Source organism: Budorcas taxicolor, chromosome 23 (assembly GCF_023091745.1).
Source record: "Budorcas taxicolor isolate Tak-1 chromosome 23, Takin1.1, whole genome shotgun sequence".
Taxonomy (NCBI): domain Eukaryota; kingdom Metazoa; phylum Chordata; class Mammalia; order Artiodactyla; family Bovidae; genus Budorcas; species Budorcas taxicolor.
This window is the reverse complement of record NC_068932.1, coordinates 13,777,066-13,883,413: the sequence shown is the minus strand read 5'-3', so window position 1 is coordinate 13,883,413 and position 106,348 is coordinate 13,777,066. Positions and strand designations below refer to the sequence as shown.

General features: G+C 39.8%; 1 protein-coding gene across 1 annotated transcript; it reads right to left on the bottom strand.

Moving 5' to 3' along the window:
• Positions 1 to 40,773: 40,773 nt before the first annotated feature.
• On the bottom strand, positions 40,774 to 95,461 carry MARCHF5 (membrane associated ring-CH-type finger 5). Its single transcript, XM_052661213.1, has 7 exons — positions 95,130 to 95,461; positions 94,664 to 95,014; positions 75,981 to 76,183; positions 51,267 to 51,397; positions 44,902 to 45,085; positions 44,613 to 44,779; positions 40,774 to 43,627 (listed from the first exon to the last, which is right to left on the bottom strand). The coding sequence occupies exons 1-7, from the start codon at positions 95,459 to 95,461 to the stop codon at positions 43,511 to 43,513; spliced, it is 1,485 nt and encodes a 494-aa protein (XP_052517173.1). The 3' UTR covers positions 40,774 to 43,510.
• Positions 95,462 to 106,348: the final 10,887 nt, after the last annotated feature.

Below are 106,348 nucleotides of genomic sequence, written 5' to 3'. Positions count from 1 at the left end.
CCTGTGCCCGCATCCTCTCCTGTCCCCGCATCCTCTCCCATCCCCACATCCTCTCCTGCCCCTGCATCATCTCCTGTCCCCGCATCCTCTCCTGTCTCCGCGTCGTCTTCTGTCCCCGCATCCTCTCCCGTCCCCGCATCCTCTCCTGTGCCCGCATCCTCTCCTGTCCCCGCATCCTCTCCCGTCCCCGCATCCTCTCCTGCCCCTGCATCATCTCCTGTCCCCGCATCCTCTCCTGTCCCCGCATCGTCTCCTGTCCCCGCATCCTCTCCCGTGCCCGCATCCTCTCCCATCCCCGCATCATCTCCTGTCCCCGCATCCTCTCCTGTCCCCGCATCATCTCCTGCCCCTGCATCATCTCCTGTCTCCGCATCATCTCCTGTCTCCGCATCCTCTCCCGTGCCCGCATCCTCTCCCGTCCCCACATCATCTCCTGTCCCCGCATCCTCTCCTGTCCCCGCATCATCTCCTGCCCCTGCATCATCTCCTGTCTCCGCATCATCTCCTGTCCCTGCATCCTCTCCTGTCTCCGCGTCGTCTTCTGTCCCCGCGTCCTCTCCCGTCCCCGCATCCTCTCCTGCCCCTGCATCATCTCCTGTCCCCGCATCCTCTCCCATGCCCGAATCCTCTCCCGTCCCCGCATCCTCTCCCGTGCCTGCATCATCTCCTGTCCCCGCATCCTCTCCCGTCCCCACATCATCTCCTGTCCCCGCATCCTCTCCTGTCCCCGCATCCTCTCCTGTCCCCGCATCCTCTCCTGTCCCTGCATCCTCTCCCGTGCCCACATCCTCTCCCGTCCCCGCATCCTCTCCCGTCCCCGCATCATCTCCTGTCCCCGCATCCTCTCCTGCCCCTGCATCATCTCCTGTCTCTGCATCCTCTCCTGTCCCCGCATCCTCTCCTGTCCCCGCATCATCTCCTGCCCCTGCATCATCTCCTGTCTCTGCATCCTCTCCTGTGCCTGCATCCTCTCCTGTGCCCGCATCATCTCCTGTCCCCACATCATCTCCTGTCCCCGCATCGTCTCCTGTCCCCGCATCCTCTCCTGTCCCCGCATCCTCTCCTGTGCCCGCATTGTCTTCTGTCCCCGCATCCTCTCCTCTCTCTCGCAGCCGCTTGTGGTCTCCATCGTCCTGCAGGGTACTAGGCACGGCTCATTGTTTTTTCCCTGCCTCCCCTGCCCACCACGTGGGGGTGGAGTGTCTTCCCTTTGTCTTTGCTTTCAGGTTCATCCAGGTTCCTCTGGCAAACCTCAATTTCTTCCCATAGATTTGAATTTGAACTTCCTGGAGAAGCTCCATGGGGAGAGACACGGGTCTCACCTCATTGTAGAAGCCTGCGGTTTGGCACCTGTGGGGCCACCCCTGTGGGCAGAGTTCCCTTTGGACAGACCCAGGGCTCCATTCCAGCTGCTGGCCTTGCAGGGGGAGGGGTGAACCTGGGGACAGGCTGGGGCTGTGCTGATCTGTGCTGGTGGAGAGGGTGCTGCTGGCGGGGGACAGGGGTGGTCTCCCTCCCCACAGGCAGCTGGCTGTGCTGTGGTCCTCCGCCCCCCAGGTCTGCCTTCCTCCTCTGAATGCTCTAAGTAGCAGTTTAGAGGTGGGGATGTGCTGCTTGCGGTTGGTGGGGACCCTATCCCCTCACGCAGTGGGTGGGGAAGGAAGGCTGCTGTTGGTTAGATCGGCTGAGGGCTGAGGCTTCAGCGTGATCCGGCAGCCCTCCAGCTCAGATCTCTTATAACCCAGAGGGGATACTGGCACATTGCCTCCTGTTTCTGGCCTATCAGCGAGTCCTGGGCCTCCATCTCCAGGTGTAACCATGGATGCCATGAAGTCAGTCTGCCCAGAGTCCTTATAGTCAAAGAGTGGCTCCATGCAGAGCTTTAGTTCCTCGTATCCATGACCCACAATAATCCATGGATCCTTCACAGTTTGCTCTTATTTCTTACTGAGAATCAGAGATTTCTTAAACAGCTTTTCATCCCATAACCATCCATCCAGAAGTGAACCTAATATATTCTGTTCTAGTACCCCTCTGGCAGCTCCTTGAAGTTCTGCCCATCAAAAGGCAGGAATCCATCACACTGTGGCCAGGATAACCTCTGTGGTTCTTACCTACGAGAGTTCCAGGGCAGCGCGAGGGGGACCACCCCAGAAGGTGTCCAGCTTGTCGTGAAAGGTGAATCTGTTGCTGAAGAAGTTAAAGTCTGATGTTCGTGTTCACATCCAAGCGCAGGTTTTCTGCGGAGAGCGCCCTCCTAGTGACCGTCACACAGAGCACACTACTGGTGGGCTCTGCCCTCAGTCTCTCTGCTTTCCTACCGCCCTGAGCCGTGGGTGCCCGCACACCTCTCCTCCGCTAGCGTCCTCTGAGCAAGGTGGGGGGTCCCTCAGCCTCCGCCACTTGAGAAACTGCACTTTGTTGGGATGATCCAAGCCCTCATGTTTCCTGCTCTGTGGACTGCCTCCGGAGGCTGGAAGAGTCCTGTCCAGTCCCGTCAACGATCTTCATAGCTGCCGCTTTCCCAGCCAGAATGTGCTAGAGCCCCGCCTCCCTTGCCCATGGTCTTGGGGGTCTGGAGGAGACCATGCGAATCTGAGTGTCTCGTCAGCAGAGACGGCTCAGAGGCCGCTCAGCACGGTGGACTCACTGCTGTGCTTGGAGTCGAGGGGTCCTAACGTCAGCTTATGTTTGGGAAGAGCTGATGAGAAGCTTGGTCCAAATCAAAGCAGTTTAAAATTCACCTCATGAACTGGTCTCTATGGCGAATCAAAACACGATGCCAGAGAAGGATAAAATGGAACAAAAAGCCAATAGCAAGAAACTAGATTTAAAAAGAAAAACTGAGGGAAAGGAGAAAACAATAAACGTAAAAGTTGAATGTAAAGAAGTGAGAAAATAATATAGGGGGAAAAAATAAAACCCCCAAACCAAAATAAACCAAAATGCCAAGGAGGAAAAAAGCTGACGTTGGTCAAACTCCCTGAGGTCACTGAAAAGCAGCTTATTGAGCCAGAAGGACTGATAAACTGGTCCTAACCAGGTGCTTATTTGAAATTCTTAGAATTCTGAAACTACAGCTCCTTATCAGGGCATGGGAAGAAATAGACCTATCAATAGGTTTGGGGAAAATCCACAGTGATTTTCTCATTTTTTGATCTCAGGTTGAGAACAATAACTTTTTTTTTTTTACGTGAGGCCCCCACATGCCTTTTTTTTTTACGTGAGGCCCCCACGTGCCTTTTTTTTTTTACGTGAGGCCCCCACGTGCCTTTTTTTTTTTACGTGAGGCCCCCACGTGCCTTTTTTTTTTACGTGAGGCCCCCACGTGCCTTTTTTTTTTACGTGAGGCCCCCACGTGCCTTTTTTTTTTACGTGAGGCCCCCACGTGCTTTTTTTTTTACGTGAGGCCCCCACGTGCCTTTTTTTTTACGAGTTATGCTGTCTGTATCTTGTTAGAAATGAAAACCTGTAGGATGTTTCAGTGTCTCTTTATTTCTAGTTTGAAAAGTTGTAATTTTGGTTTTAAAATTGGTTCTAAAAAGAGCTCATGATGCCAACACTTAAAATAGTCAATTTCTTTTTCTTTAAACTCAAAATGATGGCTCTCAAAACAATGCCATGACCCAACTAGCATCATGACGGTGTGTGAAACTGTTCTGGTGCATAATATGGAATGTGTGTGTGTGTGCTCAGTCGAGCCTGACTCTGTGAGTAAAGTACATTATTAACATCTATTAGGGAGGATAGTTCTCAGACTTTATTTACAGTCTTGCCCAGTTCTTAGACTCCCCCCTCCTATGAGCCAGAGAGCTCCCTGTGATGGTTTCAGCAGCTTTAAACGTAGGGGTTGCAGCTGTGAGTTGAGAAAGCATGTCTTCTTTTTTTAAGCCAAAAACGCAGTGTTCTGCATCCCTCTGATGCAGCATGAAACGGGTAGGGGTGGCTGGGTGTTTTCACCGGTAGTTCAGAGGAGAGAACTAAGGCACTCCTGCATGATTTTTTTCTAATGTTTATTGACTATAATACAGATCCTGAAAAGTAAATTATACACATTGTCAGTGGTGGCTGCTCACAAAGTGAACTCTCCTACTTAGTCAGCATCCAGATGAAGAAACAGGTTGTCATCAGCTCCCCGCCCCTCACCTCCCACAAGCTCTTATCCAATCACTTTCTCCACAGTGGTAACCACGGCGGTGTCTTCTAACAGCACAGATTAGGTTTGCTTGTTTCTGAACTTGCATAACTGGAATCACGTAGTGTTAGGCCCTCTGCGCCTGCTTCCGTTGCGCGCTGTCTTTATGCGATTCTTTCGTTTGTTATTCTGAATACTGTAGACTAGCCCGTTGTCCATTTTGCTGTCACTGGGCATTTGGATGGTTTTTGGTTTGGGCTGTTAGGAAAGAGTGCTGCTCTGAACATGCTTTTCCAGTGTCCGGTGAATATCTACATGGCTTGCTGTTGGATATATACCCCGGGAAATGGGATGGATTGCTGAAGAGGGCTGCATGGTTTTTAGTTTTGGTAGACACCATGTGTGCCAGTTTACATACCCACCAGCAGCATATGAGAGTTCTGTTTCCTAATACCTAGCATTGCCTGCCTTTTATCTATGGGTATGTGAAAGTGTAGCATTGTGGTTTTAATTTGCATTTCCCTAACGCCTAATAAAATAGAACACCTTTTCCTCTGCTGATTGGCCATAACTTTCTCTGCAAAGCGCCAGCTAAAGTCTTTTGCCAGTTTTTCTGTGAAGCTGACTGCACTGTCCCCTTGTGTTTTGTGTGTTTTCTTACATAATCTGGGTGCGGATCCCCTGTTGACTGCGGCTCTGTATGCGTCTCTTCCCTCCTCGCCCGTCTCTGAACTCTCTGACGCTACCTCCTATTCTTTTACTCATTGATCACCCCTTTCCAGCAGTTGGCTTTTCATGCTTTGAACGTGTCGTACAGGGCACTCTCCCACCTCTGGGCTCCCATTTCTGCTTGGAATGTTCTTTCCTAGAGAAGCACATAAATCTCTTCCCTGTCTCCTTCAAGTCTTTGCTCCACTGTAATCTTAGTGAAGTCGTCCTTGATTTGCTTTTTGGTCTTGCAATACCTCTTACACATCCTATCTGTTAGCCCTATCCACTTAAAGAACAACCAACCAACCAAAAAAGAAAAGGCAAAAAACCGTACTTTGTACTAACAAAGTGTTCAAATACACACTGAATTAGAACAATATAAAGGTCTTTCTTTGTGTATCTTATCATCCAACGTCAATAAGTAACAACATTTTATAATTTTATTTTGTCCATAAATACTTTAGCCTGCATCTTTAATAGATAATTACCTTTATTTTGGGAAAACATAGTTACTGTGCCATCATTGAATGTAACAAAACTAATAGTATATAATAGCAGTCCACATTCAAACTTCACAACTGTTACAGTTAAGTTTGAATCAAATGCACAGATACAAACTACATACATTGCTTTAAATTATTCAAAATATTAATTTTACACATTTAGTGCTTATTATCTATCTCTCCCATTGGAATAGCAACTCTATATGACTGAGATTTTTATCAGTTCTTTGCTGCATCAACACCTAAAAATGTTATTGGCACATAGTTGGGCTTGAATAAATGTTTGTTGAATGAATGAATGAAAGAATGAAGTTGGCAACATCATTGGGCCCAAGGAGTTTGTCAGCATAGTCAGATCTGTTTGTTTTCCAGCTCTAAAACTTTAGGCAACTTTCTGAGCTTCAATTTTCTTATCAGTTAAAAAGGACCAAACATCAGCTTTGCAGGGTTGTTGTGAGAATGTGACAAAATACGTGTACAGGGTTTGGCACCTAGGACACACTCAGTATAGCTATTTTTATTTTTTATTGCAACTCCCTTTTGTTTTTCAGTCTGTGTCTTGTCCAACCCTATGGACCCTATGTGACCCCATGGACTGCAGCACACCAGGCTTCCCTGTCCTTCACTGTTGCCTGGAGTTCGCTCAAACTCATGCCCATTGAGTCAGTGATGCCATCCAACCATCTCATCCTCTGTCGTCCCCTTCTCCCCAAGCCCTCAATCTTTCCCAGCATCAGGGTCTTTTCCAGTGAGTCAGCTCTTCGCACCAGGTGGCCAAAATATTGGAGCTTTAGCTTCAACATCAGTCTTTCCACTAAATATTCAGGGTTGATTTCCTTTACAATTGACTGGTTTGATCTCCTTACTGTCCAAGGGACTCTCAAGAGTCTTCTCCAGCACCACAGTTTGAAAGCATCAATTCTTCCGTGCTCAGCCTTTTTTATGGCTCCCAAGATGTAACAGATGTAAGGTGTGTAGTGAAGAACTTGCTGCTGCTGCTAAGTCGCTTCAGTTGTGTCCGACTCTGTGCAACCCCATAGACAGCAGCCCACCAGGCTCCCCCGTCCCTGGGATTCTCCAGGCAAGAACACTGGAGTGGGTTGCCATTTCCTTCTCCAATGCATGAAAGTGAAAGTGGAGTCGCTCAGTCATGTCTGACTCTGTGCGACCCCATGGACTGCAGCCTACCAGGCTCCTCCGTCCATGGGATTTTCCAGGCAAGAGTACTGGAGTGCGGTGCCATTGCCTTCTTGGCCTTACCCAAATTGGTCTGGCCTTTGTCCCTGGTTCCTGGGAGGAAACATTTAAACCCCTGGAATGTCCCAAGTGATGGGAGTGTCTTTGTTATTCTTGGTGGGCCCCTTAGCTCTTGCCTGATAGTTTATGCTAATGAGATGACTCAGGCCAAGTGATATCAGTCCCACCTCCAGGGAGTGGGGTGGGGCTGGAATCTAAATTCATCCCATGGACAATAAATGACTCATGCTTATGGGATGAAGCCCTAATAAAACCTTAAGACACTGAAGCTTGATTGAGTTTCCCTGGTTGACCACACTCCATGCATATTCTGTACATTAATATCAACACCAGGAGTATCAGATATTCTGAGGACAATAGAAGCTTTGCATTGGGAACCCTCCCATACTCTTAGCTCTGTGTCTATTCTTCTGGCTAATTTTAATCTCTATCCTTTCCCAGAAATAAACTGTAACTGTGAGTATAACATCTTTCAGTGAGTTCTGTGATTCCTTGCAGCAAATTACTCAACCTGGGACTTGCAGTTGGTATCAAGGGAGGCAGGACCCCGGAGTTCTGGCCCAGGCTCAGTAGCTGGCTGGCTGTGTGAACTGGCAAGAACTGCTTGGTCTCACTGCCTCAGTTTGCTCATCTGAAACAAGGATAAACCAAAAGGTCTCTTGGCTCCCATAGCCTTATTATTAAATGAAGTTCTTTTCTTCCAAGCGAGCATTTGTCTCTGCCTGCTCCTCACACGCAGACACAAACAGATATATGCAGAAGTCAGTCAAATGAGGGGTCACAGCTTCGTCATGTTTGCTGAAAGTGACGAAAGACCCTTTTCCGGGACTCTCCTGGCGGTCCAGTGATTAAGGTCCTGTGCTTTCACTGCAGCGGGTGAGGGTTTGATCCCTGGCCGGGGTACTAACATCCTGCATGCCGCATTCCATTGACCAGAGCCCATGGGAGGCAGCCCGGGAGTCTCATTCTGAGCCACCCTAGAGCAGCCTGTGGACCTACCCAAACATGGGAAGTAGAGGGCGCAGCCATGATTAACAGATCCCACAGCTGACAGAAACTGCGTGAATGAGCCCAGTCAAGACCCAAGGAACCACCAAAATCGCCGGAGGACTCGTAGGCAGTGATAAATTCTCATTGTTTAAAGTCAAGCTTGGGGGTGATTTGTTATGCTGCAATAAATGAGACGTGAGGAAAACCTGGTCACAATGTTCATCAGCTCCTTGCAGCAATTAGAAAGAACTTCTCAAAGTCCTTACTTCCTCTGATTTCTGGGCCCTTAATATTCTCCTTTGCTGTATTTATGTTATCTCTCCCTCAACTCCAAAGTAACCCAGTCCCCACTGGCCTTTGCGAAGAATGTTCTAGACTTCTGTCTACTACTTCTCAAGGCATGTCCTTCCTGCTCCACAGGCAGCTCCTCCCAGAAGCTCATGCTATGTTTTCCTTCTTTGAAAGACTGAAGAATATGTCACCGTATATATGTACCACATCATCTTTATTCATCTGTCAGTGGGTATTTAGGCTGTCTCCATACCTTGGCCATTGTGAGGAGTGCTGCAGTGAACACAGGAGGGCAGAAATCTCTTCAAGATTCCACAGATGAACCTGTGGACATCATGCTAAGTGAAATAAGGCAGCCACAGAAGGACAACCACTGAATGATTCTACCTGCATGTTCAGTTCAGTTGCTCAGTCGTGTCCAGCTCTTTGTGATCCCATGGACTGCAGCACACCAGGCCTCCCTGTCCATCACCAACTCCCAGAGTTTACTCAAACTCATGTCCCTTGAGGCAGTGATGCCATCCAACCATCTCATCCTCTGTCGTCCCCTTCTCCTCCTGCCTTCAATCTTTCCCAGCAGCAGGGTCTTTTCAAATGAGTCAGCTCTTCACCTCAGGTGGCCAAAGTATTGGAGTTTCAGCTTCAACATCAGTCCTTCCAATGAATATTCAGGACTGATTTCCTTTAGGATGGACTGGTTGGATCTCCTTGCAGTCCAAGGGACTCTCAAGGGTCTTCTCCAACACCACGGTTCAAAAGCATCAATTCTTCAGCGATCAGCTTTCTTTATAGTCCAACTCTCACATCCATACATGACCACTGGAAAAACCATAGCTTTGACTAGATGGACCTTTGTTGGCAAAGTAATATCTCTGCTTTTTAATATGCTGTCTAGGTTGGTCATAACTTTTCTTCCAAGGAGTAAGGGTCTTTTTATCTCATGACTGCAGTCACTATCTGCAGTAATTTTGGAGCCCCCCAAAATAAAATCTGTTTCCACTGTTTCCCCATGTATTTGCCATGAAGTGATGGGACCAGATGCCATGATCTTAGTTTTCTAAATGTTGAGTTTTAAGCCAACTTTTTCACTCTCCTCTTTCACTTTCAAGAAGCTCTTTAGTTCTTCTTCGCTTTCTGCCATAAGGGTGGCGTCATCTACATATCTGAGGTTATTGATCTTTCTCCCAGCAATTTTGATTCCAGCTTGTGCTTCTTCCAGCCCAGCGTTTCTCATGATGTACTCTGCATATAAGTTAAATTAGCAGGGTGACAGTATACAGCCTTGACGTACTCCTTTCTTGATTTGGAAACAGTCTGTTGTTCCATGTCCAGTTCTAACTGTTGCTTCTTGACCTGCATACAGATTTCTCAGGAGGCAGGTCAGGTGGTCATCTCTTTAAGAATTTTCCACAGTCTGTTGTGATCCACACACACAGTCAAAGACTTAGGGATAGTCAATAAAGCGGAAGTAGATGTTTTTCTGGAACTCTCTTGCTTTTTCGATGATCCAACAGATTTTGGCAATGTGATCTCTGGTTCCTCTGCCTTTTCTAAATCCAGCTTGAACATCTGGAAGTTCATAGTTCACGTACTGTTGAACCCTGGCTTGGGGAATTTTGAGTATTACTTTGCTAGCGTGTGAGATGAGTGCAACTGTGCAGTAGTTTGAGCATTCTTTGGCATTGCCTTTCTTCGGGATTGGAATGAAAACTGACCTTTTCCAGTCCTGTGGCCACTTGCATGAGGGACCTAAAATAGTCAAGCTCCTAGAAGCAGAGACTAGAACAGTGGTTACCAGGGGCTGGGGGGGAGGAAGGGGATATGGGAGTTTTTCAACTGGTAAAAGTTTCAGTTATGCAAAATGAATTGGTTCTGGAGATCTGCTGTACAGCATAGAACCTCTAGTCAACATACCGTATTATACATTTTAAATTTAAGAGGGTAATCTCATATAATCTCACAAAAAAACAAACAAAACAAAAGGGACATAAGGAAGCTTTTAGAGGTGCTGGCTATATCTGTTACCTTAAGTTTGGTGATGGTTTTGCAGGTATACACATATGTTCAAACTCATTAAATTGCATGCATTACATAATTGCAACTTTTATACATATCAAGTATACCTCAGTAAAGTTTGTTTGTTTGTTTGTTTTTTTAAGTCAGTAGTTCATGGTACAGGTGGAGTCACTCCTTTCCAGCACAGCAGTATGCTGTGGGCTTTGATTAAATTGGCCTGTTGGTTCATAGGAAACCCGTGAGCCAGTTTCAATTTCTGTAGCGTTGGGGGGACAAGGGAGGCTGCTGGAGAGGATCCTGGAGTTCAGGGAGTAGAGGCTTAGGAATGAAGGGAAGCCCCACTCTCACTCCAGCCTCTGAGCCTGTGCTCTGGTTCCACATCCTGCCTCTGGAAGTCTGCTGGAGGTAAGTGCTGTTCTGAGGGCCCTCCAAGTAGCTGGCAGCCTAGACTTCAGGAAACTCCTTTCCCCAAAGCACTTCCTCCCTGTACTTCCTGTCTCTCCCACCCTTCCTGGGTCAAGGAATCACCATTGCCTCAGGGTACACCCCTGACTCAGGCTCAAGAATTGCCAAACTGTTTTCTTGAGAGGGCATTGAGAAGGAGAAGAAAGTATCTGACATTTTAATAGGATCCCTCTGGTGGCTGGTCTGCCAGGAAGAAAAACAGAAGCACTGACACCAGTCAAGAGGTGAAAGATGTTGGGAGTTTGGACTGGGGCTTGGGTCAGCCGGTGCCAGCAGAGTGGTGAGATGTGGTTGGATGCTGGATGGTATTTAAAAAGTAGAGACAGCAGGATTTGCTGATGGGTTAGATGTGGGGAGTAAAAGAAAAAGTCTTCCCCTAAGCATAACAACCTCCATATTGTCTCAAATGGCAAAAAAAAATTATATATATATATATAGCTGAGTAATATTCTATTGAATACACACACTTCATCGTTACCCATTCGTCTATTGCTGGGCACTAAGTTTGCAGTCCATGGGGTTGCAAAGAGTTGGACATGGCTGAGCCACTGAACTGAAGTTTTCTTCCATATTGGGTATTGTAAACAATGCTGCAACAAGTATTGGGATGTATGTATCTTTTCAAAATAGTGTTTTGATTTTCTTTGGGTAAATATCCAGGAGTGGAATTTTTTTAAAAAAGAAAACAAACCAATAGAACAGAAATAGATTCAGAGATACAGAGAACAAACTGGTGATCGATCACCCGAGGGGAAGGAATGGGGGACAGGAGTGAAACAGGAGAAAGGCATTAAGAGTTACAAACTTCGAGTTATAAAATAAATAAGTCACAGGGATTTAATGTACAGCACAGGATATTTAGTCAATATTTTATAATAACTTTGTATGGTGTTTAATCCATAAAAATATTGAATCACTATGTTGTACCACCTGAAACCAATATAATGTTGTAAGCCAACTGTACTTCACTTAAAAAGAAAGGCTTCAAGGGACTGTGGTTAAGTAGCTAAGATTCCTTGCTTCCACTACAGGGGGTGTGGCTTTGATCCATGTTTTGGGAGCTAAGATCCCTCCCGCATGCCGAGAGATGTGGTCAAAAGATAAATAAAATTTAAAAACATATTTTAAAAAAAGGCTTTAAGATTTGGGGGCTGAGCAACTGGAAGTGCAGAAATTAACAGAGGTTGGGATGAGGGGAGAGGAAGGTAAAGAGCGCAGGATGCTGGATTGAAAACCCAGGAGTCAAAGTTGTGACACCAGGTCTGCTGCGCTAATCACAGCTCTTACTGACCACTTGTGTAGATACCAGCCCCGTCTGAAGCTCTTGACACACATCACCTCATTCCCCTCACAGCAGCCTGGAAGGTAGATTTCATCACACCTGTTCTGCAGATGACATGAAGTGGGCTCTGAGGGGCTAGTGATTTGCTGCCCAGGGGCACAGAGTGAAAAAGCCAGGACTCAAACCCAGCCTAGCTCCAAAGCCCACGCTTGCCAGCAGACCCGAAGCTGCCTTCTGAATCCTGCCGGATTCTGTAAATGTCTCTCTCCCTGTCTGACTGGGGACATTTAATGCTGACACTCAGTGCCCTGGTTTTGAGATTTGGCTGCAAATGAAAGCAGGATACAGGAAGTGCCAAGATGACCCACATTCTCAGCTTGAGAACATTGTGATGTATTATGAATGGGTCCTTCCGAAGTACGGTTTGAACACCTAGTTAAATAATAATTCATTCTCTAGTATGAGACATTTTGAATGATAGACTCTAATGGAATAATATTATTACTTGTGAATTGGAACATTCCATTAAATGTGACATAACATTCTTTTCCATAGTCCCCAGCTTTCTCCTTCCGGGGAGCAGGAAGTGGTGGGGAAACCTTAGTTTCTATGGAAAGCAGAGTTTCCCCTCACATGAATTTTTTTTTAATTAAAAGTCAACCACTTTACTATTTTTTCCTATATGTATTATGCCTTGCTTATTTACTGACTTTTGTATTAAACAAATACTGTATCTTTCTAATTTTTTGCTGATTTTTTTCCTATTGATTTTAAGCTATATTTCTTTGGATTAATTTCTCAGTGGTTGCTCTAGGGTACTGGTTCTTGACTAAGGGGATTTCCCACCTCCAGCCATCTGAATAGAATTTATTTAGAGACATTTTTATTTGCTACAAGTTAGAGTAGGGGTATTTTGCTGGGATGAGGCACAGATGCTGCTAAACTCCTACAATGCAAAGGACAGCCCACCATAACAGTTATCTGACCCAAAATGTCAGTAGTGCCAAGATTACGTACACATCTTAATGTATCACAAGTATTCGAGATTAATACTGACTTGATTCAGGTAAAATACATAAACTTTGTTCCAATAAAGCAACATTTCCTTCCCCTCCTTTGTGCTAAGGTCATATTTATATGTTAGGAATCCAACAATACAGTGTTAGAATTTTTACGCATTTTTGCATTTCTTGAGTAATTTTGAGATATAATTTATGTCCCATAAAATCCGCATGTTCAAAGTGCACAAGTCAATGGTTTCTATTATGCAACACATTTTATAAGAAATTAACAGAACTGAGAAGTATTCATATTTAAAAGAAAAGTGAAAGTGAAATTGCTCAGTCCTGTCCGACTCTTTGCGACCCCGTGGACTTTGGCCCACCAGGCTCCTCCGTCCATGGGATTCTCCAGGCAAGAATACTGGAGTGGGTTGCCATTTCCTTCCCCAGGGAATCTTCTCTTTTTAATTTGCCTGTATGCTTAACATTTTCCGGGCACTTCATTTAACCTTGTGAATTCAAATTTCTATCCGTGTCATTTTCTGTCCCCCTGATGGACTTCAGTCTTTCTTCCTTTATTGATATTTATCTATTGGGCTGCCTCCTGACTGGGTTGCAAGGCACAACTTTCACTCCAGCACGGAGGATCTTCCGTGGAGGCCCGTCGGCTCTGTGTCGCGCATGCGGGCTTCGCACCAGTTGGGGCGTGCTCGCTCAGTAACTGTGCTCCACCTCCACCCCCGGGCTCTAGGGAGCGCGGCCCCAGTGCTTGCTTCCCGCGGCTTAACTTCCCCGTGGGATGTTGAATCTTCAGTTCCCCCACTAGGGTTCGAACCTGCCTCCCTTGCATCGGAAGGTGGCTTCTTAACTGTTGGACCACCAGGAAGTTCCTAGTATTTCTTAAAAGGTTGGTCTGCTAGCAACAAGTTCTCTCAGATTTTGTCTATATGGAAACATCTTTTTTTTTGTTCTGCATTTTTAAAGGATGTTGCTGATTCTATAATTATTTGTTGACTTTTCTTTTTAGTTCTCTATGCCATTTCACTGCCTTTTGGACTTCTTTCTGACCGTGAATTATTAATGTATTTTTGTATTGTGGTTCCTCTGTACACAGTAACTTTTCCGTTGCTATTTCCACCATTTTCTCTTTGTTTTGGCTTTTAGGCATGTGTGTAGGCACGATGTGTCTAGGCATGGATTCTTTGTGTCTGTTGTTTGAGGTTTGTTGAGCTTTTCATGAAATCTGAAACGTTCTTGGCTATTATTTCTTCAAATATTTGCAATGTCCTCTACTTCTGGAACTCTCTTTACATGTTAGTTAGCTTGCTTGATATTCTTCCACAGGTCTTTGAGGCGGCATTCATTTTTCTTCATTCTTTTTATTTTTCCCTCTTTATTCATCAGATTGGCTAATTTCTACTGAACTGTGTATCCTTTAGGCTGACTGATTTTGATTCTGCCTTCTGACCTTTCAAATCCATTGTTGAGCCTATCCAGTGAATAAAATTTTTCATTTTGATTGTTTTTCTTTTCTACTTTTCTACTCTAGAATCTCCACTTGTTTTGTTGTAGTTTAGTTGACATTGTCTCTGAGATTCTTGATTTACTGAATTATTGTCAAATTTTCATTTAGTTCTTTAATGATTTCCATGAGTTATTTGGGCATATTTAAAGTGGTGCTGGAGAAGACTCTTGCGAGTCCCTTGGACTGCAAGGAGATCCAACCAATCCATCCTAAAGGAAATCAGTCCTGGGTGTTCATTGGAAGGACTGATGCTGAGGCTGAAACTCCAGTACTTTGGCCACCTCATGAGAAGAGTTGACTCATTGGAAAAGACTCTGATGCTGGGAGGGATTTGGGGCAGGAGGAGAAGGGGACGACAGAGGATGAGGTGGTTGGATGGCATCACCGACTCGAGGCACATGAGTTTGAGTGAACTCCGGGAGCTGGTGATGGACAGGGAGGCCTGGTGTGCTGCAATTCATGGGGTCTCAGAGGGTCGGACACGAGTGAGCGACTGAACTGAACTGAAAATAGTTGCTTTAACGGAGCACCTTTCAGAGCTTTCTGGAAGATTGTCTCCTGAGTTATAATCTTCAGGTTGGCTCAAATCAAAATTTCCATTGCTTTCTTCCAAACAAAAAACTCCCAAAACAGTTGCTTTGAAACCTTTATCTGCTAAAATCAGTGTCTGGGCTCATTCAGAGTCTGTTTCAATAGAGAGGGTTTTTTTTCTTTGTGTGGACCATACTTTCCTGTTTCTTTGTGTGTGTCATAGATTTTTGTCAAAAGCTAAAGAAAATTCAGTATTATATATTCTATAGCACCTAGAGATTCTGATTTCTTTTCCTGAGGGCTTCTTTTAGTTTGTTTCTTTGTTCTTTTTTGGTTTGACTTAACCTGCACAATCTGTCTTCCTCTCAGTGTATAGCAGTTGATGTTTGCTCAGTACTTGTATTCTTATTTTTATTTCTAGCCTGACTTCCTAAGGGAAACTCTGTGTCAACATAGCTAAGTAGTCAGCCAATGATTCTGGCAGAGATTGTGTTTAAATAGCTTGGGCCCAAAACGTTTTTACCCTTCTCTGATGGGTCTGTGTGTGGGGTGAGGAGGGCATTCAAAGTTCAGGCAGTTCTCAAGTCGGCGGTAAATGGGCCGCGGCTTTTACATTTCCCTGGGCCCTCCTGTGTCTCCCTGAACATGTATGTAGCTTTCCAGTCAGCCGGAGATATGTGGAGAGCTTTTTTAGGCCTTCTATTGCCCTATCTCTTCCAGAGTCTTCCTCTTGAACCTCTGGCTGATCCACTGCTTACCCTACCTGGGACCACAGCCCCAGGCCAGCAAGCCACAGGCTTTGTGTGTTCCTTGATTCCCTGGAGAAGGAAATGGCACCCCACTCCAGTACTCTTGCCTTAAAAATCCCATGGACGGAGGAGCTTGGTGCAGGCTACTATCCATGGGGTCGCAAAGAGTCGGGCACGACTAAGCGACTTCACTTCACTTTCCTGCCGGGCGTGGTGCTTTCTGACAATGCTACCAAGCATGAACGTTTGTTTTTGGCTACACTGGGTCTTTGTTGTTTTGTGTGGGCTTTCTGTAATTGCAGCGAGTCGGGACTACTCTGTTGAGGTGCACGGGTTTCTCGTTGCAATGGCTTCTCTTGTGGAGCAGAGTATAGGCTCGTGGGCTTCAGTAGTTGCAGCGCTCAGGCTCAGTAGTTGGGTTACACAGACTTAGTTGCCCTACAGCTTATGGAATCTTCCCTGACCAAGGTCAAGCCTGTGTCTTCTGCATTGGCAGGTGGATGCTTATCTACTGTGCCACCAGGGAAGTCCTCAGGCACGGACTCTTCACTCTCCATTCAAGGCAAGCTTGCTCCTACTTGCAGCCAACCTGTGGTTTCCCATTCCTGTCCTGCCCTTGTAAACCAGCTGCGCCTAACCTACCAAGCTGGGTGTGGAATGGAAGCCATCCTGGGCAAGGAGGCTGCAGGCTCCTATTGTTCTTACACAAAGTTGCAGCAAATTCCTCAGGACTTCGCTTGTGGCTCAGACAGTAAAAGTGTCTGCCTACAATGTGGGAGACCTGGGTTCGATTCCTGGGTCAGGAAGACCCCCTGGAGAAGGAAATGGCAACCCACTCCAGTACTCTTGCCTGGAGACTCCCATGGAGGGAGGAGCCTGGTAGGCTACAGTCCATGGGGTCGCAAAGAGTCGGATGTGACTGAACAACTTCAGTTTCAAACATCTCTTTGTTCTTTGCATTTGGTTGATCTCCATCCAGAGCCTTGAAATGGTTTGATTTTGATAATTTTCTCCATTTTTTTCCTTGTGTTTGGTGAGAAAATATTTGCCTACCTCTTCATACTGTCATAACCGAAAGTCTCATTTCTGCACATTTTAAAGGTTTTAATATCTGTGGTCAAACTCCTCTCCAAGAGGCTTCTCTTGCACCACGGGTGCGTGCTAAGTTGCTTCAGTCATGTCTGACTCTTCGCGACCCCATGTACTATAGCCCGCCAGGCTCCTCTGTCCATGGGATTCTCTAAGCAAGAATACTGGAGTGAGTTGCTATGCCCTCCTCCAGGGGATCTTCCTGGCCCAGGGATTGAACCCACATCTCTTATGTCTCCTGCATTGAAAGGCAGGTTCTTTACTACTAGCGCCACCTGAGAAGCCCCGCTTGTATCAGTTAGATTCAAAAGCACAAGGAGACAGACTTGTATCTTTTATATTGGTCCTAGTTATCCAGACATTGCCTAACACTAAAGAGGGCTGCTTTGCTGGTTTTAGCAATAAAACTCATGCTCTTTAATGGCAGAATTGTTAGGCATTTGGTGTGTTTCAAAGCATGGTACATAAGCAGAAATCAGGAGGTGTGACCTAAAGAGTTTCAAATAATCGTAAATAAATGAATGTCCTTTGTGTCTTTCTTTGCTTCTCTTTCTTGATCTGTTGCTCTTCAGTTTCCATGGGAATATAGGTTTGGGAAGAAATCTAATCAGATTGGCTTATGCTGTTAGCTTAGAGAGAAGTGGCAGGTGGAAGAGTCAGGGTGTTAGAAATGGCATATCTGGCCCTAGTAAGCTTTGGTGAAATGAATTCAGATTTCACAAGACAAATAGATTTTGGTAGTTTAATGATATTTTAAAGATAAAACATGCATGATTTTTTTTTAAATTCTCAAACAGTATAAAAAACTGCATATGCTAAAAAGTCTCTCTCTCAACTCTGTCCAATTCCCAATTCCCCACCATAGTGGCGATCACTATTAGCAGTTGTTAGCATTTTCTTCAAGACATATTCTATGTAGATTCAAAAGAGAGAGTATGTGAAAGAGAATCAGAGATCCCCTTTTACACAAAAGGTAACTTTTTTTGCTCAGTAATATATTTTGGAGATTATTCCATATCAAGTATTGTTGAGCTCTCATTTTATTTTTTTAGGTTTGTTAATTTTGAATTTTGAAACAATTTCAGATTTAAAAATAAAACTGTATACAGTACAAGAATTCCTACATAACCTTTCTACAGCTTCCCTGAATGTTAGTTAGCATAATCTATAACTACAAGACAATGATCAAAACCAGGAAATGAGTATTGCAATACTACTAGTAATCTTCTGACCTTATTCACGTATCTCTGATTATCTCACTAATGATCTTTTTCTGGCCCAGGATCAAATCTAGGACACTGCATTTAGTTTTCATGTTTCCTTGCATTTTTCTGGTCTTGGAGAGTTTCTCAGTTTTGTTTTCTGGTTTTGTCTTTCATGACCTTGACACCTTTGAAGAGCACTGTCCAATGATTTAGAGAATATTTCTCAATTGGGGCTTATAAGATGTTTCGTTACGGCTAAATTCAGGTTCTGCATTTAACAGACTGCCACGAAAGTGATGTGTTCTTGTTTTTGCTCCGTACTGAGAGGCATATGATGCTATATTACATTACCAGTGATGTTGACTTTGAACAGTTAGTTGAGATGTCTGCCTTATTTCTCCACTGTAAAGTTTGCGTTTTGCCTTTTGCAGTTAATATGTATTTTAGGAGTGCTACTTTGAGACAGTGTAAACATGCTGTTTTTATCATACATTTGCCCATGATTTTGGCATTCGTCAGCGATCCCTGTTTGTAACAGTTATTGCTTTGTTATTTGCCAAGTGGTGATTTTCTATATTTCAGTCTTCCTTGTACTTGAATTTAATTGAAATTCTACTCTAAGGAAGAGTTTTCCCTTTTCCTAAATTTTAAAGCTTATTCAACTATTTATGTCATCAAGGGCTTATTCATTTTACTGTGGTCAATAATTCATCATTGTCATTATTTTGATACTCAAACTATAACAGACTGGGCCATTAGGAGCTCTTTCACATTGCCTCCTGACTGATTCTTTGTTCTAAGTCCCCTAATAATTTTGAATAATAATTAGAATAACTTAAATTTACGCTTCATTCTTTCTAAAGCAATTTCATATTTATTGTCTTATGATCTTTATGATGAGGCTTTTTATTATTTCTGCAAAAAATGGAATTCATTGTTTGCCCAACCAAGCCTCGTCAAGGACAGATCTGCATATACCTACCCCCAACCACAGTCCCAGACCAGAGGTGGATATCTTACTCAAACAGCCAACTCAAAGGCCAGCTAATAGCTTGTTACTTATTATATCCTTGCCCTGACAGATATGAAATGATCAACCCAATGTCTTCTCTTGGAGTTGATTTAAGAGATTGGAAAGTCAGAGTCAGTTGTTGGGCACGCAGACAGGAAAGAAGAGAGGAGGACACAGTGAGAACTTGCAGAAGCCGTCCAAGAGACACGGCCATACTGCCCCAAGAGAGATGGGCAGAGAGGTTCCCGTGAAGCCCTGCAGCACCTCTTGTCCTGGGCTTGGCTTCTGTGTCAGTTCTCCCCCTTTCCCACCCGGTATCAGCACAGACGCTTTTTACCTGGGTTGCCCTGAGTCAGCTTCGATATTTTGTACCCAGAAGACCATGGGTAGAATAATCCCCATTAGAAAGTGGAAAGCCAGGGTCGAGATGTGAAGCATCTTGCCCCGATTCCTGCAGCTGACTGGCTACAGAACTAGAAACCGAGTCCCTACCTGCTGCCCCATTCTCACCAGATCTCCAAAACGACTTTCAAGGGAGGTATTTCAGAGGATACTTTTAAAGTGCTGGTTATGTTTCTCTAGCCCAGAATAGCATAAGGAAGCAAGAAAGGGATGGTGGCCCACGCTCGCCTGAGGAATTTCCCTCAACTAAGTCTCAGTATAAATGTTCTTCTCTCCCAAAGGGCAACCAGGGGTCACATTGATTATCAAAGGTCAAAGAAAGAAATTTGGTTTTAGAGATTTGATAGGTCCAAAATAATTTGATATTGGTAATCTGGCCAGAGAAATGTTTTGACTTTTAGTATTTCCAAAGCTTGTCTCCCTAAATAGGATCAAAGGCAATGGAACCTGGTTCCTGCCAGCCAGCCCTGTTGCTTGTGGGTCAGGGGCAGGCTGCAGTGAGGTATATCTTCATGTCCTAGGGCATGGCGTGAGCTGCAGTTCACCTCTTCCAGCTTCCCACATAGGATCAAGGAGCACCATTACAAAACAAAACAGACAAAAAAAGAGATGACAGTAGCAAGTTACGGGCCCAAAGAGGTTCTGAACCCTTAACAATCATCACCAGCCCCATCCATACTAAGGAAAAAGTACAGCCTATGAAAGTCTCTTTGATATTGGGCTGGAGTGTGCTTAATAAATCAGGCCTCTCTAAACCATGCTGGCAGGTTGTGTCCAGGACCTATTTCCCCAACAATATTATTATTTGTTGTTTCCCTAACATTATTATTCCCTAACATTACTATTTCCCAAAAAACACAGGGGCCCAACTAGTAAGAGGGGGCCTGGGTTTGGATCTTTAAATCTTAAACTATCACCCTGTATTTATTGTCCAGGAACCAGTCAGGGCGCTATCAAAGCTACCTGCCTTCATTTTAGGAAGCGGAGGTAAGCTGGGTGGTGATAGAACCTTTCTCTTCAATCCTTTTCCTTTACTTATAATGATTTCACAGTTTTTGTACATATTTGTGTACATACACATATTGTAGCCTACTTCTTCCCTAACACCACATCATTAACATTTTCTCACATCAAAACTTGTCATAAATGCTCTTTCTAACGGCCACACCCCCCCAGAGGTTGTGCTTTCCTTCTTGATTCCCTCCTCTCCCAGTGACTCAGAATGTTCCTCTGTTAGCACTTGGATAGGTTTTCCCCACTGTTTTATTCTGAAATATCAATATATAGAAAAGTTCAAATAACACTAATGAATGGTTTTACAAATAATCCAAGGTGAGCTCTCTTGTGACTACTTCCCAGGCCAAGAATCAGATGAAAGCCAGTCCTCAGAGCCCCCTGTGTGCTCCCTGCTTCCTCCAGACGTTCAGCTACAGTACTGTTAAAGGTCAGTGAAATAATGTTGTTCATGGTCTAAGGACTTTGCACCAAATTAGAGGAGCAACCTTTGTTCAAAAAGGGACGTCTCCTTTTCTTAGCCTTTGCATATAGCTCAGAGGCATCTGACTCTCCAGAATTTGTGGAAAATTGCACATTTCTTGCTGCTACTGCGAAGTCACTTCAGTCATGTCAGACTCTGTGCAACCCCATAGATGGCAACCCACCAGGCTCCCCCATCCCTGGGATTCTCCAGGCAAGAACACTGGAGTGGGTTGCCATTTCCTTCTCCAATGCGTGAAAGTGAAAGTGAAGTCGCTCAGTCGTGTCCCACTCTTTGAGACCCCATGGACTTCAGCCCACCAAAGCTCCTCCACCCATGGGATTTTCCAGGCAAGAGTACCGGAGTGGGGTGCCATTGCCTTCTTTGCCATAATTTAAACACCACAACTTTGCCCTAATACTCTTGCTCAGAGTTACTGGCTTTCAAGCCATTTCTAATGCTCATTGCCAGATGCCTCGATCTGCTTGTCCTGCATTCTGATCTAGCATCCCTGTCCCTATAAATGGTTTCCTTTCATGTTTTACCCTGACTTTTCCGATCTCCCCGGTGCTCTTTCTTCCGGACCATCTCCTCATGTCTAATGACCTCTGTCCTGGAATCTCTGTCAGGCAGTTCTCCCTTCTTTGGTAATGTAGACATTAACCCACTTCAACATCCACTAATTAAACTTTTTTTTTCCTGCCCCAGCCAGATAGGAATACTCTCAAAGTCATGTGGAGGGGATTTCAGGCATCTTTGTCATGCTTCCCTACTCCTGTATTTACCTCCTACTTGGAAAAATGAGGCTCTGGTCTGAAAACCGCTGGGTGTTATTCCTTCCTGAAAACCTTTTGATCTTTCAGTGCATTTTGTTATGGCTTTAAAACTCCTGGGAGTGTAAGCATCATACGTGTCCCCCCCTCCCCCGCTCAGTGCCATTAGAGGGAGCAAACGCTGACCCCAATGTGCTGATAGAGGGGTTCCTGCTGCCCCAGCTCCTCAGACAGGACACACATAGTAAATGTCAGAGAAAAAGCTGAGTGAGATAACTGCAAAAACCGTATAGCATAAACCAAAGGTATGAGGGACAGGGTAAAAGTAACAAGATTTTAGAGATAGGAAGTAAAAACAAAATCTGTGAACACTTTAGCGACACAACCTAGGATGTCTCTACTGGAGGTGTACTGACATTGGTCCCCTCTGGTTCCCTGAGTCCACCCATGCTTCTGACTCTCCTTCAGTCAATGTTCTTTAGGCTATGGTTGGTTGAGAGTCTATCCTCAGTAACTGATTATTTGGAAACATTGTCCAAATCAGAGTCATTCTTATTCCTGGCAACTTTTCAGCATCTTTTCCTTATTCTCGCTCTGGCCCCAGCTTTTCTCTCCCATACTGCCTCTTCTCTCATTTGGTTCAGAGTCCATGGGAGAGAATTCTCTGGACAGGATGTTTAAGAGTCACCACCAGAGTTCTAAGAAATGTTAGGCAGATTTGGTTACAAGTGACAGAAGCCCAGTCCAAACTGGCTTAAGCAATAACAGGAATATATTAGCTCTGAAAAGTCCAGGGGAATTTCAGAATCCAGGGCCACTTGATTTAGAGGTTCCAACAAGATGATTTGGGCAGTCTGTACCTCTCAGCTCTATCAGCCTTTGGGTTGGCTCCATTATAAGAACCAGGGGGCATTTCTAGAAGACTGGGGAATAAATCCTCATGTAGGGAGGGGAAAAAAGCCATAGGTGCCTGCTGCATAGGCTTAGGAGCAATAAGCATATCCTAGCAGAGTGATTTCCAAACAGGATAATCTGACTATCAGATTCATCTGGTCTCTGGTGTGTGTGTGTGTGTTTTAGATGCAGAGACCCACTGAGTTAGACTATCTGGGTGTGGGGTTTTACATTTATCTACCTTCCCCGTTGACAGATTTGTAGCTAGGTTGAGAATTACTGCTGCAACACGTAACTGTGCTTCAGGACCAAGGATAGCGGCCCATGTGTCTTTCTATTACCAGGATCAGCGTGGGCTTGCTCTACTCTTGCAAGGGACACCTGGGTAGAAAAAGGGATAGGGCTCCAGAAAGGAGGGGTGGAGGAGTCTCCAAAGAGGCCTCTCCTGTATAAGTGCCTCGTCAAGGCAATCCCAGATGAAGGAATGTGAAGCTGCCCTTCTTTGCCATTCCAGTGCTTGCATCCTGCTTTTTCTGTCCCAGAGCCTTTGTGCTGGCAAAGCCAAGTGCTTCCTTGGCCTTTGACACCTGCATCTAAGGCCCTTATTATTCCTTTTGTATGGCAGCAAATCTATAGCAGTTTCCTGTGAAAGGGGCACCACTGAGAATTGGAATGCAGCTGCTGTCTTAACATTCCATCTTTGTCCATAAAGTTGTGTAAGAGGGGGAAAAGGTTTTCTTTTTAACTTTCATTGGCTTTAAAAGACCAATGATGTTACAGATGTCATCAGCTCCAAGAAATCTGTTCTAGAGTGATAAACCGTGTCCTGCTGCCAACAGGACTGTCTGCCTGTCCACATGTCTCTTGAGGATGGATAGGAGGAGGCAGACTGATGGAGAGCATCCTGAGCTGGAACCCTGGGGATGACTTTTATGGCTCTCCTAGAGTCCATTCTTCTTCCTTCTCTGAGCAACACCCCAGATTTCCTTTGGAAGAATCACCTCTTCCTCAAGGGAAAGTTGATCAGAGATGAGGTGTTCTTTAGGTGGTCTGCCCACTGCTTCCGGGACTGTAGCATGCACAGATACAGGGAATCTCTTGAAAAGCAGATCCAGATTTGGAAGGTCCAGAATGAGGCCTGAAACACTGCATTTCTTGCAAGTTCCCAGATGTTGAAGCTGCTGGCCCATTGGCCTATTCTTAAGCACTCAGCCATCGAATGTTCCAGATGCCGGAACCAGAACCTGAGTATTGAAGAACTTGGACTTGCTTCCTGCCCCTGCCTCATGTTACCTGCAAAATCCTTCCTGTTTCCGGTCCAGGCTCTCTAGCCACCCCTCCCACCCTGTGAGCTCCAAACATCCCTGCCTCCAAATCCTCTTTACTTCTGGCAGCCTTGGTTTCTGAGAGATGCCAACCAGAAACCCTAAACAATGTGGTCTTTGAGCCTCAGTTTTCTAAGCTATAGAAGAGGGACACGAATCTCTAGTGAGAAGGTATTCGTGATATTAAAGTGACCAAGATTCAGGCCCCACCCTGAGTGAGATGCTGCTAGTCCCCCAGAGCCCCTGAGCAGAAGCCCCGCCAGGGACCCTCAGGGCTCTTCCCTCACATCAGCCACTGCTTAGGTCCAGTGGCATTTAGGATGCAAGAACAAAGGAAGCTATTAAAACTTTCAGCTAAGAGATTGATTTTTCTAATTACCAGTTAATGTCATCCCTTCTGGGCCTCAGAAGGCCTGTTTATTCTTATTTAAAATGCAAGATTGTCTCATGTAACTAGCTTAATGTAAAAGTCTTCACAGCCTAAAGTACACTTTAATTAACTGACCTGTCAGGTAGAGTAAGTATCATTAAGTGGTAATGATATAATTTTTCTTAACCACTAATTACTAACTAAATACTGTTTTCTCAGTTTACTCTGTTTTTTGCTTTCTTGAGAATGATGATAATTAAAATGATAGTGACCATTTATTAGTCTTATCGATGATAAAAATTAAGAACCAATATTTAATGAGTACTTAGGTGTGCCAAGCAATAAGATAAGCACTGTATGTGTGAACTCAGTCACTAAATCATGGCTGACTCTTTGGAGACCCCATGGACTGTAGCCCTCCAGGCTCCTCTGACCATGGGATTGTCTAGATAAGAATACTGGAACAGATGCCACTTCCTTCTCCAGGGGATCTTCCTGACTCAGGGATGGAATCTGAGTCTCTCTCGTCTCCTGCACTGGCAGGTGGATTTACCGCTAAGCCACCTGGGAAGCCCCCTATGATATTACAGAGTGTTATAACTCTCACTTTAGAGCTGAAGGAATTGAGGTACAAAGGAGTTTGGTAACTTGCTCAAGATACAGAGTGGTGGAATTGGAACTGGTATCACTCCAGGCAGAATTTATCCTGGTAACCACTGTACCACACTTGAAAATGCTTGCACAAATGTGTAAAAAGGAAACAGCCGAAATGGATTGGGCACATAGGACTGGAATATCCAATACCATTGAACACTATGCAAATAGTAAATAGCCAAGACAGTCACATGAATAGACATGGGGAAAAGCCCAAGATGTGTTGTTTGTGAAAGATGGTGTGTTACAGAATAGGCTTATTATATTGAAAACAAAAGTCAAATAGATGTCTTACTGTGCACATGCTCAGTTGCTCAGTCATGTCCGCCTCTTTGTGACCCCCTGAACTGGAGCTCTCCTGCCGAACACTGGAGTAAGTTGCCATTTCTTCCTCCAGGGGGTCTTCCTGACCCAGGGAAGGAAACTGCCTCTCTTGCATTAACAGGCAGATTCTTGACCACTGTGCCACCCGGGCAGCCTGATGTCTTAATATCTATGGAGAAAAACAGGAAGATGTATAAAGTACATCTATAAAGGAAGATACACACCAAACTAATTCTAAAAATTAGAATGTGGAAGGGAGAAAATTTTCACTTTAAATTTTGACATGCATCTTTACCAACTGAAGATTTTTACAGCAAGCACATAATATTTAGGACATTAAGAAAACAGAAAAAAAAAAAGCTCTATAGAAAAAAACCCTGTTAACACTTTTAGCAAAGGAATGGATTAATTTTATAAGGTGAAAAGCACACAAAAAATCTACGTTTTATAAAAGGATTTTCCCTTGGTAAGGGAATGGAGAAATCCATAGCATCTTATCATTAGAATCCTAGTTGCAATTTTCCCCTGTAACACAATTCCTTACTCCCAGTATTAGAGTTATTCAGAAGGTGGTACTTCATTTCCTAAAAACCACCCTACAGTTGAGATGCACTGTGCTGGGTGTTTAGGGATTGGCTGCTTTTTCAATTGGAATCTTTCACTGGAGCCTGGACTTCAAAACACAACAATCAAAACAAAGGGAAACAAAATCCCCTAAGACAGAGAGATGATTTTTCCTGGTTTACACATAGTTGATGGTACCCGAGGAATGCTCAGCAAAACATAGTTATCAGTCTTAAAGACTCCTCTGAGTTAATTTTTAAAGAGATGATGGAAAGATAAAAAATGGAGAGATGCTAGTTACAAGTGGGAAACAGGGTTGAGAGTATGCTTTATTGATCTAAAACAAATGGACCACAGGTTATTTCTCCAGCAAAAATGGGTTTATTTGAGGTCAGGAAAGAATTGTAAGTTGGGGTCAGCAACCAAGTGCAAGTGCCCCCACAACAGCCGAAAGAGAAGCTTTTCCAGAAGAGTGAGGAGGAGGGCTGTGTAAAGAGCCCACGGCCTCTCACTGGCTGAGTTGTTGCCGGGAAACAAGGGACGAGATTCCTTCTTCCTGTTGATCCCCGCTATCATCCAGATCATGAGAGCTCACCATTCTGGTCTCCTTACTCTATTTTGTTTACGGTTTCTGGTTATTTATTTGTTTGTTATTTATTTATTTATTTTTTACAGATTCGATTGAAGTGTTTACAACAAACACATGATATTTAGAAAATTAGGAAAGAAACAGGACAGGGCAGACTTTAACTTCTTATTTTGTCCTTTTATGTTTGATTTTTTATAAATCATAGCATACAATACTGTTATAAGACTTTATTTTTATTTAAAAAATGATATATTGTTCATGTGGTGTTTCTTAAATGTGTAGAATTGGGGGAATTTTCTTAGACCATTTCTAAGTTGACATAACGAAGTGTTTTCTGATTGAAAAAAATGGAATTTGGCTATTTCTACAATCCTTCACATTTTTAGACAGTGATTACCTTCCACAGGATGTGTCAGATTTGTGAATTTCCAAAGACAGCCAAACAATGGTGGAGAGAGTAGAATGCGAAAGAATTTCCTCCTGGAGCTCTTATGTTCAGAACTGAGGAAACCTATACTAGTGCCTGGTAAATATGCATGTTAAGGAGGACATTCTCCACGTGACAGTTTTGGCAGAATTGTAACCACATAAAGGACTGGATAAGCACTTTGAACTGGGGTCCCAGGAAAAGTCAGTTCTCTGAGAGCAGGGCCCTCTGTACTGATCACAAGCCCCAGTCACCTGGTCTGGAGCTCATCCTTCACAAAGAATGAAGGGTAAATAGGTATCACGTACAAAATCTACCCACCGTGCAGACTCCCAGACAGACTTGACTCCTCATCTTGATGCAACTGTTTTTTAGTTTGTTGGTCTTGGCTGAATTATTTCACTTGACTCAGCCCCCATTTCCTGCCCTATAAAATGGGCATAATCATAATTACACTTAGTTCTCAGGACTTTGTAAAGATTTAATGAGGTAATGTGTGTAAATTGCTTAGTGGAGTGCCTTGCACATGGTTAGCAATCAATAGATGGTAGCTTTAAAATTGTTTTTCTCCTTTAGACTTCCAAGTTTTGTTTTATTAAAAAAAAATGTTTTTTTTTTTTTTGGCCATGCTGAATAGGTTGCAGGGTCTTAGTTCCCTGACTAGGGATTGAACCTGTATCTCCCCCCACAGTGGAAGCACAGCATCCTAACCACTGGACCACCAGGGAATTCCCTAGACTTCTAGTTTAAGGATGAGAATAGAAGACCTTTTTAGCCTTTCCAACTCTTGGAAATCACTCCAGAACCAAACAAAAGCAAACCAGTGAGGGATAAAAACAAACTATATCTTTGATGAAATTGTAAATCCCAACTACTCCTGTGAAAAAGCAGATAATGGAGTGGGAACTAACCAAGTAGAGGGAAGGTGAAAATACAACTCCCCAGAGAAGAGAGAACTGATGAGGCTGGGAGTCATAACACCTCAGAAGGCGGGGTGAAGGCAAGCTAGTCTGAGTTTTCTCAAAGAGCATTTAGACAAAACCACCTCCAGCAATCAAGCAAGACTCACTCCTTCGCTCCCACAGGATACCAGAGGTGTATTCTTCGGAGAAATGGAGCCTGAGAAGTTCCGAACTTGAGAGCAGTAACCGCGGGGACGGCAGCAGTTGCGGGCTAGCCTGGAAATGAGAGCAGCTGAGGACCGCCTACTGTTGCTGGTCATGGAGAGCCTCGTCCCCCTGCCGAGAACACCTGCGGCTTGCCTGTTCACCCCTGACCGTAGGAGGCAGGGCTGTTTGGGGAGAACGCTGAGTGGCTTGAAAACGCCGCCTGGAATATTAGATTGGGTTATTTGTCCCTGGTGGCTCAGATGGTAAAGAATCCACCTGCAATGCACCTGGGTTTATCCCTGGGTTGGGAAGATCCCCTGGAGGAGGGCATGGCAACCTACTCCAGTATTCTTGCCTGGAGAATCCCAGGGACAGAGGTCATCCCCCCAGGAAAAGCTGGCTCTCTATCTTTTCACTACACTGTGAAGTGCACCAATTGACAAGCATTCCTCATCCCTCCAGAGCTCCCAGTCAGCCGTTTAGTGCAGCATTTTTAAATATGAAATGATAACCAAGGATCGCCAGGCTCTCAAGGAAAAGAGCTCTGAGGAAACGAGGCAATGCACAGAGTAAAAGAAAACATTAAAAAAAAAAAACAACTAATAATATTCTGAGAAGATGTTACATCCACAAGCCAAGGTCAAGGACAGGATGTTATTGCTAGATGGAAAATTTAGAGAATAATTAAGAGCTCTTAGAAATTCAAAACAGGATAGTCAGAATGAAAATTGCAACAGAAGGGTCGAAAGTTAAAGTCAAGTAACTCTTGAAAAAGTGTTGGATCATCAAAGGGAGAGCATAAGAAAATTAAAGTATTGATTCAGGAAATTAAATATCTGACTAATAGAAATAGCAAAAAAAAAAAAAGCAAGAAAAGAGATCAAATGAAGGGGAGAAAATTATCAAGAAACAATTTAAGGAATTCTCAATAAGCAAAGAGAGTGAATCTTATGATTGAAAGAGCCCACTAAGTTTCCATCACATGGTCACACAGTTTCAGAATACCAGAGAGAAAGAGAAGTTCCTAAAAACATTTAGAGAAGTGCAGGTCATGGTTGAAGGATCAGGATTAAATGGCATCGGCCTTCTGAACGGCAGCATTAGAAGCCAAACACAATGAAGTAATGCTTTAAAATTCTGCGGGAAAATAATTTCTGAGCCAGAATTCTTTCAGTCAAGTGTAAGAGCAGAATATATTTAAAAACATACAAAGTTTTGAAACTTCCATAGTAGTCCAGGGGTTAAGAATCTACCTTCCAATGCAGGAGATGCAAGTTCCATCCCTGGTCAGGGGAGCTACGATCCCACATGTTGTGGGGCTACTGAACCCGAGCCCCACAGCTACTAAGCCCGCACGCTCTGGAGCCCACACGCCACAGTGAAAGATCCCACGTACCTACATAAGACCCAATGCAGCCACAGATAAGTAAATATTAAAAAAATAAAACCTACAAAGTTTCAAAAAAACTTTATTTGTGCAAGAGTATGTCTTCAGAGAGAGGGAGAGAAAGAAAGACGGAAACAAAAGACAAAAGAAATAAGATCAGAAAAGGAAAAAGGAATCCAGTACCAGGACCCCCTCAATGGAGATTTCATGTGAACTAGAGAACAATCCCCCTTTTGTAAGGATAAATTAGGAAAAAAATATCCCCTCTGGGCAGTTGCAGCTGCCAGAATACCCAGGTTGCTAAGTCAAGGGTAGACTAGATTTCTACTCTTTGCCCCATCAGTTCAGTTCAGTTCAGTTGCTCAGTCGTGTCCAACTTTTTGTGACCCCATGGACTGCAGCACGTCAGGCCTCCATGTCCATCCCCAAGTCCCAGAGTTTACTCAAACTCATGTCCATTGAGTTGGTGATGCCATCCAACCATCTTATCCATCCCCTTCTCCTCTTGCCTTCAGTCTTCCCCAGCATCAAGGTCTTTTCAAATGAGTCAGTTCTTCACATCAGGTGGCCAAAGTATTGGAGTTTCAGCTTCAGCATCAGTCCTTCCAGTGAATATTCAGGACTGATTTCTTTTAGGATGGACTGGTTGGATCTCCTTGCAGTCCAAGGGACTCTTAAGAGTCTTCTCCAACACCACAGTTCAAAAGCATCAATTCTTCAGTGCTCAGCTTTCTTTATAGTCCAACTCTCACATCCATACATGATGACTGGAAAAACCATAGCTTTGACTAGACAGACCCTTGTTGGCAAAGTAATGTCTCGGCTTTTTCACATGCTGTCTAGGATGTTCATAGCTATTCTTCCATGGAGCAAGCATCTTTCTATTTCATGGCTGCAGTCACCATCTGCAGTGATTTTGGAGTCCAAGCAAATAAAGTGTACTGTTTCCACTGTTTCCTCATCTATTTCCCATGAAGTGATGGGACCGGATGCCAAGATCTTCGTTTTCTGAATGTTGAGTTTTAAGCCAACTTTTTCACTCTTCTCTTTCACTTTCATCAAAAGGCTCTCTAGTTTTTTGCTTTCTGCCATAAGGGTGGTGTCATCTGCATATTTGAGGTTATTGATATTTCTCCCAGCAATCTCGATTCCAGCTTGTGCTTCCTCCAGCCCAACTTTTCTCAGGATGTATTCTGCATATAAGTTAAATAAGCAGGGTGACAATATACAGCCTTGATGTACACCTTTCCCGATCTGGAACCGGTTTCCTGATTTGCCCCATCAGGTAGGCACAAACTGAGGCAGCTCTGTCAACAAGGAGGAGAACTGAAGTCCTGTGATTTCAGTCATGACAAACCTAGTCAGCAAGTCTTACAGTTTTGAGCAGGAAGACAAAAGGCTCCAGGAGAAAAGTATCTAGAAAAAAATGGAACTAATATATTAGAATGTAAAATACTATTGATAGTTATATGGTCGATAGTATTGGATTGGGGAAAATTTTTTAATAAAAACATACAGGGTTAGTCAGATTTTTTAAAAAAGAAGCTAATCATGACTTACAGGGAAAAATGAAGAGATAATAGGAAAAAAGGTGTGGCTTCAACATTAAGCAATTTACATAGTCCTAATACTGTGACATAACTATATGTTGGAGAAATGGGGAGATGGAAAAATAAGTTTGTTGGCCTTTTGAGAGAGCTAATTCCTACACAGCAGAGTGAGAAATCAATAGATAATGGTGGAAAAAAAAGAATAAAACAAGAAATGACTGTGGAAATGTATTATTTGGAAATATATAGATAGATGCTCGAGGAAGTACCTGAAATTGTTGAGGCTGTAACTTAGGGAGTGAAATTTGGAGATTTAGTGTTTACTTTTGGTGTTACTTTGGTGAAAATAAGAATGAAATTTAATAGATTTTCATGGGAGTTCCTTGGAGGTCCAGGGGTTAGGACTCAGTGCTTTCACTGCCATGGCCTGAGTTTGCTTTCTTGTTGGGGAGCTAACATCCTGCAAGGCTCACAGTGCTGCTAGATAGGTAGGTAGGTAGATGAATTTTCAGGCCCAGGTATGAAATAACTGCATATGAATAGCAGTACTTGAAAATTTTAATCAAAAAAATTATTTATTTATTTGGCTGCACAGGTCTGAGTTGAGGTGTTGCTGCGTGTGGGATCTTTAGTTGCACAAGTGAACTCTTAGTTGCAGCATGTAGGATCTAGTTCTTGACCAAGGATCAAACCCAGGCCCCCTGCATTGGGAGTGCAGTGCCCATTTAGCCACTGGACCACAGGAAAGTCCCGGAAATTTTAATTTTTAATCAAAGGACCTAGAATTGTCAGGTCAAATTCAATGCAGCTGTTCTCACCAAGGCTTTAGGCAAATAAGATGTTAATAGAAGTTGGTCCTCGCCATCAGCACTTCATGCCTTCTACTTTTTGACGGCTCAGTGATTCCTGGAACTGTAGAGAAGACTCCTGTGGACCATGGGGTGTCTAAATGTCACCCCCCTCCCTCCTGCCTAGAATCCCGTATCTGTAGACGATGCAAAAGAGATGCACTGACCAGGGTCTATTCCTATTTCTTTTATTAACTGTTGAGCCTTGCGGAAGCCCATAAAATCACTGGAGCTCATTATCTACTATTGGATGAAAAATCATCCTAGAGATTTCTCAGAGGAATTGTAAAACTGTTTAAATTGCATTTGGTGAAAATGATAAACATAGCGCTAGTGTGTAGTGTATGAAAAGAGAAAAGCTTTTATAAATATGAGTCAGCTTAGGATATTAAGAACTCATTTTGAGGTTGAAGAAAGTGAGTCGCTCAGTCATGTCCGACTCTTTGAGACCCCCATGGAGTGTAGCCCACCAGGCTCCTCTGTCCGTGGGATTTTCCAGGCAAGAATACTAATGCGTAGCCATCCCCTTCGCCAGCAGATCTTCCTGATCCAGGGATTAAACCCTGGTCTCCTAAATTGCAGGCAGATTCTTTACCCTCTGAGCCACCAGGGAGGCTAAATTGTGTTATTTCTAACCACAATTTAAGAAAGCACTTTTTGGAGCTATAGAGAGTACTTTGGTGAGAAGCTTTGCAAAGAAATAACCATCATTAATACCTCAGAAAAAGAGGGATGTCAAGCTGGTTAAAATTTTGCAGAAAGTTTATGGTCTTGATTAATTACTGTAAGAAGAAAACCATTAATTGACATGGAATTACACAGCCAAATGATAACAAGCACCTGCTGATGAACAGGGTACAGCAAAGCCTTCAAAGCCTCTTAGAAATTGGGCAAATTAAATGAATGGCTGTATGAACTAGAAGTAAGAACTTTTTTATAAAAATAGACTGCAAGCTCCATGAGGGGAGGACTCCTGTTTTATTTCATTCATTGCTGTTCCATACAGGGTAGTCATACAGCAGTTATCTGGCGGAATAAATGAAGTGCACTGTGCTATGAATGCTTATCTTTCCTGATTTAGTAATATAACTAGAGGACTTTAATTATATGTATAGTAATACATTTCTATATATATATGAGGAAATAAAATTATGATTTGGATTATCACTATCCAAATAACTAAAAGTTGGGGTTGCTTGGTTATTCAGCCAAAACCATCAAATTCTTGCCAGTTACTAACACTCTTTTATAGCAGCCTGAGGGCTGAGGTAGCACATTTGGTTGAACCTCAACATGTTGTTGAGGTTCATCTCATGGTGATGAGATACTATTACTGTATACCTACCAGTATGGCTAAAATTAGAAAGACTATTGACAGATGTCAGAATACATTTGTCTCTTGTGAGGGATGTCTTAACTGGGAAGAGGGCATTTTCTCAGGAGACAGAAATGTTCTATATGGAGTTGATGTGGTCACAGAGGGGAATACAGTTGATCCTTCAACAACATGGGCTTGAACTTTGTGGGTTGAGTTACATGTATATTTCTTTTGAATAAGCTATGTGTATAAAGGCCCACTGTGCTGTTACCTTTAAAATTGTTTATTTTACTATATAAAATTAAAACCAAAAAACCTCACATAAAATCACTGACATGTGGGAGATGTCACAGTCTTGAAGAATGAACAAATAGAGTAGGCAGAGAGAAGGGAGACCATTTAGGGCACTTACCCTCCATGTTCTCATCTGCTAAATGGGTAGAATAAAGAGTGTAGATAAATAGAAAACAAGTACAACTGGAACTGGCTCACAGATGAGTCATCTAAACAAAAACAGTTGAAATTGTCCCTCTGCTGCCCTGAAGACTCAAGCCCTTGCTCTCCTCTGTCCTCGAAGAGCAGTTAACTGAAAAGTTTTCATAAGTAGGCAGATGATAGAATGCCCATTTATTAAGTTATGGTGAGAATTACATAAGATGGAGAAGCTCTATACAGTCAACAAAAACAAGACCAGGAGCTGACTGTGGATCAGATCATGAACTCCTTATTACCAAATTCAGACTGAAATTGAAGAAAACAGGGAAAACCGCTAGACCATTCAGGTATGACCTCAATCAAATCCCTTATGATTATACAGTGGAAGTGAGAAATAGATTTAAGGGCCTAGATCTGATAGATAGAGTGCCTGGTGAACTATGGAATGAGGTTTGTGACATTGTACAGGAGACAGGGATCAAGACCATCCCCATGGAAAAGAAATGCAAAAAAGCAAAATGGCTGTCTGGGGAAGGCTTACAAATAGCTGTGAAAAGAAGAGAAGTGAAAAGCCAAGGAGAAAAGGAAAGATATAAACATCTGAATGCAGAGTTTCAAAGAATAGCAAGAAGAGTTAAGAAAGCCTTCTTCAGCGATCAATGCAAAGAAATAGAGGAAAAGAACAGAATGGGAAAGACTAGAGATCTCATCAAGAAAATTAGAGATACCAAGGGAACATTTCATGCAAAGATGGGCTCGATAAAGGACAGAAATGGTCTGGACCTAACAGAAGCAGAAGATATTAAGAAGAGGTGGCAAGAATACACGGAAGAACTGTACAAAAAAGATCTTCACGACCCGGATAATAACGATGGTGTGATCACTCATCTAGAGCCAGATATCCTGGAATGTGAAGTCAAGTGGGCCTTGGAAAGCATCACTACGAACAAAGCTAGTGGAGGTGATAGAATTCTAGTTGAGCTGTTTCAAATCCTGAAAGATGATGCTGTGAAAGTGCTGCACTCAATATGCCAGCAAATTTGGAAAACTCAGTAGTGGCCACAGGACTGGAAAAGGTCCGTTTTCATCCCAATCCCAAAGAAAGGCAATGCCAAAGAATGCTCAAACTACCGCACAATTGCACTCATCTCACACGCTAGTAAAGTAATGCTCCAAATTCTCCAAGCCAGGCTTCAGCAATACGTGAACCATGAACTTCTGATGTTCAAGCTGGTTTTAGAAAAGGCAGAGGAACCAGAGATCAAATTGCCAGCATCCGCTGGATCATGAAAAAAGCAAGAGTTCCAGAAAAACATCTATTTCTGCTTTATTGACTGTGCCAAAGCCTTTGACTGTGTGGTTCACAATAAACTGTGGAAAATTCTGAAAGAGCTGGGAATACCAGACCACCTGACCTGCCTCTTGAGAAATCTATATGCAGGCCAGGAAGCAACAGTTAGAACTGGACATGGAACAACAGACTTGTTCCAAATAGGAAAAGGAGTACATCAAGGCTGTATATTGTCACCCTGCTTATTTAACTTGTATGCAGAGTACATCATGAGAAACGCTGGGCTGGAAGAAGCACAAGCTGGAATCAAGATTTCCGGGAGAAATATCAATAACCTCAGGTATGCAGATGACACCACCCTTATGGCAGAAAGTGAAGAGGAACTAAAAAGCCTCTTGATGAAAGTGAAAGAGGAGAGTGAAGAAGTTGGCTTAAAGCTCAACATTCAGAAAACGAAGATCATGGCATCCGGTCCCATCACTTCATGGGAAATAGATGGGGAAACAGTGGAAACAGTGTCAGAGTTTTTTTGGGGGGGGCTCCAAAATCACTGCAGATGGTGACTGCAGCCATGAAATTAAAACGCTTACTCCTTGGAAGAAAAGTTATGAGCAACCTAGATAGCATATTCCAAAGCAGAGACATTACTTTGCTGACTAAGGTCCGTCTAGTCAAGGCTATGGTTTTTCCTGTGGTCATGTATGGATGTGAGAGTTGGACTGTGAAGAAGGCTGAGCACCAAAGAATTGATGCTTTTGAACTGTGGTGTTGGAGAAGACTCTTGAGAGTCCCTTGGACTGCAAGGAGATCCAACCAGTCCATTCTGAAGGAGATCAACCCTGGGATTTCTTTGGAAGGAATGATGCTAAAGCTGAAGCTCCAGTACTTTGGCCACCTCATGCGAGGAGTTGACTCATTGGAGAAGACTCTGATGCTGGAAGGGATTGGGGGCAGGAGGAGAAGGGGACAACCGAGGATGAGATGGCTGGATGGCATCACTGACTCGATGGACGTGAATCTGAGTGAACTCTGGGAGTTGGTGATGGAGAGGGAGGCCTGGCGTGCTGCGATTCATGGGGTGGCAAAGAGTCGGACATGACTGAGCGACTGAACTGAACTGAACTGAGAATTACAGTTCTCATGTGGATAAACTAGTATACCTGTGACCTCATAATCAGCACATTCTCACCTAGTGACTAAGCAGCAGGGAAAGATGAAGGGATCATTTTATTAATTCACCATGGGTGCCATCAAGGCCAGGATAGGACTCCAAAGATGCAGGGAGCATCTTCTTTAGTCTGGTCTCTGTGGGCAACTGAGAGTTGTCTGGTGGACATGGCATTAGGGTAAGAGGAGCTGAATAGCTCCAAAGTGTGTTGGCTTCAGTGTGAGGGACCTTTATGCCTCCTTCACCATAGGGATGTCCTTAACGATTGAGCCAGAAATACTTGAGGTCCACCCTCTAAGATGCCTCACACCAGTATCTAATGGTTGTTACTGTGTGTCTCAGTTATTTATTGTTGCATAACAAATCACCTCATTTAGCTTTACTGGCAATTCCACGTGTCAGGAATTCAGGCAGGAAGTGTTTAGCCAAGTAATTTGTCTCTGATCCACATGGCGTTAACTGGGGCAGGGCTGGGGCAGGCTGGGGTTGGAGGATTCATTTTTAAGTTGGCTCCACTCACATGTCTTCCTCACCCTCCTCTCTCCGTGATACCATCTCAAATTACGTATATATTCATATATATTCTATGCATGCATGCTCAGGCACTTCAGCTGTGTCTGACTCTTTGCAGTCCTATGGACTGTAGCCTGCTAGACTCCTCTATCCATTGGATTCTCCAGGCAAGAATACTGGAGTCAGTTGCCATGTCCTCCTTCAGGCGATCTTCCTGACCCAGGGATTGCACCTGCATCTCTCATGCCTCCTGCACTGTCTGTCACATGGATTGTTTACCACTAGACATGGGAAGCACCATATGTTGTATATACATAATATATTCATATATATTATATATATTCAATATCTCCATCTATTTGAAGATATTGAATAGGAAATTCCTGTTGGAAATTTATGGGTGTAATTTGGGCTGGAGATACAAATTTGGGAATTATTACCATATTGCTTTTGGTAGATCATGTGATGGATGGTCAGAAGTCTGGATGAGTTCACTTAGGGAATGTAAATGAAAGAAGTTAAAGACTGAGCCCCGGGGCTCTTCAAATGTTGGAGAGATAAATTAGATTTAATGAAAGAGACTGGAAATGAGCAGTCAGTGAGGTAGGAAGAGAATCAGGAGTGTGGTACCCCAAAGCCAAATGGAAAAAAAATTGTTTTTGCGACTTCCCTGACAGTCCAGTGGTTAAGACTCTGTGCTCACATTGCTGGGGGTGTGGGTTTGATCCCTGGTTGGGGGACTAAGATCCCACATGCTGTGAGATGTGGCCAAAAGAAAAAAAAAACTGTTTTAAGAATGAAGCTAAGACTGTCAAATACTTTATATAAATTAAATGAAGTGACCATTGGATTTATCACTGGATTTAGCAATGAGATAACTGGTGACCTTATTAGAGTAGTTTTGGTGAAGTGTGGGATGTCATGGGTAAAAACACAATTGGAGTAGGTTCAAAAGAGAAAGGGCCCAAATGTCGATCAGTGGGAGAATGGATAAGTCATATGTGATTTTATCTGTACAATGGATTACTGTTTAGCCATAAAAAGGAGTGAAGTACTGAAACATACTACATCTTTTTTTAAAATTGAAGTATAGATGATTTACAATGTTTCAGGAGTATAGCAAAGTGATTCAGTTATACATCCATATATATGTTCTTTTCCAGATTCTTTTTTATAATAATTACAAGATATTGAATATCGTTCCCTGTGCTTATAGTAGGTCCTTATTGTTATCTACCTAGTAATTATATATTGTGCATCCGTTAATCCCAAATTGCTAATTCATCCTCCCCTCTTTCCTCTTTGATAACCATTAGTTTGTTTTTTGGTATATGTGCTGCTGAAACGAGCACAATGATAGCTGTTAGTTTGTTTTCTGTGTCTGTTAGCATATTTCTGTTTTGTGATTAAGTTCATGTTATTTTTTAAGATTCTACACGTAAATGATAATATTTTTCTTTGACTTAACTTCACTTAGTAGGATAATGTCTAGGCTCTCCCACATCTTAAACCAGTCATCTGTTTTTGGGCATTTGGACTTTTCCACATCATGGCTATTGTAAATAGTGCTGCTGTGAACACTGGGGTGCATGTGTTTTTTTGAATTAAGTTTTTGTCTTTTTTTGGATATTTGCTCAGGAGTGGCATTGCTGGATTATATGGTAGCTCTAGTTTTAGCTTTTTAAGGAACCTCCAGTTTGCCACAGTGCCGGTACCAACTGACATTCCCACCAACAGTGTAGGAAGGTTCCCTTTTCTCTGTACCCTCCCCAGCATGTATTATTTGTAGACTTTCTGATGATAGCCATTCTGACTGGTGTGAGGTGATACCTCATTGTGGTTTTGTTTCTCTAATAATTAAGGATACTGTTGATCATATGTGTGTTGTCTTTTTTGAAGAAATATTTAGGTCTTCTGTCCATGTTTTATTTGGTTGCTTGTTTTTTGATATTGAGTTGTATGAGCTGTTTGTATACACTGTACTTGTGTCATATGTAATGAGATATTAACCATCATTATCGTTTTAATTTGGACACTTATTACGTGTCTGTTAATCGCTCAGTCGTATCTGATTCTTTGCGACCCCATAGACTGTAGCCCACCAGGATCCTCTGTCCATGGAATTCTCCAGGCAAGAATACTGGAGTGGGTTGCTATTCCCTTCACAGGTGATCTTCCCAACCCAGGGATTGAACCCAGGTCTCCTGCATTTCAGGCAGATTCTTTAGTCTGAGCCACCAAGGAAACAATACTATGAATCAAGCTGAATACCATTTTATATATTGCAATATACTTTATATATATTTTTTGTAATCTGATGACATATTGTTTAAAAATTGAGTTTTGTTTATTGATTCAAGATTTTATATGTAAATGAAATTAGTTCTATATGAGTTTGGGCTTTCAGGTGGTTCAGTGGTAAAGAATCCACCTGTCAATGCAGGAGATGTGGGTTTGATCCCTGGATAGGGAAGAATCCTCTGGAGGAGGAAGTCACAACCCACTCCAGTATTCTTGCCTGGAGAATCCCATGGACAGAGGAGCTTGGTGGGCTACAGTGCATGGGTCAGAGTCAGACATGGCTGAGCACAGCAGCCTGTGCAGAAGTCAGGTTGTGACCTTCAGGCCTCACCTGCCCCACCAACCAACTCCAGCCTGCCCTCTGGGAAGCTCCTCCACTGCTCCTGATACAGTTCCTGGCCCTCCCCACCAATGCCCTCTTCAAAGAGGCCTGAGTCTCAGCTGTGCAGGAGTGGGGAGGGGTGCTTAGTTACCTTACTGTCCATTCTTATTCAGCCTAGAGGCAGTGGCTTTTTTTTATGGCGTTTTTACTGCCCTGCTACTTTTAAGCCCTTTTTTCCTCTTTGAGTATTTTGTGACCACCAGGCTCCTCTGTCCATGGTATTTATCAGGCAAGAATACTAGTGTAGGTTGCCATTACCTTTTATAGGGGATCTTCCTGGCCCAGGGATCAAACCCTGGTCTCCTGCATTGGTGGCAGATTCTTTGCCATCTGAAATACAAAGGAAGCCATTTATTTCCCACTTGTTAACAGACAATTCACCCTATTACATTTTCCCTGCTCAAATAACTGGTTTGATGTCTACTTCCTGACTGGACCCTGATTGATGTAAGGACAGTACATCTTCTAAGGTTTCAAAGTATTCAACAGTGGCTCATGAATGCTGTTAATTGTGGAATAAACAAAACTAAAAACAAACACCGCCCTCCCCCCCCAATACAGATCTCACATTCTTGTGGAGGTGGTATCATAAGACTAAGTAAGATCTGTAGTATATAGACTCTTAAACATCTCAAAGCAGGTTTATTTCTCATTTACCCCAAGACAGTACCTGGTTCATACAGGTGCTCAACAAACATCTGGTGAAGCAGGATATGTTGTTGACATACAGTAACCTTGGCAGGCTGTTAGCAGTAAGATAAATCCGCATGGGGCTGACCAGTCAAGCCTCTGCCAGAGTGTTTTACATTCAGCTGCAAACACGTCTCTTCCCTTTGCTCTTCGTTCCAGGAAGGCAATTAAACAAGACATTTCATCACTCCACCATTTCTAATAGGTATGTGGGTGGCAGGTTGCAGAGACGAGGCAACCTTGAGATCCCAGGGAACCAAAGAAAGGTTATGGGCAAAAGAACCTCTAAATTGGCACAACTGGCAAGGAGATCAAGCCAGTCAACCCTACAGGAAATCAGTCCTAATATTCATTGGAAGGACTAATGCAGAAGTTGAAGCTCCAACACTTTGGCCACCTGATGGGAGAAGTAGACTCACTGGAAAACACCCTGATGCTGGGAAAGATTGAAGGCAGGAGGAGACAGCTATGACAGAGGATGAGATAGTTGGACGGCATCACTGACTCAATGAGTATGAATTTGAGCAAACTCCAGGAGACAGTGAAGGACAGGGAAGCTTGGCTTGCTGCAGTCCATGGGGTTGCAGAGTCGGACACTACTGAGTGACTGAACAACAAATTGGCATACATTTAGTTTCTCTGTGTATCAAAGTGTTCTCACTTAATTCTCAAATAACCCAGGAAATATCTTTTATAATCTTCACCTTATTGATGAGGAAGTTGAGGGTCATCTGAAAGGTAATTTACCCTACAATTAATTAAACATCAACTAGAATATGCATCCAGTACAGAAGTTTCTTGGCTAGCCTGTCTCTCAGATGGTAGCAGTGAAATGATTTAGACACAATTCCTATGGACGGGAGTATTTGATGTACTCATTCTAGAAGATTCTAATCTTCATGGCATAAGACCACCCACAGATCTCATCTAATTATAGTCCAAGTGGCTCTGAGGGTGGGTGAGGGGGGTTTCATTTTAAAAATTAGAGCATACTTGGAATTTAGGCTGGCTTGCTTATAAAATTAAGATAAATTTCTTTATAGTTCTCAAAAATACAGATTACTTGTATTAAGAGCAAATGTCACTAGTATCTCAATTACTATGATTTAAAAAGAATTATGTAGGTATGGAATAAACAAATTATGTTATGGAAGTTGTTCAACAGACAAAGTACACCTAGAGAACATAAAAATTCTTTATTTAACCTAATCCAGCCAGTGTTGAGATAGTCTATGTTAAAAACAAGACATTTAAAAAAATTACAGCACAGTTAGCAAGGCAGTGACTAATTAAGTCACTCAGTTTAATTTTATATTCTTCACAGTCATTTGATAATCAGGTAATGATGAACAATATTTTCTGCCACTTTTGAGATAAGTTAATTTCTGCAAACAAGAGAATTCTACTAGTTATCACTGAACTTTATAAAAGAGGTTTAAAACATTAACACTTACAGAAATAACACAGTGAAGCAATGTGAAAATAAACTGGAAAACACAAATATACCCACCCATCCCCAAAGTCTAGAGCATCCCTTTAATCTGTCCCCTGGTGTTTCTCTTACTACCTCATTCCCTCTTCCTAGAGTTCAGCAATTGAGACACTGCTACTCTGTAGGGGCTATTTTGAGCTTAAAGTGCCTCTGTTCCTTTAATTTCTCAGTTAACCCTAGAAACAGTCTTCTGAAATAAAGTATTACTCATATTTCAGAGATGAAGAAAACCATGGCTAAGAGGTAAGTTGCTTGATCAAAGTCATACCTATAATTATTAAAAGCAGAATTAGGATTTCAACCCAGGTCCACCCAACTTTAGTTAGCCTATGATTTTGTTGCTTCAGGGTGGTGTGGGCCACTTTCTGAAGAGGCTGGTACATGGTACTTCTTGAGCTAAGCTCTTTAATTTCCAAATGTTCCATCCTGAGGCTGAGGCTCCTCCGGTCCCCAGGCACTTGCAATTCCCCCCAGGGCCCTAGAAACTTCTTCTCCCTGCCTCCAAAGGATTAGAGTTGCTCCTCTGGCCTCACAAGCCCTGATGCCAAACAAACCCAAGCAGTTACTCCCCCATTTTGGGCATAAAGTACTAAATGGAGAACTGTGTGCCTGTATAACTTTACTAAAGGCTGCTAGAAGCTGTTCTATATAACAAAATTATGCAGGAAATATCCAGTCTTTTAATATTGAAAATTAAAGAAAAGCCAATATATTTTATAATTATAGCTAATAATCTGCTATTTTTATATATAATCATAGATTTTTATATTTCCCCTTCAGAAGTGTAGCAGGGTTCTTAATAAGGCTGTCAGTCAAATATTCCCTTCCTAAGTAAATACAGCTTTGAATGTTCAATAGTCATTCACATAAATTTCATGTTATCACTCAAAATTAAGACATTCATACTATAGAAAGGTACCAGTCTTAAATTACTAAATTAGCATACATCACTGCAATCTAACAAAGCTCAATCTATAGTTGCTACAATCCTAAAGAAAAGTGGCCACTTAATCGGTAAGGGGGAACATTCATATTGTCATGCATTAGATACTGTGAATTAGAAAATAAATAGGGTTTTTGGAACTATCTTTAAAAAATTTAATATTAATTCCTGAAAATAACTCCAAGACCATTCAGATCGCTGAACATTAAAAGGGCCACTACTGAACAGCTTAAAATAAATAACTGCTTTTGAAAAATGAATATAAAACTAGTTCTACAGTGATTATTAAGGTGCTAGCCTCCTCAATATGACAAGCAATTTAAATTTAAAAACATTAGTATTTTTTTTTCCTCATAATAATCTCACAAAAACAATGACCTTAATATTTGCTCAAGACTTCTTGTTTTCATAATTATTCCTCACTGACTGGTATAAAAACAAAGAGCTCAAGGCCTCACCTTGGTTTACTCACTGCTGGTTTTCTGTCTGTTGAAATTAGACTGTAAACTACATAAAAGCAGGACCCAAGTCTGTTGTGCTCACCACTGTATCTCACACAGCACTTTGCACAGCGCCTGGGGAAGCAGGAGGTGATCAAAAATACCTGGATAACTGAATCGATGAGAGGAGAGTGAAATAACGATTGATTTTCTGCAAATCGTTCTCTGTGCTCAAACTATGATAAACTGTCAGTTCTATTTTCTAGAAATATGAATTAAAAAACTTTCTCCAGTGATGGAAGGACCTGATTCCTGTGTCTCTGTGTCAGTTTGTCTCTCTCTCTCTCTCTCACACACATACACATGCACGCACACAGTAATTAAGACTGCATGAGTGAATTACATCATGAAGTATGAGATGTCAACATTATATAAATAAAATTTAATAGTGAAAAAGTGATCTGGAAGCCCTGTGAATTTTTACCCTACACATTTTGGAGGACATCACATGGGTTAAGAAAAACACAACAAAATTGCATTTGTTCAGATAATCATTTGAATGTTTACATACATTTTTGGTTTGTTAATTATTTATAACTAATTTACATTTCCTCATATTAACATATACTTCTGCTTAGCTTGTAATCAAATTATGCCAGTGAGAAAAATCCTCACAGTACCTTCATTGAGTTGCTAATTCTAAGAAAACACTGAACATGAACATGTACAAAAGAGGCATTTGAATAAAACAGCATGTGTATTTTTAAATATTTGCACAGTTTGATCTTTACATTTCTGTCTTGAGGAAGATATGAGCAAAACTCAGGTTCACCATGCTAAGATAATGGTTCAGATGACCGCCATGGAAGAAGTACATATAAAACAATGAAAACAAATCACATCCTCAGGTTCCGTGATTACTGAGAGGGTTCCCCTGCCCTAAGTGCTTTATTATATTTCTTAAAAATATGAGAGCAGCAGCTTATTACAAGCCTCCACTACTGTGCATCAATGATGGAGTCAGAACAACACAACAGGTTCATAAGAATGAGAGGGCTGCAGAACAACGGGAAGCCACAGTTTTATGCTTCTTCTTGCTCTGGATAATTTAGAATTTTGCGGTGTGCCTGACGTAAATATTGCTGCTGTTTGAAGTAAACCTTGAATGCTCCTTTAATGGCAACAAAAGCAATTCCACCCTAAAATAAAAAGAAATATTAGCTTTTTATAATGCAATTTATAGAAAATAAAAATCATTTTACTTATATCACAAAAGACATTGTCACTGTTGCTAATTCAGATGGCTGCAAACGAAACAGTACTCTTTTTCTTTTTTTTAATCAGAGTGAGATATGGAGACAGACACTGCAGGTAATATGTCAGTGAAAAAAGTGAGTGTCAGTTGCTCAGGTATGTTTGACTCTTTGCGAACCCATGGACCTCTGTCCATGGAACTGTCCAGACAAGAATACTGGAGTGGGTTGCCATTTTCTTCTCCAGGGGATCTTCCTGACCCAGGGATCAAACTCAGGTCTCCTGCATTGCAGAGATTCTAAAGGCAGATTCTTTACCATCTGAACCACCGGGAAGCCCAACAGGTCAGAGATGCCTCTATCATCTCTGAGTAATCTTCCTTCTCCTTAGTTCTAATGCTCAGGCATTATATGCAGGCTATCTCCAGAGAGAAGTAGGAATAATAATAATGACATCAAACACCATAAAGGCTTATTTATTACTCTGTGCTAACATTTCAAATGTATGATCTCATTTAACCCTCATAATAATTCTGAGGTAGCTACCACGACTATTTCCATTCTACAAGCACAGAGAAGTCAAGCAATTTTATTTAGGTTTCTCAGCAAGGCAATGTCTCTGACAGGATCTGAACTGGGCAGTCTGACCCTAGAGCAGAAGCTCTTCACCGGTATCCTTTGGGAGTGGCGGTTTGTGCCTAATCGAGGAGAGAAAGCACCCACAGCACAGTTCCAGAAGACCAGAGCTGCTGTAGCGGACCCTCCTCTTCCTGTTGCTGTTGGATGACAGAGGGGGTCAAGTAGAGGCTTAAGGCACAGGAGCAATAGTATAAATATTTATATAGTCCCATTCTTTTTTTTTTTGAAACAAATATAGAGTGCATTCTCTTTGTACAGTCACTTGAAAAAAGTAGCATTAAAGCCATCTTACCAAGATTGTCCTTTGTAAATTAGAGTTAACACTACTGAACATTAGTTTACCAACTATTGTCGCAATAGTAGGAAAAACAAGGGCTCCACACAAAATTCGGGTGGCAGAGACGTGATCTGCTAAAGGATTAGCCTCAGCTGGAATTCGAGGAACAGGACAACCAATCCCTAGAGAAAAAGATGGAGGGTATTAGTGCTAATAAATCAGAAGCTAAAATATCTTTGCATGGTAGGATTCGTCCACAAGATTGATTTGGTATGTTTATTACCACCATAATTTAGGGCCTTACCTGGGAATATACTATTCAAAATTTGTAGTTTATTTGAGTATTTGCGCCAGAGTCTAAGCACATAGTCCTCCCAGCGAATCATCTTGCCTAATATCAGCATGACAGGAATAGTAGGAAGTCCAATTAAAAGGAATAAAGGATCAGCTCTCTCCATAACATCCAGACCTTCTTTATGGCCTACAACCTGTGAAACAGACAGCATTTGCTCCAATCATTGCCTTGTCTAATGAAGGGTTGCATGCTTGAGTGCAATTCATTTTAGAGAAAACTACTAAATTTAGAAACAAAGTTTAAAAAAATAAAGCTGTTTCATATTAAATTGGAATAAAAGCTTTAAAACTCACATTGATTACGTTTCAATGGAGGGAAGGGGATTTCTGCGTCTTGCTTATGTTCCTCTTACTTAATTTGGTTAGCTTGGGTTATAATTTTAGGTTCCCATGTATCTTCCCAAGAGCATCTGTTTTCCTGCTCTTCCTACCAGGAGGTAAGCACAGCCAGCCAAGGGGTGGGACTAGTCCTCAGGAGATGGCCTGAAACCTCATTTCTCTTAGGCTTTCTCCCTGCTCAGTGAGATTGAGTGTAATTTCTCTGGCTGGGTAAATGCTGGCTCAAAAATGCAGACCAATCTCAAAAATGCAATTCCAAGGTCTAGATTTGGCTATAGGTTCCAGTCACTTTTTCTAATCCAGGAACCCAAGGGTGCTTTTCTATCAGGTTGTAAAGCTAAAACAATCCTTTTCCTCTCATCCGGGTCTTGGGGTTATTTCTCAGTTGTTTAAGATCTGAGAAGGCAAGAAGGACATGAATGAATTCTCATCTGTGAATCTCCACACTTGCCCTCCTGGCAGAATTCTTTTCACTTGCTCATCAGTCTCAGCTTTTACACGTCTCTCAACATGGCCATTCTGCTGGTGAGTCTTACTTTTAACTAGAATGTGTCCCTGGATTCTCTTTCACAGGTCTCAAATGACCTTCCTTTAGCCAAAAGTCCCAACTGCTCACAAATTAAATGTATTTCTCTGAAGGATTATTCTTGGCAGTTATGACAGGGGAAGACTATTTCAGAATTTCAGAGTTTGAGGCCATCCAGATATCAGAGGTTGATATGAGGACAGTATTATGAAGGATTCTATATAGTTTTTCTGTATACACTTGAGGATTAAATGGTGAAGAAAGAACTGTTGATAGACTATATCTTTATCTGTCTATATCTCTGAGAAGGATGAGGGAAAAGGAAGGAAATGCAAGGAGAGAAGGGAAGAAAGAAGGCAGGGAAGACTAAAAGCCCTACAGACAACATTTACTTGGGAAAACAAACTCATGAAAAAGTAAATGGGATCTTTTTTTTTTTTTTTTTAAATGAGATGTCCTTTATGTCAGCTATTATAGCAGATTTTTTTTAAAGGTGGACTTCAAGATGTGAAATAAGGTAGCTGACAATGATCAGGGCAAACTGAAATTCTAGGCAACAGATCTGATTCAGGTAGAAATAGTTTATGAAACCATGTGGAGTGGACCAAAGTGGGCATTATTAAAGCTTCAGCCCAGACTTTTGTACATGACTGATTTATCTAACCAAGATGTAACATTGAAGAGTAGGGACCAGCCTTTTCCACATGCTCAAAACCCATGGTGTCAGTATCTAATATTCTTCTGTGTCTCCAGGTAGAGCTGCCCTAAAGTGAATTAGTCTGGTTCACAATATTTCATAAACACATATCCCACACATTGAGGGCAAAAGTGAATTAGCCCAGACTGTCCTTACCTATAATGCTTGCTCCATGACACCATTTTTTATATCATTTTATTATTTTTAACATTATGATCACTTTATAACTAAATGTGATAGAAATACTTCTGCAGTGTTAGCAAATAAACTCGGAAAACTGAAAAATTCCTTTGTTGGGTTATGTTTTCTTTTTAGAATTTAGGTTTTAAAAATATAAAGCAGAGTGTGTATTCAGGTATGGGCTATATATAGTAAAGGAAAATTTATTACGCATCGGGGGTATCAGTAAAAATCTTCTAAACAGGTGTCTAAGGATGAGGAAATAAAAAAGGAAAAGGGCAAACAGTGAGCAAAAGTCCATTTTCCCATGTGTGCTCAAGAGGCATGCTTTGTGCATGAAGTTGAGGCTGACCATTACATGCATACTCGCATGCATTCATTCAACTGAATATTGATTATGTGCCAGACACAGAACTCGGTGCTGGGAAATAAAAAGTGAACTAAAGAGACATCTTTTGGAGGTGACAGACAACCAAATCAAACAAGTGTACAAACGCAGATGTTAAGGAACTAGGATAGTGTAACATCTGCAGTGTCATACTACCCGCTACCACAGGTCAGAGTCAAGGGTAATAAACGAAAGCTGAATTAAGCAATGGGGCTGATTTAACTTTGGTCAAAACGAAACCAGCAAACCTTGTGTAGAATCATGTACATTCTGGTTTTATGCCCTAAGATAGAAAAAGAGATTATTTTCAAGACTTAAATTTTGAGGTTAGATTCAGGAATGACAGAATGCCTTTGCTAAGAATTTCTTATCCATATATAAAATCAAGGCCTATGGTTTAGAGAAACTGTAGGCTAGTCTCCATAGTCAGCCAGGCCTGCAGTTAATCAAAGGTGAAAAGCTAAGAGTTTTAATTAAGGTCTGATCCTTTAAAGCACCTCCTACAGAACCCTACTTTTAAACAGTAGGACGGAACAGTGATGAACTAAAAAGTCTTCTTAGCATTAAGGATAATTAAATGTAACATAATTAAGAACAGTCAATCCTGTGGGGGTTCTACACTAGAGGCAGATTGGTTGGATTGACAAAGAGAATGAAGTTAAAACAATCAAGAGGCTCCGCTAGCCGTCCAGGCATGATGGGGCTGGGGTGGGGGAACGACAGTAGGTCAGGCACTAAAGACAGTGGAAAGGAAGCCAGAGATGTTAAAACATATCAAAACAGAAATTGCTTGGACTTGGTCAGCAAGTCCCAAAGAAAGAGTTAAAAATAAAGGTAATCCTAAGAATGTAGGCTATGTATTGAGTAGATGGGAAAATAACTGTAGGAATCAAAGACATAGGAGATTATAACAGGGAGTAAATTTAGGCTTCAAACTGAGGAAAAGAAAGTTTGATTTCAATAATAATGAGTGTGAAGTCACAAGAAGTCATTGTGGACCTAAGGTGGATATTAAGGTTCCATTGTTTCAGGAAAAATGTTTGTGCTTTTGGAACCAAGTTTCCCTTAAGGAGCCCTAGATTAGGGACAGCGGTCCTAATGCTTCTACCCTGTTGTGTGGTACTGGACATATATAGGCTCTCTGAATTTGTAAATCAGGAATAACTGATAGTATCTTTATCACAAGACTATTGCAAGAATTATGTGCATCAGTGGTTGGAAGGTGCTCAGCCAGGTGCCGGGGGGGGGGAAAAAGTTAACTATCATGTTCTCTTTTTGACAGAAATTTAAGTTGAAGGGGCTATTCAAGGTCTTTACGATGAATAGGGATTGAACCTAGGATTGGTTCTGGTTCATGAAGAAATAAATGCAAATGAATGGGGGAAAAAATAATGATCTGATTCCTTAATCTGATTTACTTGAACTTCAGAGCAGTCAGAGAACAAAAGAAAAAAAATAGTTAAGTGTTAAAAAGAAAATCTCAAATTCTGCGGATGGAGTAGGGGGCATGATTGCTACCAAATACTCTGATGAAAGATAAAAAGCCTTAAAAATACTCTTAAATTGCACAACAGTATCTACCTACTATCACAGCTGATCTCTCTCTGGGCTAAAAAAAAATCTTTTCAAGTGAGACAGTACACGTGAAGGTTACTTCTGAATGGTATAACACGTTTTACACGCACACACGTATATGTATGTATTATCATCATTTTAGCTCTTTTCTGTCACCATTAACATGTTCATTTTTGTCTCCTTGCTCACATCATTTCCCCTTATACCAGTCCAAATTATTCTTCAAGAGTTAGCTCAAGACTTTTTTCATAACTTCAAACAGCCTCTCACCTTTACAGAATTAAAATACTGTTAATGAGGCTTTTGCATTCTTCCCATTTGTTTATCTAACCTTATTACTGTTTGCCAGCTGCTCACCTAGGTACACTTTGCTTTAGGCTGTATTCCTTGAGGCTGCGGATCAGGGCTTTCAATTTGTTCAGTCTTTCAATTTGTTCGGTATTTTATGGATCTGTGTTATTTTTTGAATGAATCATACCAATATGCTTCAAAATGCCAAAATATAGCTGATAGCCCTTTTTAGGGGATACAAACTGTATCCTTTAATTGGCTCCTGTTGTTGAAGTGTCTCGTCAATTACTATAATTTTTTTAAGACTATGCTAGCCTAAAAATTTTTCCTCAAAAAAAAAAAAGAAAAAAAAAGAGAGAGAGCCATCCCACTTATAGTCAGTTAGGCCTTAAAGAGAAATCACTCAGTCTAAAAGGGCCTTAACTTCCTCATCTTGTCTATCATGTCTATATGATGTATTTGTACATTAAACAATGTATAATCTCCTAAGTTTTCAGGTCTTTGTCAGTCCGAGCGAATGGTCCTGAACTTCCTTGATCTACTGATATACTAATTCTCATTACTGGAGTTCAATAAATTATTGCAGAGCAAGTATCAGCCAGACAAACCTGTTATTACCTGGCAGAACTGGTCATATTAAAAAAATAATTATTTATGAAAGCTTTTAAAGTTAATATCTGCATATATACTATATAGGGGATACCTAGATATCAGATAGTCTCTACTTCCTCAAGAAAAATACCTGTTAATAGGAAGAGCAAGGCCTGAATACAGCAAAAATTAAATAACTTAGAATGCCTTGGAGGAGGCAGCCCAATAGGCCTCCAAGTAGAACAAAGTTAAGATTGTGGAGAACAATGCATAACAAATCACGTTAAAGAAATGAAATCTTTTTCAAGTCAGTGAGCCTCAATCTTTATCCACTATCCTGTGACAAATGATTTGTGATTCATTCCAGTGACTATATCCAGATTTCTGAGGTGTCATCAACATTTTATAAAGAAGCATTGCAAATCCCATCTCATCATGATTATTAATGTAGCAACCAGAAGGGCTGCTCACTCTTGACCAGGCATAGATAGGTTACGTGCAGTTTCTAGAATACTACAGATAATCTCTTGATCCCTTTTTCTTTCACATACTCTTTAATTTATATTAAAGAAAGGCAAGTTATATCTTCCTGAATTAGTTATGAAACAATCATTTGATCACTTAAGTTAGAGGCGATATTAAGCTTTGAGGAAAGATATTGAAAGGTATTATTTTAGGAAGATTCATTTAGAAGGTTGGATTGACAAAAAGAATGAAGTTAAAGAAAACAATCAAGAGGTTCCGTTAGCCATCCAGGTATGATGGGGGTGGGGTGGGGGAACTGATAGTAAGTCAGGCATTAAAGACAGTGGAAAGAAAGTCACAGATGTTAAGACATATCAAAATGGAAATTGCCTGGACTTGGTCAGTGGACTGAATATAGGGCTATGCAACAGAAAGAGTTAAAAATAAAGGTAATCCTAAGAATGTAGGCTATTTATTGAGCAGAAGGGAAAATAACTGTAAGAATCAAAGACATAGGAAAATATAAAAGGGAATAAATTTAGACTTCAAACTGAGGAAAAGACAAGTTTGATTTCAATAGTAGGTGTGAAGTCATAAGAAGTCATTTAAGGAGAAAGGCCATGCTGCTGTTATAGGACTGATTTTATGAAAATATTAAGATGAAAGACAAAACTGAACGCAAAACTCATGGTTAAGATAGGTAGAAATCTTTAAGGAAAAGGTATAAAGAGAGAATAGTCAAGGGCTTGGGACTAAGTAAATCTTCAAATTTAAGTCTCTAATTTCTATCAACAATGACTGTAGCTTTGTTTTGTAATAGCAAAAAACAAGAAGTAACTAAGTGACTGATCAACAAGAGACTGGCTGTTGAACTGCTGAAATTCTATACAAACAATGCTATTCAGATTTCCCCATACTTTGTGAAAAGATCTATAAAATTCACTGGGATTCAGCTCTAATGTTTTCTTTTGCGAGGAAAAGAATAGTGTGTGTGAGAACATATTTTTTCTTACATATGCACAAATAAAGTCTGGAAGAAGGTTTGGGTTAGGCAGTGGCTACCTGGGGAGAGGGGAACCTGGGCAAGTGAAGGACAGGTGTAAGAAGACTTTCCCCTAGAGAGCTTTTAAAATATTTTCTTATTTTTAAGCCATGAGAATATTATTACTTGGTCAAAATAATAATTTTTAAAACTCCTAACAAAAATCTATTTAGTAGATTTTCATATCAAAAGTAACATCATCTGATAGAATAAAAGTGAACCTGCATCACTGTCACCGCTCCGTAAGTCACAGCTGTCCAATAGATGGAGCCAACCATTATTCCTGCTGCAGCAAATGGACAGGCTTTTGAGATCAGTCTATCTGCAAGATCCAAGACGTAAACAACTGGACCTATAATATAAAGAACACAGAGTTTCAACATAAGACAGATTTTTAAAAAAGACCTGTTCAGTGTCCACAGATACAAAATATTTTTATGAAGTTGAATGCACTGATGCTTTGGAAATCACTTTTATTATAACAGTTATAACCTAGATTTAATAGATTTAGAATTTCTCAGTCATTTGCATGAATAGTTGTTTCACTTCCTAAACCCTAGGAAATACCTCTTCAAATTTTTATCTTTAGTAGTAAACCTAGTAAACCTAAGAGTAAAGCCTCAAACACAGCTGCTTTTTATAAAGGAAAATAGTTCTCTTGTTTCTCTTAGTGACACTGAAGACTATAGAATGACATAGCGTTTCTACCTGCTCTCCATAAACAGTTCCTGGCCACAGTTAGACTGGCCACACACTTGGTCAGAGTGTCACTTTTTTTACTTCACTTACTACTTCCTTGATAGTGTGTAAAGATAACCAAGGCTATTTTCCTGTAGTTACACAAGTCTATCTTACTTTGATATCCAATTTAGTGGAGCGTTATTCTCTTAACAAACAACGTTTAACGATCATGCCAGTTTTGTGGCACTGTAACAGCTGGATGTGCCAATTATACCTCTATTATTATGTGTTTACTAAGCGAACTTTGGTTACTACCTCCTCTGGTAGTTATCTGGAATAACTACACTCGGAGGAAGTCTAATAACTGCCATTAAGCCTGATATAATTTAGCTCCAGAATCTCCTAGAATAACAGAAAAGCCCCAGAACTGATTTAGAGCAAGGCCTAAAGAACTGAATATCTAAGTTTAACTAAGATATCATAAAAATCTTGACTTAGTAATCATCATATTTGTTGAACGCTCTCTATGTACATTTTCTCAGAAATATTTAAGAGCTGTATCTACCCGAGGGCTTGCAATCTCTAAGAGAATGCTGTATATAAAGCCAATATATTTTTCAGTGTACAAAGAAATTCACATAGCAATATGATGATAAAATCACTACAAGAACAAGTATCCATCTATGGAGCTCTAATTTATAGTTCCTGATTTCTGGAGCCAGTAATATCACTCATCACTGTATACAAAGAGACCATATTGTAAAGAAGAAAGGACACTAGGAGAGATGTCAAAGGGACCTATGATTTAAACTCAGCATATAAACTTACTATTGTTAAAGTCTAACTTACATAACATTTAAAATCATGACAAGTTATCTTTTGGGACCAAAGAGAAAAAGTAAGCCTAGTGCAGTGCATACTGACTCTACATTCTACATGACAGTAGGCATTGTGTGACACATTCATTACATGTATCATTAATCAGCCTCATAATGTAGGGTTTAACCCTTAAAACACACAAATTTGCTGGGTTAAGTTTATAACTCAGAAGGCACAATAAAAAAAATTTTAGTGAGTCTTCAAAGATCCCTGAAATGCTAGTACCAAAAGTTAAAGCCAATGGGTATACATAAAACTTCAAAACTTCAGCTTTCATATTCTCTACTGATAATTCTTTAATCAGAAAATTGAAACCACAAGAGAACAACTACAGTCTCTTTACAGCACATTTCCACCTACTAGCATCACAACTATCCTATCTGAAAGTCAGTACCTTCACTCTAGATCCCGTCCCCTCACCAACTCAAAGACATGGCTCCAGCAATTCACTCTTCCCCTCCTACAGCATTCCTCCCCTACCCTGTATTGGATTATTGTCATCAAACATGTCATTATTTCTTTTACTTAAAAAACAAACAAACACTTCTTTTCTTGATCCTTTCTTCCCATTGCTCCATTTATTTGCTCCCTTTACAACAAAGTTACTCAAAAGACTTTTCAGTTTCCATTTTTTCTCCTTCAAGCCTCTCTTGAACGCACTCCATCCAAACTGCTCCTCAAGGTCACTGACAAGCTACACACAGCTAAATCCAGTGGTCTAATCTCAGCCTTCCTCTTATTTGGCATACCACCACCATCTGACAGATGTTCCCCTTTTCCCAATATATGGTTCTTCATGGCATCTCCAGGACTTCACCATCTCTTGGTTTTCTTTCTATTTCACCAGTCACTAACTTTTCAGTCTCCTTTCCTGGTTCCTCCTCTTTTTCTTGACCTCAGTGAGGCCCAGCCCACCACCTTCTACTTCTTCATACTCCATATTTGATTACTCAGCTCTACTTTTCCTTTTACCAAAGCATCTATCACTTAACATACTCTAATTTCCTTATTAATTGTTTCTACCTACTAGAATAGGGGTTGAGGAACTATGGCCCATGGGCTGAATCCACCTTGCTGTTTTTGTAAATAATGTTTTATTGCAAAATGGTGACATGCAAAGCCTACAATACAGTTAGTTGACTCTTGAACAACACGAGTTTGAAGTGCATGGATCCACTGATACTAAGATTTCTTTCAACAGCAAATACTACAGTTCTATATAACCCTCTATTGGTTGACTCTGTGGATTCGGAGGGATATGGAGGAGCTGTGGATAGAGGACTATAAGTTTATATGTGGACTTTCAACCACACAGAGGGTTGGCAACCCTTCCCCGTACACTGTTCAAGGGTCAGTTGTATTTACTGTTTTTTAACAGAAAAAGTGTTCTGGCTCCTGAACTAGAACACAAGATCCAAAGTTAAAGTAACCTTTTTATTTTGCTTATTGATGAATCCCAAATTCCTATGATTCTCAAAAATTTGCTTAACTTTCTACTGAGGTACTTAAACTATGGTACAAAAATCTCTAGGTCTTCCTTTTTCATTATTTCGTATGAAGTCATGAGACTTCAAGTCATGATGAGACTATTTTCTACACAGTCAGAATCAGAATGTATTGGAAGAGAAGGTATTTTACCTGCTTCCAACTGACCTCCTCCCACACCCTATCTTTTCAAAAAGGGTGCTTGGGAAGATCTACTGATGGAGCAAAGCGATAGGTCATTTAGATGAAAACGTAGTTCCTAAGAAGTAATTCACCACTACCAGTTTTATCTGCTACGAACATAGACAATACAGAGATGTTTGAATTCTTTCCTTTAAATATCTCAGAAGGTTTCAACACAATAAGCTTGGTTTTCAATTTTCTTCTAAATCATTAGATATGAATTCTTTCTGTACAAACTAAACAAACAAACACTCATACTTCCTTCTGGAAATTTTTTACTCATCCCTTTTGTCATATGCAATAGATATGCTGGATTAAATGAAGACAGTAGCTGCATTTTATAATTCCTATTTCCAGTTTTTCTGACAAAATTCTGTCTAGGCTTTTGTCTTAAGTTTTTTTTTGCCTAAACCTCTCAAGTCTCTTTCAGACAGACTAGTACAAGATTAGTTTAGTATTTTAAAGCAGAGTAAACGCCTAGTGGTAAACATTACCAAAGAAATATAAACTGCCAGGTATTTCTTTCTGACAGCTAAAGATTACCTAGGAATATCTTATTTGATGAATAAGAATAATCACCAAAATCCTCCGGATGCAGTCCCGCAATAATACTTTTCTTATTAGGAAGCTTATCATGTGTTACTATGCCATGACTTCAGGTCATAAAAGGAAAACTGTAACAGTCACCAGATTCTTCTCATTGTTAAGATTACAGTGCAAACAGTTGCAGGAAATGAGGAAAGCCAAGACTCTTGCCCTTGAAAACCTCAATTCTAATGGAGAGGAAGAAGTATGATTAAATGTAAATCACAAGTTAAATATGTAAGGGCATAAAAAAGTTTTAGTATTTTAAGAAGGCATTAATGAATTTTTAATACCTCAGTTGGCTTCATCACTTAAGTTCCAACAGTACTGTATTTATATAATGAATGGCAATTGGAGAAGCTATGTATAAATACAAGTTTTGAAAATTCAACAATTTAATTGTTGAATAAAAGGTCGCTAGGGAAACATGAATTAAAAGAAAATCTATTGTGAATTCTTCTGTACAATAAAGCTAAAAAGCTTTTGTAAAGAAAATAACTATACCTAATGTTTTGGGTAAGTTCAGATTTTCACATTTCAGATTTGAGTGACATCAAACTGAGCTGAAAACTATTGGGGAAACTCCTAAGTCCAAGCCTACTGAAAAGAAATAATCAGTTTTACCTGGCAGACACTGCAAAAGTAGATATACTGTAATTGTTGTGTTGTGATTTAAATTCAAGTCTGTGTATGCAAGGTTATTAAATTTATGAATTAATGACTGAAGGACAGGTAATACTTAGTGTTCAAAATCTCCCGGCACTGTTTATAGTCATACCCAGAATTCCCAGGCCCGTTCTTGGGGAAGAAAGGTATCCTCAAAAACATCTCTGACCAATTCTTGAAAAATAATTTCTAAATGCTGCACAAAACATAATTTAACGCTTTGTAAGGTAACCTTTTATAAGCTCCTGAGAAGGTAACAGCTTCCATGAACTCCAAGGTTTCTATTAAGTAGCCAAATTTATAAGAGAGATTGCAGAGAATTAGCTTTGATTCAGATCCAACTCAAATGCCAACATTAAGCCAAATGATCAACCCCACTTTCAGGTTCAGAAGTATCCAGAATTGCAGATTTTGGAGGCCACCAAGAGTCTTAACAATATAGTTCTAAACTTCTTTTCCTTGCACACTATTTCCAGAATGTACTGCCCCTACTCTGACTATATCTGTATGAAAATCCAGCTTCCCAATGAAAACTACCCTAACCTGATAGAAGTGGACTAACTGCTCTACCCCACCCTGTTCATGTTTCACGAAGCTTCCTTCACACACTATCCCACAAAATGCACTTACCCCTTTGCTTGTGCATAATGTTAGTACTTTATGTTCTTGTTCAGTGTTTGTTCAGTTGTCTCAGTATCCTTTATGTCTGTCCATGTCAGCATCATCTTAGATTGAAAACTCCCAGGGGGCAGGGGCCATGTCTGTTTAACTCGTTTTGTACAGTGCCTAGGACAGAACCATGTACAGATAGGTGCTTAAAAAATGCTCTTTAATGATGACTGGTACCACTCTCAGGGACTCTCTAAGTGCCAGCTATCTTCAGCACATGGTACTTGGCAGTACATCAGGGCACTTTGGCCTGTTCTACAGGGCATTAGAATGTAATGGCAGAGGAGCTAGCTGCAGCACTCTGTGGCAAGTATTTGACTCTATCCATTGTTAAGAAACAGTATCACAACCACCAATTCAACTAAGAGTTAAAAATACGTGGGAATTTTGATGGAATAGTAAAGAGCTTTAACTCTTTCTCTAGCGTTCATCTGTTTCCAACACTAACACGCCAGAGGCAAGATCTAGGAGCCTCAGACAAGCTTATGTAAGTTTCATCTTTAATTGCTCTGCTTGTAGGGTGAGATGTTACTATTTTTTTAATGTTAAAACAAACATCCTGCAAACTCAGGCTGTAAGTTACTTTGCCTAATAACAAAAAGTTAGTCATTAGATTGTAAACAGAAGAATATATTTTGGACAATTATTTATTGAACCAAACTAATAATAACTGACCCCAAATCCCTCAAAATAAGCAACACTGAAAAAAGATTCAGAGTCAAAGGAGATGAGTACCATGGTCTCAGTGTATTTGTGTGTGTGTATATATGTGTGTGTGAATATATATAGTGTATGACTAAGAAAAGTAACTAAAGACCATCAAAGTATTTTCGAGTACATAGTTTGTGCCAAGGGAAAGCTTAAATTCTTCCTCATTAGAATAGAATAGCCCATAGAATATATGAGGGCTATAAAGTCAACTACTAAGTACTTATTAAGCACCTATTGTACACACAGAATTTTACTATGCATTAAAATGTAAACAAAATTTAATACACTAGCCTCTGCCTCCAAGGAGCTACAATCTAGTTAGGGACAAACAATAAATACTCATTAAACAACTGGAAAACTTTATAGAAAACTGACAAATTTAAGATAGTATCATACAAACTATACAGATACATGTCAACAAAATTTTAAGATTATAGAGAGGGTAAGGATACAAGGAGTTTTGTATGTATGTACGTATGTATGTATGTATGTACTAATCAAGAGAAGTGCATCTTGATCTTGAAGTCTTTGATCTGAAAAGTCTATGCTAAAAGACTTTCTAACTAGAGATAAAAGACTTTATTCAAAGGGCTTATATATATTTTAAACAGCTAGTTGCTATCAAGAGTTACTGATACAAAGTTGGCTGGATCTTTGAAAACATGACACAATAGGTGGGAGTCTCTGGTGAGAGACATGCTAAAGTGAATATGATCTTTTAGGAAAACTAAGAATATTTAAAGTCAGAATAAGCCAGAATAGAATCCACAAGATTTTGTATCCAAAGTAAGTATAAAAAAAGAGAGAAAGCATCAATCTTTCTCTCTATATTAAATCAGCTTAATATAAGAGAGAGATGAGTTAAAAATGATAAATATTAAACCTTATTAGAGAAAAAATGTTTTGTCTGCTTTTAGGAGAAACCATGCCTGAAGGATTATTCTTTGAATTTCAAACTTAAAAGCTGAAAAAGTTAAGTCATGATAAAAGAAAGACCACTACCAATTATCATTAATACATAAAAACAGATGGCAATATTAATTATGCACACACTACATATATGCCAAGGAACTGTTATTACATATTCTTTTTTCTTCTTTAAACATACCCATATTTAAAAAGTTTTCCATGATGGGAATATAGTTTTATTAATAAGAAAAACTACTTTCTAGAGAATAACAAAAGGTTATCATAAAATTCAGGTAACCATACCCCAAGGAAAGTCAACCTGACGTTACTGTTTAATTTTCTTTTCCCCTTTGTATGAGAAACTCACAGTAGGCTCCTTAGGAGGCAAAATAACAAGGTAGGTGAGGATTCAGTAGGGCCTACAGTGTGAATTATGACAAAATGCTATCTCTGGACCTCAATTTCTACATATGTAATGATTATGAAAATAATATCTACTTCAGTTTTTCTGAAAAATTAATGCATATAAAACTCAATACAGGACATAATGTTATGCTCTAATGTCAGGTATTAGTTCTTTCAAAAATGGTGTACTAAGTATAATAGAACTCTGGAATAGAGGTATAATCCAAGACGGATGTTGAGGAAAAATTTATGGAATAAGGTTCTGGTATAAAAATAGACTGTTTCAGGAAAACCTTAGGTAAGAAATAAAGGACAGATCTTTTTTGCCTAAAGGTCTAGGACAAGGAGGAAGAGGCAAATTCATGGAGCCAAGAAATCTGGGAATGGAGAAAGAGAAGACACTACGCTATAATTAGTAATCATGTCAAGAAAACTTTAAGATTCTGTAATTGTGTTTTGGACCTATAATTCAGTTACCTGTATTTACACACAGGGTCCACCCAAAAAGGTTCACCCTGTTGGAAGATACTTTTTAAAAGAAATTTATATTTAAATCTTAGGGAATAACACTAGAAGTGATCCAGCAATAAATACAAGAAATCCTTACTGAAGGTAGACTAGTCATCTGCTTCATAAGAGGGTATATGAATGAGGGCCAGAGAAGATCTAATGAGGTAGCTAACTACAAACGTTAACACCAGAAGGTACTCAAAGCCTGAATCATTATGGAGTAGGATTTCGGTTTTTAAATTCTGTCATTTTGATAGGAGTTTAGATATAAAGCAAAGTGCAAATAAACACCTCTCTAATGGCCAAGTGTAAATATTACTAGAAACTCTTAATTATACGAAGAAAATACTTGAATTCTTAAGTCTAAAACTGGTTTGCAAGTAATGAAATAAGACAACAATATATTTTATGAGAGCAGTCAGGTGTAAATGGCTTGGATTTATTAATAGAGGGCTGTGGAATTAGAGGAAACAGTACAGACTATTCTTAGAGAGTAGCTGATAGCTTAGAAAAACATTAAAAATGTAAAATTCTCATTAAATTGAAGCCATGAAAAACTTCTTTAAATTTGGGGAAAATATATTTAATGCATATTTAGTATCCTGTTTCAAACAACATTCTTTTTGGCTCTCCAATGGTTTAGCCACCTCATTCATAAAGAAATGTTAAGTTAAAACTGTGAAATAAAAGCTTTTCTTATCTTAGAGATTATACTGACAAACTAAAACATTAGCCATTCTATTGGCAAAGCTATAGGCGAACAGGTAGACTCATCCATTGCTGATACATGTAAAATGGTATAGTACCTATGGAGGGGAATTCGGTCATATCCAGCAAAAGTATATATGCAGCTCACACTCTGACTTAGCAACCCTTTCTCAGTTCATCTTTAATAAGTATTCTAAGCTAACAAACACACAAAAATGGAGAATTACAATATCATCCTTCTGTACCATCTAATGAAATAATAGATCTGGAGGTAGTGAGTGAAAAAATTATCAGTCAATGCTAAAACCAGTAGGTGGAAGCTGACAGGGAACACTACTGGATGGATCAGGTGATAACACCTGTGTCCACTGATCAGTTTTATCATAAAAAAAAAGACAACTACACATTTTTTCCAGCTTTACTGAGATATTACTGAAACATAACATATACAAGTTGAAGGTTTAGAATGCTATAGTTTGATAATATCTATTGAGAAATGATTACCACAATAAGGTTAGTTAAAACTTCAATCCTCTTCCATAATTAACATTTTTGTGGTGGTAACACTTATGATCTACTCTCTTAACCTTCATTTATATAATACAGTATTAATTATGTCACCATACCATACACTGATTCTTAGAACTGATTCAGCTTTTAAATGGAAGTTTGTACCCCTTGACCATATCTCCCATTATTTCCCAACCACCAGTCCCAACGACTCTATTTGAATTTGGGTATTTCAGAGTCCACATCTGAGTGAGAACATATAGTATTTTCTTTCTCTGACTTATTTTGCTTAACACAATGACCTTAAGATCCAGCCATGTTGTTGCAAAAGCAGCATTTCCTTTTTTTTTTTTTAAATGGCTGAATATTCTACTGCATATACACACACGTTTTCTTCATCATCTGTCGATGGACCTTTAGGCTGTTTCTGTATCTTGGCTATTGTGAAGAATGCTGCAGTGAACGGGGGTGGGGGTGGGGCGCGGGTGTAGGTTATCTTTCCAGACAGTGATTTCATTCCTTCAGATACATACTCAGAAGTGGGGCTGCTGGATCACATGATAGTTAAAAGAATATATTTTTTTAGTAATCTCCATAGTTTTCCATACTGGCTGTCCCAATTTATATTCCCACAAACAGCGAACACACTATCCTTTTCTCCACAACCTTGTTAACATTTGTTGTCTTTTTGTCAACAGTCATTCTCACAGGCATGAAGCAACATCTCACTGTGGTTTTTACATTTCATTTCCCTGATGATTAGTGATGCTGAGTATCTTTTCATACATCAGCTGACAATTTGTATGTCTTATACAGAAAATTTTCAAGATCTTCATCCATTTTTAAATCAGATTGTGTGTGGGTTTTGTTTTTGGATGTTGAGTTGTATGGGGGCTTCCCTGATGGCTGAGGGTAAAGAATCTGCCTGTAATGTATGAAATGTGGGTTCAATCCCTGGGTTGGGAATATCTCCTGGAGGAGGAAGTAGCAATCCAATCCAGCATTCTTGCCTGAAAAACCTCATGGACAGAGGAACCTGGTGGACTACAGTCCAAAGGGCTGCAAAGAGTCAGACACGACTACCCATGCACACATACATACATTGAGTTGTATGAATTTCTTATATATCTTGGATAGTAATCCCCTATCAGATAGAGGCTTTAGAATGATTTACAAATATTTTCTCATTCCATGGTTTATCTTTTTATTTTGCTGTTTCTTTTTGCTGTGGAGAAATATGTTAGTTTGATATAGTCCAATCTGTTTATTTTTGTTTCTGTTGCTTATGAAGAAAAAAAATCCAAAAAATAATTATAATGGATATCCAATTATTCAAAAAAAATAATTGCCAAGACCAATGTCAAGGAAACTTTCTGATGTTTTATTCTCAGACTTTCACACTTTCTGGTCTTAAATTTAAACCTCTAGGGACTTCCTGGTGGTCCTGAGGTTAAGAATCCATCTTCCAATGCAGGGGACATGGGTTTGATCCCTGGTTGGGGAACTAAGATCCTACATGCCATGGAGCAAGTAAGCCCACATGCCACAGTGAAGAGCCAGTGAAGACAAAAAAAAGAAACTGAATCTCTAATCCATTTTGAGGTACCATGTTGCTTTACAATAGCTTTGTAATAAAGTTTAAATCAGTAAATATAATGCCACCTACTCTGTTCTTCTTTCTCAGGACTGCTTTGGCTATTTAGGATCTTTTGTATTTCCATACAGTTTTAGGATTAATTTCTCTACTTTTGTGAAAAATGCCCTTGAACCTGAAGGGATTACACTGACAATATAGATGGCTTTGGGTAGTATGGACATTTTAACAGTGTTAACTGTTCCAATCCATGAATAAGAGATACCTTCCCACTCACTTGTGTCTTATTTTTTGAAATGGAGATTTTTAAACAAAATCTAAATTCTCTTTGGCTGTGCTGGGTCCTCACTGCTGCGGGCTCTCCTCTGGCTGTGGCGAGGGGGCTGCTCTCCAGCTGCAGTGCACAGGCTTCCCATCGCAGTGGCTTCTCTTGTGGCGTACAGGCTTCACCAGCGGTGGCAAGTCGGCTCCTTTCAATTCAGATGTCTTTTCTTTCTTTTTCTTGACTAACTGTTCTGGGTAGAACTTCTAGTATTATGTTACACAGGAGTGGTGAGAACAGATACCCCTGTCTTGCTCCTGATCTTAGTGGGTATGTTGCGTATGATATTAGCTGTGGGTTTGTCAAATACAGCTTTTATTATTGTTGAGGTACACCCTTCTATACCCAATTTGTTGGGAGTTTTTATCATGAAAGGATGTTGGATTCTGTCAAATACTTTTCTGCATTCATTGAGATACTAAGATTTTATCTTTCATTCTATTAATGTGGTATACCACACTGATTGATATGCAGATATTGAAACATCCTTACACCTCAGGGATAAATCCCACTTGATCATGGTGTATGATCTTTCAATATGCTGTTGAATTTGGTTTGTTAATGTTTTGTTGTGAATTTTTACATCTGTATTCATCAAGGATATTGGCTTGTAGTTTTCTTACAGTGTCTGTATCTGGCTTTGTTATCAGGATAATGCTGGCTTCATAAAATGAGTCTGGGAATCCGTCCTATTTAAAGAGTTTGAGAAGGATTGGTACTAATTCTTCTTTATGTGTTTGCCAGAATTCACCAGTGAAACCATCTAGTCCTGGTCTTTTCTTTGTTGGGAGCTTTATAATCTCCTTTCTTTTTATTCATCTGTTCACATTTTTTATTTTTCATGATTCACTTTTTGTATGTTTGTGGTTCTAGGAATTTATCTTTACTTTTAGTTTATCCAATTTGTTGGCATACAGCTGCTCACAGTACTTTCTTAACATATTATTGACCAGAGATGTATTATGTCTTGTTACCTGAAGGTTATTGACCAGAGATGTTTCTATATTTACTTACATAACAAATTGTTGGCCACAGGCATTAGTTTCTATAAAAATCCCCCAGTTAATAATGTGTTAAGATCCTTTGTATTTTGGAAGTGTCAGTTATAATGTTTCCTCTTTGAAAGACAAGTACACATACGTACCTCATGTTGTGATGTAAAAGAAGTACACAGAAACATCTATGAAATATTCTTGAAAAAAAAAATCACAGCAACCCCATCAATGAGATCTAACCAGTATATAAGAAATGCAAAGAATAAAGCAATATATTACTGACATATTCTTGGTATGCGTAATAACAAAACCCCCAAATGGGAAATTCTTGATAACAGATGATCTTTTTATTCAATGGAAAAATTACAAGGAAAAGTAAAATACTCAGTTTTACAAGTCACACTAGGTCTTGGGTCCATACAAAGCCAGAGTTTACCCTCAAACCCTCAAAAGGGTTATATAAACCCTGGATGAAAGGGTTATAAGCTAGAAAAAAATCCACAGGACGATAAAATGAGCCAACAAAGAAAACTTTGTCTTATTTTCAAAAGGTGAAAAGTACAATAAGGAGGAGAGTTGCTTCTAAGAATTTGTAAACATAGTCAATTAGCATGCTGATTTCAGGTTAGAAATCTGTCTGTGCTATGGGAGAAAACCCAAACTCACATTAAAGTGATCCCATATTAGCAACATCCCTTGGCATCTACCAACAGCAAATGCAATCAGTCTAGAGTTCCTTCACCTTCAGGATATGCATAGCCTACAAATATAAACACAGTTCCCTCTTAAGAGAAATCAAGCATCATGGGCAAGAGCCAGAAGAAAACAAATCAGGCTACCAAAGGCTAAATAACGTAACTATCAATCTGATCATAAAAAAAAAAAAAAAACAAATAATTCTAAATGAACAAGAAGCGAGAGACTATTAAAAAAATGATCAGGCACATTTAAGAAACAATTAGAACTTATAGTGGGAACCTCACTTCCCCCCATCAGACACTGCTCAAGAAAGAATCTGAGAAAAGGGTAACTGTTACGAAGAAATTATAATGCTACAGCAGAGACGAAAAGATGAAAAACACAGAAGAGACATGAAAAATAAAATGTCTAACAGAACTCTCATCAGAGTTCTAGAATATGAGAACAGAGAGAATGTGGGAGAAGCAATATTTGAAGAGACAAAGCTAAGACTTTTCAAAGATAGTCACTTAAAAGGAAAGTAAGATATAAAACTGAGTAACTGGTACAGGGGAAAATTTAGTTTGAGAGGAAAAGCCATTTCAGTCCAGATGATGATCAACTAAAGGGGAAAAGAGAGAAAAGGAGAAATAGAATGCATTAAATTTGGTAGTAAAAATCCAACTATATGAGTATCACGGTAAGTGTAAAAAAGAATTCAGAAGGGCTGAAAATAAAAGGATGAAAAAAGATAAGCAAATGCAACAACATTAAAAAAAAAAAAGGTGGTATGAGAGGGGGAAAAAGAGTAACTTTTCAGTGAATAAACCTGACAAACACAACCTTACTGAGATGGTCAAGGTCAGTATCACAGGTGATAGGTAACTGAGAGCCGGCAACATGATGAAAACAGTACTTCATCTCTGTGGTCTTGTACCCTAAAACTCATAACCCCAGTAGATGATGGAAAAAACATGAGATAGATCCTGACTGAGATGTTATATAAAACATGTAATCAGTATTCCTCAAAACTTTCAAGGTCACCAAAAACAAGGAAAGTCTGAGAAACTGTTACAGTCAAGAGGAGCATTAAGGAGACATGATTAAATGTAATGTAATATCCCGAACAGGATCCTGGAACAGAATACAGACATTAGGAAAATTAAGAAAACCTGAATAAAGTATGGGCTTAAGTTAATAATAATAGCAGTATTGGTGCATTAATTATATTAGGTTGGTGCAAAAGTAACTGCAGTTTTGCACTGTTGAACTTTGCCATCTGATATTAGAATCCATTCTTATATAAATGTGGTTATATTATATATCACTTTAATGTGCATATCTCACTTTGTTTTTCTTGCTAATGACTTATTACTTGCTGTGTATATTTATTCTGGACTATGGAAATAATGTTAGACAAAAAGCAAATTCAAGCGATTTTCTTATTTGAGTTCAAAATGGGTTGTAAGCAGCAGAGACCACTCACAACATCAATACATTTGGCCCAGGAACTGCTAATGAATGTACAGTGCAGTGGTGGTTCACAAAGAGAGATCAAGAGCCTTGAAGATGAAGAGTATAGTGGCCAGCCATCAGAAGTTGACAATGACCAACTGAGAGCATCATTGAAGCTGAGCCTCTTAAAACTACATGAGAAGTTGCTGAAGAACTCAATGTTGACCATTCTACAGTTGTTTGGTATTTGAAGCAAACTGGAAAGGTGAAAAAGCTCAGTAAGTGGGTGCCTCATGAGCTGACTGAAAATTTTAAAAAAAAATTGTTTTGAAGAGTCATCTTCTCTTATTTTGTGCAACGACAACAAGCCTTTTCTCAATTAGGTTGTAACGTGTGATGAAAAACGGATTTTACACAATGATAGCCAGTGACAACCAGCTCAGTGGTTGGACACTACAGAAATAAATGTTTCTTATTGGCAAAAATGTGTTGATTGTAATGGCTCCTATTTTGATTAATAAAGATGCATTTGAATCTAGTTATAATGATTTAAAATTCACAGTTTTAAACCAAAATTATGTTTGCACCAACCTAATAACAAAATCACTGCAGATGGTGACTGCAGCCATGAAATTAAAAGATGCTCACTCCTTGGAAGGAAAGTTATGACCAATTAGATAGCATATTAAAAAGCAGAGACATTACTTTGCCAACAAAGGTCCATCTAGTCAAGGCTATGGTTTTTCCAGTGGTCATGTATGGATGTGAGAGTTGGACTGTGAAGAAAGCTGAGCGCCGAAGGATCGATGCTTTTGAACTGTGGTGTTGGAAAAGACTCTTGAGGGTCCCTTGGACTGCAAGGTCCAACCAGTCCATCCTAAAGGAGATCAGTCCTGGGTGTTCATTGGAAGGACTGATGCTGAAGCTGAAACTCCAGTACTTTGGCCACCTGATGAAGAGTTGACTCATTGGACAAGACCCTGATGCTGGTAGGGGTTGGGGGCAGGAGGAGACGGGGACGACAGAGGGTGAGATGGCTGGATGGCATCACTGACTCTATGAACACGAGTTTGAGTCGACTCCAGGAGTTGGTGATGGACAGGGAGGTGTCACAAAGAGTCGGACACGACTGAGCGACTGAACTGAACTGAATAACAAATGTACCATAATACACAGTGTTAATAACAGAGGAAAACTACATATGGTATATATGCAAGCTCTCCATACTACCTTTGCAACTTTTCTGTAAGTCAAAAATTGTCCTAAAATAACAACAAATCAATTTTTTAAAAAGCTGGTGTAACTATATTTTCATTCTAGAGTTGGTCCTCCATATCCAAGGGTTCTGCATCTGTGTATTCAACCATCTGCACATGGAAAATATCTGGGGCAAAAATCTCCAGAGTTCCCCAAATCAAAACTCAAATTTGCTGCACAATGGCAACTCATTACTTACCATTTACTTTGTATTAGATATTTTGAGTAATATAGAGATGATTTAAAGAATATAGTACAATGTACATCAATTATATGTAAATACTATGCAATTTTTTAAAAAGGGACTTGAGCATCCATGGATTTTGGTTTCTGCAGGGGTCCTGGAATCAACCTCCTATGGATACCAAGGGGCAACTGTATTATCATATCTATATTATATATAAGACAAAAAAATTCTTATAGATAAAACAGTCCTTAATGATAAAAAGTTGAGCTCACCAGGGTATTTTATTTCTAAACCTGAGGGACAGGTAAATGAATGACAGTTTATTAGTCATTATCCCTCATATGTATTTATGATATATTCTTTCTCAGCAAATAAAATTTTATCATTAAAAAAGTACCTAAGTGAACATTCTGCTGAGTTTTGATAAATGCTAAGGCAGCAGATATAATTAGTTCTGTATTGATAGCAGCGTGTTGGCAAAGGCAATGAAAAAGCAGGCACTCCAATACACTGTTGGGAAGATTAAATAGACATAATCTCTACAAAAGCCAGTTTGATGGTATCTATTAATGTTATAACTGCACATACTCTGACTTACAGCTATTCCACTCTAGTCATTTATCTTACAGAAATATTTGCACATGTAAAATTATTTTACATAGCTGTTTATGACAGCACTCTTTGTAGTAGTAAAAGATTATACACCAAAGTCTGTATGTCCATTGTAAGGAACCTGGTTATATAATCATACATCTATGTAACAATACTATACAACTACAAAGAGAAAGAAAGCTCTTTGTACACTAATATAAAAGCTCTCAATACACTAATATCTACCATAGAGTGCCAAGGAAAAGAGGCAAGCACAGAACACGGTGTAGAGTCTGCTGCCTGCTGTGCTCCATGTCACCGCGTGCTCCAGGTTCTGTTCGCCTCCCAAGCTCACTCCTCCTCTTTCTCCAACCTGCTTTGTGTATTGGGAAGCTGACCAAACAAACTGCATCCTCTAGGTAACCTTGCCCGTTTCCTTCTCACGTGTTCAAACAATGAGTGGAATGGCTAGGAAATCAGAGAGTGGTAACAGCGTTAAGGCAATTTCCCCACCCTGGCACCTTGGCTGTATGCAGCCTGCCTTTCTCTAAGAGCACAGGTCCTGTTGAGCAGCCAAAGCTCTTGGCAAGTTCTGTTAACAGATCCCCTGCCTTATACCTTCAGACCTAGGAATGTAAATGGTTTTCATAGTTGCCAGTCACTGAGTATTTCTCTATCCCTTTTGTTCCTTTAACTCTACCCTAATGTTTATAGATTTTGTGCATGCGTGTGTGCATGTTTAGGGAGGAAGGGGAAGAGAAGGAAGGCATGGGATGGGGGGAGAGAGAGACAAGGGAGAGAAAGAGAAATGAGAAGGAAGGGGAAGAAACGATAAGAAAGAAAAAGAGAAGCACTTTGGAATGGAACACCAGAGACCTATAACAGTGGTTGCCGCCAAGGGACGAAATTTACGTGGCATTGTAAAAAGACATGGTAAAAAGACCTTTCATTAAATACCCTACTTTGAATCTTGGTCCATGTAAAATATATTATCTAGAAGGAAAATACATGCTTTGATTCCAATAGCATCAAATCACAGAAAATCTTTGTTTACATATAAAAATGTAATTTATTAACATTATCTCAAATTAATGCAAACTCCCAGTCTCTCTATTGTTATAGTACATGAAACTACTACTTATCCATATGAGGCCTGATAACTGACTCACTGGCTGCAAGTAACATAAAATTCAGCAATTTAAAATCCTGGCTCCTTACTTGCTAGAAACCCATGCACTTCCATTAAAAAAAATACGCTGAGTCTGTTTCCTTAACTGTAGAGTAAGGACAATACCTACTGTGAGAGCTAACACAATCAACACAGTGCCTGGCAAATAGTCAGGGTCTGTTAGCAAGTGATAGCTACTGATATCACTGTTAATATTATTAAAGAAAACATTACAAAATAGTAATAACTATTAATTTTATTTGCTAGTTTCTCTAGGAAAGTTTTCTCCCAGGAATCATTCCTATCATCGCTAGAGAATATCTTTTCCTTTTAAGCGTTACAGGCCACCTAACATTTGACAACCAGTTTTTGAGGGTATTGTTAGTTATCTTCAACTTTACAGAGAAGTTTGAATTAATGCTTAGTTGAGAACAATAAAATACAGAAATAGAAAACAAAGCTGTAATAAAAGTTAAATTGAAAGTAATCTAAGAATTTACATAAAAGAGTGAAAGTGGCAACACTGATATCAGTTGAAATCAACTTAAAAGCAAAAATTGTTACTAGAAACAAAGAAGGACATTTTATAATGGTAAAAGGGACAGTCCATCAGAAAAACATAACAAATTAGGAACATTTATGCACCTAACAAAAGAGTGTAAAATAAAACAAAAATGGACAGAACTGGAGAAACAGACAATTCAACAATAGCTTAGACTTTAACAGCTCACTTTTAACGATGAATAGGTAAAAGATCAACAAGGAAACAGAAGATTTCAAAAATTTATGAGTCAACTAGATATTTATATCACACTCTACCACAACCACTAAACAGAATACACATCTTCTTAAGTGTACATGGAATATTTGCCAGGATAAAGCTTGCTAGAACATAAAACAAGCCTTAATCATTTAAAAGAACAGAGATCAAAGTATGTTCTTTGATCACAATGGAATGAAATTAGAATCAATAAAAGAACGGCATTTGGGAAATTTATAAATATGTTAAAATTAAACCACACACTCCTAAATAATCAACAGGTCAAAGAAGAAATCCAAATATTGCTTAGAGAAATTTATAGATGTAAATGACTACATTGAAAAATAAGAAAGGTCAAGAGAATGAAAAGCCAAGCTATAGACTGGGGTAAAAATATTTACAAAAGATATTCCTGATAGAGAACTGTTATCCAAAAGATAGAAAGAACATTTAAAACTCAACAATAGGGAAAAAATGATCAAAAGACATTACCAATTATGACATCTTAGCAAAGAAGATATGACTGCTAATAAGCATATGAAAAGACATTTAATATCTACATCATTAGGGAACTGCAAATTCAAACAATACGATATAAATGGCTAAAATCCCCAAAATGGAAAACAATAAGTGCCAACAAGGATATAGAGAAACAGGAACTTATTGCTGGTCAGAATGCAAAATGTACAGCCATTCTGAAATATAATTTGGTAGTTTCTCACAAAATTAAAAATACTCTTACCATATGATATAGCAGTTATGCTCCCTGTTATTTACGTAAATAAGCTGAAAATATATGGCCACACAAAAACTTGCACATAGCTGTGTACTATAGCTTTATCTATAATTGCCAAAACCTGGAAGCAACAAAATGTCCTTCAGTAGGTGAATGGAAAAATAAGCTGTGATAAGTCCAGATACTGGGATATTATTCAGTGCTCACAAGAAATGAATTATCTAACTGTAAAAGGAATACAGAAACTAAGGCTACATACCGTATGATTCCAACTACATGGCATCCTGAAAAAGGCATATGAAAACAGTGAAAAGATCAGTGGTTATCACGGTTTAGGGAAGAGGATGGGATGAATAATAGATGGATTTTCAGTGCAGTGAAATACTATGTATTATACTATAATAGTGAATACACATCATTATATATTTGTCCACACCCATAGAATGTACAATACCAAGAGTGAACCCTAATGTAAACCTTGGACTTTGGGTAGTAATGTGTCAATATAGGTTCATCAGTTGTAGAAATGTATCACCCTGGCGAAACACATTAATTAATGCAGGAGGCTAAAACCCATGGACAGAGAAGCCTGGTGGGTTACAGTCCATAGGGTCGCAGAAGAACTGGGACAGGAAGTGACTGAGCACACAGGCACGTAAAGAGGCAGGGAGTATATGGGCTGTTTCTGTACCTTCCTCTCAGTTTTCCTGTGAACTGTTCTCAAATGCAACATCTGTTTTAAAAAAGATCTCAAACCCTTAATCTATCCTTATACTTTAAGAAACTAGAAAATCAAATTAAATCCAAACCAAGTAGAAAGAAATAACAAAGACTAAAGTGGAACTAAATGAAATAGAAAGAGAGAAACAAACAAACAAACTGTAAGTTCATTCTTTGAAAAGATCAACAAAATTAACAAATCTTTAGCTAGACTGGCCAAGAAAAAAGAGGTAAGAGTCATATTACTAAAATAAAAGTCATGAATGAAAGAGGAGACATTAATATTAACCTTACAGAAATTAAAAAATGAAAAGCTCAGGACCAGATGGATTCACTATCACCAAACATTTAAAGAATTAACACCAATCCTTCACAATCTCCTTCCCAAAAATGTGAAAGAAAAGATCACCTCCCAACTCATTTTATGAGACCAGTACCACCTAATTCTTGAACCACTGAGAAACATCAAAAAAAAAATTAAAGACCAATATCTACAGATAGAAAAATTCTCAAAATACTAGCAAACCAAATTCAGCAATATCTAAAATGGATTATACATCAATATCAAGTAGAATTTATCCCAGAAAGGCAACACTGTTTAATGCAATATACCATATATCAGTAGCATAAAGGACAAAAACCACATGATCACTTCGACAGACTCAGAAAAGACATCTGACAAAATATAACACCCTATTATGGTAAAAAAACACTCAACAAACTAGAAGGGAAAATCTTCAATTTGATAGAAATTCTCTATGAAAAACCCAGAGATAACATACTTCACGGTGAAAGACTGTTTTTGCTCTAAGATCAAAAATGAGATAAAGATGTCCTTACCACTTCCATTTAACATTGTTCTGGAGTTTACAGCCAGGGCAACTGTGTTGTGCTATGCTTAGTTGCTCAGTCATGTCCCACTCTTTGTGACCCCATGGACTGTAGCCCACCAGGCTCCTCTGTCCATGGGGATTCACCAGGCAAGAATACTGGAGTGGGCTGCCATGCCCTCCTCCAGGGACTCTTCCCAACCCAGGGATCGAACCCAGGTCTCCCGCATTGCAGGTGGATTCTTTACTGTCTGAGCCACCAGGGAAGCTCAGGGCAGCTAGGCAAGGGAATGAAATAAAAGCAGCTAGACTGGAAAAGATGAAGCAAAACTGTTTCTATTCCAGATGACATGATATGATATATAGGAAATCCTAAGCAATGCACTAAAATACTGTTAGAACTATTAAATGAGAACAGCATGGTTGTAGGATATGAGATAAAAATACAAAAATCAACTGTATACTACACACTTGCAATAAGCAATCTGAAAATAAAATTAAGGAAACAACTGCATTGAAAATACCATCAAAAATAATGATAGAAATAAATTTAACAAAACAAATTTTGGGGAGTAAGGTATAGACTACTAGGTATAAAATAACCTATAAGGACACAACATGGAATACAGCCAGTATTTTATAATAACTATAAATAGAGAATAACCTTTAAAAGTCATGAATCACTATACTGTGTATCTGTAACTTATACAATGTAGTGTAGCAACTATATGTCAATTAAAAAAAAAAACCCAAAATACTTAAAAAAAAAAAAAGGAATGAATGAAATACTTATGAATAAATTTAACAAATGAAGAGACCTGTACACCACAAAGATACTGTCCCTGGATCCTTTTGTTTAGCTAAACAAAATAACTATCTGGTCTTAAGCTGCATATAAATATTTTATTATTTTTTTGAAATATTTTATTTTTAATAGGAGACAAAATGTTCTCAGCTGGTGTTCTTTTCCTGTTTTAAATCTATGCTTCTTAACTTTAACATGCACATAAACTAATGATTCCATGAAAACGCAGATCATTAATTACAATGAGGGGTGGAGTTAACATTCTTCATTCTTTTAATTAATTACTCATTTAGCTGTAACCAGCCTTAGTTGTGGCACATGGGATCTTTGATAAGGCATGTGGGATCTTAGTTGTGGCATGTGGAATCTAGTTCCCTGACCAGGGATTGAACCCTGGCCCCCTGCATTGGGAGCACGGAGTCTTAGGCACTGTATCACCAGGGAATTCACCAGGTTTTTCATCCTTAACAGCTCTCAGATGATTTTAATGTTGCTGGTTCTGAGACCATATTTTGAGTAGTTTTTAAGTGCCTGTAGTTACACACAACTGTCCTAATTCACTAGAAAAAAGCGAATAATGAGAGGAGTGAAAGTCTGATGGACTGTCTCTAAGTTTTCCATAGCCAGGTACGATACATTCCCTACTGACAATTAAGAACAGACCTTTGCCAGCATCCTTCACCATGGTCACCACTAAGTACCAGAGAAGATGCAGACTTTGGCCAGCTAGTCAAACAGACTGCAGCTAAATCCATATGAAAACTCTTTTTTAATACCCGCTACACAAAGACCATCTCACAGAATGTTAACCATCAGCTCTTCCTCTCTGCATCTTTCCTCCTGTCTCTTATTTCTTCTTTTGGCCAGTGTCTCCTAAGTGTCTTTGGGGGACCAATGGTGGTCCCTGGCTATCATCTGGTTTACTATAGACAATTTGGTTTAAACGAAAAGTGATAAAAGCTTTGATCACAAACATTTCATAAATTGAAGATTAATTATGACTTTCAAGGAAATTCTTTTAGGTTCTTAACTGTTATGTTCCAAGGGTCACATATGCTTTACAAGGTTAAGAAGAGACTGACTCAGCTAACAAACTTCGACATCATGAGTTGTTTACATTGGCTAAATATTTTATTGTTGTTCTTATCAGCGTGGTAAGTCTCTAATCTAAGTAATAACTGCCTCAAAAGCATTCACTGAAGAGTAGAAATGATGAAGATATACTTGACTCGAAATGATATATAGTATGATCTTACCAAGTGAAAGCAGTAGGATCTTAGAGTGGGCTGTGACCAGTGAATTACAAGTTATTAGTCTGTCCTAGGGGAACTCCTTATTCCCATCACAGCACAACACATTTTAAAACAGGGTCTAAATCATTATGAAACAGTAATAAGAAGCCACTGAAGTCTTCAAATAATTTTCAACCACAAAGCCATTGAAGTCTTCATATAATTTTCAACCACTCTAGTAAACCAACTGACACCTGCATTACAAATTTTGTCATTGACAGCAAAGATTAAAAACTGTAAAGGAACTTTAACTTATTTTAACAAAATCAAGTGTAACTACAGTCAGCTGCAAAATTAATGACAAATATGCTCAGAGAGAAAACAATCTACTGGTATATTTCTGTATCAGATGACACTGCTGGACATTATATAACAGGTGTCATATTCAGTGAGTAAGAACAGTTAGTATCACAGGTGTATGCTCTTAAATATTTTGTTTTATGACTGTAAGAAACCACTAGTATCTGAAGTATGAACCAACCCTTGGCATATACATAAACTGTAAATAAAACTTTAATTCTGATTATCAATGAAAACATGCTTTAGAGAAGGGATTTTCTTTAACCAACAATTATCTTTGAACCTTAACTTGAAAATATACACTAGGATCAACATAGCCAAAAGCACTAGTCGTGTGTACCCAGGAACATTATGGCACCTAAAAGTCAATTCACACAAGGCTCCATTCACAGGCAACAGCTGGAGTTTGACAGTTAAATTTTCCATTGAGTCTATTAAAGATTGCATAGAAAATTGTGAATATATATTCAACTGCAGCCCCTGAGCAGATATCCTCAGCATGTTATGTCAGGAAAAAAGAAGTAAGCACAACACTCTGATTTTTTATCTTGTCAGGAGGAAAGATGCTACCAAAAGCTGTTCAAATGAAGAATATACATTTCCACCCCATGACACCGATAAGGTGAGTAAAAAATTTCTGTGATTATCTGTGGCTTACTCAAGTGGCAGATCTCTGTGAGACATATAGTATAGTGAATAGCTTGAACCCATCATAGCTGAAATTCTTCAGGATAAAATACAAAGACCAAATCATGATACACACAGCTTAATCATGGTTTGACTTTTCCAACATCTAGCCAAGCTCTATCCTTGTAGAATGAAATGGGTATCTTATTATTAGTATACTTAGAAAAATTTATTCAGTTACCACACTAGACCTAAAAAAATGTATTTCATAGAACTGAAATACACCAGGACAGATTTACCCAGTGCCACTTTCCAAACTGAAATACTCAACTTCATTGCTGAGTGCCATACATTTGTCAACTCAGATATTGTATGTAGTTTTCAGTGAGAATTCTTGCAATAATTTTGGTATTCATCCATCAGAATATCTAAAACATCTATAAGAATCATCCTATACTTGCTGCTGAATCATCCTATACTTGGTTGTTGGAAATATTCAACAATCTATAGTTGAAAAGTGCGATTATCTGATTTAGCAGAACTAATAAGACAAGAAACTGTAGCTTTGACTTCAGTGAGCCAGGTATCAATGTGGTGAAAGATTGCAGCAGTAATTGCTTTTCATGATGTTTAAAAGACCCATCAATGAGATCCACAAATGCTAAATGTCCAAAAAAAAAGGTACTTTCTCTACTACACTATTTTTCTTTCATAGAAAACTATCACTTCTTCCTATGCATTATGTTAGAGAAATATAGACAACTACGGAAATTTTGATTGCCCTTATTATTAATCTTCTCACATTAGAAAAGCACTTCATCATCTGCATTTATGTAGCTTTATTTAAAAAAAAAAAGGTCTGATTTCAATATGTATAGCACCTAGAAAAAAATAACATATCTAATAATTTCCAATTTCTCCTTCAAACATTCCTCCACAAAGTCATTTTTCCCTTTGGACCTTCCGAAAAACCAAACTGCTTTCAAACACTTCTTGATTGTAGTCAAGGATGATATTAAAAATGTTTAATAACATTTTTATTAACGGCATGGCATAACCACCAGAGAATGATACCAGTTCATAATCACATGGCTGTATTGAAACATGCTAACTAAATATCAGTGTTAGTTACAGCTTCCTTTAAACATTCTGCTACACTTATTTCAACTCTAGCCTCATTCTCAAAGACTATAGGTTATTTCTTGCCAGCCAATTCACAGAGAAAGGAAAGTAGTTTTCACGAAAGACAGCCATATAAATTGGATTCCAAAGATTAATTTAACACTGCATTTTATTAAATATTTAATGTCCTTACTTTTATTCCTTAATACAGAAATTAAGAAGAATAAGTATTAGAACAACTATTGTTTTCTTTCTCCCACACCGTTGGTTTCTAGAGAATGAGGCTCCTTAGCTTTTATTATAGTTGTGTTACTTGATTTTATCTACATAATTAGATATCCAAGTTCTTTATCCGTCAACCAAAAGAAAACATTTAATACACAAATGGATAGATTTGGGAATATATTAAGGATAAGGTAAACTGTTAGCAAAACAAATAAATATCTGACATTTAGATGTAAAACAGAAATGGAATAGAGAAACTCACAAAAAAGCAAAGAGATGACTCAAAGACAAACCTAGGGTCTTAGAGTCACATACAATGTAAGAACATGGTATATATATATATCTGTGTTGGTTTCAGGGGCCTTCTTACCCAACTTTGGAAAAACTATTAAGTATTCAGCATTGCACTGAGGACACGCCACTCTGGCTGTACTGTTTCCTCTTTGTTTTTCATCCACCCAGCGCTGTAGACAAGCCTGGTGAACCCATTTCGTAGATCCTCTGCATCGGCATGGTCTCACCCATTCAGCTGTTCTATCATCTTCATCAGTGGCAAAACACACCCAGCAACTTCTGTAAATTAAGAGAGAAAACAATGATATTATCATTAACACTCCAGCCTTCTCTTCACTGCAGCTCCACTTAATGGGATGAGCCTCCTATGTTATATTATAGAACCTTTAATTCTATATTAAAAGACTGAGGGGGAAAATAACCAACACATTTCCAGTAGAGTAGCTTCTCCTTTTTTCTGTTTTTCCTTGTGTTCTGCAGTCTTGTGTTTTCTGAATTTTGTTTTTACATAACTTCCTCAATCTTTCTAGTAATTTTTCACCTTGTCTAATGAACCAGAATGCAAAGAGACAATCCTCAAGCTGCTTTTATAAGACCTAATAATTCTTGAGGAGTGGTAAGTACAGGAATATGTGAAATTCAGTGTATCTCCCATTTCAACAACATTAATCTCTTAACCTCTTGAACTTGGAGAACAAAAGTATTACACAAATGATTTCACATATGGTCTCATTCAATTTTCACCTGAGAGAGAGAAAAAATCCAGTCATTTCTCTTTCTGGTAAAGTATGACTATAAGAGAGAAAGATGATTAAATTTAAAAGCACAAAGGAAAGAACAGATGAAGACATCAGGATAAATTGTTTTTGGATAGTGAGATATTATAGGTATGAGTGGCTTTCCTTTTTTCTGGGAATTAAATTATATTTATTATATTTGAAACCTAGAAGTCTCAAGTCTGGGATGCCTATATTATAAAAAGAATCTTTACTGAGATGGTTAATTTTTAAACTTCTTCCTATTGTGCTCTGAAGGGTGCTTCATGAACTCTAATTTGTTCTTGTGGAATTAGGTTGCAATTCCTTATTTTTTCCTCCCTATTGACACAAGTTTTGACATCTATTTCCATTAGGGCAAATTTTACAATTAAACTCAATGACACCATTCACTCCCTTCTACTACCACTGCACAAGAGGAAAACAACTGCTAATTAAAGCTTGTCACCTACTGTGCACTTTTAATTAGATAAGTTGGCTTCTGTTACAATAACCAGCTTAACTATGCTTAGTGGGAAAGACTTATACAGTCAGGTACTGTAGATAAGTCTCCAGTCTTTGTAGATCAACGTGAATTTTAATCGCATGCACCAATTAAAACTTCTTAGAACAGGGGGAAAGAACTGAACTGAATACATGGTAACAATATCCAAAACTGTGTTTTCACTTAGCTTTCAAAATCGGTCAGATTTCCTATGGCCTACCTAGGTAAAACTGGAGGGGGGTAGCACTTGTTTAAGCATGCTTGCCCCTCTGACTCACCTCAGCCAAGCTGTCTGGGCCCTCGTGCTATCTTAAGGTTAAACAGAAATGTCTCCTCCTCACTTTATTTTTTTTAACTTTATTGTGGTAAAATATACATAACATAAAACTGAATACTTTAACCATTTTTAAGACTACAATTCAGTAGCACTAAGTCATTCACACTGCTGTCCAACCATCACTACTACCTGTGATTTGACTGGGTTTAAACCAGTTTTTTTCATAAAAATTCAGTTGACAAGTATAGAGCAAATATCCCAGTTATTTGTGGTATTTGTATATATATATTGGAGAAGGCAATGGCACCCTACTCTAGTACTCTTGCCTGGAAAATCCCATGGACAGAGGAGCCTGGTAGGCTGCAGTCCATGGGGTCGCTGAGGGTTGGACACGACTGAGCGACTTCACATTCATTTTTCACTTTTATGCACTGGAGAAGGAAATGGCAACCCACTCCAGTGTTCTTGCCTGGAGAATCCCAGGGACGGGGGAGCCTGGTGGGCTGCCGTCTATGGGGTCGCACAGAGTCAGACATGACTGACGTTACTTAGCAGCAGCAGTATATATATTTCCCCATAACCAAGGTAATTTTGTAAATATATTTGTATATCGCTGACAGAATGAAATGTATTATTTTGGTAACAAAATATAGGCAGAAATATCTAGAAAGTAGACTTCTAGGTTCTTGTAAGTTTTTCATATCAACAATGGAACATATATGTAGCTAAATTAAACTGAATCTTAAATTAGGCCAATCTCCAGTCATCAGGAAAAAACAAAATGTAGAAGTATTAATTAGGTTGAACCAAATGAAACTGCCTATATTTATGTGTTTAACTTTTATTTAAATGGCAGTTTCATATATCAATCTAATGGGAATATTTGTATAGCTATAATCCCTACAAATTCTGGATAAGAATAAGCCTATTTCTGCACCACCACCACCCCTCAATTAATATGAAAAATTTCGAACTTTATTCCTAACACCCAGATTCTATCATTTTGCTACATATTCTTTCACCAATCTTATTTTTTGATGCATTTCAAAATTTCACACATTAGTGCACTTCACCCCTAAACACATTTACAGTTTTACTTTTTAGAAGGTACTCAGGTCAGAGGCACTTCTGGATTTTTTTCTAATTTTACGGCTATGGTAGATAAGATAGTTGAACCATGATTTACAGTGAACTTATTAGGTACATTGTTTAATTCATAGTGATAGTATACAGCTTAAAAATTTGGATTTTTAAGGTAATGCTTGTTAGAGATTAACTGAAATTATTCTATAGAGCGGATACTTAAAAAAAGAACCCTTATTGATAACAATACGCCCAAAAGGTTTGCTGATTTTCAACATCTACTAACTTACCACATACATTTTCCACTTATTCTAATCACTTAACATTACATCTGATGATGGTCATCTGAGATCAAATAGTATTGCCCACAATATGTAAATTTCTAACACCACCAAATTAATGCATCTAAAAATTATAATTTAGATGCAAATAAGTATGAAATCAAGACTTGTAACTTAATAGTACAAAACAAGCAAGCAACTGAAAACTAAAGAAATTGTCAGTAACATACACTGTGCATTCACTGATTCCATGTAGTTTCACTGGTTCCATGAAGCTGCATAAACAAAATAAATGGAAGATTGTACCCATCTGGAAAACTCTGTAAATTAATTCAGGCTACATCTAGTAAATATAAGATATTTAAAGTTCTAGTGAAATTACCATAGCTATATCCTTCCCTATTTTAAGGAAGGATGGATCAATCTGGATAGATCAGAGAAGGCTTCAGGAAGGCCTGACAGTAGAAATTTGCAGGAGCAAGTGATTTTATCATAGGGATTCTCAAAACACAGTTCTCTGAGATGAGCAGTTCAGAATCACTAGGAAACCTGCAAATTCTCTGGCTCTACTCCAGACCTAGTAAATAAGAAACTCAAGAGGAAAAGGGCCTAGAAATCTGTGACGTGATATTAAAAAAAGTTTGGGAACCACTAGTACAGAAAAATGGCAGGTTAAAAAAAAGCAAAGAGACTGCAGAAAGCAAACTGTGTGAAAGGGATAATTATTGGACTTACTTAAGGTAGAAATAATAGCTTCTGATGAGTACCTATTTTTAATATAAATAACAATACAGAAAATGTTAAGTTCTAAAGAGTTTATTAACTGATACACCACCTTAATAGGTTTATGAGTTTAACCTACATGATATGGAAAGAACATGAGTCTGTGAAATAAGGGCCAGGTATGTGGGAAATTAACTTAAAGAGTGTAAAAATGGTCACATGGGCAGACAGCCTATAAGACAGTTATTAGTCTTTAGGGCTGGAAATGAGGGGAGGGAACAATGTCTGTATAGAAATCTTTTCTTCCCTCATTAAAAAAAAAACTTACAATAGTCTGACCAGGAATATCACCTAAGAAGGTTTTATAATTATGCTTTCACTCTCTGCTTCCCCATACCCTACCCCCTCCTTGATGCAATCTATTTCAGCTATATATTCCCCAATTCCTTTCCTTCTTCCATTTAAGGAGAAAAGAGGTTGTTTGAAAATGATGGGTTTATAGTTTCTCAGCATCTTAGGAAAATAGAAATTTGTGGTTTAATGTACAGCATGATTTCTCTTTTTTAGGAGCAAAAAGTATCCCACACTTTTTAAGGAAAATCACTCTTCCCTCCAGCATCAGCCATGTGTGTGGTTTCTTTAGGCAGTTAGTCCCACATCCCCAGCTCCAGGAAGAGTAATCCTTAGATTGGTTTAAGGGGAGTATCCCACGTCCTAGATTAAAGTGATGAGTCTGGGCCCATAAAGCTGGTTTTATTAGAGTGCACTTCAGAATTTTTGCTGGGAAAGTTGGTACACAGACTTTCTTTTCCACTGGGCTTGAAGGCAGGAAAAATGAGGAGCTAAAGGAGAGTCTGAGGCTTTGCTGCCAGGAAAGCCACAACATGGAGCCTGAAGAACCCAGAGGAAGCTAAAAGATAGAAACTGATGACTTTGTCTGAGACATGGATCAAGCTGTGCTTAAAGCTAAATATACCCTTGCACTGTTCACTTACATAAACCCGTAGTTTTTCTCTTTTTTTTCCCCTGGTTTAACCTGTTTGGGGCAGACCTTTCAGGTGTAACCCAAACAATCTTGTTATAGAGTGTGAGAAATTGGAAATAAAGAGATAGCCCTGAACAATTATATGATGTGAACTCCTAAGCAGCTTTTATAATAACACACAGGTATTTCTGTCAATGGCTTTATTTCCTACTGACCAGACTTGAGCAGGAAGGACTTAAATAAATCTGATTTCCACTGCCAAGTACTCTGAGTCGTGCAAGTTTTTCTGTTTCTCACACAGAGCAAAAATACGCTCCTGATTCTGGTTATTAGATCAGGTCATTTCTTAGAAACAGCCAACAAAGATAAAACCAAACATTTTTAAGAAATTAAAAATTCTTACTGACAGCGCTATAATATTTCCACTGCAGGATCAATTTAACTATAATTCTACTTTAAGTTATATTTTAATGTTATAATTTATGGGATGGCAATTTTAATACCCTTAAAAGTAAGAACAACTGCTCTGAGGCACACCTCCTCTCCTCCCTACCCCCCTCCCCCATTATTATCTTAATAAATTTGAGCACTGGATTTTAATAATTAAAAAAAAAGAGAACAATTGGCTACTTGCGATTTCAAAAGACAAAGCCAAAAACTTTTCAAGTCCACACCCAAGGAGAGGTTGTAATTTCTGACAAAACTCTAATTAAGAGCTTCTCTTTGAGTCATTTCCTACCCTTGTTCTCTTCAATCCTCCATCTCTCAGAAAGCAGCTATCAGTGTGATGTACAAGCATCATCTGAGACCTTGCTAGAAACGCAGATTTTCAGGTCCCACCCAAGACCTGCAGAATCAGAAACTCTGATGGGACCCCACATTACATTAAAAAAAATTATTTATTTTAAATTTCTTCAAAAATCATTTTTCTTTTTTGATTTTGGTAGAACATATAAAATTTCCATCTTAATTACCTTTAAGTGCACAATTCAGTGGCATTAAACACATTTACAGGTTGTGCTACCATTACCACCACCCATCCCCATATAACTCTTTTCATCTGGTAAAACAAATTCTGTTCTTATCAAACTCCCCAAGCCCCTGACAGTTACCCTTATGTTTTCTGTCTTTATAACTTCGACTATTCTAAGAACCTCACACAAGTGGAATCATCCCGTATTCGTCTTTTTATATCTTCCATGTTCATCCACATTGTAGCAGCTAATCTGCAGATTATCTTTCCTTTTTGAGGCTGAATACTATTCTACTGTATGTCTACATACCACATTTGCTTATCTCAGTCATAGATAGTAGGGCTGCTCCCAGGTTTTAGTTATTATGAATAACGCTGTTATGAACCTGGGTGTACAAGTATTTCTTTGTGATCCTGTTTTTAATTTTTTTGGATATATACCCAGAAAGTGAAATTGCTAAATCATATAGTATTTCTATTTTTAACTTTTTGAGGGGTCATCAATGTTGTATTTTAACAAACCCTTCATGTGATTGATTGTGAGACCTAAAGTTTGAGAACCTCTGCTTTGGTCATTCTTCCTTTTTCCATATTTCTTCCCTTTGTAAATTTTCTCAACTCACCATAATAGAAAAATGAAATCTGATTTTATATTCAATGTAAATGGTTTTTAATTTAAAAAGTAAACAAAATGCTTCAGATCTTTCTTTATTCTAAAGGAAAAAAGCTAGCTAAATTTGGGAAAAAGATTTTGTGAGTTCAGGATATTCTAACTGGTTAAAGAATTTGGGCTTTGGAGCCAGACTGTTTGAGTTAAAATTCCCTACTTACTGCTTATTTTAGGTTTAATGACAGTCTCTTTCAGGACTTCTTTAAGTCAGGGGGTTCTTAATCTGGGGTCCACAAAATATTTATGGGGTTAGTAAATTTGGATGGGGAAAAAAATAACATTTTAAAAATTTTCACTAATCACTGAATGATATTCAATTTTCTTTCAATTATGGATCTAAGTAAATCATGGTAATATCAGTAGTACAGCAATTAGAAATTAGAACAGTGACCAGTAATTTTCATATTATAGCTGTCCAGATCCCCAAATAACATTTAACCCATCACTAATCTGAAATTAATTATCAAGAGTCACCAATAATAGATCTTGCATTTGTGTTAAAGCTCCTATTACTACATCAGACTTTCAATATTTTGTCAGGTGTATTTCTACATAATTGGTTCATTTCTGACCTATTTTGTTTTATTCTTTCAAAACATTCTGAGAAGGAACTCATATGCATAACTAAACTTCCAAAGTAGTTCTCAGGATAAAAAAAGGTTTTATGTTAACATTCCCTATTGTAGAACCTCCCCTACTCTGTTGGTGGGAATTAAATTGGTGCAGCAACTATGGAAAACAGTATAGAGGGTCCTCAAAAAACTAAAAACAGAGTTGACCTATGATCCAGCAATCCCACTCCTGGGTATGTTTCCTGACAAAACCATAATTTAAAAAAGATACATGTACCCTTATGTTCATTGCAGCACTATTTACAATAGCCAAGACATGGAAATAACCTAAATGTCTACTGACAGATGAGTGGATAAAGATGTGATATGTGCACACATGTACATGGACACACACACACACATCAATAGAATAGTTTCTTACTGGCACATAAATTGACTAGTGTGGTTATCTAATGAATACTATTCAGCCATAAAAAATGAAATAATGCCATTTGCAGCAACATGGATGGACTGAGATTATCATACTAAGTAAGTCAGAAAGAGAAAGACAAATATCATAATAACACCACTTACATGTGGAATCTAAAATGACAAATGAATTTACCTATAAAATAAGTAGAAACAGACTCAGACATAGAGAACAGACTTGTGGTTGCCAAGGGGGAGGGATGCATTAGGAGTCTGGGACTAGCAGATGCAAACTGATATATATTCAGAATGGATAAACAATAAAGACCCTACTGTATAGTACAGGGAACTATGTTCAGTAATCTGTGCTAGGAAAAGGAGACTGTATGTAGGTGTGTGGCTCAGGCACTCTGCTGAACATCAGAAATTAACACAACATTGTAAATTAACTATACTTCAGTAAAGTAAATTAAAAAAAGATTCTCTATTGTAAAGGATTAAACAAGTGATTTTGAAACAGCTCAATTGCCTGGCATATATATAACCACCAAATGAACAGTAGCAATAATGGCACGGATAGACAAGAAAGATGCTATCAACTTTATAGCTATGCCTAGATTTTATGGATGCATTTTCTTACCTAAATTAGCTCATAAAGTAGTTCTGCCTGGCACCCTGGTATGCAGTGGGAAAAGTCCTGGATTCCTAACCATTCTTTAGTTTTTCAGTAGGCCAACACCATTGCGTAAGATATTCATTCAAAGCCACATTTCACTTTCTTCCATCCTTTTTTTTCCTTCCACTAGGTTTTGTAAATGCTGCTTGCTTGCTGATATCAGCAATTTACACTCACAATTTATAATACTTCCACACCTTTCTGCCAGCCAAGCTGAGGCTCATCGGTTTATAGATTAAAAGGAGGTCTAGGAATTATCACAACTGGTTCAGAGATCAAAGAACAAATCACTATTATACTATGAAGACATGAGAAAGAACTAAAGTAGACAACTCTAAAGTCTATTACTTATTCCTTAAAATAAATGTATGGCCTTACTGGTACTGGTAATATCACTGATCTATATGCATAACATGCCTCTCTTTATTTTAAAAAAGTTAAATCTATGTGGTTTTAAATTTAAATTCAAACATTTTCCAATTATAAGTCCTTCTTGATAGCAAAACTTATAAACAGTTTGAGGAATACATATCTAGTTTGTCTTAAATCTAAGTGTATTCAAGATTTCTCCGAGATTAACTTGAACGTACTAAGTATGTTCACTATTTGATGTCAGAAGAAATACATTTAAGGAACTTACAGTCTAGTCAAGGAACAAATATACGCATAGAAGAATCACATAAAAACAACCATACAGAGCATTAAGTGTCCAGCTAATGCAGAAATGTGATGATGACCATAAGAAACACAGGATGAAACAGCTGAGAGGGTTTCATGAAAAGGCAGAACTACAATTGAGATGACAATTAGGGAATGAAAAGAACAAGGGTATCTGAAGTAAGAAAGCAGCATAACCAAGCTTAGAGACAGAAATGAGCATATGGCCATGGACCATGAGAAAACCAATGTAATTGGAGCAGAAAAGTTTTAAAATAAAGCTAGATATTACAAACCAGTTGGGACAGGATGGATGACAAAGGTAATCTACTTCATAGGGTTCATATGTGACTAAACCAGTTTATATGCTTAAGTTAATTATTTAAAAAGTATATGGGGAAAAAAAGGGAGCAAACTTTACTTATCAATAGAATACTTTTTCACTGGCACATAAATTAACCAGTATGGTTATCTAATAAAACAGCTGACAGTAAAGTCTATCTTTGCAGATTTAGACTGCAGGTGTTTATCTTGGATTATCAGAAAGATCTGGAAACTCTGCCCTAGAGATTACTTTGATGAAAAATGGAGGGTAGCAGAACAGAAGAGTTCCAGAATACAGGAGTGAGAGGAATGAAACAGGCTTTAAATTGTTATTGTTGTTATTATATATGGTGTCTTACCGAATGTATTTGCATGACTGTTTTAAGGAAAGAGAACATGTCCTTAATTCAAAACATGTTTAGTGAACCATGCACTGGTTAATGCGAGGAAGGCCTAAATTTAACAATGGAAAAAAACTGCAAATTGCTTGCTTTGTCTCAGGATTTAAAGTATCACATCCTATGTATTCTTAAACAAAAACTATACCATCAAGACTAAAAACCTCTTTATATGTCTGTCCACCCAAGTGGAATAGAAGTTAAAAAGTATCTGAATTTATCAAAGAGTCACCACAATTATTAATACATTATGAAAGAGAGGAGGAGAAATATACCACAGTGAAAGCAATCATTTATTGAGCATATATTCATGCCATGCTCTTTATCTCGGATCTTCATAAAGTCTGCAAACATAATTATTTCCCCCCTTAAATAAGGAAACAAAAGCCCAGAAAGGTTAAACAGTCTGCCCAAGGCTTCATGGTTAAATAGAAAGGCATGAATGCAACCTAGGCCTCAACTCTAAAACATCAGATTTTTGTAAATTATATGCCATTAAAAAAAAAAATCAGCTTTTTTCACTGCACCATGCTGCCTTATGGATAGTGTATTCTGAGAAAATTTTCCATTTCTCATTTTTAAGGAAATTATGGTTAGTGCAAGTCATTATGTGTTTCATTTTTGCTAGGGTACCTTTAAGCAGCCATAAAGAGCTTTCACTAGAAATCTAAACCTCTTCCAGTGTACCCTAATGTGCCATATAAATGTTACCACCTCTCATCTTATAACTATGGCATATAAGGAACTGGGAGGCATGTATGTATATACGGTATGTAAACAACTGCTATGGGAGTCTGGAGAAGAGTGGGAAATATTTCTGGCTGAAATAGTCAGAAAAGCTTTATAAATGAGGCAGAAACTAAACTGGATCTTGAAGAGTGAGTAGAATTTTGAAAGACAAGATGCTGAAAAGAATACAGGATAGTGTGCATATCAAGCTGGCCTGGGCAAAAGATGTATACTCACATACTTAATTTTAAACAGAAGCAGAGCTTTAAGAAGGTAGCTAGTGCCAGCCATGTATTCTGTGTCTTAAACATAATAGAGAGCATAATAAATATGACTATGGAGGGTCTGACTGGAAAAGGTCAGTTTTCATTCTAATCCCAAAGAAAGGCAATGCCAAAGAATGCTCAAACTACCGCACAATTGCACTCATCTCACACACTAGTAAAGTAATGCTCAAAATTCTCCAAGCCAGGCTTCAGCAATACGTGAACCGTGAACTTCCAGATATTCAACCTGGTTTTAGAAATGGCAGAGGAACCAGAGATCAAATTGCCAATATCCACTGGATCATCGAAAAAGCAAGACAGTTCCAGAAAAACATCTATTTCTGCTTTATTGACTATGCCAAAGCCTTTGACTGTGTGGATCACAAGAAACTGTGGAAAGTTCTGAAAGAGATGGGAATACCAGACCACCTGACCTGCCTCTTGAGAAACCTATATGCAGGTCAGGAAGCAAGTTAGAACTGGACATGGAACAACAGACTGGTTCCAAATAGGAAAAGGAGTACGTCAAGGCTGTATATTGTCACCCTGTTTATTTAACTTATATGCAGAGTACATCATGAGAAACGCTGGGCTGGAAGAAGCACAAGCTGGAATCAAGATTGCCGGGAGAAATATCAATAACCTCAGATATGCAGATGACACCACCCTTATGGCAGAAAGTGAAGAGGAACTAAAGAGCCTCTTGATGAAAGTGAAAGAGGAGAGTGAAAAAGCTGACTTAAAGCTCAACATTCACAAAATGAAGATCATGGCATCCGGTCCCATCACTTCATGGGAAATAGATGGGGAAACAGTGGAAACAATGTCAAACTTTATTTTTGGGGGCTCCAAAATCACTGCAGATGGTGATTGCAGCCATGAAATTAAAAGACGCTTACTCCTTAGAAGAAAGGTTATGACCAACCTAGATAGCATATTGAAAAGCAGAGACATTACTTTGCCAACAAAGGTCCGTCTAGTCAAGGCTATGGTTTTTCCAGTGGTCATGCATGTATGGATGTGAGAGTTGGACTGTGAAGAAGGCTGAGTGCCGAAGAATTGATGCTTTTGAACTGTGGTGTTGGAGAAGACTCTTCAGAGTCCCTTGGACTGCAAGGAGATCCAACTAGTCCATTCTAAAGGAGAGTGATCCTGGGTGTTCTTTGGAAGCAATGATGCTAAAGCTGAAACTCCACTACTTTGGCCACCTCATGTGAAGAATTGACTCACTGGAAAAAGACTCTGATGCTGGGAGGGATTGGTGGCAGGAGGAAAAGGGCACGACAGAGGATGAGATGGCTGGATGGCATCACTGACTCGATGGACGTGAGTTTGAGTGAACTCCGGGAGTTGGTGATGGACAGGGAGGCCTGGCATGCTGCGATTCATGGGGTCACAGAGCGGACACGACTGAGTGACTGAACTGAACTGAACTGATCGAGGGTCTTGAAGGCCAAGTTAAAAAATTTTGAACTTAAGCTTAGTAAGCAATAAAAAAATACAGGTTTTGAACAAATGAGGTATTTTTAAAATGGTGCTTCAGCAAGATTATTCTAAGTAGTGATATGTCATAAATAGTGAAAAGACGGCGTGATTCAACAGTGTTGCCAATGTACATTCCCCTTCTCAAGAAATGGAACAGCTTCTGTTCTCAGTGAACTCCCACTTGAATGTGCATGGTGGTGGTGATAAAGGCTCTGAGACACGGGACTGATGCATTGAAAAAAAATTACAATTAAGAGCGATGTACTATAATGAGTTCTATTGAAAGAGATTCTTTGGAAATTTTGGAAGAAGTAACTCACTGCCCGAAGGAGATGTACAATGCTTCAAAGTGATATTTGAGCTGAATTCTAAAGATGGTTCAGAGTCAGCCAGGTGTCAAAAGGGAGGAAGGACTCTAAAGCAAAAAATAAGATGCACAGCAGGATATATTCAGAGGACAATGAAGTGCAGTACAGAAGAGTATGGTTAAAGTAGGTTAGGGCTGGATTGGATTAATAGAGCTAAGTCTCTTCACAAAGTCTTGAAAGTTGAGAATTTATCCTATTGGCAATGTAGAGACTGGCATGTCTTAAAGCATGGGAATGACATGATTATAATTGTGCTCTAGCCAATTCTGGTACCACTCTGTAAGTCAAACTGGAAGAGAAAAACTGGAGTCAGATGAAGAATCTATAGTATTTGATAAGCAGGTGGATTTAGAGGGGGGAAAAAAGCAAAAAAAAAGATGTAGGTTTTATGGCTGGTGGATTAGAAGAATGGGCCAGAAACTGGGAAGCCAAGATAAGTAAAAACCAGGGAAATGGAAGTTGTTTAGCTTTAGATACGTGAAGACACTAGTAATACCCTGTATACACAAATGGAACTGTCTACTGGGCATCTGGAGATCAGACACTAAAACGCGGGAAAGAGGCCAAGAATAAAAACAGACATTTGGGAGTCATTCAAAGGTGAAAGTGAGATGGTAAGTGATAAAAGTGTCTACTTTTCAAAGAATAAGGGCTGAGAATTGAACCATACCTAAGTGATTGAAGAGAGTAAGGATAAGGTGATATGTAAGAGGGGGAAAAAGACAGACAGACAAATAATGTAGTAGACTAGAACACAGTTTCAAGTTAGGGAGTGGAGGTCACCAGTTTCAGCTTCATTACATACATGTCAAGGACATGAGGACAAAGGAAAAAGTCATTGGGTTTACCGATTAAGAAATTATTAGTAGCATTTAATATACTTTTAGTAGAGCCACGGATAAGAAAGGTGGATGAAAGTCAAATTATATCAAGGTAATAAGAATCTAAATGTCACTAGAGTAGTTCAGTTCAGTTGCTCAGTCATGTCTGACTCTTTGCAACCCAATGGACTGCAGCATGCCAGACCTCCCTGTCCATCCTCAACTCCTGGAGTTTACTCAAACTCATGTCCACTGAGTCGGTGATGCCATCCAACCATCTCATCCGGTCGTCCCCTTTTCCTCCCACCTTCAATCTTTCCCAGCATCAGGGTCTTTTCAAAGGAGTCAGTTCCTTGCATCAGGTGGCCAAAGTATTGGAGTTTCAGCTTCAACATCAGTCCTTCCAATGAACATTCAGGACTGATCTCCTTTAGGCTGGACTGGTTGGATCTCCTTGCAGTCCAAGGGACTCTTAAGAGTCTTCTCCAACACCACAGTTCAAAAGCATCAGTTCTTCGGTGCTCAGCTTTCTTCACAGTCCAACTCTCACATCCATACATGACTAATGGAAAAACCATAGCCGTGACTTGACAGACCTTTGTTGACATAGCAATGTCTCTGCTTTTCAATATGCTGTCTAGGTTGGTCATAACTTTTCTTCCAAGGAGTAAGTGTCTTTTTATCTCATGGCTGCAGTCACCATTTGCAGTGATTTTGGAACCCAAAAAAATAAAGTCTCTCACTGTTTCCCCATCTATTTGCCATGAAGTGATGGGACCAGATGCCATGATCTTAGTTTTCTGAACGCTGAGCTTTAAGTCAACTTTTTCACTCTCCTCTTTCACTTTCATCAAGAGGCTCTTTAGTTCCTCTTCACTTTCTGCCATAAGGGTGGTGTCATCTGCATATCTGAGGTTATTGTTATTTCTCCCGGCAATCTTGATTCCAGCTTGTGCTTCTTCCAGCCCAGCGTTTCTCATGATGTACTCTGCACAGAAGTTAAATAAGCAGGGTAACAATATACAGCCTTGACGTACTCCTTTTCCTATCTGGAACGAGTCTGTTGTTCCATGTCCAGTTCTAATTGTTGCTTCCTGACCTGCATATAGGTTTCTCAAGAGGCAGGTCAGGTGGTCTGGTATTCCCATCTCTTTCAGAACTTTCCACAGTTTCTTGTGATCCACATAGTCAAAGGCTTTGGCATAGTCAATAAAGCAGAAATAGATGTTTTTCTGGAACTGTCTTGCTTTTTCGATGATCCATACTACGAGTATCCATACTCACAGTACAAGTAGTATGTTAATACAATAGATTATATATGTATACTCTTTAATTGCTGAATATCACAGAACTCAGCATTTTAAAAAGTAAACTGTAGACTGATATATTTAAATTTTAGAAACAAAAACAGAACTGTGAATTACATATAGTATATATAAAAGCATTACACAGAGACTGGAAGAACATAAACCCACTTATATGCTAGTGAACTGGGTATGGGAGAAGATATGGAACTGGGGGATAATGGCCAAAGGGGACTTTATCTGTAATGTTTCTGCTTTTTATATAGAGAGGGAAACAAATACAACTAATTGCTAATGGCTCTTAACTCCAGGTATTGTTCTGTAAATGTCAAAATGGGGTTGTAATATGATTGAGGAAAGATGCCAAAGAGAGTGACAAGCTGCTTTAGTGGAAGCTAGAGACGGTTTATAACTCAGAAGGTAATACAGCTCGGTCCTATGGGGACATCTACAACCTCTAAAGAGATGTCCATATGGTCGGTAACATCCTGTGAGATGGGGTGCTAACTCACTTGCTACTGCAGGAGGCCTCTGAGGAGCAGATTATTCTTCCATTGTTCTTCCCATCTGACTGTTCCGGGGAGAATGGCTCTGTTCCTTGCCTACTCACCATGTGCAATTAAGTGATGCAAAACAACCTCAACAAATTCCTAAGTGTTCAATATGAAAGGGGTACACAAAAGTCAAGTTTCCAGAAGCATCTCTCACCAGGCTTTAAACTTGAGGTCCATTCCTGCCGTTTGTTTATTCTTTGTATTCTCTATACATTTAACCCTCATTTTGAGAAGTAAAAGAGAAAATGAGAAAGTATAATGGTGACAGAGTAGACATAACAGACTTCTTAAACAAGTATGGCAATGAAGGGAAAGAATAGAAAATAAGATTCAGAGAGCCTGATGTAAAGGGTTTGAATTTATGAATGGTTATAATTTCAGGGCAATGATCTGTGATCCCCAATCATTCATGATATTAGAAAACTACCCCCTTTCCACCATTCTCAATTTAAAAGGTTCAAATGATAAATTTACATAAAAGAGCTGCTGTTTATAAAAATGAAAGGCAATCAAAATATGTATCTATATATACTCTTTCCAGCTGCAAATATGGCAAGAATAAAATTTATTAAGTAAACAATTGCTAAACTAGACTTATTCACAAAGGACAAGCAATTGAACTTCAGCTCTTAGTAAGCTGCTATTAATTAAAAAACCATGGAAGACTGAATGTATAAACTGAACATACCATCATATTTGTAAATATAATCTTTATTTTATTTGACATTTGTGGAACACAAACCTCACTAAAATTAAAGCTCCACATTTCTGCTTATGTTCACTACCACCATATACTGAGGGCTTAGAATGGTACTGGGCAAATGGATCAATATTTATCAAATCAGTTCAGTGAATACTAATTTAATAAACTATTAAAATATACCTAATCTTAACCCAGAAGTGAAACAATATGTTATATACATTTCCTTAATCTTCTCAAGGATAGAACTTGTACTGAAGAAATAAACATAAAGGCAAGTTTCTGAAGTAAATTCTGTAGCTCAAAAATTGCCACCCAAAGACCAAGCTAGGGGGGAGCCAAATTCAAGCAAGAATTCTGGGTCCTAACAGGTTGACATATTTTAGTCTCTTGAACTTGTCAGTATTCCTCAAATGAACCCATCAAGTATCTTTGTGTTCAACTTGCAGGGGGGCTAGCCCAGATTAAGATGATAGTAAATAGAAAGGAGATGAGGGAGGGGGGTGTATGTGTGTAAATTGCTAATTGATTGGTTACATTAGAATTTTTTTAAAAAATATTAATTTATTTGGCTGGATTGGGTCTTAGCACAATGCACACAGGCTTCTCTCTAGTTCCGGCACTCAGGCTTCCTTGTCCTGTGGCATGTGGGATCTTAAGTTTCCCCAACAGAGATCAAACACACGTCCCCTGCGTGGGAAGGCAAACTCCCAATCACTGCACCACCAGGGAAATCCCGGTTATACCAGGATCTTAAGTACCTTCTGTGTGCCTAACATACGAATGGCATTTTATTGTTGTATAAAATACAACAGAGAGCCTGTACAAGAACAACAACAAAGTACTTATACTTGTTCTCATTTATATAGTCCTGTAAAGTAGGACATTATCATTTTTTAAAGATGATGTAGAACCTCAGAATTTAAATCCAAAGTCATATAGCCGGTAAGTGGCAAAAAGAGAATTTCAAGATTTCTGTCCAAGCTTACCTCACTAAAAAGTACTATCCCTTATCATGAAATAATCACTTAGGGTTTAGGGTAGTGGGAATTCCCTGGTGGTCCAGTGGTTAGAACTCTGCTTCCACTGCAGGAGGCCCAGATTCAATCCCTAGTTGGGGAACTAAGATCCCTCAAGCCATGCGGCACTACCAAAAACAAACAAACAAACAAACAAACCCTTTAAAAGTGATTTTCAACCACAACAAACATCTGAAAAGCTTTTGAAAATACCCATGCTCAGGCCCTATTCTCCAGAAATCTGTGAACTAATTGGTCGTGGGTACAGTCAGGCATCTATCCATATGTTAAAATACTCCTCAGGTGATTCCAACAGGGGGCCAGGTTGCAAAATGATCTTTGAATATCATCTTAAAGAGATATGTCAACAAGGTAGAGAAGATGAGGGAAGCCAGTATTATAGTCACCTGTTTCAGTATATGCAGCCAGAATTTCCAAGTTTCTGTTGAGACAATTGTAAATGTCTTGCTGGCACTCCTTGGGTTTTTTACTTTTATGGAAATCTCCAAAGCCAGATCAGCTTTTGGACACAAAAGTCAACTACATATAAGTGGAAAGCAGCAGGCCCTCAGAGGGGGTAAAAATTAATTACAAAATACCCAGCACCAAAATAGGGTCTTTGATTGGAATTGGCAGTGGCAGTGGCAGAAAATGGTCTCCTCGGGGCATATTTCAGTTGTCCTATGTAACTTGCCAGTATGGTAAATTATTAGACCACTACAGAACTGGAGAGAATGACAAAAAAGTTCATGCATTTGTTCATAAAAGTATTTACTGATGACTTGCTTTGTACAGGGGGTTGTAGAATTTGAAATAATGACTTCTGCCTTTCAGGAGCTTGTAAACTACTTATATAAAAAGGGAGTAGTCAATACAACTTGATCTGAATGCTCTCCTAGAACAAGGGTTGGATTAATCACTGTGTCACCCCAACTGAAAAAAGTCAGTACCATGATTTCTAGACGGGGGAGCCTGGTAGGCTACAGTCGAGGGGGTCGCAGAGTCGGATAGGACTGAGCGACTTCACTTTCACTTTTCACTTTCATGCACTGGAGAAGGAAATGGCAACCCACTCCAGTGTTCTTGCCTGGAGAATCCCAGGGACGGGGGAGCCTGGTGGGCTGCCGTCTATGGGGTCGCACAGAGTCATACACGACTGAAGCGACTTAGCAGCAGCAGCAGCAGACGTCCCAAAATTCTAAGCTCCAAAGGAAATGTCTGTCACTTTGGAAGAAGAGGTACTGTTGAGTGATTTGTGTTCTGGGTGTGATCCAAGCATAATTTCATTTAAGGGAGCCTCTTCATTTAACACTTTCCAGTTGGATTTGTTCTCAGTATAGAGCTATATCACACGCTGAAGTGGGTAGCGAGTGGTCTACTGAGAGTTGTAGGCAACGAAAACATACATTACCCAACAGCATTGGCGTTGCCAGGAAGTTATGTCCTTAGTGGAAAATGTGGAGTAAGGGTCTCCAGAAACTCGTGGTAGAACCCACAGAGTAGAATTTCAACAGCAGAGGGCTCTGCAGCCGATTTCACATAAAGTTTTACCGACCGGACCCCCCCACCCCCGCCCCCAGGAACTTGCCCCATGACAAGATGAAACTTTCTCAGGGAACTTAACGCGTGGTAAAATACACGAAATGTTCAGGGTTGGATTTATGTGTTTCCCATAACCTCTACTCTGGTCTGACCGTTAAAGTCCCTTGCGGATACTCTTGATCTTATAGTTTGGGGTTGGGGATGCGGAGGAAGGAAGAATGAAGTTTGCCTATGAAGCTTTCCAAACGAATGCTTATTTTTCCTCGGCTTTTGGAAAGAGTTAAAATTGGAGGAGGATCATTCCTCAGAAAATTAGTTTGGCTCTTCTTGCCAGTGACATCTCGGACAAACACGTTACAACACAGTTTGGGGGGAGGGGAGGAGAAGAGTGAGAAAAAGAAACTAATTCTCTGGGTTCATAGAAGCCCCTCTCACTTCGCAAAGGCGTTCCGACGAAGCTAGACGCCACTCCTTAACTAAGTTTCGCTTTAAGTCTACGCATCCAGGCCGCCCGCTCCGTCCTCCCCCAAGTACGGACTCCAAACTTTCGGCCCCTCGCCCGGCCCCCAGGCCGTAGAACTCCTCCCGGCATGCTGGGCTCCGCTCCGAAGAGCCCCGAGGCCGGGCGCGGCAGGGCCGGAACGAGGATCAGCTGCTCGCGTCCTCCCCAAAGGCTGCCCGTACCTGTCCAGCATCTGCTGTAGGGCTTGGTCCGGCATCTTCGGCGGAGCCGGCGCACTCGCCTCTCCGGTGAGCCCGGTCAGGGCCGGGCCCAGGACAATAGCACTGAGAGGCGGCGGAGTAGGCCTCAGTCCGGCGGCAGCCGCGAACCCGCCACCCAGCCTCCCGGGGCGGCTCCGCGAGCCCGGCGGTGGCGGTGCGCGGCCCGCGGGCGTCCGGAGGAGGCAGTGGGGAGCGAGGAGGAGGAGCCTAGGGCGGGGAGACGGCAATCGCGGCCGGGGTTCCTGCCCGTCGGCCCGGGGTTCCGGTCCATGGACCGCGGGCGCCGAGCTGCTGCCGGCGGAGGAGCTACCTCTGTGAGGTAAGAGTCACCGCCTCCGTGCGCGCTGGGGTCACGACGCAAGGCGGCCCAGAGCAGCCTGGGAGATGTAGTCCTCGGACCGTCCCCGCTAGAGGCTGCACAGCCCGCCCGGACCACCGCCGCCGCGCCCGCCGCCGCCCGGCCGGCGCCCTCCCGTTTCCTTCCTCCAGGGGGAAAAATGTCCTGCGGGCCGCTTTCCAGGAAGCAGCAGGATGTGCCGCTCCACTGTCAGTAGCATCAAGGTCAGCTCTCCCTGCCTGTTTTCTCTCAGCTCTGGTGCTCAGGTGGGACCGAGCCAGGTGAGGGGTGGGATCTAAAGGGCCATTTCTCGGCAGGGTCTCCAGTCCCGGCCGCGGCGTCGGGGTGGGCCGTGGAGGGGGTGGGGGTGGCAGAAAGCGTCTTCGGAAGCCCTCAGCGCTGGGGCCAGCGTCTGAGCCCATTTTGGGGAGTTACACAACCCCTGCAAGGGGTCGGATGCTCTAGTGCGTGAGGTTATTCCTGAGGGGTCGGAAGGGCAGGGGCTGCCTTGACCAGATGGTTCCCACCCGAACCTCTCAGTGTGTGTTTCTCAGGGCGGGGGGAGAGGGGTGGGGGGTGTATGTGTGTGTGTGTGCGTGTGTGCGTGTGTGTGTGTCGGGGGGAGATTATTCCCTCCCTCTCTAGGAACCTTCTAAAATGTGCCTGGGCTTTCAAGGGCTCGCCAGTAGTCTCCAAATGGAACATGGTCGTGAATAAACAGCTCTTGCTTACTCAGCTGTGGGTTGTCAGGGGTGTTTGTTTCTCTGTCTGCTGCTTGTCAGTGTTAACCATTTCTAGTCGCCTTGACACCTCCAAGCAGGTGGATGTGTGTGGAGGAAAGATCAAAAGGAAAAAATCATAAATCGCTCGTTGAAGTTATTCTCTGATGCTCTAGGGACAGCTTTGGCGGGAGGATAAGAACTGTTGGCTAAAAGGAAGGAGTCTTTTGACGACCTGTGGCGTTCTCTAGTGCTGTGATTGGTAGAACGTTTGGTAGTTTTCCCCTGATTATGCCTAATTTCTGCCGCAAGATGTTTGATTTTTCTTTACATTAAAATGTGTTTTAAAAGTTCTTTTAATTTTTACGCAGAATTTTGCAATCAGCTCTTAATTTCTTGCTTACAGTCTGCTTCCTTAATATATTTGAACTAGAGTGTACATCGCCAGGAAGAAAAATAAAATTAACATGTGACCAGAAGTTATTTGGCCTCTGATTTCTGAAAGATGCTTTTATGAAAGACTTTGGGAATTTACGTGACTAATTATAATTAATGCTTTACCCTTTTCTCATGAAATGAGAAGCAGGCCCATGACAGGGGAGGGAAATAAGTAATTTATTAAGGCATTTGAGATTTTAAATTCCTATTTATTACTACTCCTACTGGGTAAGTCTTCTCTTACTGTGTGTTTATCTGTTAAGGCAACTGTCAGCCAGAAGGAGATGGATACATACATTCTGCTCAAAAAACAGAATTTTATTCTAGCGTATTGATTGCATAGGTTAGAGCAGACTCCATTTAATTTTATGACTTACATTAAAAGGAATTTTCACCTCATCTTAGAATTTCTGTTTGAACTTCAAACTGGAAAGTAATGTGGTACAGTTCTATTGCTAGCAAAGTGGTGTGCAGATTATCCTTTTTTTAAAAAAAAAATTATATTAGCATTTTCATGAAAATTCTGCTTCCTGGCTGTGTCAAAAATCCTTTGAAATAGGGAAAAAACTTTGTTATTCACCTTAAGACTGGTTAGGGAAAAATGAAGCAATTAGCACCTGACCTAGTAAACCCACTCCTTGGTATCTACCCAAGAGGAATAAAGATATATATCTACACCAAGACTTGTATGCCAACATTCATAGCAGCATTATTCCTAGTAGCCAAAAAGTGGAAACAACCCAAGTATCCATCAACTGATGAATGGATAAACCAGTAAATCTGCCTGCAATGCAGGAGACACAGTTTTGATACCTGAGTCCGGACAATCCCCTGGAGAAGGAAATGGCAACCTATTTCATTACCCTTGCCAGGAGAATCCCATGGACAGAGGAACCTGGGGGGAGCTACAGTCTGTAGGGTTTTAAACAGTCGGACGTGACTGAAGTGACTGAGCATGTACGCATGCACGCCCAAAATGTTATTAGCTGACAACAAGGAATGAAGTTCTAATACATGTGACAATATGGATAAATCTTGAAAACATGTTAAGTGAAAGGAGCTAGTCGCAAAACACCACATATTGTATGATTCCATTTATATTAAATGTTAAGAATAAATTCACAGAGACAAAGTAGATTAGTAGTTGCCAAAAGCTGGAGGGGCTGGAGAGAAATGGAGAGAGATTGCTAAAGGGCATGATGTTTTTTGGGGGGTTGATGAAAATGTTCCAGGGTTAGAGTGGTGATGACTACACAGCTTTGTAAATTATATTGCAAAAATAATATAAAACAAATTTAGATTCTGGTGATGGTGACACAAATCTGTAAACAGACTTAAAAAATTTAATATGAGTTAATTTTAGAGTATGTAAATTGTTGTTGTTTAGTTGCTAAGTTATGTCCAACTCTTTTACAGTCCCATGGACTATGGCCCACCAGGTCTTCTGTCCTTGAAATTTTCCAGGCAAGAATACTGGGGGGCGTTGCCATTTCCTACTCCAGGGTATCTTCCCATCGCAGGGATCGAACCTCCGTCTCTTGGGTCTTGTGCATCTCCTGCATTGGCAGGCAGATTCTTTACCACTAGCCCCACTGTTTGTCAACTTTATTTTCCTTGGCTTTAGGATTTTCAAATTAGAATAACTGGAATCATAATTTATCCTGATTTTGAAGTAAAAAGTTCTGAATTGCTTAGATCTCAGCTTGACCCCCTCCAAATAAAAAGCTGAAATGCACTTACCTATTTTACATAGAGTTAAAGATTTATGGTAAATGATATTTAACCAAGAGATTAATAGCATGACCACAAAAATATTTTCCTCAATGTTATGTTTTGAAATAGAAATTAATCTACTGAAAATGTTTAAAGATTCTCCCAACCTTGGAGGATTAGGATCGATAATGTAGAGTTATCCTAAAGAGTTATGAAATGTATTAATAATTTTATAATAGATTTAGAAATACCTGAGTATAGAACTATAGGAAATTTGAAGTAGTATATTACTTTAATGTTCTCCCCTGACACTTGTTTTGAACTGTCTGCCAAGGGATCCTAGAGATATTCCAAAGAAATAATATAAAATATCCAGGTGTCCTCCAAGGAGAATTGTCAATTGCTAAATTTGCTGATAAACTGCTGGTTGAGCCCACATTGCAGGTTACAAAATATTCTTCATTAATTTATTTAGCAGACATTTACAGAGTATTTATGATGTGCTTGGGTACTCTAGTCACAAATTAACCAATGAGTGCCCTTTAAGAACAAAGGAAAGCTTTGACAACCTAGACAGCGTGTTGAAAATCAGAGACGTTACTTTGCTGACAGAGGTCCATATAGTCAAGGCTGTGGTCTTCCAAGTGGTCATGTGCAGTTGTGAGAGCTGGACTGTAAAGAAGGCAAAGCACCAAAGAATTGATGCCTTCAAACTGTGGTGCTAGAGAAGACTTCTGAGAGTCCCTTGGACAACAAGGAGACCAAACCAGTCAATCTTATGGGAAGTCAACCCTGAACACTCATTGGAAGGACTGACGCAAAGGCTGAGGCTCCAGGATTTTGGCTACCTGATGCGAAGAGCCCACTCATTGGGAAAGACCCTGGTGGTGGGAAAGATTGAGGGCAGAAGGAAAAGAGGGCATCAGAGAATGAGATGGCCTTATATCACCATTGATGCAATGGACATGAATCTGGGCAAACTTCAGGAGATGGTAAGGGACAGGGAGGCCTGGTGTGCTTCAGCCCATGGGGTCACACAGAGTCGACCACGACTAGGTGACTGAACAACAACAGAGAACATACAAACTACCTAACGATACTTGTATTTAAAAAAGTAACCGGACCGCTTACATGTGAACTAACTGCATGAGGATACATGGCAGTGTATGATGAAGTGCCAAGTGAGTGGCCTAGAAATACAAAGTGAGGTAACAGTTTAGAAGAGACTGTTGTGGGTTGGTGAGTTAGAGAACTTTGTGAGACAAGGGAAATTTAGGCTCTACCTTGTAGCAATAGGAGGAATTAGGTAGGTAAAGAGGTGGAAAAGGATTTTGGGTTTAGATAAGGATGAAAACATGTGGAGAGAAATTAACCTCTGTAAATGGCACAGTACCTCTCTGTTGGGCAAGAGTGAAAAATATGGTTGGTTGGTTAAGTACGGAATAGTTAAAAGGCCTTGAAGCCATTAATTCTTTTTGACAAGTGTTTATTGAACAAGCAATATTTATGTGACAGGCTAAGCCAGGCACTGAAGATACTGCTGGACAAAGACATAGCAACCCGCTCCAGTATTCTTGCCTGATCCCCTGGACAGAGGAGCCTGGCGGACTATAGTTGCTGGGGTCACAAAGAGTCAGACACGACTTAGCAACTAAAAAACAACAACTAAGCCAGGCACTGGAGGTACAATACTGAGAAAAACAAGCACAGTTCCTCTTTGTAGAGTTTACTCTTTATCGAGGGCAAGAGAGATAATCATATAAAGACAGTTTTTAGTTTGCATATGTTACATGATGTTATTAGAGATGATAGCTAGGATTTTGACCTAAACAGGGCAATCAGAAAATTTTTTCTCAAAGTGCCCATCATGCTAAAGCCTGAGGAAGAGCAAGAGTTAATCGGACAAAGGGAGGAGGGAAGAGCATCCCAAACCAAAGAACAGCTTGTGCAAATACCCTGAGAAGGAAGAGTCTTGTGATAAAGAATAGAAATGGAAACAAAAAGGGGGCTTGAGGCAAAATGGGACCAGAAAGGTCAGTCAAGTGACATACTCTGAAGAGCTTTATAAGCCAATTTAAGGAATTTTGCCTTTATCCTAGAAGCCTCTGGGAAGAGGAGTTTAGACATTCTGTAGGAAATGGAGAGTTAACTTGTAGTGGTTCCCAAACCTGCTGTGAGTCAGAGAATTCACCCTGGAAATTCTGACGCATGTGCCTTGTAGTTGTCCCCCTAAGTGATTACTAGACCAGTGATGTCTCTGCAGAAATACCATAGTGGTTGAGAGCCTCAGCTCAAACCTACATTTGAATCTTAGCATTGCCACTCAGGGGCTCAGCAGTTTTGGGTGGGTTGCTGAATAAGCCACAGTTTCCTCATCTTCAGGAGAATTACAGTAACTACCTCACTGGGTTACGGGGAGGATTAAATGAGAAAATCCATTTAAATTGTTCAGGACAATGCTGGGCACATAGTTAAGAATTCCACTGATATTAGCTTTTAATTATTACTAAAAATTCTCAAGTCAAGGTAACAGTGATTTAGGGGGATTAATTTTGCAGTGGTATGCAGAGTGGGTTGGGAACAAAGGCAAGTTAGGACTGGCCTAGATTTCAGTAACTTAGCCATGGTCTGTAACTATTTCAGAAGTTTGCTTTAACACAGCTATAAGTTCTTGAAGAGCCTTATATAGGCTAAGTAGTTTTCAAATAGATAATGTTCCTGGGCCTCTTAAAGGACTTGTATAGGGACACCTTGATCTCCAGAATATACTTTACTGAGCATCTATAGGATTTGTTTGAATTGATCTTTTCTTAATTCTGGACAGAGGCTTCACTGGCCACTTAGGACAGTCTAAAACCTTTATATCTTCATTTGCTATGCAGAGAATAGAGTTTTAACATCTTATATCAACTCTAGTGAAAAAGATATTTACAAAAGGTGATTGATTTTACAAAAAAATCGTCATCCATTAATTAGTCTTTTCTTCCTCCTCGTAAATACTGTGGAAGAACCATTACTCTTCATTGTCCTTGCTTATACTCCTCTCTCCGGGTCACGTGTCCCTTGGATAAGTCAGTGGTGTGTCAAGAGTAGGTAAAAATCACAGGATGACACACCACATCTTCCTTCTTGTATCTTGTTCCAGGAGAATCAATTTTATGAGCGAATATATATATAAAGAATTATATTCTTTTTAAAAATAAACATGGATGTCATAGAGCAGCAGTTCTGCTGATAGTTGTCTTAGAGAAAAACATGTTTCGTGATTGAGCTGCAAGGTGAACCAGCCATTCATTTTTTACCTGAAAGACTAACAATAAACATTTTAAACTTTTGTGCTGTTAAGAAAATGAAAAGACTTTCATTCATTTAAGAATGGGAAAAAAATTTTGGAAATCATATATCTGAAAAATGACTTATATCTAGAACATATAAAGATTTCTTGTAACTCAACAATAGAAAGGCAAATAACTCAATTAGAAAATGGACAAAGGATCTGAGTAGATATTTCTTCAAGATATACAAATGACCAGTAAGCACCTGAAGAAGATGCTCACCAACATTGGTCATTAGGGAAATGGAAATCAAAACCACGATGAAATACTACATCACTCTCTCTAGGATGGCTATAATAAAAAAGATGAATAATAAATGATTAGTGGTAAGTGTTGGTGAGATTTAAGGAAAGAAGCTCTAGTATACTGCTGATTGGAAGGTAAAATGGTGTAGCCATTTTGGAAAACAGTCTGGGATTTCCTCAAAAAGTTAAACATAATGTTTCCATTTAACCTCGCAGTTCTACCCCCAGGTATATGCCTAAGAGAAATGAAAACCTATGTCAACACTAAAACTTGCACACAAAAGCTCATAGCAGCATTATTCATCATAGCCACAAAGTGTAGCAACCTAAATGCTTATCATTTATGGATAGGGAAAATGTGTCCATACAGTGGAATATTATTCAACAGTAAGGGATGAATTACTGTTACATGCTATAGCGTGGACAAACCTGGAAAATACTGTGCTAAGTGAAATAAGCCAGTCCAAAAGAAAACATATTCTATGATCCCATTTATATGAAGTGTTCAGAATAGGTAAGTCTGTAGAGGCAGAAAGTAGATTAAATGGTTGCTGACAGTCGAGGGAGCTGGAGTTTTGAGGAGTGACAACTTAAGCGTGCAGGGATTTACACCTATTTTTGAGGTGATGAAGCTATTCTGAAATTGACTGTAATGATGATTGCACAACTCTGTGAATATACACTTTAACTGAGTGAATTATTTGGTGTTTGACTTGTATCTCCCTAAAGCTGTTGTTTAACGTTGTTGTTGTTCAGTTACCAAGTCGTATCTGACTCTTTGTGACCCCATGGGCTGCAGCACGCCAGGCTTCCCTGTCCTTCACTATCTCCCTTGAGGTTGCTCAGATTCATGTCTGTTGAGTCAATGATGTCATCTAACCATCTCATCCTCTGTCACCTCCTTCTCTTGCCCTCAATCTTTCCCAGCATCAGGATCTTTTCAAATGAGTCAGCTCTTCGCATCAGGTGGCCAAAGTATTGGAGCTTCAGCTTCAACATCAGTCCTTCCAATAAATATTCGGGCTTGATATCCTTTAGGATTGACTGGTTTGATTTCCTTGCAGTCCAGGGAACTCTCAAGAGTCTTCTCCAACACTACAGTTTGAAAGCATTAATTCTTTGGTGCTAGCCTTCTTTGTGGTCCAACTCTCATATCCATACATGACTACTAGAAAAACCATAGCTTGAACCATATGGACCTTTGTTGGTAAGGTGATGTCTCTGGTTTTTAATGCACTACCTAGATTTGTCATAGCTTTTCTTCCCAGAGCAAACACCTTTAATTTCATGGCTTTAACTTCAGTCACCACCTGCAGTGATTTCAGAGCCCAAGAAATAAAATCTGTCACTGTTTCCACTTTTTCCTCATGTATTTGCCATGAAGTGATGGGACCAGATGCCATGATCTTCATTTTTTGAATGTTGAGTTTTAAACCAGTTTTATCCCTCTCCTCTTTCACTTTCATCAAGAGGCTCTTCAGTTCCTCTTCACTTTCTGCTGTAAGGGTGGTGTCATCTGCATATCTGAGGTTACTGATATTTCTCCCAGTAATCTTGATTCCAGCTTGTGCTCCATCCAGCCTGGCATTTCACCTGATGTGCTTTACATTGAAGTTAAATAATCAGGGTGACAATATGCAGCCTTGATGTACTCCTTTCCCAATTTGGAACCAGTCCGTTGTTCCATGTTCATTTGGAACATTGTTCCAACATTCTAACTGTTGCTTTCTGACCTACATACAGCTTTCTCAGGAGGCAGGTAAAGTGGTCAAATTTAAGAATTTTCCTTAAGAATTTTTAAGAATTTTAAGATTCTTTAAGAATGTCTTTAAGACTTTGCTACGTTCTGTTGTGATCCACATAGTCAAAGACTTTAGTGTAGTCAATGAAGCAGAAGTAGATTTTTTTTTTTTAATTTCCTTGCTTTTTCTATGGTCCGGTGGATGTTAGCCATTTGATCTCTGGTTCCTCGGCCTTTTCTAAATCCAGCTTGTACATCTGGAAGTTCTTGGTTCATGTACCGCTGAAGCCTAGTTTGAAGCATCTTGAGAATAATCTTACTGGCATCTGAAATGAGTGCAATTGTGTGGTAATTTGAATATTTTTTGGCATTGCCTTTCTTTGGGATTGGAATGAAAACAAACCTTTTCCAGTCCTGTGGCCATGGCTGTTTTCCGGATTTGCTAGCATATTGAGTGCAGCACTTTAACAGCATTATCTTTTAGGATTTGAAATAGTTCACCTGAATTCCACCACCTCCACTAGTTTTGTTCATAGTGATGCTTCCTAAGGCCCACTTAACTTCACAGGAACATGCCCTTTCGTTGCTCCACGTAGCTAGAGGATGTGCCTGGCACCTTGTTTGTCTCACTGCTGGTCCTCTTGAGTGTGTAAACCTTCACTGGATGCTGGGTGTTGATCAATGTACTGCCCAGGGGCCTGGACAAAGGCCCTGTTGGAGTTGCTGACAAGGGGGGTCTGGGGAAGGCTGGAGCCAGTCGCTGTTGGAGGATGCCCAGGAGTGGAGAGCTCCCTGGTCTCACCTGGCTGCCCTGGGCCCGATCTGCCGCCCAGATGAATTATGATGGGCCACGCTGCTCAGTGTGCAGCCACCAGGCTGTTACCATAACAACAGGTGAACACTCTAAAATCCATTGTTAGTTGACTGATTTAATAACTTAGAACCTATCAATAGAACATAATATTATATAGCTGAGCTATTTCTATGTAGGCCATAATGAAAAGTTGGCAGAGATATAGTATTCAGCAGTTAGGACTTTTTCGTTCCACAGAAATCACCTCTAGCTAATTCAGTCCCCCTTGGGGACATTTGTTAATGTCTGGAGACTTTTTTGATAGTTACACTAAGGATGCTCTTGGCATCCAACAAGTTGAGACCAGGGATTCTTCTGAACATACTGTAAGGCACAGAATAGCCCCTCAGAGCAAAGATAATGTAGCTCAAGATGTCAACAGTGCTGAGGGTAAGAAGTGCTGAGCTAACTTAAGCAAAAGGCAATCTATTGGAAGGAATTGGGTGAGCTCACAGGATTGAAAATAAGGCAGAAGAACCAGGCTGGAAGCAGTCAGGTAGCAGCCACCACCGACCACCTTCTTGCAGGAACATTCCATGCTCTCATATGGGTTCAGCTCCCTCCAACTGTTTGTATTCTGCTCACAGATCAAAATCTGAGGAGGGAACATCTAATCAGTCTTCCTTGCCACTTGGCTAAAGGAAGGCAGTGTACCTTGAGTGGCGGCAATTCCTCAAAAGGAAGTCCATGCATTAGCAAGCACTTATTGAACATACGGTTATGATTCATGTACTGTCTAGGTGCTGGGAACAGAGGAGAACAAAAGAGACAAAAATGCTCTTATGGAGCTTATGTTCTTAGGATTCTAAATCAGGGAAAATCTTTAAGTAATAGTGTAAAGAAGGTTGAGTATTTGCCAAACACTAAGGCCAATAAAAAGACACATAGGACTTTTTTTTTTAAGTATTACCTCTGGATAGTGAAACTGAATATAGGGAGAGGAACCTACTTTTCATTTTATTCCCTTTTGATGTTTTCATTTTTGCCAGGAGCCTGTATTTTAAATTTTAAATTAAATTTATTTGAAATTAAATTAAAAAAATACTTGGTGCAGGTGAAGGATGAGTAAAGACTTTTAAAAAGTCATAATATTGGGGGTTCCCTGGTGATCTAGTGGTTAGGATTCTGGGCTTTCACTGTCATGGCCTGGGCTCAGTCCCCAGTCAAGAACTGAGATGCCTCAAGCTGTGTGGTCAAAAAATGTCACAATATTCCGATGGTTCTGTTTATCATGGAAAAACAGAAAGAGAAAATCTGACAGGAAAGTGTAGCCTGTAATCACTCAGCAAATATTTGTCAAACACCTGCCTGCTTTAGGTCCTTTTTGGATAAGGTATAGTGTAAGTAAATAGACCATCGAGCAGCAGCCACATGTGAGGCACTCTGTGAGGTGGTGCATCTAGGAGGGTATTGCAGTTTGGGAAAGATCTGAGAGGTGCTCTCAGTGAGTGCTTGTTGGCATCTACTTATGGAACACCTAATATGTGGACCCTTTACACGTGTTATCCCAAATCCTAACAATGACCTTAACAGATAGGTGGCTGTGTCTCCTGTATCACACAGAAGAGCGTGAACATTGGGAAGATGAAGTCATAGCAAATAAGTGGCATAGCTGACTTTTGAAGCCAGAGACATCTGACTTCACTGGAGAACAGTGTATGAGTATCAGTTCAGGTCAGTTCAGTCGCTCAGTTGTGTCCGACTCTTTGCGACCCCATGAATTGCAGCACGCCAGGCCTCCCTGTCCATCACCAACTCCCGGAGTTCACTCAAACCGATGTCCATCGAGTTGATGATGCCATCCAACCATCTCATCCTCTGTCATCCCCTTCTCCTCCTGCCCTCAATCTTTCCCAGCATCAGGGTCTTTTCCAATGAGTCAGCTCTTCGCATCAGGCGGCCAAAGTATTGGAGTTTCAGCCTCAACATCAGTCCTTCCAATGAACAACCAGGACTGATCTCCTTTAGGATGGACTGGTTGGATTTCCTTGCAGTCCAAGAGACTCTCAAGAGTCTTCTCCAACACCACAGTTCAAAGAGCTGACTTTTGAATCCAGAGACATCTGACTCCACAGGAGAACAGGGTATGAGTATACAAATAGTGAAATAACAGTAAAGAAGAAAGTGACTGATTTGCAACAGCAATCACAGATCCACCTATGATTAATCTTTGAAAAATTTCACAGATAGGTATCCCAGAAGCTCAGAGATGGGAAAAGAAGTAGCTGCATGTTGGAGTGGTCTGGGCAGGCTTCCTAGTGGAGG

What these genes read in the sequence shown, in the direction of transcription:
- MARCHF5 (XM_052661213.1), bottom strand. Translation starts at nt 95,461, where the DNA reads ATGGGCTCAGACGCTGGCCCCAGCGCTGAGGGCTTCCGAAGACGCTTT. An exon ending in GCGCGGCGGCGGTGGTCCGG is followed by an intron (nt 95,015 to 95,129) that starts GCGGGCTGTGCA and finishes CTTACCTCACAG; the next exon opens with AGGTAGCTCCTCCGCCGGCA. An exon ending in GAGCGGTGACAGTGATGCAG is followed by an intron (nt 45,086 to 51,266) that starts GTTCACTTTTAT and finishes TCTGTTTCACAG; the next exon opens with GTTGTAGGCCATAAAGAAGG.